This window comes from Oncorhynchus mykiss, chromosome 4 (assembly GCF_057628025.1).
Source record: "Oncorhynchus mykiss isolate SJ-2025 chromosome 4, ASM5762802v1, whole genome shotgun sequence".
In the NCBI taxonomy this organism is placed as follows: domain Eukaryota; kingdom Metazoa; phylum Chordata; class Actinopteri; order Salmoniformes; family Salmonidae; genus Oncorhynchus; species Oncorhynchus mykiss.
This window is the reverse complement of record NC_143025.1, coordinates 46,578,288-46,700,183: the sequence shown is the minus strand read 5'-3', so window position 1 is coordinate 46,700,183 and position 121,896 is coordinate 46,578,288. Positions and strand designations below refer to the sequence as shown.

The window sequence follows — 121,896 nt, the reverse complement described above, 5'->3', positions numbered from 1 at the left end:
GTAATGCACATGATGGCACAAACACGTCTCCTAAAAGTAATTATGTTTTTGTTTGGTTAGCTTTTGGAAATTGTAGAAATAAAAAATGTTCCTTCTTCAGAAGTTCCAGCTAGGCATGCTAACGTCAGTTAGCGAATTCATTTGCAAGCTATCATACAGTAGGCATATTAATAATTCTATAGTTCATATAAGTAGACATGCAATCATAATTGACTGTCGCATATATAAAGCACCCACAAGCTACCGGTGGCAGAAAACACAATCATCGCGGGATGAACGAGTGACAAATTTCCGGGCCAAGGGCGGTCCATTTAAAAACCATTCCTTCCTCTCTAGCCCTGCAAGTGTATACTCGTCAGACATCATGATACGTCATCAGAACTTAATCTGAGGGCTGAGGGTCCTATGTGTGTCTTTTAAGTGTTTGGACTGCAGCCAAAAAACTCCTCCTCCGTAATGCATTCGGTCAGATGTTCGATTTCCCTTACCCACATGTCAACTGAGCCAGGATCACAGTCAAATGGATTGGGAAGTAGGTCCCAAAGTGCTCTTCCAAGCGTTGGAGTTGAGCAGTCATCAGTCGTGTGGGACACTTACAATGTTGTTTTCTGTTAGAAACCTGCACAGCCGAGGGAAGGGGCTATGGTTAGCTTTTGAAAGACTCTCCAATAAGAATTATTTCCTCTGAATCGATCACTCGGTTTTTTGTATTTCCCTTGTATGCTTGCAAATACTGTATGTATTTTATATAGGCAAGGAAACACATGATCTTTTCATTACACAGAAAGTCAACATGTTTTTTGTTGTTTTTTACATCCATTGTGAAAGACAACAGTTCCTCTCTCCATGTGAAAAATCTTTCCAACACTCACCCTCGATAACAAAAAGAACATTGTCATGCTCTGATCCCATATCTCCACCTAGTTTTGCGAACATGCGTGCGTAGTTTACAATCGAAGTTACCTGCTGCAGTATGTCTCCGAGATCTGTGCTTAGCTCTTCTGCCGCCAGTAGCGCTCTGTGTATCATACAATGCGTCTATATGGCAGAGAGAGTAATAGATGGAGCCCCGTCTATGCAAAAGCCCACCATTCGATCCCCTGGAATCTGGTTTTCGTCAATATATTCACGCAGCACACATCTAGTGTTGTTCCATACTCGGGATTTGTGAGACAGAACAATATGTCCTCATGAATAGCATCCCCCGACATGTACAGTAAACAAAAGTCAATACATGGGCATCTTGGTCCTCACAGCTAACGTCCATTTGTTGAGCATAAACTTCACCTTCAGTCAGAGTTTCTTCTTGATTGCTAGTAACAGCATAAATGATTTGTTCAACAGTGTTATCTGACAAAGGTATTGATGTGAGATCCTGTGCCTCTGCCACCCCACACATCGTTTTCACCATATCAATTGTGGCCAGTAATATCAAAGTGATAAGGAAATGTGTTTTAATAAATGATTAGAATGTTACAGTCCTGAAACCATAGGTCTGATACCATGTGATTGTGTGAAATTAATTTGAATCATTAGATTATTATAATACATGTGTGTAAGTGTTAGACTCATTCGATGATTACATTATAATACTGTGTGTGGTTTTAGTCAGAATCAACGTTTTGGGAACAGACTATCTGTCTGAGCCAGATCCGGGGAGACCTTGGCTGGGACACTGAGAACTTCCCAGTCCCAGGTCTCTCCCTATCTTAGGGGAGGGTAGGAAGACACTATTCTCACGTACTCCCCTAGGCTCTATTGGCGGGCGGATTTGATGGTTGGTGTGGAAGTATGTGTGTCACTATAAATTTAAGGTCCTGTACTGTACACGTCAGAACGTTCCCGTGAATAAACATTTAATTTTGGTAGACTGGGCCTCTGTCTGTTTCCTTTTCTATCAGTATCTTACAAATCCTGATATAACAGACTAAGGGTAACTTAATTGAATTGATAAATGAACAGGAGTATAGAATTCTCCTGACACAAAGTCCCTGCAATAATGTGTGGTTTCATAGAGTGGCTGGTCTAGCCAATAACCGTGAGAATGAGGCAACTGTGAAGTGCAGCCTTTTCCCATGATCTAAGGGCGCTCTCTGGTTGAATTTGATCTTCTAGATAAATTCATTTTTTTTTTTCTTCAGGATTTTGAAAATTCTCCTGCAAACCTATTTTCATACCAGGCGACCCCACATCGTTTGGGAACTGCTGGTGTAACTGTATCGAAGTGGCATAAAAAGAGCTTCCACTTTAAGAGAGCGGACATCTTTTATGTCCAAGCCGTTGTTTGCCGGAATTGTAAAAGGTATGGACATGTATCAAGTGTGTGCCGAAGAAATGTTGTTGAAGAATCTGAGGCTGTACGATGTTGTAATTGTGATGGCAGCCACATTCCCAAATCCCCGGAGTGCCCGGTTAGGGTAAAGTAGTATGAAGTGACAAGCGTCAGGACTATACAGCAGGTCTCCTACACGTTGGCACATGAAATAGTTGAAGGAGCAAAGGGAGCTAAAGAAGTGGCGGTCGATGCTCTGCAGTCTGTGGAGATTCAGAGTGTTGTTCAACAGGTGAGGGAAACTGATATGCTGATTGTGAAGGTGGATTTTATGGTCTTTATTGCACATGTGATTAATTGAACTGTACAAACAAACAAAAAGTCCAAGAAACTGGACATAATACTGCCTTACCAAGCAAAAAGGCAGTAACTGCTCATATCGTGGAACTAAGAAAAACTGCTTTTATTTACCTTGGTTTCACACTAACTTATTGCAGTTACTGCTAATATGACCCCCATTTTCTCCAAAACATAATACGAGGCAGGATACTTGTCCATTTGATTAAGCATGTATTTAATGAAGCAAAAATGACAATTTTTGGCCAAATGATTTACTTGGTAGGGCAGAATAGTATCTGCGGCTGAAAGGTTTTTGGGTTTCCAGGACTTTTCCGAAGATGCTCTTCCTTCTCAGGCCCCAAAGCCGGTAGTGGATGGGCGTTGGCAGTTTAATCTGAATAAATGAGTACATTGAGTTTAGTTTGGTTTATTTAGTTTAGTTTTATTTGGTTAATTATTTGGGCTGATATACAGCCAAAACAGTAGGTGGCGGCATGCACTTATAGCATTTATTTGCAAACCGCAGTAATATAAAAGAAGACCCCGTACAGTAGGTGGCAGCAATACACCAATAGGTGTAGTCTGCCATAAAACTTTAAAGAAGAAAAAAAGAGTGGACATTTGCAGCTGTTATGTTTGGTAGAAGCAGATGTGGTGCTTGAACCTCATGGCGGTGAAAATAAGGATGAATGGACTTTGGTGCAGAAGAACGGAAAAAAAGCAAAATTGTTGTGGGAAATAAGGTCTACACCCCATTTGTATGGTAGGAGTCATTTTTGTTGTTGAAAAAAAAAAGGATATGCCTGTCACGAGATGGATTGGTAGATAAGTGGGTGGCTGGACTGGTGTGATCATATGCGCCTGCAGGGAGTTAGCTAATAGCTGGGGATTGGCTGTCATTTCCTTTAAAAGCTCTGCGTTTTGTGTTGTTCGGTGTTGAGAGTTGAGAATGACTTTCCGTTTCTATGTCTTGGGCCTCCCGAGTGGCGCAGTCTAAGGCACTGCATCACAGTTCTTGAGGCGTCTCTGCAGACCCAGGTTCAATCCCAGGCTGTCACACAACCGGCCGTGACCGGGAGTCCCATAGGGCTGCGCACAATGGGCCAGCGTCGTTAGGAGAGGGTTTGGCCGGGGGAACTTTACTTGGCTCATCGCGCTCTAGCGAATCCTTGTGGCGGGCCGGGCACCTGCAGGCTGACTTCGGTCGTCAGTTGAACAATGTTTCCTCTGGCACATTGGTGCAGCTGGCTTCCGGGTTAAGCGGGCGGGTGTTAAGAGGCACGGTTTGGCGGGTCATGTTTCAGAGGATGCATGACTCGACCTTCGCCTCTCCCGAGCCCGTTGTGGAGTTGCAGCGATGAGATAAGATCGTATTTGGATCGCAATTGGATATCACGAAACTGGGGAGAAAAACGGGGTACAAATGTCTGTTTGCTGTGATTGCACTGGACCAGGACTGAGAGAGGCATGGTACAAACGCAAATCTAGGAGCTTTAGCTTCGCCAAGTAAGGGACGTGATTCTTCCTGTGTTACAGTACTTTCTCTCTCTGGACTGTTTTGCCACACCACTGAAAATCACTATTGTCGGCAGGTTTCCCTGCCGTCTGTCTTCTTCTCGTTCAGCACCGGAGGCGGGGCCATCAGTGACATCGCCAAGCAGTCTCAGACCGTCCGCGTTCTAGAACAGGGAGCTGTGCGGATCTGGATATCACTAGACTGACACGTTTACCATTTTATTGTTGTGGGGATATGGTTCTCATCAAATCCAGAACCTATCCCCACCCTGTATATGTTGTCTTGTCTGTCTTTCCAACTCACTATTTTGTCCTTTAGAGAGGTTAGCAGAGTAGAGTAGGGCCAGGGTTAGGTCCCATATTGTGTGCAGCACCAGAGTGAGATTGTAGTGCCTTTCACCATATTGTTTTCAGTGTCTTCCCTTAGAATAACTACCTTGTTGTAGTGCCATATCAGAATAATGCAGTGTATCACTTTTACATGCCTGATACTTACCTGAGGGAGTACGGGGGAGGGTAACGTTCCTGAGGGGAGGCTCTTCTGTGTCGACACAGTCCGGGAAATCGTGGGTGCTGTGGGAGGTGGGGAAACAGGGTACAATCCATGTTAACCTATGAATTGAAAATAAAGAACGTACCTTGAGCATACTTACCTGTCCTGGTCTTCTGTCTTGGGGTTGTGTGCTGGAGAACATTAAATCCTGTGTTGGGTGGCGTTAAAAGGGGTTCACACTAAACTGTGACATGCCCGACTTGTGGAACTCGTTCGAAACATCCAAAATAGAGAAAGCATTGGGTAAAGTAGAATCAGTGACGATCACGAGAAGTAGGCTTGTTCTGGTTTCTGCGGATCAGGGAAAAAAGGGTGTTGGATATCAGTTGAGTTGATGGATATTATGTATCATGCTTTGCGCTACCGCGCAGGGCACCTGTCAATGGAGAAATGTCTGGAGTCTCGGATGATGTTGACATTACTCTATTAATGAAAATTCCAGGAGTGGTTGATGCATGTTTGATGAATCATATGGTTAACAGCAGGAAGGAGAAGAATTGGTCTGTTCTAGTGTTTTTTTGTTATGTGGAGTCTCATCTTACTCTAGTGCAGCTGGGATGTGTGTACTATTCTGTCAAAGATTTTGTAAACAGACTTTAGAATGTTCTTGCTGTAAAATATTTGGAGATGCAAGAAGTGACTGCACACGAGAGAAGCTGAGATGTGGGAAAGATCACTATGAAGGAGATGTTGTATGTTTAGTAGAAGAGAATAGTCAAGAAGCAAAATGTAACTGTGGTGAAGAGCACGCACTCAAATCAAACATTATTTGTCATATGCGCCGAATACATGTGAAATGCTTACTTACGAGCCCTTAACCAACAGTGCAGTTCAAGAAAGAGTTAAGAAACTATTTACCAAATAAACGAATGTAAAAAATTAGAAAAAAGTAACACAAAATAACAATAACGAGGCTATGTACAGGGGGTACCGGTACCGAGTCAATGTGCAGGGGTACAGGTTAGTCGAGGTCATTTGTACATGTAGGTAGGGGTGAAGTGACTATGCATAGATAATAAACAGTGCAATCCTTGGAGTGCCCTATAAGGGGGAAAGAGTGAGGTTGCCACAATCAAGGCAGGAGAAAGTTCTATGCGGAGGCTGTCAAAAGGGTAGAAAGATTGAGTATCTCTGAAGATCCGGTGGTAGTGAAAACCGGGAGGCCTACACTGCAGCCTGAGTATAACCAGCTCCCTGTGCAAATGGGCCCTAGACTTCCTGATGTGCGGTCCCCAGGTGGTGAAGGTAGGCAATATTACCTCCTCAATACAAGGGCCCCACAAGGGTGCGTCCTCAGTCCCCCACTATACACCCTGTATACCCACAACTGCGTGGCCTCACACACACAACTCCATCAGCAAGTTCGCTAACAACACGACAGTAGTAGGCCTGATTACCAACAACGATGATATGGCCTACAGAGAGGAGGAAGGCACTCTGACAGCGTGGTGCCAGGTAAACAGCCTCACTCTCAACATCAGTAAAATAAAGGAGCTGATTGTGGACTTCAGGAGGAACCAGGCTGGGCATGCCCCTTCTTCAAGTTCCTCTGCATACACATCTCTGAGGAGCCGAAATTATCAAACCACACAGACACCGTGGTGAAGAAGGCACGACGGTGACACAACCTCAGGAGGCTGAAGAAATTTGGCCTGTCCCCAAGGGCCCTCAGTATTCTACAGGAGCACCATCGAAAGCATACTGTTGGGCTGCATCACAGCCTGGTAAGGCAACTCCACCGCTGCTGACCGCAAGGTTTTACAGAGGGCAGTATGCTCAGCCAAATGCACCATTGGGTGAACACAGAAGTCGGAGGAGAGCTAGCTAGCCAGACACTTCAGAGAACTTGGGCTACTTGGCCTAGGTAGTGGTGAGAAGCAACTGGCATAAGGGGAGCTGTGCAGCGGACACCTTAGCCTCCTTGTATGACCTGCATAGACAGTGGGACAACTTTTTTCTTTGTCTTAAATGATAGAATGATCATCTAGCTGACATCTGTAAAGTTCTCTATCAATGTTGCTTCTCTTGACGGGACCAGGGAGGGAACGCAATAGCTCTAAATAGGGTAGCCTGAATATGATTCCCTTGCAAACATTTTCAGATTAAAAACAGTGAAAGAATGCACTTTGTCATTGATCCATATTTTATGTGTTTGAAATACTGACAGCTGTTATGTAAAACGATCAATCTCTGAATAAGACTCCCATCCATATTCACATTTGCTCAAGAAATAAATCTTACCACACTTTTCCCAGAGACAAAAATACCATTTGGAGTATCAAGAAATACGTAATTAATTTCATATTTGGCTACATGTGAGATGTTATAGGCCTGTCAGTGTCCAGATTTCAGTTAGTATTCCATTTAATCCATCTCAAGTTTAAAGTTATAATTTTAGCTCTCATTTCAGCTCTCATTTGTTGGCAAAGTAAACATGCTATAATGCGATTGTAATATTGTGAGAGACTAATTATAATCTTTCACAATAAACAAGTCAGTCACAATAATTTTCAAAGTAGGCATAGTAAGAGAGTCTTTCACAGTGTCAAGTTAAGTAGGCATAGTAATAAACTCAGTTTATTTGTTCTGAAGATACAGGATAGTTTACATAGCACAATTAAATAGTATCCATACATACAGTAATGGCAGTGTAATACAATACAATAAATACCTATACAGTGGTGAAATGGAGGCAACAGTGGTGTAGGTGTAGAGATGCGCAAAGAGTCATCTTGTGACAAGAACATGGATAGAACAGATACTTTGTTGTCCATTGCTTAGAAACGGAAATGGTTCTTCTGCTTTTCTCAACAACCTGCTGTGCTGCACCCCTGGGTGGATAGCAATTGTGAGGGTTAAGTGCCTTGCAAAATTATGGACAAAATGGCACAGTGTCGACCTTGGCTTGAACCATTGTAGTCATGGCACCACACTCAGTCATTACTTCTCTTATGCCCTCGAGTGCCAGGGAGGAGGAGCGCGAGCAGGCGTGACACCCAAAGGGTGCACATTTTAGTTTTTGCCTTAGCACAACACATCTGATTATAATCAAAGCTTGATCTATTGATCATTTGAATCAGCTGTGTAGTGTTTGGACAAAATAAGAATATGCCCACCTTTGGGTCACCAGCACCAGGATTGAGAAACAGAGGTTAGAGAGGCAGACCAGCAAAAGTAAGAGATAAGAATAACAAATAATTTGTGCCATCAGAGTCCCTGGGTTCGCGCCCAGGCTCTGTCGTAACCGGCCGCAACCGGACGCATCCGACACATTGGTGCGGGTTGGATGCGCGCTGTGTGCCCGTACGGGAGTTGTAGTGATGAGACAAGATAGTAGCTACTACAACAATTGGATACCATGAAATTGGGGAGAAAAAGGGGTAAAGAAAATAAGGGAAAAAAAGAATAACAAATAATGAAAGAGCAGCAGTAAATAACAATAGCGAGGCTTTATACAGGGGGTACCAGTACAGAGTCAATGTCAATGTGCGGGGGCACCGGTGACGAGGTAATTGATGTAATATGCACATGTAGGTAGAGTCATTAAAGTGACTATGCATAGATAATAACAGAGAGTAGCAGCAGCGTTCCGGGGCGGGCAGGGGGGGGGGGGGGGGCAAATAGTCTGGGTAGCCATTTGATTAGCTGTTTAGGTGTCTTATGGATTGGGGGTGGAAGCTGTTTAGAAGCCTCTTGGACCTAGACTTGGCACTCCAGTACCGCTTGCCGTACGGTAGCAGAGAGAATAGTCTATGACTAGAGTGGCTGGAGTCTTTGACACTTTTTAGGGCCTTCCTCTGACACCGCCTGGTAAAGAGGTCCTGGATGGCAGAAAGCTTGGCCCCAGTGATGTACTACCCTCTGTAGTGCCTTGCGGTCGGAGGCCGAGCAGTTGCCATACCAGGCAGTGATGCAACCTGTCAGGATGCTCTCGATGGTGCAGCTGTAAAACCTTTTGAGGATCTGAGGACCCATATTTCAGTCTCCTGAGGGGGAATAGGTTTTGTTGTGCCCTCTTCACGACTGTCTTGCTGTGCTTGGACCATTTTAGTTTGTTGGTGATGTGGACGCCAAGAAACTTGAAGCTCTCAAGTTCCACTACAGCCTCGTCGATGAGAATGGGGGCGTGCTCGGTCCTCTCTTTCCTGTAGTCCACAATCATCTCCTTTGTCTTGATCACGTTGAGGGAGAGGTTGTTGTCCTGGCACCACACGGTCAGGTCTCTGACCTCTTCCCTATAGGCTGCATCGTTGTTGTCAGTGATCAGGCCTACCGATGTTGTGTCATCAGCAAACTTAATGATGGTGTTGGAGTTGTGCCTGGGGCTGTGCAGTCACGAGTGAACAGGGAGTACAGTAGGGTACGCACCTGAGGGGCCCCCGTGTTGAGGATCAGCGTGGCGAATGTGTTGTTACCTACCCTTACCACCTGGGGGTGGCCCGTCAGGAAGTCCAGGGTCCAGTAAGAGTCCCCCAAGTCTTTATCCAGCATATTATCGATCTAGAGAGGGATGGAGACAGCTCCAACAGCACAAGCTGGGTCCCCATGTAGTCCACTCCAGGAAAAATGTCTGCCATCAAGCATTATTGTCTGAAAAGAAGTACAACACATTATACTCCCCTGGAAAGGCATTTGTTGAAATACAGTGCCTTCAGAAGTATTCAGACCCCTTGACTTTTTACACATTTTGTTACGTTACAGCCTTATTCTAAAATGGATAAAATAAATAAAAAATCCTGAGCAGTCTACACACATAACACATAATGACAACGTGAATTTCTTTGTTGACATTTAGCACATTTGAAAAAACAGAAATACCATATTTACATAAGTATTCAGACCCTTTGCTATGAGCTCAGCTGCAACCTGTGTCCATTGATCATCCTTGAGATGTTTCTACAACTTGATTGGAGTCCACCTGTGGTAAATTCAATTGATTGGACATGATTTGGAAAGGCACACACCTGTCTATATAATGTCCCACAGTTGACAGTACATGTCAGAGCAAAACCCAAGCCATGAGATCGAAGGAATTGTCTGTAGAGCTCCGAGACATGATTGTGTCAAGGCACAGATCTGGGGAAGGTACCAAAACATTATGGTAGTCGCCAGACGGAAGCCACTCCTCAGTAAAAGGCACATGACATCCCTCTTGAAGTTTGCCAAAAGGCACCTGAAGACTCTCAGACCTTGAGAAACAAGATTCTCTGGTCTGATGAAACCAAGATGCAACTATTTGGCCTGAATGCCAAGCATCACATCTGGAGAAAACCTGGCACCATTCCTACGGTGAAGCAAGGTGGTCGCAGCATCATGCTGTGAGGATGTTTTTCAGTGGCAGAACTGGGGAACTAGTCAGGATTGATGGAAAGATGAATGGAGCAAAGTACAGAGAGATCCTTGATGAAAACCTACTCCAGAGCGCTCAGGACCTCAGACTGAGGCCAAGACAACACAGGAGTGGTTTCGGAACAAGTGTCTGAATGTCCTTGAGTGGTCCAGTCAGAACCTGATCGAACATCTCTGGAGAGACCTGAAAATAGCTGTGCAGCAACACTCCCCATCCAACCTGACAGACCTTGAGAGGATCTGCAGAGAAGAATGGGAGAAACTCCCCAAATACAGGTGTGCCAAGCATGTAGCGTCATACCCAACAAAACTCAAGGCTGTTATCGCTGCCAAAGGGGCTTCAACAAAGTACTGAGTAAAGGGTCTGAATACTTATGTAAATGTTATATTTCAGTTTTTTATTTAAATAAATTAGCAAACATTTCTAAAATGTTTGTTTTTGCATTGTCATTATGGGATATTGTGTATAGATTGAAAAAATAATAATAATTTAGAATAAGGCTGTAATGTAACAAAATGTGGAAAAAGTAAAGGAGTCTGAATACTTTCAGAATGCACTGTATTTTAGCACAATGTTAATGGGACACATTTCACTTTGATTATAACCCACAGACCTACAAGATGAATATGAATGGTTATTCTAAGCAGCAGATAATGCATGAGCGCCTATGCAGCTTCCTAGGCTAATGCCAAATCGTAAATTACTTGTCCTGATCAATACATACAGTACCAGTCAAAAGTTTGGGCACACCTGTTTGTTTACTCCATGTGTAACTCTGTGTTGTTGTCTGTGTCACACTTTATCTTGGCCAGGTCGCAGTTGCAAATGAGAACTTGTTCTCAACTAGCCTACCTGGTTAAATAAAGGTGAAATGTAAAAATTTGTACTATTTTCTACATTGTAGAATAATAGTGAAGACAAAAAAGTGTTAAACAAATCCAAATATATTTACTATTTTAGATTCTTCTTCTTCTGCCTTGATGACAGCTTTGCACACTCTTGGCATCCCCTCAACCAGCTTCTTGGGGTAGTCACCTGGAATGCATTTCAATTAACCTTGCCTTGTTAAAAGTTAATTTGTGGAATTCTTGTGTTTGAGACAATCTGTTGTGTTGTGACAAGGTAGGGGTGGTATACAGAAGATAGCCGTATTTGGTAAAAGACCAAGTCCATATTATGGCAAGAACAGCTAAAATAAGCAAACAGAAACAACAGTCCATCATCACTTTAAGACATAAAGGTCAGTCAATCTGGATTTTTAAGAACTTTGAAAGTTTCTTCAAGTGTAGTTGCAAAAACCAAGCCCCGTCCGATCGTAGCTATGCTAACCAAATACAAAATGAATATTGCCTTGTTACAACAGGGTAGGGAATTGAAGAACACCCCATTCTCTATTAATGAACAATTTCCTCCTGAAATAGTAGAGAGACGACGTGTCCTGTACCCCACTTTCAAAAGGCTCCGAGCAGAGAAGCAGAATGTTCGTCTGGTGGTCGATAAATTACATGTAAATAATCAAATTTTCAAGGACTCGAAGATTACAACGTGGCTGTGAGTGTGATAAGTCATAATATACCCGACCTCTACAATTAGGACATATCATATTAAACAAAAAAAGTACCTTGGTATTTCTAATGTACAATCTTGAAATGAAATACATAAAAAATCATAAAGAAAAAAAAAGGTCAGCCTTACCCATCCTCGCCTTCCCCTAAATCCAAACCTGATATTATGCCTAAATAGTCCAAAGTTCCATATTGCCTAAACAGAAAAAGGATAAGTTCATCACAACCATTCTGCATTACCATAAATCCAACCTTATTTTAAGTCCACGGTTCCATAATGCAAGAATAAAACTTTAAAAAAAGTTGTTCATGCAAAAAATTATTTTGGTAAAAAAAACAATGAATCCATATTTGTACTGTGTAATGCGGTGCAAATATGTATCGGGGACTACTTCAACAGGAGGTAGCTATCACTAAAAGTTGAAAATGAATATATGTATTTTTGGGCTAGGATAAAGGATTATATCATTAAAAACGTGCCTAGGTTCTCTATTGGAATAGGCATATGCGGTACTACAATAATGGGTAGGATCATTTTGCATTTAAAAAAATAAATCTCAATATAAAAAATGTAAAGGATGATTATTCTTCCGGTACACACCGGCAAATGGATGGATTAGGTATTGTCAACAAGGTTGTTGTCTCTAGTGTGTGTGGGCTGGTTAACACGGGGATAAAGTGATTAAAGTTAACGGAAGAACTAATACAATAATTGGCTAATGGAAGCACTTCTCTAAGTGAGAGAAAGGTATATTACAGTTGAAGTCAGAAGTTTACATACAGTTGAAGTTGGAAGTTTACATACACTTAGGTTGGAGTCATTAAAACTCGGTTTTCAACCACTCCACAAAATTCTTGTTAACAAAATATAGTTTTGGCATGTCGGTTAGGATATCTACTTTGTGTATGACACAATACATTTTTAACGGACAGATTATTTCACCTATAATTTATTGTATCACAATTCCAGTGGGTCAGAAGTTTACATACAAGAAGTTGACTGTGCCTTTAAACAGCTTGGAAAATTCCAGAAAATTACGTCATGGCTTTAGAAGCTTCTCATAGGCTAATTGTCATATTTTGAGTCAATTGGAGGTGTACCTACGGATGTATTTCAAGGCCTACCTTCAAACTCAGTGCCTCTTTGCTTAACATCATGGGAAAATCAAAAGATATCAGTCAAGACCTCAGAAAAAAATTGTAAACCTCCACAAGTCTGGTTCATCCTTGGGAGCAATTTCCAAACGCCTGAAGGTACCACGTTCATCTGTACAAACAATAGCACGCAAGTATAAACACTATGGGACCATGCAGCCATCATACCACTCAGGAAGGAGACACATTCTGTCTCCTAGAGATGAAGGTACTTTGGTGCGGAAAGTGCATATTAATCCCAGAACAACAGCAAATGACCTTGTGAAGATGCTGGAGGAAACAGGTACAAAAGTATCTATATCCACAGTAAAATTAGTCCTATATCGACATAACCTGAAAGACAGCTCTGCAAGGAAGAAGCCACTGCTCCAAAACCGCCATAAAAAAGCCAGACTACAGTTTGCAACTGCACATGGGGACAAATATCGTACTTTTTGCAGAAATGTCCTCTGATGAAACAAAAATATAACTTTTTGGCCATAATTCCCGTCGTTATGTTTGGAGGAAAAAGGGGGAGACCTGCAAGCCGAAGAACACCATCCAAACTGTGAAGCACGGGGGTGGCAGCATCATGTTGTGGGGGTGCTTTGCTGCAGGATGGACTTCACAAAATAGATGGCATCATGAGGAATGAAAATTATGTGGATATATTGAAGCAACATCTCAAGACATCAGTTAGGAAGTTGAGGCTTGGTCGCAAATGGGTCTTCCAAATGGACAATGACCCCAAGCATACTTCCAAAGTTGTTGCAAAATGGCTTAAGGACAACAAAGTCAAGGTATTGGAGTGGCCATCACAAAGCCCTGACCTCAATCTTATAGAACATTTGTGGGCAGAACTGAAAAAGCGTGTGCGAGCAAGGAGGCCTACAAACCTGACTCAGTTACACCAGCTCTGTCAGGAGGAATGGGCCAAAATTCACCCACCTTATTGTGGGAAGCTTGTGGAAGGCTACCCGAAACATTGGACCCAAGTTAAACAATTTAAAGGCAATGCTACCAAATACTAACTGAGTGTGTGTAAACGTCTGACCCACTGGGAATGTGATGAAAGAAATAAAAGCTGAAATAAATCATTCTCTCATTCTCTCTAGTGGTGATCCTAACTGACCTAAAACAGGGATTTTTATTTTTATTTTTTAGGATTAAATGTCAGGAATTGTAAAAAAAAATATGGATTTTAAATGTATTTGGCTAAGGTGTATGTAAACTTCTGACTTCAACTGAATACAGTTTATAGCATTCTGAATGTTTTATATAATAATTGAAATTGAAAAACTCAGTGTTGAATCAAGTGTAGTTTTTTGTACCAGTTCATTAACCATGTGCCATGAATTTGGTACATCGAAAATCTCCTCCCATTCCTCCCAGCTGTCCTCAGATGAAACTGGTATATTTTTCTATTTATGCCAGTTCCTTTTAGCCAATTTGTATATTTAATATATGGCAGGCAAACAAGTTCCCTACTCAATCAATCACAGTTATTTATAAAGCCTTTTTACATCAGCTGATGTCACAAAGTGCTGTACAGAAACACATCCTAAAACCCCAAACTGCAAGCTATGCAGATGTGGGAGCATGGTGGCTAGGAAAAACTCCCTAGAAAGGCCGGAACCTAGGAAGAAACCAAGAGAAGAACCAGGCTCTGACGGGTGGCCAAGTCCTCTTCTGGCTGTGCCAGGTAGAGATTATAACAGAACATGACCAAGATGTTCAAACGTTCATAAATGACCAGCAGGGTCAGATAATGATAATCACAGTGGTTGTAGAGGGTGCAACAGGTCAGCACCTCAGGAGTAAAGGTCAGTTGGCTTTTCATAGCCGATCATTCAGAGTTAAAGACAGCAAGTGCGGTAGAGAGAGAGTCCACAACAGCAGGTCCGGGACAAGGTAGCACGTCCAGGTGGATTGGGGACAGCAAGGAGTCATCAGGCCAAGTAGTCATGAGGCATGGTCCTAAGAGAGAGACACAGAGTGAGAGAGAGAGAGACGCTAGCCCCCTGACACAAACTATTGCAGCATATATACTGGAGGCTAAGACAGGAGGGGTCGGGAGACACTGTGGCCTCATTAAGAGACGACTGCAGCCGCAGCCATCCACCCTGTGGTCGCTCAGCTAAAGACAGTGGTTCAGACATGACACAAAATGGTGGCTCCATGGAGAAGGACAAAAGGCCAAACGGAACCAACCCAGGTCTGCCAGGCTTCTTCAGAGACAAACTCGAGGTGAGATGGATTCACGTTGTTATTCACAGCACATTATTCAAAATGTACAAAAAAATGACATGACACATACAGTACCAGTCAAAAGTTTAGACACACCCAACTCATTCAAGGGTTTTTCTTATTTGTACTATTTTCTACATTGTAGAATACTAGTGAATACATCAAAACTATGAAATAACACATATGGAATCATGTAGTAACCAAAAAAGTATTAAACAAATCAAAATATATATTAAGATTTGAGATTCTTCAAAGTAGCCACACTTTGCCTTGATGATGGCTTTGTACACTCTTGGCATTCTCTCAACCAGCTTCATGAGGTAGAAAAGTTAATTTGTGGAATTTCTTCTTAATGTGTTTGAGCCAATCAATTGTGTTGTGACAAGATAGAGGTGGTTTACAGAAGATAGCCCTATTTGGTAAAAGTAAGCAAAGAGAAACGACAGTCCATCATCACTTTAAGACATGAAGGTCAGTCGCAAAAACCATCAAGCGCTATGTGAAACTGGCTCTCATGAGGACCGCCACAGGAAAGGAAGACAGAGTTACCTCTGCTGCAGATGATACATTCATTCGAGAGACCAGCCTCAGAAATTGCAGCCCAAATAAATGCTTCACAGAGTTCAAGTAACATACACATCTCAATATCAACTGTTCAGAGGAGACTGCATGAATCAGGCCTTCATGGTCAAATTGCTGCAAAGAAACCACTACTAAAGGACACCAATAATGAGAAGAGACTTGATTGGACCAAGCAATGGACATTAAACCAGTGGAAATCTGTCCTTTGGTCTGATTTTGAGATTTTTGGTTCAAACCGTGAAGCATGGAGGAGGAGGTGTGGGGGTGCTTTGCTGGTGACACTGTCTGTGAATTATTTAGAATTCAAGGCACACTTAACCAGCATGGCTATCACAGCATTCTGCAGCAATACGCTTAGTTTGCACTTAGTGGGACTATCACTGACCCAACACACCTCCAGGCTTTGTAAGGGCTATTTGACCACGAAGGAGAGTGATGGACTGCTGCGTCAGATGACCTGGCCTCCACAATCAACCAACCTCAACCCAATTGAGATGGCTTGGGATGAGTTGGACCGCAGAGTGAAGGAAAAGCAGCCAACAAGTGCTCAGCATATGTGGGAACTCCTTCAAGACTGTTGAAAAAGCATTCCAGCTGAAGTTGGTTGAGAGAATGCCAAGAGTGTGCAAAGCCATCATCAAGGTGGCTACCTCGAAGAATCTATAATCTATTTTGATTTGTTTCTTCAAACACTTTTTTTGGTTACTACATGATTTCATGTGTGTTATTTGATTAGTTTTGATGTCTTCACCATTATTCTACAATGTAGAAAATAGTTATTTTTTTAAATAACCCTTGAGATACTGTTAGAGTTGCGTAAATTCAAATCTGGTATCAGGATAAATATGACATTGAGTCACCGATTGTATACTATGTATTTTTTATTAACTAAGCAATAAATGGCAAATGCAACTTTCGTATATACGGGCTCACTGTAATACCATGCAGGGCAGAACAGGGAACTGACAGAATGTACATAAACAGTTGTTCTTATACTGTATTAGACATAGTTCCAACCCGTCTGTTGGCAGTAGAGGCTGAGCGTGGTTTAGACTTGCTCAGCCTATCGCAGGCGCTCAGGCTGGTCCCCGCCTCTTGGCGCTTCTTGGAGTCCTCCCTCCGTCGATGTATAGATTCTTACTGTTCTGGTATCACCCCCTAGTTATAACAGTTGCTCAGTTCCTGCTATTGTGTTGTTCAGTATTTTTCCATCTCAGTTAAACCTCGTGATGACCACCCCACCCTATACCTGATTAACCACAACTTTGTAAGATACAGCAAGTCACACCATGTACTCAATATTGTCACATACAAACACAAGGACAAAGCATCTGCTGGGCTGTTATCTACAGTTTTGCAACATGCAGGTCACACCATGTTACTCAGTTCTTGTCACACACACAAACAGGCAAGTAGATGTAGCAAGCAGTTGTTTAATCTCATGATGATGCTCAAGTGCACAAGTGCAGATACTTCACACAGCCAACATCAGATCATATTTAATCATATATATATGGTAATGGCTATAATGTAAAACACAGAATCCCACAATACTATGGTGCTGAGGAAGAAGGCTGACGTTTTACGTGTTCCTAACCAATGGTATTGTTTTGTTTGTTTTTTTGCGTTGTTTGTAACTGTTTTTAAACTTTTTTATACGTAATGTTGCTGCTACCGTCTCTTACGACCAAAAATAACTTCTGGACATCAGAACAGCGATTACTCACCACAAACTGGCAGAATCCTTTTTTTCCTTAAACAAGTCCGACGAGCCCGACGTGAATGACATACTGCTTTCCCAGGAACAGGCCCAGATGCCCGTCATTTGCGTGTAGAGAAAGCGGTGAAAAAGGGGCCGGAGGTTGTGCTGCCTTCTGAGAATTCGTAGGCGATCGAATAAACCCCCACTGCCTTGCGTTCTGCTAGCAAACGTGCAATCTTTGGAAAATAAAATCGATGACCTACTCAAAAACATTAAACTACCAATGGGACATTAAAAACGGTATTACATTATGCTTCACGGAGTCTTGGCTGAATGACGACATTATCAACATACTGGCTGGCTGGTTATACGCTGTATCGGCAGGATAGAACAGCGGCGTCTGGTAAGACAAGGGGTGGCGGACTATGTATTTTTGTAAATAACAGCTGGCGCACGATATCTAAATATTTATTATTTAAAGGGGGAAAAATTACTTGCATTCCCAACACTTAAAAGACACACCCTATCCCCTCAGCCCTCAAATTAAGTGGACACTTCTGATGACGCATCATTACGTCTAACGAGTATACACTTGCAGGGCAAGGGGCGCGGGAGTTTTAAGGAAGTTTCCTTTAAAATTATTCATAAATATTATCCTGCCAACCACTATATTAAGAAGTTTAAGGAAAACATCAACTCAAATTGTACCTTTTTGTAATGACCACCCAGAAATGGTGTTGCATCTTTTTTGGCATTGTATTCATGTAAGAAAACTGTCTCAAGACATCAGTAGATTTATAATTGAAAACATTTCTGAAGAGTTTACACTATTGTGGAGAGATGTACTGCTTGGATTCTTTACCTACGATAGAAATAAGCTGAAATAATTTTATGTAATTAATTTCATTATTCTTTTGGCCAAATTTCATATTCACAAATGTACATTTACAAACAAACAATACACCACATTTTCTTACCTTACAAAAATAAATTGAACTGTATTTTAAGACAATTAAATACTCTACTAACAAAAAAGCTGTTTGAATAATACGTTTATGTATGTCCCTTAATTAAGGTCCTTGTGGAATGTGATATTGTACCCCCTAGCCCAATTGTCCTTTGTATATTATGTATATATACTTGTGTTCTACATGTACTTCCTGTATTGATTTGTTGTTATAATAAAAAATAAAAAAATTAATTAATTAATTAAAAAAAAAATATTTAAAAAAGGGGCGCGGGAGGAAGGAATGATATTTAAATAGACCGCCCTTGCCCAGAAATACGTCACTCTTTCACAGTTTTGCCAACTTAGCGACTTTGTCGCTATATTTAGCGAGTATTCAGACCCCTCTAGCAACACATTTTCAAAAAAGCGACGAGCGACAAATCTAGCGACTTTTTCTGGTGTTATTGGAGACTTTTGGAGACTCTGACGTGAAAGCACGTATCATTCTTACTCTTCTCAAAGAGCAGCGGGTGCTGCCGTGGGCCCCACCCCCTCACAGGTGGCCCAGTCCTCGCAGTCATCCCGCCCAGCTGCAGTCAGAGCAGATGTTCACCCCTCCGCGTCCAGACTAAAAATGAATCGCGCATGCGGGAAGCCGCCGCTGGCTGATCCCGCCCTGGTTTACATTAAAAACATTTGTTTTACCTGAATTAGGGCCAGACTAGTTACCATAATTTTCTCCCATTGACACTTTTTGTTTTGGTTTTTTTGGGTCACTTTTGCCGGTCCCAAAAGCAGGAGGGTTGAAATTGTGACATAAAAAAAACAAGAATCGACAGAAAGTTCATTTGTAGTTCTAAACATATTTAGGGTGTTTTTTGCTAACTTTTTGTCCCACGACGTTATTCCTCTCTCCTACAGCGTCCATCACAATTACATGCATATGGCCAAATATGCAAATTAGGTAATGACGTCATTTAGCAACTTCTAGCGACTTTTAGGACAGCCAATAGCTACTTTCCTTACTGAGGAGTTGGCAACACTGCTCTTTCATCCAGCAATGATTGTGTTTTCAACCACCGCTTGTGGGTGCTTTATATGCGCTACAGTCAATTATGATTGCATGTCTAATCATATTAACTATATAATTATTAATATAAGCCTACTGTATGATAGCTAGCAAATTAATTAGCTAACTAACGCTAGCTTGCATAGATAAAACTTCTGAAGAAGGAAAATGTTTTATTTCTACAATTTCCAAAAGCTAACCAAACAAAAACATTACTTTTACGAGACGTGTTTGTGCAGTCGTGTGCATTAGTAGCACAATTTCTACCCTTTTTACATTCATTTTTATATACACTTGTATGTTGAGTTTCAGGCCCCGGAGTGAACATAGTTGTTCACTCGCAAACTCGACTGAACGAGGGCTGACGGGCTTACGCTGCAAACTTCCCTTGCTTGGCTAATCATTTGGACTGCCCGCCAAGATGATGACGGGAATTCCGCAAGGGCATAAGGCAAGGGTAGGTGGACGAGGGTGTCTTTTATGAGTTTGAACCGCTGCCAAAACAGATGAAAATGAACTTCATGTCAAAATGAATGTCTATTAGTCCCACGTGGACTTATCGTTATATTTTTTCAACTAAAATGAAAAGCAATTGGTAATAGTTATAGTTTTTTCAGGGTGTCTCGTTATCGTAATTTTGTTTTTGTCAGGAACAATAGGTTGTTGACGACAATTTTTCATCATAGTTATTGTTGACGAAATTAACACCTCAACACACCTGATTCAAAGTTGAATGTTTAGTTGATTATTTCAAACAGGAGTGTTGGAACAAAAGCTGGAATTAAAGCCTGCAACATCCAGAGGCCCATTTTATACACTCATACTATTCACTCCTCCCATCCCTGTCTGTAGCACACCCTTCTGAGTTCTATGAGGAGGTGGCTGAGACTCTGGACAGGATTGCTCAGTGGTCCCACAGTACGAAGAGACCCAAAAGGTCCAGCCAAGACCCCTGCTACCACCCCGGTCAGTCCTCCCCCTGGTGAGTGGAAACACATACACATACTATGCTGCTGTATGGCTATTCTTTATTTTTACCCATCTATCCATCTCTCCTGTCCTCAGAAAGAAGAAATGGTGCGCCAGCTCGTCCAGGTACTGTCTATGGAATGGGAAGGCATCCACTACAAGGTAAGGCTTCTGGTGTAGAATTAGATCTAGTTCACCTGACACTCCATTTACTAACTAACTACCTACACCGTTACGAACTACCTACACTGTTACGAACTACATACCCTCGTATGGTGTGCTCCCCCCCGGTCTATCATGCCCGTCCTTCACCAAGCTCCTGGACACCTTTGCCAGCCAGGAACAGGCCCTGTCCCTGTCAGAACTCTCTATTTATCTTTAAACCCTTTTTGCAAAATGGAAGTTAGCCCTAACATTTAATGCAGATTTAGCTTAGCGTTTTCATTGTTTTCCATTTCTTCTAAAAAGCTAAATATGTGAAGAATATATACATGTATTTTATAAGAGTAACTTGTTTGGTTGTATAGACTGGTTGGTTGTTTAGCAACAAAACCGATACCTGCGCAACTATGGGGCAAATCAGACGGGATTCACTTAGATTGTTGTAAACTATATTTCGTCTCCAATGTTTATTGAAAACATAAATACATTTGCACAATGAGCACTTTTTGTGGTGTTGGTTAGCTAGCTAGGGAATTCTGACCATGTTAGCATAGAAGTGACATCAGTCAAAATACATCAAAACAAGTTAAAACTAGCTGAAACGAGCCACCTACGATTCCCCACATGGCATCTTGTCATTGTTGCTAGCCTTCTGGCCATCCAGAATCGCAACAACACAAGGATTTCTGCCCCATTGAAGCATGTGCATCGTTTTTGTGACATTGTACGATAACCCCTCTTTTAAAAAATTTAAATGTGAACGTTGGCGCCCCCTATCTGTTTAAAGGTTGTTTTCAAACACAACCACCAGGAGGCAGAAGTCACTGACCACAGCAGGCATCTGGTGCTGATTTTCCCTCAAAATCTAATCCCACGTCTCCCATTTTCCATCAGCAGGAAAGTATCGTCCAGTTTGCTAGAGATTTTGGAGTATGACTGACAACCCTACACCGTCAAGGCAGCTCGGAAAGCCTTACTACACAGGAATACTGTATGAACTGTAATCTATGACAAAGGCCTGGAGTTGTTTCCGGTTGTTTCCGGTCAGGTCAGGTAGAACTCAGGGCCCTTCCTATGACCTCAGTCTCTCCTGTGGTGAGAGACGGAGAAGGCATTAGCTTTTTATAACACTACGACACGTGAATTGTCACAATTGTATTTATGTCTGAGAATCATGTGTACTTGTACAATTATTTTCTTAGCAAAGTTTTTCTATTGACATGTTTTACAAAACACTGTACAGTGTAGTCATTGGTTTGGTTTGGGTTTCATTACTTGGTGTTATGACCGCAGATCATAATTAAATAGCATACTTTCATAGTCCATTTATATATGTGATATATATTTCATTAGAATGACGAACCCTGTTGCAAGTCAATTACCTCTTCAGTTGTCTATTGGACTGAATAAGTATATGAAAGCATAGGCTCGTCTCTAACTATAAGAGAAGTGAATTCATACCGACAACACCTCATACGCACAATATGGAAAACAAGTTGTTTCATACATCATACCGACAACACCTCATACCTCATATGGAAAACAAGTTGTTTGAACTATTACAGCATTCACACTCAGAGTCATACATCATACCGACAACACCTCATACCTCATATGGAAAACAAGTTGTTTGAACTATTACAGCATTCACAATCAGAGTCATACATTTGTGTTTTTTACAAAATGCTGAAGTTCACAAAACAACTACCACTTCACATGCATACAAATTACAATGTATTTACATTTTATTTGCTTTGGTAAGGCTCACTTTAAAACATATAGTTTAGACTTTTGTTTAAAATATGCTGCAGTTGAACAGAATAGTGTAAGTGTTTCTTTGGGGCAAGTCTCACTGCTTGTCCATGGACATCAGGGCAAGCACTTTATATTTTCACAACTAAACAATATTATTAGTATCGCCTAATAGTGAAAGTGACAAGTAGCACGTAGTCCCCAATAGTTACAAATAATGTCCTTATTTTATACATGATAAGTAAAGGGCTGTATTCCAGATGATCAGATCTCTCAAAGCCAATTGAATTACACTTCACCAGGCGTTGTGAGATCTGAGCAACATGACCGCAATGAAGACGACCTGGAATGTGCCCCATGGTTTTTAGTGCTGTGTTCTAAGAACCATCAATCCAGATGAAAATTACCCTTCAAATGGGTGATGTGTTCTCATTCAAATATATTTGATTAAACTTAACAGAATTGAACACACAAAAAGGCTGATTTTGATCTGGATTTAATGTTCTGAAAAACCATCCCCAGTAGTTGGTATAAAACACACCAGCTAACACTTTTCTTTTAGTTCCCACATCGGCGTGGAGAAGTTATTTTTCAACTAACCGAAGGAAAACCTTAAAGAAACGTTAGATGAACTCTGTGGCAGCTAGGGAGTCTCTCATTCAGCTTCTCCTGTCTGTGAAGGACCAGTCCCAGATCAGTCCAGGTACTTCTCAGCACGGAGGATCTGGCAGTACATCAGCAGGGAGAAAATCAGAGCCAGGATCTGAAACGACAAGAGAATGTTTGAGTTATAAAAATGGTGACCTATATTTCACAAAACCGGATAAGTGAATTGTTTGCCAGATAACTTTCCTAAATGTTTAGATTTTTTAAACTCAATGTTTGAAGCTCATACTTCTTAGTTCATCAAGTTTAGATATGTTACAACAGACTAAATATTCTCAATAACCCAGATTCAAGCTTTCTTCGTAAACATGCAAGTTAAGTTATATCTGGGTGTTAAGCACATTTAGTTGACTAACAATGATCCTGCTTGGTGGAAATTGATTGATCAATTAATATGTGGTAGTTACCTGGACAATGCCAATGCAGACTCCAAACACCAGGACAGAGAGGATGTTGTCCAGGAGCCACTGTCTGGCCTTCTGATAACACGGCTGAGAGAGGGAAGAGGAAGAGGAAATCGTGAGAAGAGAGAAGGACAATGGGGATGGAGGAGAGGGAGGGATGGGAGGAGGAGAGGGAAATGTGAGAGGAAAAGGGGAAGAGAAAAGGGCAAAGGCAAAGGAGCAGTAGATGAGGGGGAGGGTGGGGGACAGAGAGAGAGAGATGGGGGTTGGGTAGAGGAGAGAAGAGTGGAGGACAGATGTGAGTGAGAAGGAGAGCAATATGTTGATGAGAATTGAGTGTTGAAGGGAACACAGTCGAGAAAATAAATTGCATTATCACAGTCAGGGTCATTCTTTACAAGTGTGAGCGCACATGCACATCGCACAGCAAGACATGTAGACAGCTGGGAAATGTCTTGTGAGCAGGCTGTTGAACCTGGACTCTCCCTCCTCCCCGTCCCCCCCTACATTTGAGAAGTAGTCTGACCTCGATCCATCCTTCAACACATTGGTCCATCCCCCCGGAGCAGCAGGAAAAGGGGAGCGTTCCGTTGACTACGAGGTACCAATCTGTTTTGTTGGTCACGCCGCAGCACTTGAACTAAGAAACAAATATTGCATTTGTTATTATCTCTGTTGGTCTCTGACTCTTTCAGATTGTTAGTTTGTTTGTTTGAAAATGTGCCCCTAAAAAATGTGTCCCTGAATCAGCAACTGCACAGCCCCTCAGACTCACTGATACTATACCGTATGTACATGGATGTAACTTTCTAGCCAATTCGGGAGATTTAAAGGGATAGTGCCAGATGTCGGCCCCTTTTCTACTTACGCAGAGTCTGATGAACTCATGGATACTATTTTTATGTCTCTGTGTCCAGTATGAAGGAAGTTAGAGGTATTTTCGCGAGCCAATGCTAACTAGTGTTCGCATAATAAGTCTACTGTAACAGCTACAGTAGCTTGCTGACTGGTTAAGTCAGGTCCCTGAACAGGGACAATCTGCAATAGCTACATCCATATTTGGACATATAAATTAATGATATGTAGCCATTGATTGTTGAAGAATATAACTTATAAATGCCTCATAAGCTTAGTTCAACTGTCGTACCCCACCAGAGCATCCCAAAATATAAGCTTGTTTTACTCCAATGTTTGTAAACAAAGTAAAACAATGGATGGTCAGTTCTGAGGGGTATCCTACGAAGCAGGTTTGAGGAGTTAGGAGGTAACTTAGGTCAACTCTGAGTTCAACTAGGTATAACTGGTCATACGAATGTGGCTCACCTTTTGCCAGGTACATTTCTATGGCAACGAATCAGTCAGAACTCACGGCTAACTCCATTTATTTACCCTGCATGAACTGACTGAGCTGCTAGTTGAGGGCGAGATCCCTCCCTCTTGCAAAGATTGCATCATCATCCCCTTCATTTGAGGAAGTTGACTGATTTTAAATATTTTATTAACCACTTTTTTTTGTGTGTAAATTTTTTGGGGTTAAAATGTAAAATTACACATTTAGTAATGACAGAATGCAATGTAAAGACAGAATACAACTTCACGCAATGTAACATTTTTGTATGACTTAATAAATATTGATAGGAGTGGGGGAAAAAAGGAGTTTGTGCATTGATAAGCATATCAATGATAACTAATACAATAACAGCACTTCTAAAAGCCTATTTCACGCTGCTGAATTTGCAAGATAACTTTTCTTTCATTTTGATTTCGGCACAATTGAAAATATGGCACGGACTCGCCCACGGATTGATGTTTCAGCATTGTCTCAATGAAAAGTTGGGTGTTCGACTAGCCATGTGCGACATGCACGTACAGTTACAAGCCTGCTAGAGTTAGCGGCAGGTGAATGAGCAATATCCACCATTGTAGTATGGATGAAGCCCTAGCTGGAATGTAAAGCTAATTGAAGCGGGTTAGCTTTAGATAACTCTGAGTAGATATAGCGTGCTTCGTAGGATACCCCTCTAGCATCCATAGCTCTGTCTTTAAATTTGAGAGTGGTTACGTTTCTCCAGCCCATCCTTCAGCTTTTTCCTGTTATGGGAGAGGGTACAGGGCCGGATTACCGAAACGGGCATGCAGGGCACGTGCCCCGGGCCCCTGACCTCCAGGGGGCCCCCAAACCCCGCAAAAAACGTGACATTTTTAATTATGGGTTTTTGGGGCCCACATCAGGAGGTCGGGGGGCCCCCAGATAGCATATGATAGCAAAATGTGTAGAATTGCAGGAAATGAGCTGTTAAATTGCACAGTTCTCTCTCAGCCTCATGGTAAAATGTGAACAAAAGCATGGGATGGCCCACTGGGCACGCACTGGTTGAATCAACCTTGCTTCCACGTCATTTCAATGAAATTACGTTGAACCAACATGGAATAGTGCCTAGCGGAGAGCTATAAAACAGCAAAAGTATAGAATTGCAGGAAATTTGCTTTAAAACTGCATAATTTTTACTTAGCATCAAGACAAAATGTGTGGAATTGCATTATAAAACTGCAAATGTTTCTCTCTGCACCATGCCAAAATGTGTTGAAATGCAGGAAGTTAGCTGATTTCCAAGGCCGGGATGATCACTAAGGCGGGATGGCCTACACCCACATAGCTGGGCTGCGTGCAGTACATAGAACTTAATAGAACGTTAAATTGAACGTAAACTGCTATACTGAACGACCAGTTAAAAAACAGAGAGGGGTTGGATTCTGATTTAAAAATTCACCTCTGCCTTTTAAATACGTCTGTCATTGCTTCAAGCCACACTCCGGCACACCCACCAAACAGAGCAGACGTACCTCAAAGTCTGTTCAAGAACGTTTTGGGGAAACATGTCATTCAGTACAAGCTGTTCCACAACGTAGCAAGCATTCAAGTGAACTGAACGCACCCCTGGTGTTTTTGCGATGTCGGATGTGTAACTGCATTAGAGCTGTCAAATCGGTGAGTGTCTGCTCGTGTAGTTGTCATGAAGCTAACCCATCCCACTCACATTAGAAGTTCAAAACAAGAAAGTGTAGGCTGTATAGCCTGTCGAAATAATGACACAAATTTTAAATAATGTAACCAACAGCTTCAGTTCGTCGGGGCATGGACTCTACAAGGTGTTGAAAGTGTTTCACAGGGATGGTGGCCCATACTGATTCCAAAACTTCCCACAGTTGTGTTAAGTGGGCTGTTTGACCATTCTTGATACACATGGGAAACTATTGATTGTGAAAACCCAGAAGCATTGCACCGGTTCACCTGGCAACTACTACCATACCCCATTAAAAGGCACGTAAATATTTGTTCTTGCCTCATTCACCCTCTGAATGGCACATATACACAATACGTCTCAATTGTCTCAAGGCTTAAAAATCTTCCTTTAACCTGTTTCCTACCCTTCATCTACACTGATTGAAGTAGATGTTAATCAGTGACATCAATAAGGGATTATAGCTTTCACCTCTCAATTCCCCTGGTCAGTCTATGTCACGGAACGAGCAGGTGTTCTTAATGTTTTCTATACTCAGTGTAAGTCTTTACTATCATCGTCAGTCAGATTAAGTGATTTATCACGAAATACACAAAATATACACAGAACAGACACAAGCAGCATATAAGGTGACAAACTAGAGATAGGTGGGTGTCCCCTAACCCTACTTCCGGCGCCGACAGAGATGGCCGCCTCGCTTCGCGTTCCTAGGAAACTGTGCAGTGTTATTTCTTACATTGGTTCCCCAGGTAATCTTATGTTTCATTACATACAGTCGGGAAGAACTACTGAATATAAGAGCAACGTCAACTCACCATCAGTACGACCAGGAATATGATTTCCCGAAGCGGATCCTGTGTTCTGCCTTTCACCCAGGACAACGGAATGGATCCCAGCCTGCGACCCAAAACAACGACGTCGAAAAAGAGGGAAACGAAGCGGTCTTCTGGTCAGGCTCCGGAGACGGGCACATCGCGCACCTCTCCCTAGCATACTTCTCGCCAATGTCCAGTCTCTTGACAACAAGGTTGATGAAATCCGAGCAAGGGTAGCATTCCAGAGGGACATCAGAGACTGTAACGTTCTTTGCTTCACGGAAACATGGCTCACTCGAGAGACTCTAACGGAATCGGTGCAGCCAGCTGGTTTCTTCACGCATCGCGCCGACAGAAACAAACATCTTTCTGGTAAGAAGAGGGGCGGGGGTGTATTCCTTATGGTTAACGAGACGTGGTGTGGTCACAACAACATAAAGGAACTCAAGTCCTTCTGTTCACCTGATTTAGAATTCCTCACAATCAAATGTCGACCGCATTATCTACCAAGGGAATTCTCTTCGATTATAATCACAGCCGTATATATTCCCCCCCAAGCAGACACATTGATGGCCCTGAACTAACTTTATTAAACTCTATGCAAACTGGAAACCGCATATCCTGAGGCTGCATTCATTGTAGCTGGGGATTTTAACAAGGCTAATCTGAAAACAAGACTCGTATCAGCAAAAAATTGTATCAGCATATCGTTTGCGCAACCAGGGCTGGTAAAACCTTGGATCATTGCTATTCTAACTTCCGCGACGCATATAAGGCCCTCCCCTGCCCTCCTTTCGGAAAAGCTGGCCACGACTCCATTTTGTTGCTCCCTGTCTACAGACAGAAGCTAAAACAAGAAGCTCCCGCGCTCAGATCTGTTCAACGCCGGTCCGACCAATCTGATTCCACGATCCAAGACTGCTTCCATCACGTGGACTGGGATATGTTCCGCACTGCGTCCAACAACAACATTGAAGAATACGCTGATTCGGTGAGCGAGTTCATTAGAAAGTGCATTGAAGATGACGTTCCCATAACAACGATTAAAACATTCCCAAACCAGAAAGCGTGGATTGATGATCGCGTGAAACTGAAAGCACGAACCACTGCTTTTAACCAGGGCAAGGTGACCGGAAACATGACCGAATACAAACAGTGTAGCTATTCCCTCCGCAAGGCAATCAAACAAGCTAAGCGTCAGTATAGAGACAAAGTAGAGTCGCAATTCAACGGCTCAGACACAAGAGGTATGTGGCAGGGTCTACAGTCAATTACGGATTAAAAAAAGAAAACCAGCCCCGTCACGGACCAGGATGTCTTGCTCCCAGGCAGACTAAATAACTTTTTTGCCCGCTTTGAGGACAATACAGTGCCACTGACACGACCCGCAACCAAAACATGCGGACTCTCCTTCACTGCAGCCAACATGAGTAAAACATTTAAACGTGTTAACCCTTGCAAGGCTGCAGGCCCAGACGGCATCCCCAGCCGCGTCCTCAGAGGATGCACAGACCAGCTGGCTGGTGTGTTTACGGACATATTCAATCAATCCTTATCCCAGTCTGCTGTTCCCACATGCTTCAAGAGGGCTAAACGACTACCGCCCCGTAGCACTCACTTCCGTCGTCATGAAGTGCTTTGAGAGACTAGTCAAGGACCATATCACCTCCACCCTACCTGACACCCTAGACCCACTCCAATTTGCTTACCGCCCAAATAGGTCCACAGACGATGCAATCTCAACCGCACTGCACACTGCCCTAACCCATCTGTTCAAGAGGAATAACTATGTGAGAATGCTGTTCATCGACTACAGCTCAGCATTTAACACCATAGTACCCTCCAAACTCGTCATCAAGCTCGAGACCCTGGGTCTCGACCCCGCCCTGTGCAACTGGGTACTGGACTTCCTGACGGGCCGCCTCCAGGTGGTGAGGGTAGGTAACAACATCTCCACCCCGCTGATCCTCAACACTGGGGCCCCACAAGGGTGCGTTCTGAGCCCTCTCCTGTACTCCCTGTTCACCCACGACTGCGTGGCCATGCACGCCTCCAACTCAATCATCAAGTTTGCGGACGACACTACAGTGGTAGGCTTGATTACCAACAACGACGAGACAGCCTAGAGGGAGGAGGTGAGGGCCCTCGGAGTGTGGTGTCAGGAAAATAACCTCACACTAAACGTTAACAAAACTAAGGAGATGATTGTGGACTTCAGGAAACAGCAGAGGGAGCACCCCCCTATCCACATTGATGGGACAAAACAAGAGGGTAGTAGAGGGTAGTAAGTTTTAAGTTCCTCGGCGTACACATCACAGACAAACTGAATTGGTCCACCCACACAGACAGCATCATGAAGAAGGCGCAGCAGCGCCTCTTCAACCTCAGGAGGCTGAAGAAATTTGGCTTGTCACCAAAAGCACTCACAAACTTCTACAGATGCACAATCAAGAGCATCCTGTCGGGCTGTATCACCGCCTGGTACGGCAACTGCTCCGCCCACAACCGTAAGGCTCTCCAGAGGGTAGTGAGGTCTGCACAACGCATCACCGAGGGCAAACTACCTGCCCTCCAGGACACGATGTCCCGATGTCACAGGAAGGCCATAAAGATCATCAAGGACAACAACCACCCGAGCCACTGCCTGTTCACCCCGCTATCATCCAGAAGGCGAGGTCAGTACAGGTGCATCAAAGCAGGGACCGAGAGACTGAAAAACAGCTTCTATCTCAAGGCCATCAGACTGTTAAACAGCCACCACTAACATTGAGTGGCTGCTGCCAACATACTAGCTCAACTCCAGCCACTTTAATAATGGGAATTGATGGAAATTGATGTCAAATATATCACTAGCCACTTTAAAAAATGCTACTCAATATAATGTTTAAATACCCTACATTACTCATCTCATATGTATATGTATATACTGTACTCTATATCATCTACTGCATCTTTATGTAATACATGTATCACTAGCCACTTTAAACTATGCCACTTTGTTTACATACCCTACATTACTCATCTCATGTGTATATACTGTACTCTATACCATCTACTGCATCTTGCCTATGCCGTTCTGTACCATCACTCATTCATATATCTTTATGTACATATTCTTACTATACTTTATCCCTTTACACTTGTGTGTATAAGGTAGTAGTTTTGGAATTGTTAGGTTAGATTACTCGTTGGTTACTACTGCATTGTCGGAACTAGAAGCACAAGCATTTTGCTACACTCACATTAACATCTGCTAACCATGTGTATGTGACAAATACATTTTATTTGATTTGATCCCCCTCTACCATTTTCTGCACATTGTCCCATGACTTCTTCAGTCCTTCATCTGTCAAGTAATTCTTCATCCCCTCCTTTAACTCATCCTGAGCTTTCGTGTCCAGCTGAAAGAAGGGATGGAAAGGGAGAAAGAAAGAGAAGGATGAAGTGGGGGCCTTCATATACTTGCAGCATATGAGACAGATATAGGGGATAATGCAGATGTACAGAAGGCCTCTAGAATGTAGATGACTGTACCACCTCTTTGTCTTCTGCATCAATCTCTGTATCAGTATATAGTTTTTCTTTAAACACTGGTTGTTAATTTAGTGGTAATATAGCGGTAAAACTTTACTAACGACCCCCATTTGGGGTTGTTAAACATTAGTGGGTGAAACTGGATCTTCATGAGTGGCCAGGAGGGTTGTAGATGGATGGTAGACTGGACTCACCTCGTTGTGAAAGATATGGAGGACCAGGGTTAGAGTCACCTCTGTCAACACCAGGAGCAAAAGGATTACAAAGAACTGTGGAGAGGGAGGGAGAGAGAGATGGGGGAGAGAGAGATGGGTTAGGGGATGTGAATAGATATTTAAAATTATTTGGACCTGTGCGTGTGTATATGGTTTTGTGTGTTGTGGTAAGTTGACTTGTAAAGGTATTTAACATGATTGAGGTTGACCCATGTATTGTGATGTCATGGGGACTCACCGTCATCAGCAGGCAGCGCTGCTCCTTCAGGGCGCCAAGGCAACCCAGGAAGCCTGTCACCATGGTGACGCCCCCAGCGACCAGAAGTAGGTTTGCTGCAGAGAGTGAGGGAAAAGACAGCGGGAGGGAGGAGAACTCGGACTGGGTGAATGATAGCCACACTCCCACTCCAAACAGGCCACACCCTCCCAGCTACAGAGAGAGGAGACATAAAAGGTGACTTAGGGTGAATCCCAATACGTAGTGGTAGTTCGACCCATGTTTTCAGTACTCAAAAGTAACCCATTTGTCAGATAAACTTAGATTTTCGAGTCAGAAGTAGTTGCCTCCATAGTTAGAAGATAGGACATAGGAAAGGAAGTTTTTGCATTGGGACTCACCCTGCCTGTTGTGACTGGTCCCAGATCTGTATGTGTTTACATGTATAAAAGCACTTGCATATGGGATCATGCCCTGTGTTATAAGTTGTGCATTTTAAAAGCTAAAACAGAATGAGATCATCAATGCTGCCTGCTTGAACTACATACGTAGAGATTTGGCAGGAGTCTCCTGTTGATTGTGATATGTTCCTAGCAACTAACATACGGTACCAGTCAAACGTTTGGACACACCTACTCATTCAATGGTTTATATTTATTTTTTACTATTTTCTACATTGTAGAATAATAGTGAAGATAACAAAACTATGAAATAACACATATGAAATCATGTAGTAACCAAAAAAGTGTTAAACAAATCAAAATATATTTTATATTTGAGATTCTTTAAAGTAGCCACCCTTTGCCTTGATAACAGCTTTGCACACTCTTGGCAGTCTCTCAACCAGCTTCACTTGGAATGCTTTTCCAACAGTCTTAAAGGAGTTCCCACATATGCTGAGCACTTGTTGGCTGCTTTTCCTTCACTCTGTGGTCCTCATCCCAAGCCATCACAATTGGGTTGAGGTTGGGTGATTGTGGAAGCCAGGTCATCTGATGCAGCATGCCATCACTCTCCTCCTTGTCAAATAGCCCTTACACAGCCTGGAGGTGTGTTGGGTCATTGTCCTTTTGAAAAACAAACGAGAGTCCCACTAAGCACAAACCAGATGGGATGGCATATCGCTGCAGAATGCTGTGGTAGCCATGCTGGTCAAGTGTGCCTTGAATTCTAAATAAATCACTGACAGTGTCACCAGCAAAGCACCCCCACACCATCAGACCTCCTCCTCTATGCTTCACGGTGGGAACCACACATGCGGAGATTCTGTTCACCTATTCTGCGTCTCACAAAGAAACGGCGGTTGGAACCAAAAATCTCACATTTTACTCATCAGACCAAAGGACAGATTTCCACCGGTCTAATGTCTATTGCTCGTGTTTCTTGGCCCTTAGTAGTGGTTTCTTTGCAGCAATTTGACCATGATAAAATGGCGCCAACAGATAGGGCAGTTGTGCTTTTAGTTCCCAGGGCATTGAATTTTGCAGTCATTTTTTTATGTGTTATTTCTTCGATTATTAGCCCTGATTTTTTTTGTTTGTTATTACATACAACCGGAAATAACTTTTGGCGGTAACTCACCAGCATTTCGAGCAGGAATACGACTTTCCCGAATTTGATCCTTTGTTCGTATCCTCCAGGGAAATTGAACTGAATCCAGAGGCTGATCCAAAACACAGCCGGCGGAGAAGAGGTATTCGGAGTGGACTCCTAGTCGCGCACACCACCCACCGCTTCCGAGTATATTACTCGCTAATGTTCAGCCTCTGGATAATAAAGTTGACAAGCTCAAGGCTAGGATCTCCTTCTAGAGAGACATCAGTAATTTAAACATACTCTGTTTCATGGAAACATGGCTCTCTCTGGATATACTGTCTGAGTCCGTACAGCCAGGTGGGTTCTCAGTTCATCGCACGGACAGGAATATAGATCTCTCCAGGAAGAAGAAGATTAACTACTCATGGTGTGATTGTGATAACATACAGAAACCCAAGTCCTATTGTTCACCCAACCCAAGAATACCTAACAATCAAATGCTGTCCATATTACACCCCAAGAGAAGTCTCTTCGGTTATAGCCACAGCCATGTACAGTGGGGCAAAAAAGTATTTAGTCAGCCACCAAATGTGTAAGTTCTCCCACTTAAAAAGATGAGCGAGGCCTGTCATTTTCATCATAGGTACACTTCAACTATGACAGACAAAATGAGAAAAAAAATCCAGAAAATCACATTGTAGGATTTTTTATTAATTTATTTGCAAATTATGGTGGAAAATAAGTATTTGGTCAATAACAAAAGTTTATCTCAATACTTTGTTATATACGGCAATGACAGAGGTCAAATGTTTTCTGTAAGTCTTCACAAGGTTTTCACACACTGTTGCTGGTATTTTGGCCCATTCCTCCATGCAGATCTCCTCTAGAGCAGTGATGTTTTGGGGCTGTTGCTGGGCAACACAGACTTTCAACTCCCTCCAAAGATTTTCTATGGGGTTGAGATCTGGAGACTTGCTAGGCCACTCCAGGACCTTGAAATGCTTCTTACGAAGCCACTCCTTCGTTGCCCGGGCGGTGTGTTTGGGATCATTGTTATGCTGAAAGACCCAGCCACGTTTCATCTTCAATGCCCTTGCTGATGATAGGCTTTGTTACTTTGGTCCCAGCTCTCTGCAGGTCATTCACTAGGTCCCCCCGTGTGGTTCTGTGATTTTTGCTCACCGTTCTTGTGATCATTTTGACCCCACGGGGTGAGATCTTGCGTGGAGCCCCAGATCGAGGGAGATTATCAGTGGTCTTATATGTCTTCCATTTCCTAATAATTGCTCCCACAGTTGATTTCTTCAAACCAAGCTGCTTACCTATTGCAGATTCAGTCTTCCCAGCCTGGTGCAGGTCTACAATTTTGTTTCTGGTGTCCTTTGACAGCTCTTTGGTCTTGGCCATAGTGGAGTTTGGAGGGTAACTGTTTGAGGTTGTGGACAGGTGTCTTTTATACTGAAAAGTTCAAACAGGTGCCAATAATACAGGTAACGAGTGGAGGACAGAGGAGCCTCTTAAAGAAGAAGTTACAGGTCTGTGAGAGCCAGAAATCTTGTTTGTTTGTAGGTGACCAAATACTTATTTTCCACCATCATTTGCAAATAAATTCATTAAAAATCCTACAAGGGAACAGCAGAGGAAGCACCCACCTATGCACATTGACGGGACCGCAGTGGAGAAGGTGGAAAGCTTCAAGTTCCTAGGGGTACACATCACTGACAAACTGAAATGGTCCACCCACACAGACAGTGTGGTGAAGAAGAACCAACAGCGCCTCTTCAACCTCAGGAGGCTGAAGAAATTTGTCTTGGCACTTCTTGTCGGGCAACTGCACCACCCGCAACTGCAGGGATCTCCAGGGTGGTACGGTCTGCCCAACGCATCACTGGGGGCAAACTACCTGCCCTCCAGGACACCAACAGCACCCGATGTCACAGGAAGGCTTAAAAGATCATCAAGGACACCAACCACCCGAGCCACTGCCTTTTCACCCTGCTACCATCCAGAAGGCGAGGTCAGTACAGATGCATCAAAGCTGGGACTGAGAGACTGAAAAACAGCTTCTATCTCAAGACCATCAGATTGTTAAATAGAAATCACTAGCACCTTAGAGGCTACTGCCATATATACTGTACATAGACTTGAAGTCACTGGCCACTTTAATAATGGAACACTCATCACTTTAATCATGTTTACATATTTTTGCATTACCCATCTCATATGTACACTACCGGTCAAACGTTTGCTGCACACGTACTCATTGAATGGTTTTTCTTTATTTTTACTATTTTCTACATGGTAGAATAATAGTGAATATGTCAAAACTATGAAATAACACATATGGAATCATGTTTTTGTTTTATATTATTTTTTATTTTAGATTCTTCAAAGTAGCCACCGTTTGCCTTGATGACAGCTTTGCATTCTCTCAACCAGCTTCATTAAGTAGTCACCTGCAATTCATTTCAATTAACAGGTGTGCCTTCTTCAAAGTTAATTTGTGGAATTAATTTTCTTCTTAATGCGTTTAAGCCAATCAGTTGTGTTGTGACAAGGTAGGGGGGTATACAGAAGATTTGGTAAAAGACCAAGTCCATATTATGGTAAGAACAGCTCAAATAAGCAAAGAGAATCGACAGCCCATCATTACTTTAAGACATGAAGGCCAGTCAATACGGAAAATAAGAATTTTGAAAGTTTCTTCAAGTGCAGTCGCAAAAACCATCAAACGCTATGATGAACCTGGCTCTCATGAGGACCGCCACAGGAATGGAAGACCCAGAGTTACCTCTGCTGCAGGGGATATGTTCATTAGAGCTACCAGCCTCAGAAATTGCAGCCCAAATAAATGCTTGACAGAGTTCAAGTAACAGACACATTAGTGGAGATTTGTCCTTTGGTCTGAAGTCCAAATTGGCGATTTTTGGATCCAGCCGCTGTGTCTTTGTGAGACGCGTTGTGGGTGAACGGATGATCTCTGCATGTGTATTTCCCACCGTAAAGCATGGAGAAGGAGGTGTTATGGTGTGGGGGTGCTTTTCTGGTGATACTGTCTGTGATTTATTTAGAATTCAAGGCACACTTAACCAGCATGGCTACCACAGCATTCTGCAGTGATACGCCATCCCATCTGGTTTGGGCTTCGTGGGACTGTCATTTGTTTTTCAACATGACAATGACCAACACACCTCCAGGCTGTGTAAGGGCTATTTTACCCTTACCAGAGTGCTGCATCAGATGACCTGCATCAGATTATTTGTTTAACACTTTTTTGGTTACTTCATTATTCCATTTGTATTATTTCATAGTTTTGATGTCTTCACTACAATGTAGAAAATAGTAAAAAATCAAATTTAAAAACCTTGAATGAGTAGGTGTTATAACATTTTTGACCGGTAGTGTATATGCTGTATTCTATTCTATTGTATTTTAGTCTATGCCGCTCCGACATCGCTCATCCAAATATTTTTATATTCTTAATTCTATTCCTTTAGATTTGTATGTATTGTGTGTAATTGTTGTGAAATTGATAGATATTACTTGTTAGATAATACTGCACTGTTGGAGCTAGAAACACAAGCGTTTCACTTCACCCGTAATAACATCTGCTAAACATGTATGTGACCAATAAAATTGTATTTTATTTGTTGAAGGCCTGATTCACACAGTTTCCTCTGAACAGTTGTTGTTGAGATTTGTCTGTTACTTGAACTGTTAACTTTTAACAAGGCACACCTGTTAATTGAAATGCATTCCAGGTGACTACTTCATGAAGCTGGTTGAGAGAATGCCAAGAGTGTGCAAAGCTGTCAACAAGGCAAAGGGTGGCTATTTTGAAGAATCTCTAATATAAAATATATTTGTTAAAACTTTTTGGGTTACTACATCATTCCATATGTATTCTTTCATAGTCTTTACAATTGTTCTACAATGTAGAAAATAAAACCCTATAATGAGTAAGATGTGTCCAAACTTTTGACTAGTACTGTATGTCCAGAGTTATTGGAGTGTAGTTTTATGTCCTGGGGGCACCAACCAGAGGCTTTATCATGTGTTTTCCCACTTTGTGACCATTTTTAAAAAACTGTTTTACTCCATGGCCCTTTATGACTTTGCACTTTATTATATCTCATTCAGATTTTGTGTTCACATCCTTGTGTTGTTAGCCAATAGTGTACATCATGTGAACTTGTTCCCCATCCTAAGGTCATATTCACGTTTATCTGGGATCACAAATGTATTCATTTGGGAGACAAATAAATAGACCAAACTTGAACATAATAAAAACAGGATCACAACAAAACTAGTACAAAACTAGAACAAAGCCAGAGTAGAACAGACCAGAACTGAGCCAGAACAGGACAAGAAGAGAGCTAGAGGAACACCATAATACAACCACACAAACAGGACTAGACAAAGACCAGAAACAGATCAGAACTGGAATTGGAGCTGAAAAGCCCAATCTGTGATTTCAACAGCCTGTCCCTCCCACTTTGTTTGGTAAGTTATATTCTTCAAGATTCAAACAATGGGTATACTGTGCTGTATGTTATTAATTTAAAATCGTACAGATTGTGCCTTCAAAAAGCTGAGGCATGCCAAAGAACAGAGACGTAAAGGTACTGACCCAGAAGATGAGGTTGAAGACGAACATGAGGTATTTCACGCAGCACAGGCACCTCCGAGAGGCTGACATCCTGTCAGATAGAGAACAAATTATTTTATATACTCAAATCAAATCAAATCAAATTTTATTTGTCACATACACATGGTTAGCAGATGTTAATGCGAGTGTAGCGAAATGCTTGTGCTTCTAGTTCCGACAATGCAGTAATAACAAGTAATCTAACTAACAATTCCAAAACTACTGTCTTGTACACAGTGTAAGGGGATAAAGAATATGTACATAAGGATATATGAATGAGTGATGGTGCAGAGCAGCATAGGCAAGATACAGTAGATGGTATCGGGTACAGTATGTACAAATGAGATGAGTATGTAAACAAAGTGGCATAGTATAGTATAAAGTGGCTAGTGATACATGTATTACATAAGGATACCGTCGATGATATAGAGTACAGTATATACGTATGCATATGAGATGAATAATGTAGGGTAAGTAACATTTATATAAGGTAGCATTGTTTAAAGTGGCTAGTGATATATTTACATCATTTCCCATCAATTCCCATTATTAAAGTGGCTGGAGTTGAGTCAGTGTCAGTGTGTTGGCAGCAGCCACTCAGTGTTAGTGGTGGCTGTTTAACAGTCTGATGGCCTTGAGATAGAAGCTGTTTTTCAGTCTCTCGGTCCCAGCTTTGATGCACCTGTACTGACCTCGCCTTCTGGATGATAGCGGGGTGAACAGGCAGTGGCTCGGGTGGTTGATGTCCTTGATGATCTTTATGGCCTTCCTGTGACATCGGGTGGTGTAGGTGTCCTGGAGGGCAGGTAGTTTGCCCCCGGTGATGCGTTGTGCAGACCTCACTACCCTCTGGAGAGCCTTACGGTTGAGGGCGGTGCAGTTGCCATACCAGGCGGTGATACAGCCCGCCAGGATGCTCTCGATTGTGCATCTGTAGAAGTTTGTGAGTGCTTTTGGTAACAAGCCGAATTTCTTCAGCCTCCTGAGGTTGAAGAGGCGCTGCTGCGCCTTCTTCACGATGCTGTCTGTGTGAGTGGACCAATTCAGTTTGTCTGTGATGTGTATGCCGAGGAACTTAAAACTTGCTACCCTCTCCACTACTGTTCCATCGATGTGGATAGGGGGGTGTTCCCTCTGCTGTTTCCTGAAGTCCACAATCATCTCCTTAGTTTTGTTGACGTTGAGTGTGAGGTTATTTTCCTGACACCACACTCCGAGGGCCCTCACCTCCTCCCTGTAGGCCGTCTCATCGTTGTTGGTAATCAAGCCTACCACTGTTGTGTCGTCCGCAAACTTGATGATTGAGTTGGAGGCGTGCGTGGCCACGCAGTCGTGGGTGAACAGGGAGTACAGGAGAGGGCTCAGAACGCACCCTTGTGGGGCCCCAGTGTTGAGGATCAGCGGGGAGGAGATGTTGTTGCCTACCCTCACCACCTGGGGGCGGCCCGTCAGGAAGTCCAGTACCCAGTTGCACAGGGCGGGGTCGAGACCCAGGGTCTCGAGCTTGATGACGAGCTTGGAGGGTACTATGGTGTTGAATGCCGAGCTGTAGTCGATGAACAGCATTCTCACATAGGTATTCGTCTTGTCCAGATGGGTTAGGGCAGTGTGCAGTGTGGTTGAGATTGCATCGTCTGTGGACCTATTTGGGCGATAAGCAAATTGGAGTGGGTCTAGGGTGTCAGGTAGGGTGGAGGTGATATGGTCCTTGACTAGTCTTTCAAATTACTTCATGTTGACGGATGTGAGTGCTACGGGGCGGTAGTCGTTTAGCTCAGTTACCTTAGCTTTCTTTAGCTTTCTTGGGAACAGGAACAATGGTGGCACTCTTGAAGCATGTGGGAACTAATATCAAGTTCAAGCTAATTAGTTCATAACAAGTTCAAGACTTGAGAAGTTTAATCAACTTTAACTCTACTCAAGTATACCTTGGACGTGCAGCACATTTGAGGTGTGGTTGTGGTGGCAGATGGTTTTGTGTATTGTGGTTAGTTTATTAGTTTACTTGTAAAGGTATTTATATGGTGTGGCTGCGGTTAGTTGTGTGTGTGTGTGTGTGTGTGGGGGGGGGGGGGGGGGGGTTGTAGTGTTGTAGTGTTCTTAGCCAGCCAGTACAGTGTGTATGGTGGACTTGTTCCCTAGGCTGGGTTCCTGATTGGGTCTGATAAGTCACACAGTCACTGTGGTGGAATCTAGTGACTTGTTCCACACACAGGAAGTCATCTTGTTGGAGCGGACAGGAAGGAACCTCCCTTCTCCTGCTGGACTGCTAATTGTGTGTGTGTGCATGTGTGCGTGCTAATTTAACTCATGTGGGGCGTTTCGTGGAAGGTTACCATGACCAGCCAGAGACATGATAAATAGGACTCATAACACGACTGGAAGTAGAGCTTATTCTAAAGGCATGCTGATGCCAGAGGGCAGAATAGTGTGGTGGAATAGACTTGAAAATACTTAGAACAGAATGAGACAGAGGAGTACGTCTTTTATTAATAGTTGTAAAGTAAGAGTCAGCCAGTCTTTGAAAATGGGGAACAATTCTTGATCAAGCAAAAAGACATTCATGTCAATAGTGTGAACAATGCAAAAGCATTTTAAGCATTTTTATTTGTTCAACGCTTAGAATGGACATAACTGGAGGCAGACGTACAGAAGAAGAAAAAAACGACTTTGGCTTAAGTTCTGATGTAAATTATATTACATATAAATTAGTCTCAGTCTTACACATCCAATTTATCATAGAGCAATTATATGCCATTACTAGGATTCATGCATACACAGACAAGGCATACCTGCAATGGCCGAGACCTTTAACGTGTGTGTGTGTGTCCCCACAAGAATAGTAAACAAACAAACATTTGACCAACTGGGGACATTTTGTTAGTCCCCATGAGGTCAAATGCTATTTCTAGGGAGTTTAAGGTTAAGGTTAGAATTTGTGTTAGGGCTAGATTAACGTTAAGGGTTAGGGTTAAGGTTAGCTTTTTGGGTTAGTGTAAGGGTAAGAATATGAGTTAAGGTTAGGGGTTAGGCAAAATAGGATTTTGAATGGGACTGAATTGTGTGTCCCCACAAGGTTAGCTGTACAAGACTGTGTGTGTGTGTTTTAATTAAGTCTACTGTACCTGTCTGACGGTTGACTCCACAGGCTTGATAGGAAGACAAATGCGTAGAAGAATTCCAGACTAGGGGACTCCTCTTTTGTTCTCTGGACACTTCTCCTTTGTTGAGTTGATTAAATTTCAACTCAATAACATACGTTTTGATTCAGACCACTTTGTTCTGTTTTAGACGGTCCTCCAGATTAGAAAGCTACATTAGTTTTCCCTCTCTGTCGTTCTCCCCTCTTGGTATGGATTGTTCTTAGGATAGAATTACAGTTTCTTGCGCTCTCTCTTTCTTTTCCTCTGTTCCTTTCTCTCTGTCCACTGTAGAATTCTTGTCAACTTTTAGATAAACTCTGTCCTCCCGTAAATCTTTAACTCAGTTGATACATTTAACAAGTCTATCTATCTCAACATCTAGAGTTTGTTTATCCTTTCTCCCTCTTTTCAATTCACAATACAGTTCTCTCTCTTTCTCTCTCCCTCACTCTCTCCACTTCTCAATAACTTCCAGACGTGACTGTGTTGTTGCCGCTCTCTTTTCTCTCTTGCTCCCCCTCCTCTCCTCAGTATTTTTGCCGTCCCTCCTCCAGCGCCCCTTCTTCCTCCTCACCTCCGTCCCCTTACTCAACACATCTCTCTCCCTCCCTCATACTCTCTATCTCTCTCCTTCTCTCTCTCTAAACAAACACTATTCTCTGTCAGATTATCCTATTCAGCAGAGCAGAGCAGAGAGACATTAAGGCATTTCTTTGACAGAGTTGCAGATTTGTTTCTCTTCTATTTCCTCTGATTCTGTTGTACGCACCCCCCTCCCCCAACCCCCACACACACACACTTACTCCCCTTCCTGAAAAAATAGTTGAAGAAGGTTGAGGGGTGTAGTGGCCAGGATAAAATGTTATATTTACCAAGGATCAATCTTACTAAGAGCGGTTGTTGTGTCTTTAAGTTTAATTTGTGATCACATCAGAGGGGATCTATGACTGAGTTGTTTGCCTGAACAACTGTTTTTGATCTCTGCTGTTTTCTCTGCTAGACGTTTGCAACAGATGCAACTTCAGAAAAAACAGACCAGTAAAACGGAAGACCTGTGTGTCATCACAACACCCGCTCTTTACTGCAGGTCACATAATTGAACTGTGCTCTGGTCATAAATATAGGGAAAGGGCACAACCTAGTGGTCATAATCGGCAACACATATTTTATTTTATTTAACCTGGCAAGTCAGTTAAGAACAAATTCTTATTTACAATGACAGCGTACACCAGCCAAACTCGGACGATGCTGGGCCAATTGTGCACCACCCTATGGGACTCCCAATCACAGCCGGTTGTGATACAGCCTGGATTCAAATCAGGGTGTCTGTAGTGACTCAAGCACTGAGCTGCAGTGCCTTAGACCGCTGCGCCACTCGGGAGCTCCATATCAAGTAAACAAAGGCAATGGGACAAATGGGACAAATCCTAACTTCCACTGAAGTTGAATACTCACTTAGTCATGCATTTATGTCAATGGGAGACTAAGTGAAAATGTGTCTCAGTGGAAGTTCAGATTTGCACCTATGAATTGAGTGCTATTGATTTAAGTAGTTCCAAAAATCAAGTGCATTTGAAGACCGCAAATTGTTAAGCAAAGAGTATTAATATTCTGTCACGTTCAACAACTTCATTCTAGAACACGCACATCTAAAACTTTATTAAACACATTTTATTAAACACAGCATACAAAATACCAAGGGTAAAACTTGTGACCATACACACAACCACTTCTATCTTCCCTGAGTTATGTTGACAGAGCACACAATCACAGATACATACAATGTCAAAGGCCTTTTCAGTAGTACAAAGTAACTTTTACATTATCACATAGAAAAACTATTTTTAAACTGCAGTGGTTAGACAGAATGCCGCTCCTCCATTCTTCTTACCTCTTTCACTCTAATTTGATTTATTTCCATTCCCTTCTCCCCTCTCCATTTCTTTTTCATTTTCCCCCTCCCCTCTTTCCCCTCCTGTCTTTTCTGGGTTCGATTTTGAAAGTGAAGGAGGAGCCATCCTCTCTTGTCCCTCCTCCACTCCCTCATCAATGTACAGCAGAGGCTCCTTCTCCTCCCATTTCTCTGCCTCCTTGCTCCCAGCCACTCCTACTCCCCCATCAGGCCCACCCCTCTCTCCCTCAGTCTCGTTGGCTATGAATGTGCTCAGCACCACATCCGTTCCAGCCCCCTCTCTCTTGTTGTCCTCTGGGCTCCCTCCCTCCTCCCCACCCTCATCCTCCTCCCTGTCCCCACCCCCTAGCTTCACTGGCCCTGCCCAGGCGTCTTCCTCCGCCCCTTTCTTCCGCTTGGAACTCTTCCCGTTCCGGAAGCTGGACACAAAGTGCTCGGTGCGGCTCTGCTTCTTTCGTCTGATGACCAGACATACACAGTAGACCACGCCCGCGAATATAACCCCGATCAGGAGAGCGACGATGATGACCCATAACAAGCTGGGCTGACCTGTCTCCACTCTGACCCCAGCCACCGTAGAGTCTGGATCTGTGGAGGTGTGGGTGGTAGTGGGGGTCGTGGCATGGCCGGGGGCGGCATTGACCGATGGGGAGGTGGGTGCAGTGGTAAGTCCCTCTGTGTGGCAGACAGTAATCTCTGAGGCAGGTGTAGGTTCAGGTGTGTAAGTGGAGTCCTCCGTCAGACGAGGGGTGGTGTGGAGGGGCCAGACTGGGATAACAGAAGTCAGGTGGTCCTGGGAAGTGGTTGGGAGATAAGAGGCGGTTGTAAGGACGTCTTGGGAGAGGGTGGGTTTAGGGCCAGGTGCAGTGGTCGTGTCTATAGGCCCTTCAGTGGTCACAGGGGAAGGTGTCATCGTCTCAGCCTCTGAAGTAGTAGTTGGTGCATCAGATGTGGACTCCTGAACGCTGGTGATCTCAGGGTTTGTTATTACCATAGTGATGGCATCAGTGGTAGGTACTGAAACAGAAGTTACTTTCGGAATAGCAGTTACCGGGGTGATAATTTCAGGGGCCGGCTGTGCCCTAGTGATGACCACAGGAACAGACGTTGTCTCTATGGTGGCCTCCGGTGTAGAGGCTGCCATCGTGACTTCCTCATTAATAGGTGCTGCCATGGTGACATTCTCAGGTACAGTGACAGTGACATTATCTTGAGCAGGGAGACTGGGCAGAGAGAGGGAGAGGAGCAGAGCCCCAAGCATCAGCCGTATCCGCTCCATACTGGGCAAGAAGTGAGAGGGGTCACAGAGGTCAACCGTCCCTAAAGGGTTTTGCTGATCTCTCAGATTACGTTTGTCTTCCTCTTTCTGAGGTGCATCAGCGACAGTGTTGTGGCTTGAAAGATATTGGAGGTTTGTTTTACAAGTCTAGAGCAGAAAAATGTACACTCTAGAAAAGAAAAGCGGTATCCGTCATCAGGTACCGGGGTTCTTGGTCTGACTACGATTGTGTGTCAGGCTTTGATCTTCACTGCTCTCGGAATTCCCCTTTCTTTCAGGCCTTGCCTTTGTTAATAATCTAAGGTTTGACTGAGTGTTAGGCATATGAAGTGCTCTTACATAGTCAAACTTCTGTTCTCTTGCTGTCTCTCCTGGTTGCTGAGCTTGTTGTTCACCAGGGTGTCCTTGGGTGCAAATAGACCGGAAAGACACAGCCCTTCTCTTCCTCTCTCGCACTTCAGCTTTCCTCCTCCCCTGCACTTCACTCTACTTTTCTGTATATCAGCTGTCTATTTCAAGGGTAGCGTGAGAGGTGGCAGCGACGGTGAACTAAAAAAAGCATGAGACCTATAGAGAAAAGGACAGATTGAAGGGTAAAGGAAGATATGGAAGAAGGAATGTAGAGGTTATTTTATGCGTACATTGCCACATGTACTGTGTAATATGTTTACCTCCTCACAGCATCCACTGTCTGAACCGCTGTAGGTGTGAAATGCTTGCTTAGTACACACCTAAAAAATTAAGGAAGTTACCAACACTACTTTTTGTTGTTTCTTCTTGTCCACGATGTCACCATCCATTTGACTGTTACTTATAATAGAAATGGGGGGGGGGGGGGGATCTAAATGAGTGTCTAAAAGCAAGTTGGCCTGTCTTAAAAAGACAGTGATAAAAGATGAAGACTTAAAGACCAATTGATAAAAATTACGTATTTAAAAAAAATGGCCCCTAAAAATGTATTTAAAAAGAATTAATGAAGAGATACATTAGGAGGACCATCTTACTACAAGAGCGTGTCAGTAAATTTAACACAAGCCTAAGAAAGTTAACCTGATTGTATTTTTGAAACATCTCTCTCCCTCCTTTTTCTTGCCTCTTCACACAGTTAATCGGATCAGTGTCTGTTTAGATCAGACATATATCAATGTGTGCCATTTGATAAAAAAAAATTAAAATCGTACTTACCCACATGTTGCATGGAGAAAACGAGTGGATTGAAATTGTGAATCCACCTTAAAGGCACATGCTTTAACTCCTGTACTGTGTGAATGACATCTCGTGCACTAGTACATGTCCAAAACACCTTTCTCTCGCTCGCTCGCTCCCTCCTGTTCACTCCCTTCTTTCTCTCCCCCTCCCTTTCTCTTCCCCTCAGAGTATCAAATTCTTCGTAAAACAGTTTTGTTAACTGCAAAAGAGGTGGGGTTGGAGAGATGCCAAATAACTTAAGAGTAACTTCATTTTGTTTATTGCGTCATGTGCTTATTTTCTCGAGGAAAAATGAGAAGTTGGTCCTACAAAGAGAAGGTGTTGAAATGTTTGAGCCACAGAGTGTGTTTGCACGCCTACACACAGGCCTACTTGGATGTGTGTGTGTGTGTGTGTGTGTGTGTGTGTGTGTGTGTGTGTGTGTGTGTGTGTGTGTGTGTGTGTGTGTGTGTGTGTGTGTGTGTGTGTGTGTGTGTGTGTGTGTGTGTGTGTGTGTGTGTGTGTGTGTGTGTGTGTGTGTGTGTGTGGAGAGCAGGCAGTCAAAGGGCGTAGGTTGTCAAAACATGAGAATTCAAAGTAGAGAGAGTATGATGATAAATTCCATTTGATTATGTAATTAAAAAATAAATCTCATGTCTTGGGACGTTATATGTCAAACTTCAACTGGTTAGGTGTTAAATTCTACAAGGGTGTATTTTCTACTGTATTACACATTACAGTTATACATTATTGATCAAATGGCCGGATCCACTATCAATTGTGAGGTAGACCTATAGTCGATTCCTGATAAGTTACCATGTTCACAGGCACACCAATATTCCAGCACTATTTGGGATATTCTAGTATTCCGTTTTTTAGTTGACACGTATTAGCATCATATCCCGTTTACAATAACCCAAATAAGCTTGTGTCCCGGTTATGAGAAACCCAGTTAAAATGCCTGGGATATGCTGATTGTAGACGGCATACTGTGTTTTATTGTTTACTCCATGTTCTCTGGCTGTGTTGTTGTCTGTTCACACTGCTATGCTTTATCTTGGCCGGGTCGCAGTTGTAAATGAGAACTTGTTCTCAACTAGCCTACCTGGTTAAATAAAGGTCAAATAAAAAATAAATAAAATGATTTGACTAGCTCCTAATAACAGTGCATGTACAGTATTAGGAGTCAACCGTATTTGTGTCCGTGTGTTTGTAGAAATGGCACCTAATCTCCTCGTTGCTGTCTGACACACGATGATGATGTGTCTCTAACAGGGTCTGAATTGTCTTGAAATGGAAACTCTCTTATCAAGTGTTATTTCCAGTTAGACTTGTTGTTCTAAACTCTCTCTCTATTCCTCTCTCTCCTTCGCTCTCTCTCTCTGTCCTCTTCTTTCTCTCTGTTCAGACCCAGGCTTAATCTATCTCTCAGTAGACTCATGTAGATCATATACTTATACTTTTGTTACAGCCAATAAACATACAGATTACCAATTCATTTAGGAAATGTTTAAACACGGTCAGGATTACAAGTGTTCAAATCTGCCATGGAATTGGTAAAATAACGATGAACATTTCTCTCCAAAGTAATTCCAGGGAAATTGTAGGACTGTAGTACAAAAAAAACAGAATCATACGCAGGTCTCCAACAACGTTTGGTCTGTAGTTTCTTCTGGTATCGCTCTTCCATTTGCATACCAGAAATCAGTGATGTCCTCCAGTGTCACTTTGGGTTGAGTCCACAGGTTGTCACACTCTACCCCTTTCTGCCTCCCCTGCTCCCTCCTCCCCCTCTCCTTCCCCCTCTCTCTCCCTCTCTCCCTCCGTTTATGGCCGGGTCCCATGGTGGAGCCGTTGGCGTACCAGAATTCGACCCTCTCCTCCACCGATGACATCTGGTCAACCCACAGGTTCTCCAGATCCACCCCTGACACCTCCTCTCCTCCTCTCCTCACTCTCTTTTCCCTCTCTCTCTGGACTGACAAACGCACCCACAGGAAGACAGTGAGACCAAGGAAGACAGAAGCAGTCAATCCCAGAGCACACAGAACAATGAAACAAACCAGTCTAGTAGAGCCAGGAAGCAACGATGGGGACCTTTCGTCTGCCTCTCCGCACTCAGGACGATGATGCACAGTGTTTTCAGTTGTGTTGTTCAGCCTGTTGTCATAGCCTGAGATTGTGTGGTTGTGTCCGAATGAATGCGTTTTCTTCTTCAAAAGTACTGTGGTGTTACCATTATTAGAGGTTGTGGGATTACTGTATGAAAGTGTGTCTGTGTAGTTGTCTGTGTCATTATCTGTAAACGTGTTTGCATTGATATCTGGAGTTGTCCTATTGTCAGCATGGGGGATTGAAACTGTGGCTGTGGTGTGGTCCTGGTTGGCCATAGACTGGCTTGTGTCGTCAGGTTGTGTTTTGTAGCCGGTAGCCCTGTAAGTCACAGTCATGTGCTCATACAAACCAGGATGTGTGACTGTGTACGTAGGTGAAAACGTTGTTGTTGTTGTTGTTGTTGTGAAGCTGTTGGCCTTACTTTGTTTACCCCTGTTCAAACCTGTCACTCTACTAGTTGGGGTGATTGTGAAGAAGTCTCTCTGTGTTGTGTAGTAATCTCCTGTTGCAATCTCTAGTCCTTGTGTAGCAGTGTGCTGGTCTGCTGCTTGTGACCTGTCTAAGTGTGGCTTTGCTAGCCTGGAGTCATTAATGGTGTCAGCAGCCCATGTCTCTATGGAATTTGGTGTGCTCCGTTCTCTGGCTGTTTCAGTGGTGCTGCTGTCATGATACTCAGTCCCTTCCTCCCCGGGGAGAGAGGTGGTGCTGGGGTGGTCAGTTGTGGGTGAGACTTTGTGTCTGCCGAAGGGAAGAGTCTCATGGTGATTGTGGCTCTCTGTTTCCCTCCTCAAGTCTCCTGCAGTTATGTGCCTGTTGTTCTTCTGTACGGCTGTGGTGGCGTAAGTGGCAGTTCCTGTTCTGAGAATGCCTCTTCCTTGAGTCGTTCTGCCTGATTTGTTGACAGCTGCTAAGCTAGCGCTTTTCTTCCCTTGTGTGTTGAACATGCCACTAGTCCTACCAGGGTGGTTTTCAGTTGTGGAGAGTGGAAGTATCAGGGGGTCTGATGTTGTAGTGCTGATACTAAGGTCTAGAGCTGTTGTTGTTGTTTCTGTGGCGCTTGGTGAAGCCGCAGTGGTAGAATGGAAGACAAGAGTGGCGAGGAGGTGAGGAAGGCACATGGTGAGGGAAATCAGAGTCAATCTCATCATGTCTGCGTGCGAGAAAGAGAGGGGCAGAGAAAGATAGGAATAGTGGGATGGAGAGTAGAGTAATAGAGAGAGGAAGAGAATGAGAAATAAAGAGGGAGAGAAAACGAGAGCGAGACAGAGGCATCCAGTTAATCAGATGACTCTGTTTTGCTTGTAATACTGTGGCACACATTTGAACACTGCCATTGCTTCCCATTGTCACTCAGTCTCATACTCAGTAAGTTGTCAGTTCTCAATGAAAAAGTTGTACATCTAGTGGTTTCACGCAATTGGAGACCAACTCTGCTCAACATGGATAATAATATATATGCAAATAAACAGAAAAGTACACATACCTAATTGTCCAGCTTTCTCATCTCACTGCCTCTTCCCCTTTACTCTTGATTTCCTCTTCTGCAGAAACACTCGTCATAGCACCCTGCCCTATGGCCCCATGGGATACCTCGAACCAGAAGCCACCCATTCGAAGTTGACATGAGGAAACGGTCCGTTTGATTACCATGCCAACAGAGCCATAAGGTGCAAGTTGGAGGATGGAGGCAGGATGTGGTATGATGATGTGGTATGACATGGCCCTGCCTCCATCCTCCATTGCTCAGTCACCTCAGATGGCAGTTTGGAATAAAAACACGATCTACACCCCGCTTCCTGTTGACTCAATTAATTTCACATGTTACAGATTCAAAGTGTTCAGCGGACGTTTGGTGAGAAAAATGACAGACAGCATTCAAGTCTGTGATGATTGTTTTTGCCATTGAGGTCAACAGGGATGTCAAACACTTTACTCATAATGTAATTATTCATAATGCCTGCTTGACTAAACAATTATCCGGTGCAGATTAGGGGAATTTTGTTATTTCTGTAAAATAATTTTCCATAGATGATGAATTTATGAACATACGTGTACAGGATGTGTAAATTACATTGTTTGAACAAACAGTAAAATGTTTTTAAAAAAGTTCCCTCTAAAGCTCTGTCGATCACATCCTTTTACTTTTTCTCTACTCCCTTTCATATCTTTCTTCTTTTCTATCATTTCAACTCTCCTACTCTCCGTCTATTTTTTTGTACCTCCTGTATCCGCTGTGTCCGTATTTAATTTGGGGATTAGCTGAGATTACCAACCTGAGATTGACCTAATCTGTACGAGTCACTGACACTGAGGGTGTGCGAGGGATGGATTATCACACAAATGCACTGGCTCTGTGCACCAGGTGAAGAAAGGACAACCGTAATAACCCATCAAGTCACACAGACAGTGAAGAAAGGACAACCGTAATAACCCATCAAGTCACACAGACAGTGAAGAAAGAGAGCCACACAGACCAGTGTAATCTGGAATAAAGAGGGATTGACAAAGAGTTGTCAGTGAGAGCACGCCAAATCAATCAAATGTATTTATAAAACCTTTCTTACATCACCTGATGTCACAAACTGCTGTACAGAAACCCAGCCTAAAACCCCAAACAGCAAGCAATGCAGGTGTAGAAGCACGTGGAGCAAATGGAGAACGGGGGAGAAGAAACCACGCCAGAGAGTAGAGAAGAAGAAGAGGAGTGGAGAAAGACACGAAGTGGAGGACAGAACAATGGGGCATGAAGGAGTGGAACGGGTTCATCTCAGGAGGAGAGAAGGCGGTAGAGCATGAGGAGGTGGTTGAATTTAGGCCTGGGGACATTTGACCCCTCAGAATGTCCTGAGACTGTCCAGATAAACCCAGGGTGAGTCTCTCTGGGTAGCAGCTGCCCTTAGGCACAGAACTAAGATCAGTCTACGTTCCCCAACTCCTAATATTAACCAGAGAAAAGTGGAAGAAAAGTCAAGACTGACTTTAGATCATGGTTACCTTAGTCTAGAAGCAACTTAATCCTATCCCTGTTTGGGGTTTGTGTGTGTGTTTGGGTGACACTTACTACAGGCCCCGCAGTGAAATAGTCACTTATGTTAACGCTCTTACAGAAAAAAACACATGAATTTCAGGTGATCACGAGTTAAACATGTTTAACGTGATCTTATGAGAAGTTAATGAGATAACGTGACAATATGTAAAAGAAACGTGGTAACATGAAACTACACGTGAAAACATGATCTCGTGAAATAAATGAGACAACATGGGGATACAACAATTCAACATGTGATACCATGAAACTGCGCGTGACATTTGAAAGTTTTTCACGTGAAAATACAATTCCAAATGTAAGAGTTCGATTTTCACAGGTCAAAGTTCTCTTTCAGTTGGTCAATCGATATAACAGCTGAAGAGTTCCATCAGTCACTCCTGGGCTACAATCACCTATCCAGACCCGTTTTACTGCCAACGCGGAGCCCCACCGGGCCTTCACAACTGGACTACCGACGTTATCTGCCCGAGGGAGTTATCCGGCTGGCTCCTCCGTCACGACGTTACCTGAACTGCTGTCTTAGCTGTCTTATCGGCTGCTATCTGAATAGACCTATCGGACAATTTTTTTATTTTATTTTTATTTCTTTTTTATTTTCTTGGGCCTCCATAACTATATCTATTGTTTGTTTTTTTGCGAATTGGATTGATCCCCTCTACCACACGGAACCCCACTAATCCTACCGACGGAAACGCACAAGGTAGCTAATAACAGACCTCCATCCTATGCTAGCTTGCTACCGATGGCCCGGCTAGCTGTCTGAATCGCCGTGACCCCAACCAACCTCACTACTCACTGGACCCTTTTGATCACTCCACTAAGCATGCCTCTCCTTAATGTCAATATGCCTTGTCCATTGCTGTTATGGTTAGAGTTTATTGGCTTATTTCACTGTAGAGCCTCTAGTCCTGCTCACTATACCTTATCCAACCTATCAGTTCCACCACCCACACATGCGATGACATCTCCTGGTTTCAATTATGTTTCTAGAGACAATATCTCTCTCATCATCACTCAACCTAGGTTTACCTCCACTGTATTCACATCCTACCATACCTTTGTCTGTACATTATACCTTGAAGCTATTTTATTGTCCCCAGAAACCTCATTTTACTCTCTGTTCCAGACGTTCTAGACGACCAATTCTTATTGCTTTTAGCCGTACCCTTATCCTACTCCTCCTCTGTTCTTCTGGCGATGTAGAGGTGAATCCAGGCCCTGCAGTGCCTAGCTCCACTCCTATTCCCCAGGCGCTCTCTTTTGATGACTTCTGTAACCATAATAGCCTTGGTTTCATGCATGTTAACATTATAAGCCTCCTCCCTAAGTTTGTTTTATTCACTGCTTTAGCACACTCTGCCAACTCGGATGTTCTAGCTGTGTCTGAATCCTGGCTTAAGAAGACCACCAAAAATTCTGAAATTTTCATCCCAAACTACAACATTTTCAGACAAAATAGAACTGCCAAAGGGGGCGGTGTTGCAATCTACTGCAAAGATAGCCTGCAGAGTTCTGTCCTACTATCCAGGTCTGTACCCAAACAATTTGAACTTCTACTTTTAAAAATCCACCTCTCAAAAAACAAGTCTCTCACCGTTGCCGCCTGCTATAGACCACCCTCTGCCCCCAGCTGTGCTATGGACACCATATGTGAACGGATTGCCCCCCATCTATCTTCAGAGCTCGTGCTGCTAGGCGACCTAAACTGGAACATGCTTAACACCCCAGCCATCCTACAATCTAAGCTTGATGCCCTCAATCTCACACAAATTATCAATGAACCTACCAGGTACCTCCCCAATGCCTTAAACACGGGCACACTCATAGATATCATCCTAACCAACTTGCCCTCTGAATACACCTCTGCTGTCTTCAACCAAGATCTCAGCGATCACTGCCTCATTGCCTGCATCCGTAATGGGTCAGCGGTCAAACGACCTCCACTCATCACTGTCAAACGCTCCCTGAAACACTTCAGCGAGCAGGCCTTTCTAATCGACCTGGCCGGGGTATCCTGGAAGGATATTGATCTCATCCCGTCAGTAGAGGATGCCTGATTATTTTTTTTAAATGCCTTCCTATCCATCCTAAATAAGCATGCCCCATTCAAGAAATGTAGAACCAGGAACAGATATAGCCCTTGGTTAACCAACACAAAAACATCCTATGGCGTTCTGCATTAGCATCGAACAGCCCCCGTGATATGCAGCTGTTCAGGGAAGCTAGAAACTATTATACACAGGCAGTTAGAAAAGCCAAGGCTAGCTTTTTCCAGCAGAAATTTGCTTCCTGCAACACTAACTCTAAAAAGTTCTGGGACACTGTAAAGTCCATGGAGAATAAGAACACCTCCTCCCAGCAGCCCACTGCACTGAAGATAGGAAACAGTGTCACCACTGATGAATCAACTATAATTGAGAATTTCAATAAGCATTTTTCTACGGCTGGCCATGCTTTCCACCTGGCTACCCCTACCTCGGTCAACAGCACTGCATCCCCCACAGCAACTCGCCCAAGCCTTCCCCATTTCTCCTTCTCCCAAATCCAGTCAGCTGATGTTCTGAAAGAGCTGCAAAATCTGGACCCCTACAAATCAGCCGGGCTAGACAATCTGGACCCTTTCTAAAATTATCTGCCGAAATTGTTGCCACCCCTATTTCTAGCCTGTTCAACCTCTCTTTCGTGTCGTCTGAGATTCCCAAAGATTGGAAAGCAGCTGCGGTCATCCCCCTCTTCAAAGGGGGGGACACTCTTGACCTAAACTGCTACAGACCTATATCTATCCTACCCTGCCTTTCTAAGGTCTTCGAAAGCCAAGACAACAAACAGATTAAAGATAATTTCGAATCTCACCACACCTTCTCTGCTATGCAATCTGGTTTCAGAGCTGGTCATGGGTGCACCGCAGCCACGCTCAAGGTCCTAAACGATATCTTAACCGCCATCGATAAGAAACATTACTGTGCAGCCGTATTCATTGATCTGGCCAAGGCTTTCGACTCTGTCAATCACCACATCCTCATCGGCAGACTCGACAGCCTTGGTTTCTCAAATGATTGCCTCGCCTGGTTCACCAACTACTTCTCTGATAGAGTTCAGTATGTCAAATCGGAGGGTCTGCTGTCCGGACCTCTGGCAGTCTCTATGGGGGTGCCACAGGGTTCAATTCTTGGACCGACTCTCTTCTCTGTATACATCAATGATGTCGCTCTTGCCGGTGGTGAGTCTCTGATCCACCTCTACGCAGACAACACCATTCTGTATACTCCTGGCCCTTCTTTGGACACTGTGTTAACAACCCTCCAGGCAAGCTTCAATGCCATACAACTCTCCTTCCGTGGCCTCCAATTGCTCTTAAATACAAGTAAAACTGAATGCATGCTCTTCAACCGATCGCTGCTTGCACCTGCCCGCCTGTCCAACATCACTACTCTGGACGGCTCTGACTTAGAATACGTGGACAACTACAAATACCTAGGTGTCTGGTTAGACTGTAAACTCTCCTTCCAGACCCACATCAAACATCTCCAATCCAAAGTGAAATCTAGAATTGGCTTCCTATTTCGCAACAAAGCATCCTTCACTCATGCTGCCAAACATGCCCTTGTAAAACTGACCATCCTACCAATCCTCGACTTCGGCGATGTCATTTACAAAATAGCCTCCAATACCCTACTCAACAAATTGGATGCAGTCTATCACAGTGCAATCCGTTTTGTCACCAAGGCCCCATATACTACCCACCATTGCGACCTGTACGCTCTCGTTGGCTGGCCCTCGCTTCATACTCATCGGCAAACCCACTGACGCCATGTCATCTACAAGACCCTGCTAGGTAAAGTCCCCCCTTATCTCAGCTCGCTGGTCACCATAGCATCACCCACCTGTAGCACGCGCTCCAGCAGGTATATCTCTCTGGTCACCCCCAAAACCAATTATTTCTTTGGCCGCCTCTCCTTCCAGTTCTCTGCTGCCAATGACTGGAACGAACTACAAAAATCTCTGAAACTGGAAACACTTATCTCCCTCACTAGCTTTAAGCACCAACTGTCAAGAGCAGCTCACAGATTACTGCACCTGTACATAGCCCACCTATAATTTAGCCCAAACAACTACCTCTTTCCCTACTGTATTTATTTTATTTATTTATTTTGCTCCTTTGCACTCCATTATTTGTATTTCTACTTTGCACATTCTTCCACTGCAAATCTATCATTCCAGTGTTTTACTTGCTATATTGTATTTACTTTGTCACCATGGCCTTTTTTGCCTTTACCTCCCTTATCTCACCTCATTTGCTCACATCGTATATAGACTTGTTTATACTGTATTATTGACTGTATGTTTGTTTTACTCCATGTGTAACTCTGTGTCGTTGTATGTGTCGAACTGCTTTGCTTTATCTTGGCCAGGTCGCAATTGTAAATGAGAACTTGTTCTCAACTTGCCTACCTGGTTAAATAAAGGTGAAATAAAAATAAATAAATACAAATTTGAGTGGGGGAGGCTGTGAAACTCTCCTGCCAATGTTGGGCTCAAGGGCTTTGAAACCTCACTTCCCACCTGTGCTAATTGATCTGATCTGTCCTAGCAAGCTTGGTAACCTTAACTTAGCATTCAGTCCTTATGAAGTGAAATATATAATTGTAATTATTTTTTATTCTTGGCTTTAAAAGTAACTTCAGTCTAAACATTACTCACTCAGTTCCAGGATGGATGGCGTTTTCAGGTTTCTTGTGCTTCATTCGCTGGTCGTTGGTTTGCTAGAGCATTTGCTGTATATACAGTGCCTTGCGAAAGTATTCGGCCCCCTTGAACTTTGCGACCTTTTGCCACATTTCAGGCTTCAAACATAAAGATATAAAACTGTATTTTTTTGTGAAGAATCAACAACAAGTGGGACACAATCATGAAGTGGAACGACATTTATTGGATATTTCAAACTTTTTTAACAAATCAAAAACTGGGCGTGCAAAATTATTCAGCCCCCTTAAATCAATACTTTGTAGCGCCACCTTTTGCTGCGATTACAGCTGTAAGTCGCTTGGGGTATGTCTCTATCAGTTTTGCACATCGAGAGACTGACATTTTTTTCCCATTCCTCCTTGCAAAACAGCTCGAGCTCAGTGAGGTTGGATGGAGAGCATTTGTGAACAGCAGTTTTCAGTTCTTTCCACAGATTCTCGATTGGATTCAGGTCTGGACTTTGACTTGGCCATTCTAACACCTGGATATTTTTTTAACCATTCCATTGTAGATTTTGCTTTATGTTTTGGATCATTGTCTTGTTGGAAGACAAATCTCCGTCCCAGTCTCAGGTCTTTTGCAGACTCCATCAGGTTTTCTTCCAGAATGGTCCTGTATTTGGCTCCATCCATCTTCCCATCAATTTTAACCATCTTCCCTGTCCCTGCTGAAGAAAAGCAGGCCCAAACCATGATGCTGCCACCACCATGTTTGACAGTGGGGATGGTGTGTTCAGCTGTGTTGCTTTTACGCCAAACATAACGTTTTGCATTGTTGCCAAAAAGGTCAATTTTGGTTTCATCTGACCAGAGCACCTTCTTCCACATGTTTGGTGTGTCTCCCAGGTGGCTTGTGGCAAACTTTAAACGACACTTTTTATGGATATCTTTAAGAAATGGCTTTCTTCTTGCCACTCTTCCATAAAGGCCAGATTTGTGCAATATACGACTGATTGTTGTCCTATGGACAGAGTCTCCCACCTCAGCTGTAGATCTCTGCAGTTCATCCAGAGTGAGCATGGGCCTCTTGGCTGCATCTCTGATCAGTATTCTCCTTGTATGTGCTGAAAGTTTATAGAGGGACGGCCAGGTCTTGGTAGATTTGCAGTGGTCTGATACTCCTTCCATTTCAATATTATCGCTTGCACAGTGCTCCTTGGGATATTTAAAGCTTGGGAAATATTTTTGTATCCAAATCCGGCTTTAAACTTCTTCACAACAGTATCTCGGACCTGCCTGGTGTGTTCCTTGTTCTTCATGATGTTCTCTGCGCTTTTAACGGACCTCTGAGACTATCACAGTGCAGGTGCATTTATACGGAGACTTGATTACACACAGGTGGATTGTATTTATCATCATTAGTCATTTAGGTCAACATTGGATCATTCAGAGATCCTCACTGAACTTCTGGAGAGAGTTTGCTGCACTGAAAGTAAAGGGGCCGAATAATTTTGCACGCCCAATTTTTCAGTTTTTGATTTGTTAAAAAAGTTTGAAATATCCAATAAATGTCGTTCCACTTCATGATTTCGTCCCACTTGTTGATTCTTCACAAAAAAATACAGTTTTATCTTTATGTTTGAAGCCTGAAATGTGGCAAAAGGTCGCAAAGTTCAAGGGGGCCGAATACTTTCGCAAGGCACTGTACCTTGGAATTAAGAATATTTAGTAATAGGAATCCTTCCAGGTAATTTTGTCCAAAATTAGGTTGTAGGTTTGGATTTTTAATTTGGTTTGAAGGTTATGTAGTGGAGGGTAGAATCCTGTATATGTCCTTGCAGAAAAATCTAAATCTTTTTTTTGAAAAAACATGCTGAAAAATGCAGGAGCCCATCTGCTCATGATCTCACTCTCTCTCCAAAAGTATTGATTGCTCTGTGAATGTCCACATTTTATATATATATATATATATATATATATATAAAACAGTCACGCTGGACAAGTGTGCCTGCTAAATTACTAAGATGTTATCTAAAATCACCACACTTAATCATTTCATGCCTCTTGTAATATTGCAATTAGGACTTTGGTTGGGAACAACACTCAACAGTATATCATGTCTGGATATATAATTGAAGGTTAGTTCAAAAACATTGTATTTTTTTCCACTCCATGCTTCAACTGGCTAAATAAACAGAACTTGAAATGTCCAAACTATAGCCACTCCAGCAGATAAAGGAGATTGATACAAAAAGATTTTATTTTCACAATATCAAAAGTCAACAGTGAACCCTACAGAGATTTGTGGATCAATAGGCATCAACAAGGTACAGAAAGAAAAAAAATGTGTGTAGTGATCCCATTTAACCAGTTACTTTATTTTTGTTTGAGTGTAGGTGCTGTTTAGGCTGAGTAGCAATCGAGAACAATGTTTTTGAAAACTGAGTTATAGAAAACAAGCAAACAGGACACTGAAATAGCAAACTGAAGAAAAATAATTTTTGCAGTTCATCCTTTACACAACAGTTATACAAAAATCAAAGAAAAATGTGTAAGAAATTATGCATATGGAAAATTCAACCCAGAAATGGGTTAATTTCCTATATCTTCAGATTAAAATATTCTTTCATCTCCTTTCAAGTATCCTTCCATCTGTAGGACAATGTTCACATTTTCAAATGTAAAAATACTACAAGATTAGGGGGAAGGGCAAATACCAAACAACTCAATGGCGGCGAGAGGGGATAAGAGAAGTTAATAGGAGAGGAGGAAGAAAAAGAACTATGGCCATTGTAAAGAGTTGAAATGGGCACAGATTCATTCAGACCCAAAGCAGTCACAACTAGATACTTCATGATCTTCCAACCAAGGCCTGGACAGTATCAGCAGTATGGTAATAGCGCCACCTCATCCTCTGATAGGGTAGGTGGATAGAGGGCTAGGTGGAGTTTCTGCCATATTGCTCACACTGACACAGCTCTTTCATCTCTACAGTGGGGAATCAAGAAGTGTCTAGGGCAGGGGTAGGCAACCCTGGTCTTGGTGTGCAGAAGGCACTTCCTGTTTTTGATTAAACCAACCTGGAAGAATATTTTTTTTGAATTTAGGCAATCACTGAACTGATAAATAAGCTTAGTAGCTCAATGTGGTGCCTTGAGACAATTGTACAGTACCTGCAGCACTCCAGGAACAGGGTTGTATACCCCTGGTCTAGGGGTCAGTTTGAAACAGAACCAAAGAGGTTCAAGACACAAGAAACCATCCTAACATAAAGGGCGCGTTCCTCTGCCCAGGCATTGCTGACGCATGCCAGATCTTACAACCCCTGGATAGACATTTTAAGTATCAGCTAACCACATCAAGTTATAGCAATATAGCAGTCGACGACAGTCAATGATGTGGCACGCAACCATTGGTTGATGCATGCAACGTCTGAGCAGGGGAACACAGCCAAAGGCTCCATATTCCCTCCAGGGTGAGAGGTCACAGGAAGTAGTCTGCCACTGGCTTTTTGGAGGGAATGCCCCTGGTTTCCTGCGGGGCAGCTTCAAATATGATGAACTCCCTCTGCAGGTGCTCATCCAGCTCCAAGATGGCTGCCACATTACCACATCTGTGTTACAGGGGAGGGAGAGAGGGAGCAGAAGAGTTAGATGGTTGCTATGTCGACCTAAACATTGCTATAAGCTAACAATGCATACACAGCAGAGTTTGGCCATAAACTCAGCAGTCCAAATGCAGAATATATAGAAAAAAAATAAACGACAAGCAAGCAAGAAAAAGATGGAGACAGGACACAGACCTGTAGCAGTAGTTGGGTGCGGACCACACAGTTAGCACTGTCTCATTGAAGTGCCACTTGTAGCCCTCCATGACCAGCTGGTGGGCCCTGCAGATCATGTGGATGTCATTGGCCGCATTGAACTGGGCCACCACGTCACTGCCAAACAGGTAGCCCGCCCCCCTCGGGCTCACCCCCCACCCTGTGGTGTCTGTGAGAGAGAAAGTTAAATTGTCTCATTCCTTTTTGTTGGGGCATAAATGCTAAAATGTGTGAGACAGACTTGGTGTAATCTTCACCATCCTGCTTATAGCTACACGTTTTTGGGGTGGAAGGGTTATTTACCAGTATCTTACCTTCTGGGTCAGACCACAGCAGGTCACACATGGGGCCATCGTGAGGCACTTCCTGCTTCCTGTCGATAGTTCTGATCTGGTCCAGAGTTTGAATAGAGGGAGAAAGGCCACCATGCACACAGAATATCTACACAATGAGAGAAAGAGAGAGAGAAAAAATCTACATTGGACAAAAATATTAACACGTTTCATGAGCTAAAATATAAGAGCCCTGATATTTTTCATACGCACAAAAAGCTTATTTCTCTCAAATGTAGTACACACATTGTTTACATCCTTTTAGTGAGCATTTCTCCTTTGCCAAGATAATGCATCCACCTGACAGGTGTGGCATATCAAGAAGCTGATTAAACATCATGACCATTACACAGATGCACCTTGTGCTGGGGACAATAAAAGGCCACTATAATGTGCAGTTTTGTTACACACCACAATCCCACAGAAGTCTCAAGTTATGTGAGCGTGCAATTGACATGCTGACTGCAGGAACATCCACCAGAGCTGTTGCCAGAGGAATGAATGTTCATTTCTCTACCATAAGCCGCCTCCAACATCTAGAGAATTTGGCAGTAGGTCCAACCGGCCTCACAACCGCAGACCACGTGTAAGGCGTTGTGTGGTGCGCAGTTTGCTGATGTCAACGTTTTGAGTGCCCCATGGTGGCGGTAAGGTTATGGTATGGGCAGGCATAAGCTATGGATAACAAACACAATAGCATTTTTTATCGATGGCAATTTGAACGCACAGATATGCCGTGATGAGACCCTGAGGCCCATTGTCGTGCCATTCATCCGCAGCCATCACCTCATGTTTCAGCATGATAATCCACAGCTCCATGTCGCAAGGATCTGTACACAATTCCTGGAAGCTGAAAATATCCTAGTTCTTCCATGACCTGCATACACAGACATGTCACCCATTAAGCATGTTTGGGATGCTCTGGATTGACGTGTACAACAGCGTGTTCTAGTTCCTGCCAATATCCAGCAACTCTGCAAAGCCATTTAAGAGTGGGACAACATTTCACAGGCCACAATCAACAGCCTGATCAACTCTATGCGAATTAGATGTTTCTCGTTGAATGAGGCAAATGGCGGTTACAGCAGACACTGACTGGTTCTGATCCACAGCCCCAAATATTTTTAAAGGTATCAGTGACCAACAGATCTGTATTCCCAGTCATGTGAAATCCATAGATTAAGGCCTAATGAATTTATTTCAATTGACTGATTTTCTTATATGAACTGGAACTCAGTAAAACCTTTCAAATCGTTGCATGTTGTGTTTATATTTTTGTTCAGTATAGTTAAGGCCTTACACAATCCAACTCAAGAAACAGGTTTCTTTAAAAACATTCTTCTCAATAAAGCAACAAAACATGTTTGAACCGATGGGTGCGATTGCGATCCAGAGTTACTTGCATTAATTACCAGAGGAACACCTGAGAAAGATATAAAGAGGGGAGATTGTCACGAGTCATGCTGTTTCAGTGAGACCTAGCTATTTCGCGAGACTAGCCATCTAACCATAACAATCTAGCCTGGTCCCAGATCTATTTGTGCTGTATTATCAACTCCTATGTTCATTGTCACGTCCCTCCTTGGTATGACCATAGGAGTTGGTAAGACGGCACAAATAACAATCAGAGAGAAGCAGAGAAATGTGACTGAAGGGGCCGGGGAGCGCACCTTGCCGTCGATGATGGCAGAGAGGGACAGGTAATCAAAGATCTCGGTGCAGTATCTCCACACGGTGACCGAGCCGTACTTGCGGAGGCACTCGTCATAGAAGCCGTAGACCTGTGTGATCTGCCGTGACTCGTGGTTCCCTCGGATCAGAGTGATCCTGTCTGGATACCGCACCTGTGGGGGGGGGGGGGGGGGGGGGGAAAGGGGTAAGTTACTTGTTAGAATGGGTCCTTCAATGGGACCCTACTGGCCAAAAAGCAAATGAGGGGTAGTAGGTCTGACTTTGTCCCATAGAGAGGTTAGTAGTGGGGCTAGACACAAAGCGCACACTTCGCACAGTACAATGAGAAAGTATAAAAAATGTCCAATCATTGCATTTCATGAATTTACATAAGTTTAAATTTAACTAACTCCAACCCTGCATAGCATTAGAAACACTACAACAGAGGGAGTGAAAGAGGGTCTGAAGAATGAAAACATCTAGAGAATCTACAGAATAATTGAATAGCTCCGATTTGGCTTCTCTCGAGTACCTTGAGTGCTAGGAGCAGCAGGAACGTCTCCACGCTGTAGAAGCCTCGGTCCACAAAGTCACCCATGAAGAGATAGTTTGTCTCCGGAACATCGCCCCCTACCTTGCACACACGCAATTGAAGTGTTAAATAATGACACGTCAAATATGGCACAGCAGAATATGATATGCATGTAAAATGACATGGAGTTTATGGCATAATGAAGCAAAATGGTGCATATGTTGAGTTTGGAACTGTGCGGACAAAGAGGCACTGAGAAATCATACAGATGAAATGCAGGAAATACAGACAGGAGACTGAACTTACTCTAAACAACTCCTTTAGGTCATAAAACTGTCCATGAATATCCCCACACACCTGTGATAGAAAATAAGAATTGTAGGGAATTAAAGGGCAACAATTCAGGAAGTAAGCTGAGCAAACATGTATTCAACCCACTAATACTAAACATGTGCTTCTAAAATAGAAAATCAATATTTTTTGTATTTTGACCTTGAACAACGTTTATTAGGAGGTATGGGTAGCGGCATCTTGAATTGCCATTGTAACAACTGACGCCAATGTGTCTTTGGTAGGAGTGAGCAAATTGTGAGTTTTGGCATTGAGACAAAGTAAATGCGGCCACTGGGAGGTGCCGTGCCTCTACTGGACCTAAAAGGTTTCTCAACTTTGACAGCTCTGTCATTGAGATCAGGACAACAATATTAAGGTATGAAACTGTATACAATTCGCTTTAATGTTGATAATTATATGTACATTTTAGAGTATTTTTTCCAATTGATGAGTCAGTGAAATGAAATGTTGACAAGCCGAGTAGACAATCAGCCAAAATGAGGCAACGTATCTAACTAGCCTGCCTACTTGATTTAGCTCGTCTCGTCTTTTTTATGTAAATGGTTTCATTGATAACTACAAGCTAAAATACTCCTATCGACAATTTGAAGAGCATGTCATTTTAGGTATGAGCGAGACCTAGCTAACACAAACTGGAAAATGATTAAGTTAGATATGAAGAAGTGTTGCATGGTATACCAGTACCACAGTAATGTCACGCTACCAAAACATCATGATACTTATGATACCAACAATAGTACCGTTTCATATGATACTATGACATTTTTCAGCCCTACTGATCTGAAGTACCCGCTGGCACCTGTTATAATTTTAAAAATAAATTCTGTAAAAAAAATGTAAGCAACAGCAACTAGTCTCTTGTTAGCACCGGTCCAATAATGTCCCCTTCACTTTCATGCGCATTTCACATTTCCGCCAGCCGCATCCCATTCCTGCTATCAATCACCAGCTTCTCTCCATCCGCTCTTCCTGCGCATCTATTCCTCAGTTTTTTAAATATAATTTAGCCGTGATGGCGAGGGGGGATGCAGACACTGATCAGACTTCTGTTACATTTGTACATTTGATACATTGGAGCAGCGTGCAGAACGAGCAAAATTGATAGGTCTACATTCTATATAATTTCATCCCTGGTATATCCAAGAGCACAGGCCAGTCTGATAGGCTTTGCAAGTTCGCTGTCACACAGCAGTGCCAGAAGAAAAACAGCTCTGCGACAGTCATGCTTGCAGATTTACAGCAAAGAAAATGACTTGCCTCCAGCTCAAAGGGTTAAAAAAACATGACTCACATTACTGGAGCAACCTTATATTCTTCCTGCACAATTTCGCACGCATTTGATATAATTTCACAAAACATGTCGCTGGCTGGGCTGTTTTAAACTAATCCCGGGCCATTGTTCAGTCAAGTTACCTAGGTAGCTAACAACCTGGTAACTTGACAGGTCTAGGCATATTTGATTGGCATAGGAAGAAAGGAAAAGGGTCTACTACTCATGAGATCATGCTCATGATCATACTCATGCTTCAAAAGGTAGGATTCATATAGGCTTAATGTAAGACTAAACTAACAAAAATCTCTCTTTCTGGTGCTCCTTACATTCTGTTTGGTGCCTAACGTTTTTAAAGTTGGGAGCAGTGAGTGTGTGTTTATGGGGGAGACAGAGTGTGTGAGGGAGACAGTATGTGTGAGTCTTAACTGAAGAGTAAAAGTTTAATTAAGTGTTTTCCCCTTCCTGCCACAATGACATGCAGACCATTATGCATGAATATTCCATCATCCCATTCCTCCAGCCAAATCACAGGCAGGCCTTCGCAAATATGAGCAAATTAGTCATTCTATGCAGTATTCGATTATACAGTGAACAGTGTGAAGTTATATTAAATATGTTGTATTGCGTAGAAGTGTGAATATCAGTGACAGATTTTTTTGTATAGCGCATAGCGTTTAGAAAACGGGAAAAGGTGGGAGGAATGGGGTGAACAGGATGCTAATTCACTGACACCCCCCCCCCCGGCAGGGATGTGTTTTTTTGCTTGACGTATCATTTCAAAGGGCTGTTTCTCAGCTTCCAAAATATGTATCATGTTTTCATAAATGGTTTGACACCAGCAAAGTATGGCTCATTAATATATGCAGGGGTCATGATTAGGAGTGTGGCGGTCGCGAAATTTCGTCAGCCGGTGATTGCCAAGCAAATAACCGTCGGTCTCAAGGTAATTGACTGTTAATTAACAAACACAATTAGCATCTCCTGGTTCCCACACATAGCCTACAAGTCATTTTAAAAAGTCTAATAAATCCATGCAATATAGCCTACACCTTCACAATAAATCCATGATTTATTTTATACAGGTCTAAAGAAGCATGATATGAAGAAAATTGTCAATTTCAGAAGAATAGCATATTCTAAGTTGTCCTTATGTTAGGTCCTGATGTGGCTATGTCAAATGGATGTGGGCAACAATAGTTAATTTGCTTATAATTACGTGGCATTAATTTATATTATTTTATAGTATGAAGAATACAATTGAACAAAGCTGAATAAAATACAGTGCCTTGCGAAAGTATTCGGCACCCTTGAACTTTGCGACCTTTTGCCACATTTCAGGCTTCAAACAAAGATATAAAACTGTATTTTTTTGTGAAGAATCAACAACAAGTGGGACACAATCATGAAGTGGGACGACATTTATTGGATATTTCAAACTTTTTTTAAAAATCAAAAAATGAAAAATTGGGCGTGCAAAATTATTCAGCCCCTTTACTTTCAGTGCAGCAAACTCTCTCCAGAAGTTCAGTGAGGATCTCTGAATGATCCAATGTTGACCTAAATGACTAATGATGACAAATACAATCCACCTGTGTGTAATCAAGTCTCCGTATAAATGCACCTGCACTGTGATAGTCTCAGAGGTCCGTTAAAAGCGCAGAGAGCATCATGAAGAACAAGGAACACACCAGGCAGGTCCGAGATACTGTTGTGAAGAAGTTTAAAGCCGGATTTGGATACAAAAATATTTCCCAAGCTTTAAAACATCCCAAGGAGCACTGTGCAAGCGATAATATTGAAATGGAAGGAGTATCAGACCACTGCAAATCTACCAAGACCTGGCCGTCCCTCTAAACTTTCAGCTCATACAAGGAGAAGACTGATCAGAGATGCAGCCAAGAGGCCCATGATCACTCTGGATGAACTGCAGAGATCTACAGCTGAGGTGGGAGACTCTGTCCATAGGACAACAATCAGTCGTATATTGCACAAATCTGACCTTTATGGAAGTGGCAAGAAGAAAGCCATTTCTTAAAGATATCCATAAAAAGTGTTGTTTAAAGTTTGCCACAAGCCACCTGGGAGACACACCAAACATGTGGAAGAAGGTGCTCTGGTCAGATGAAACCAAAATTGAACTTTTTGGCAACAATGCAAAACGTTATGTTTGGTGTAAAAGCAACACACCATCCCCACTGTCAAACATGGTGGTGGCAGCATCATGGTTTGGGCCTGCTTTTCTTCAGCAGGGACAGGGAAGATGGTTAAAATTGATGGGAAGATGGATGGAGCCAAATACAGGACCATTCTGGAAGAAAACCTGATGGAGTCTGCAAAAGACCTGAGACTGAGACGGAGATTTGTCTTCCAACAAGACAATGATCCAAAACATAAAGCAAAATCTACAATGGAATGGTTCAAAAATAAACATATCCAGGTGTTAGAATGGCCAAGTCAAAGTCCAGACCTGAATCCAATCGAGAATCTGTGGAAAGAACTGATCTGTTCACAAATTCTCTCCATCCAACCTCACTGAGCTCGAGCTGTTTTGCAAGGAGGAATGGGAAAAAATGTCAGTCTCTCGATGTGCAAAACTGATAGAGACATACCCCAAGCGACTTACAGCTGTAATCGCAGCAAAAGGTGGCGCTACAAAGTATTAACTTAAGGGGGCTGAGTAATTTTGCACGCCCAATTTTTCAGTTTTTGATTTGTTAAAAAAGTTTGAAATATCCAATAAATGTCGTTCCACTTCATGATTGTGTCCCGCTTGTTGTTGATTCTTCACAAAAAAAACAGTTTTATATCTTTATGTTTGAAGCCTGAAATGTGGCAAAAGGTCGCAAAGTTCAAGGGGGCCGAATATTTTCGCAAGGCACTGTAAATATTTTCTCCAAACGATTTGAGGGAGTGTGCACATGCGGCTATTCTGTGTTGAGCGGCTAACAAAGAAATAGTTACTCCTATATCCTTAATTTAGAGTTATTAATGTAACTTTAGTTGTTCTACAAACTTTGGGCTATATGTTTTGATGTTTAATACATTGTAAGGCTGCATGATGAGACACTAATGATGATTTGGAAAAAAAGTCGCTTGAAAAGGCATGAGGTCTACTTTGTTTTTTGAGCAGGCTGTACACACTCCAATAGTCTCTCACTCACAATTTGACAAGCACTAGAAAATAAATCCATGGGTTTTGCGGCCCGGAGTGCTGCATTTTGCCATTCTCCCTGAGGGTGCAGCGCAATCCGTCTCTCATTCACATGGCTCTCCTTCACGTGATCGGGTCTTTCTCACCTGCTACAAGTAAAGACGGACAAATCGGTGACGCAACTATGTGCGTCCTTATCCCATTCCGACATGCATATTGAAGATATTGGATGAACTGCGCACATTTACTCTGTCAGCCAACAAGATGAGTAGGCCTAACAAACAGCAAAGGCCTGTCAATCTACTATCCCCCATAGTACAAAAGTCAACCTATTCCCAAATTAATACAACCAACTAGCATAAAAAATGTATGTAATGTGACGCAACAGATCATAACGTTTAGCTTACACTATTTCTTCACATTATAAGCTAAGAAATTAGCACATAAGCGCAATTGTTCCATTAGCGGAAAACACCATTATGAAAAGTGACCGCAAAGGCAATTATGCATGTAATGGTGAAATCTTGAAACTCACTCGCAGCTTATATATGCCAGTTAGGCTCTACACCCCTTGTAAAGCAGTTGCAAAAAAAAGTATTTGTTTCTTATGCTGGGCATCATTCACAAGTGATGGGCTAATATTATCACCCATCAAACTATTCTTGATTTAATATTGTCTTTACATATACTAAATAATATGTGTGACAATTTCTTTGATTTAAAATGGACCATTATCATGCACCTGTCTCGAAACAGGGGCACTGGGAAAAAATACATGTCATCTATGCACTTAAATGGAGGACGTTTTTCCCGGTGGTTTATTTCATGCCAGGTAGGCTGTACTCCTGTTGTAAATATAAGCAATGTGCTTAACCCTCCTGTTATGTTGCAGGTCAATTTGACCCATTTCCACTTTTGAGTTGTCTAAAATACTAGTTAACCTCCCGTTTTCTCCATGGAATTAAAGGACTTTTCCTCATTTATGGTCATGAACCTAACTTCAAAATTTGGACACACTGATGTGTTGTGGAATGTCTGTGTAGATTTTGTATACAAACATGATGTTGTGGGTCCTTTTGACACAGAGGCTTTCATGTGTATAGATATTGGCACAGGTCGAAAATAAACAAGTGTCTTTGTATTTTGTTTTGACTGGTTCTGGTTGCACTTTTATAACTATGTTTGGGTGAAAAGGAGTTTCCCAATGTTATCCTTCTCAGTGTGAGAGCAGCAGATCTCTGACACAGACACTCAAAACTTATCTCCAAAAAATTTTCAGTCAATGAAGCCTTATCACAAATTCTGGACTGTGACAGTGAAATACAATAAGAGGTTTCAGAGACAGAGGACATTTCAGAGATAGAGGACAATGCTGTTGATGATCCAGATTGTGAATTTTTCTTTGGTGAAGAGGAGGAGTCTGCTATACCATCCCCTCCATCAGATGAGAGAGAGAGCACGCAACAACCATCATCCAGAGAAGAGAGGACATGGGAGGTCTAAAAAATGGTAATATAGAATGGTCACTGTCCCCACAACGAAGTCAAGGTAGGACTGTCAGCTTCCAATGTAATCAAAATTGTTTCAGGGCCCCCCTCACAAAGACAGTAAAACCAGCAGTGTAGAATGCAATAAATACATCTGCAGGAAGCACACGTACATTGTGTTCAACATTTAGAGAGAAAGACTGAAGGGATCATTTTGACCAATAGGGTCAAATCACACCTAATTGTTACTGGAAAATACAACAAAAAATGTACACTTGGGGAAACAGAAAATGCTTGCTGTGAGAAAGAAAATATGTCAAACAAATAGTTCTTAAATATAAAGTTTTTAAATCAACTGTTCTTGTATTTCTTCTTTCTGAAAGGTCTGACAAGACCAAATAAAGTTTGGGCTGTTTTAACTTGATTCTTTGACTGTCTTGAGCGTGTTTAAACTGTCCGGGTCTGACCCATACCACAATGAACGCAATTTATTTTCAACAAAGCACAAGGGTTAAAATTAGGAAAATTGAATAATAAATATAGTTGGCCTAGCCTATAGAAAGCTGATGGATCCTCTTTTTATTAGTGGTCATCAACATGATTTCTCCTGCAATTGCATAGCCTATATAAATGTTGCGCAACATGAGCTCATTGGCTCTCATTAAGTGTTAGATTAGATTCTCAAATACATTTGCATTGTCAGAGCGATTAGAGGGACAAGAGTGCTGAGTACCAGGCAGTTAGCAAGTTTAGTGGGCTACTAAATGACCCGCAGCATCAGAGCTTGAAGCCTAATTACCGTGACTAAGCGGTCATGTGGAATTTGACTGCCGGTGTGCCGGTAATGCGTTCCCCGCAAAGCCCTAGCCATGATCTCAGTAAATTCTGGAGTTTCAAAAGTCTCCTACTGATGATGCAACAATGCCAATATGGCGATTTACAATTAAGGCTGATTTACAGTCGGTCTATCTACATGTCTGTAGACAATCGTCTTAGGGACATCATGAACATTCTATTGTCATCCGACATCGAACTTTGTACTTATTGTACTTACAGAAAAGTAAACCCGCAACAATTATTTACAAGGTAATGGCGAGCTTACATAAAATAGCTTACTGCCACAGTGTGACGAAATAAAAGTAGGTCATTCTATCTGAGAATTTTAGAACTGCATCCTCTTGTCACAGGAGGATTTGGTCTGGTTGCTGTGACAGTACAGTAACCACGATAACGGACGTTGTGACAGTCGCAGAGAAGTAAACTTTTTAATGTCTGCACGACAAGGAAACTGACAGTCGCAGTGACGGACTAACAGACATTCCACCGAAGTATAAATTAAATGTTTTGACCAGCGACACTTGTCGCATAATTGCCTACAAACATGTTGTTAGACCAAGTATAAAATGGCCTTTACAGTTAGCTGGTGTTCTAAAGCCTAGCGTTTCCATTCCCCAAATGTATTCAATCATCCAACATTACACATGTAACAAGAGGGATCAGGTTGTGAAATGCAAATAATGGCAGTCTAGGCAGATCTACGAAGTAATCAAGATGTCTTCTATTCTGAAAATACTCACTGTAACTGGAGAGTCCACCCTCTGTACGTTACTCTCCTCTACCAGAATCTCCCTGTAACACAAACACAAGCAGACGACAGGCTTAGTGATGAAGATTGATTTTATCAGAAATGTTAAAGTAATATGGCCTGTGTGTGTGTTTAATTACCTGGCCTTGGCACACAGTGCTTTGACTTCATTTTCCTTGATGAGTTCACAGCGCCTAAGTTGTTCGATCTGTCTGTCCAGATCACTGATGTCCCCCATTGTCACACACATATGGAGCGAGAGGCTCACACACAATCCTCACTCTGGGGTCTGGAGTTGTCTCCTACAGAGCCTCGCAAACACAGGGTGTGTATACTTCACACAGTCACCCTGGTCCGAGAACACACAAACACACTCTCTAGCTGTTCAGGCAGTTCTAGTCACAAAAAGAGAGCGGCAGATTGGTGCAATAGAGAGGGATCTATGAAAGATTAATATATGACATGTTTTAGAGCATGGCTACATTAACACATTGTTATATGTCCGTTCTGTTCAGTCTGAGGGCTTCAAAGAGTGGAAAGCCCAATAAACTAACTAGCTTATAGCTCGCTAACGTTACGAGCGAAGTTAGCGAGTTAGTTAGCATGAAGTGAGTTCAACATTAACATAACGTTAGTTAATTGGTAACGTTAGCTCAGTCGGTTAGTTGGCTGGTCTTTTCATGGAGGTTGGTAATTATGGGTATATTTGCGTTAATATTTAATACCCAGATAGTTATTTTCTAGTTAGCATAAGCTAACTAGTTAGCTAACAATCTCGGCCCGTTCATCAAGTAGTACGAAATGCTAACGTTGCTTGTCTAGCTAATTTAGCATGCTAGCTATCTGTTACCTATGTTTTTTAGGCGAAAATGGCGTAATCCAAGCTAACACAAATACCTTTGAATATTGGAGAAGAAGAACTCGAAATACAGACATACAGCTGTTTTATTCCACGGTTATTTTCTTTTTTCACCGGTTCACATAACCACCGCCGGAAGAACTCTGTCTGCAACTTCCGCTGTCGGGGACGCGCAAATTGTAGTCATGAATCGGGAGGGGAATTTTCAGTTTTTAAGTAAATATCGTAGTTTGACATGGCTAATGCTGTCTTCTTATGCTCAAACGTTATAACAAAATCAATGGGGGCCTGACTGTCTACATATCTTTTCTACAACAGCGCTATTGCGCAAAATAATATGCAGCATCATCTGGATATGTATATAACAAAAGTTCAACATTCAACTTCTGCTTTCATTTCTGTCAAGCCATCTACACATACCATTTCTGTCAAGCCGTCTACGCATACCATTTCTGTTAAGCCGTCTACGCATACAATATGACGCATAAGTTCGATAAAGTCAAGGTACCCACCACACCAAACACACTGCAACTGCCTCTGCAACGCAATGCTGAAAGGCAAACGAAGCGTTTCGTTGGAAACGTATGTAATTGTGTACCAAAATGCAATGATGCTGTCGAAGCGTTTACATTGAAAGCGTTTTTCCCACCCTGAAAATGTCAAATAATAACAATATTAATTTACTATGCACAAAAATGTTATCCCCATTGATGTACACAAACCCTAAATTGCTAATGCTATGTATTGGCCAATGAGAGGCTTTGAATTCATTTGCACTCCCCAGAAGGAGCAGTCCTCTATAAGATTAATGTAATTCTACAGTATTTCAATTTAATGTTTCAAGGACAATATTATATGTATTTAAGTATTTGTTGTTGTTGTAGCGGGGACACTAAAATTAGCACTTTAAAAAAATAAATATTTTTTCTCCCCAATTTCGTAGTATCCAATTGTTAGTAGTTACTGTCTTGTCTCATCGCTACAACTCCCGTACGGGCTCGGGATAGATGAAGGTCGAGAGTCATGTGTCCTCCGAAACACAACCCAACCAAGCCGCACTGCTTCTTAACACAGCGCGCATCCAACCCGGAAGCCAGCCGCACCAATGTGTCGAGGAAACACTGTGCACCTAGGAACCTGGTCAGCGTTCACTGCGCCCGGCCCGCTACAGGAGTCGCTAGTGCGCGATGAGACAAGGATACCCCTACCGGCCCAACCCTCCCTAACCCGGACAACGCTAGGCCAATTGTGCGTCACCCCATGGATCTCCTGGTCGCGGCCGGCTGTGACAGAGCCTGGGCTCGAACCCAGAGTCTTAGACCACTGCGCCACCCGTGAGGCAAAAAAATAAATTATATATATATATATATATATATATATATATATATATATATATATATACTTTAAGGAAAATGTTTGCAATTATTTTTTTCATTTTTATGTTTAGCTCACATAATATACTGAATAAAAATATAAACGCAACATGCAACAATTTAATGGAATTGTTGCATGTTGCGTTTAAGGAAATCAGTCAATAAATAAATTAGGCCCTAATCTATGGACTTCACGACTGAGAATAGACATCTGTTAGTCACAGATACAGTTGAAGTCGGAAGTTTACATACACTTAGGTTGGAGTCATTAAAACTTGTTTTTCAACCACTCCACACATTTCTTGTTAACAAACAATAGTTTTGGAAAATCGGTTAGGAGATCTACTTTGTGGATGACACAAGTAATTTTTCCAACAATTGTTTACAGGCAGATTATTTCACTTATAATTCACTCTATCACAATTCCAGTGGGTCAGAAGTTTACATACACTAAGTTGACTGTGCCTTTAAACATCTTGGAAAATTCCAGAAAATTATGTCATGGCTTTAGAAGCTTCTGATAGGATAATTGACATAATTTGAGTCAATTGGATGTATTTCAAGGCCAACCTTCAAAGTCAGTGTCTCTTTGCTTGACATCATGGGAAAATCAAAATAAATCAGCCAAGACCTCAGAAAAAAGATTGTAGACCGCCACAAGTCTGGTTTATCCTTGGGAGCAATTTCCAAATGCCTGAAGGTACCACGTTCATCTGTACAAACAATAGTACTGTCAAGATCTGACCATGGTTCTTTTGTGTTTTCTTTGTTTTAGTGTTGGTCAGGACATAAGCTGAGTGGGCATTCTATGTTGTGTGTCTAGTTTTCCCGTTTCTATGTTTGGCCTAATATGTTTCTCAATCAGAGGCAGGTGTTAGTCACTGTCTCTGATTGGGAACCATATTTAGGTAGCCTGTTTTGTGGGTGGTTGTCTTCTGTCTTCGTGTGTCTGCACCAGACAGAACTGTTTATTTTTTTTTATTTTTTATTTTTTATTTATTTATTATACATTTGTAGTTTTGTATTTTATAGTGTTCACGTTTATCGTCTTTATTAAACATGATGAACACTAACCACGCTGCGCTTTGGTCCTCTCCTTCGTCCACAGAAGAAAGCCATTACAAGTATGCGTGTATAAACACCATGGGACCACGCAGCCGTCATACCGCTCAGGAAGGAGATGCGTTCTGTCTCCTAGAGATGAACGTACTTTGGTGCGAAAAGTGCAAATCAATCCCAGAACAACAGCAAAGGACCTTGTGAAGATGCTGGAGGAAACAGGTACAAAAGTATCTATATCCACAGTAAAACGAGTCCTATATTGACACAACCTGAAAGGCCGCTCAGCAAGGAAGAAGCCACTGCTCCAAAACCACCATCAAAAAGCCAGACTACAGTTTGCAACTGCACATGGGGACACAGATTGTACTTTTTGGAGAAATGTCCCCTGGTCTGATGAAACAAAAAGAGAACTGCTTGGCCATAATGATCATCGTTCTGTTTGGAGGGAAAAGGGGGAGGCTTGCAAGCCAAAGAACACCATCCCAACCGTGAAGAATGGGGGTGGCAGCATCATGTGTGGGGGTGCTTTGCTGCATGAGGGATTGGTGCACTTCACAAAATAGATGGCTTCATGATGGAGGACAATTATGTGGATATATTGAAGCAACATCTCAAGACATCAGTCAGGAAGTTAAAGCTTGGTCACAAATGGGTCTTCCAAATGGACAATGACCCCAAGCATACTTCCAAAGAGGTGGAAAAATGGCTTAAGGACAACAAAGTCAAGGTATTGGAGTGGCCATCACAAAGCCCTGACCTCAATCCTATAGAACATTTGTGGGCAGAACTGAAAAAGCATGTGCGAGCAAGGAGGCCTTACAAACCTGACTCAGTTACACCAGCTGTGTCAGGAGGAATGGGCCAAAATTCACCCAACCTTATTATGGGAAGCTTGTGGAAGGCTACCTGAAATGTTTGACCCAAGTTAAACAATTTAAAGGCAATGCTACCAAATACTAATTCAGAATGTAAACTTCAGACCCACTGGGAAAGTGATTAAAGAAATCATTCTCTCTACTATTATTCTGACATTTCACATTCTTAAAATAAAGTGGTGATCCTAACTGACCTAAGACAGGGGATTTTTACTAGGATTAAATGTCAGGAATTGTGAAAAAATGAGTTGAAATGTATTTGGCTAAGGTGTATGTAAGCTTCCGACTTCAACTGTACCTTAAAGTTGCCCTCCAGTGGCCCCCACCACTCCTCAAGCCACATCTGGAACACCAAGACAGACAGACAGGCTGGCAGACACACAAACACACACACACAGTCCGAGAGCATAGCAAAATAGACAAATGTAAAACAAATGTTGTCATTCATAGGTTGCACCTCTGTCACTGTGTCACGTCATGCCATTGTTTTCAACATTCTCAGTGTCTAGTGAAGTTTGTCAAAAATAGCGAGCTAGCAATGCTAACGTTAGCTGGCTAAAATTCGGTGGTTTCCACGCAATCTCAAGTCAATCTGGTGATAACATAATTATGACAAAAGTTTTCCTACTAATTATTTGCCTCCTTTTGCATTCTATTTCCAAGCCACTGTAATGCACTTTTAATGAAATCATTGACATGTCACGCCTGCTCCCGCTCCTCCTCTCTGGCGTTCGAGGGCACCTGGCTGCCCATCATTGCTGCCCATCATTACAGCTCATCAGGCTCACTTCCCACGTCATGCCTCAGCTGTTTCATCAGGCTCCCACGCCTCAGCGGGATCGTCAGGCTTTCACGCCTCAGCCGGATCGTCGGGCTCCCATGCCTCAGCAGGCTCATCGGGCTCCCATGCCTCAGCCAGCTCGTCAGGCTTTCACGCCTCAGCCGGATCGTCGGGCTCCCATGCCTCAGCAGGCTCATCGGGCTCCCATGCCTCAGCCAGCTCGTCAGGCTTCTACGCCTCAGCCGGCATGTCCAGCACCCATGCCTCAGCTGGCCCATCAGGCTCGCCCAGGTGGGAGTGGGGGGTACTGTCACTCCTGTTCCCGCTCCTCCTCTCTGGTGCACGAGGGCACCAGGCTGCCCATCATTACGCATACCTGTGATCCCTGTGTCAGCATTATTGTCGTTTTGTTTTCCCCTGTCCAGACACTGTCTGTATACTGTTCCTGTCCGTGTTTCATTAAATGTTCTCTCCCTGTACTTGCTTCCCGTCGCCAGCGTCTATCCTCACACATTGAGTAAAATTCTTGATCAGTCAGACATGCTTCTCAGATAGGGGCTTGCTTGCTACCTTAGTGATCCCCTCGAGAGTAGCTCATTTCAGTGCATCATTCATATAGCTTGCTAGTTGGCTGTGTTAGAAATGATATAATCATAATCATGTTCGCTAATTATTTCTATGCACATTCCAAATGTGAAATTCCAAGACAAAAAGGACACTTACCTAATCTTGTTCCCAGAGACTTTAGCACAAATGTGCACTCCATGGGGCTCTAAAATATGAAGTAAACACCTGACTGTTTTGGGTCACCAAATATCCCACTTGGATGCATTTAAGATGCATTAGTTTATATCCATAAAGCTGCCATGTCGCCCCAGTTGATCAAGAAGGTATAACGCTATGTCAAGGAGGTCCAATTTTTCCCCTGTCTGTAAGGCCTTAGAGAACTCATAATTCTCTGCAATGTACGTAAACTAATGACAACACCATCTATTTTGCTCAAGGATACAAACCGAGGAGAAAAGAAAAGTTGATCAACTCAAGCAAACTGGCCATAATGTCAACCTGTGCATTAGAGGAAGCCAAGCTTGCCAAGTAACCAGATTATTTTGTAAAAATAACGTCTTTCTCTTTATAACGTCATCTTTCTCATAATAACTAGATCTTTCTTGTTATAGCGTTATCTTTCTCGTAATAACGAGATCATGGATTATTGCTTTATAATGACTTTTTGAATTATTTCGTAATAACGTGACCTTCTCATAATAATTAAATAATAATATATTTATCTGAGTGGCAGCAGTACTTCACCTTAGTACTGAGTGTAGCCTACAGGTGATCAAATAAACACTTTAATTGTCTGCACATGTTTGTGAATCGTTGCATTATTCAATAGTGTTATATGTTTTAGAATAATAGTTTGTGCTTACTAGTTAGTGGCTACTGTGATATTTATGGTCAATTTGAGCTGCGGACCAAGAATGTTGAGTTGCCAGCCAAAAGGAAAGGTAAGGTAAGGATGTAATGTGAATTGAAAAGTATACATTTATTTCGTCACTCACACTCTACTTCATATCTTGTAGTGGGAATAAGGCTAATGACAGAGGTTCGGTTAAATTGCAGGCACAATATATTTTTTTGCTTTGAGATATGAGGTTTTTCATTTGATTTATTTTACTATTTTAATCACAATGAACTTTTTCTCAATGCAATGATTTAAACTAGCTCCACCTAAAAAAAAACACTATGCAGCGTGACATGGGGGAGGGTGGGCTGTCTCTACCTAACTTTAAGTTTTACTTTTATGCTTTTGTGCTACACCCCCTCTCAACATGGTTTGATCCAAATGCTTTAGTCTCCCGGAGACCTATAGAAGATAGTTTGGCATTACCACAAAGACTTCAGGATCTAGTCTATTCAGCATTATCATTAAAACGTGATAAGTTAAGTTGGACCACTAATTACATACTCACACCATGGCGCTTAGTAGAAAAGGAATCGATCACAATACAGAAGTGGCATGCTCAGTCACCAATTTTCCACAATCATTCCGTTCTTTCTGGAGGTATCCCCTTTTCATTCACTCAATGGGAGGATAAGGGGGATCATATTTTGGACGATTCTTTTAGAGATTAAGTTTTGCAAGCTTTTAATGATCTTAGGGCTAAATTTCAATGACCTGATAAGTCTTTTTTATTTTATCTACATTGAAGATCAGCATGCAGGCATATGGTGTCCCTTAGGGCTCATCCATCCCACAATATAAATGACAGAATATTAGATAGACAAGGTAACTCAAAGGGTTTGGTTACTAATTCGGGGAAGAATATTCATCTTAATGATGAATTCTATCTTGGTGAGAGTTTGAAGCTGTGACCATTTTGAGAGGTCTGCTTCTATTAATTTATTCCTTGGAAATTCTTTGGTCCTAAGCTTAATGACATTATAGCAGATTTTGTCCAGTTAATGTTGTATCCAGTTGGGTGCTAAAATTATCAAATATAGAGAGTATATTTGGTCATTGTAACGCTCTGGGCGTAGTGGGTGCGAAGTCAGGCGCAGGAAGCAGAGAGTACAGGGTAGTGCTTTTAATTGCACACACGGTGAACATAAGCCACCCCACAAAACACAAGGCGCACACAAAACAAATTCCCCAAACACGGGAACTCAAACAGTCCAGAGAAAAGCCCACGAACGAAAACACGTCAACCTCAAACGTACACAGTAGCAACACAAAACAATCCCGCACAAAGAGCAGGCGGGCCTACTGGCTAACATAGCCCGACTAATCAGCATACACACAAAACAGGTGAAACCAATAAACAGAAAGGGGAAAAGGGATCAGTGGCAGCTAGTAGGCCGGTGACGACGACCGCCGAGCGCCACCTGAACAGGAAGGGGAGCCACCTTCGGTAGGAGTCGTGACAGTCATGAAGAAACAACATTATCAGTGAACAAAAATATGTAATCTGCATATAAGGATATGTGATGGGATGTATCATTAAAACTTCAAGGATAAATATTAGGGTGCTTTCTGAGTTTCGGTGTTAGCGGTTCGATCGAAAGAACGAAGAGCAAAGGCGAGATGGGGCATCCTTGGCTATAGCCTCTGGATACGGGGAATTGCGTAGAGCAATTATCCCACTTGTGGTCACCATGGCAGAAGGATTTGGATATAAAACTTTAATCATGCCGATAAACTCCTCTCCTAAATTAAGGTGCTCTAATACTGAACATATAAAATCCCACTCTAACCTATCAAATGCCTACTCCATGGAGTTTTAATGCCATTAGTAGCATGATCAACATGTAATAAATGACACACATTATCTGAGGCTAGTCGAATTTTAACCCTTGTGTGGTGTTCGGGTCTGTGGGACCCAATTTCAATGTTTACTGAAAAAAAAAAAAAATTCAACCTGAGACTCATTGGCCTTGGCTCATTTTCTGTGAAGGAAGACATTTTCATTGACTGCACACTGTGCACCCCCTGTAACGTTGTGCGCTGAGAGTCGGGAAGCAAGTGAGTCAGGGAGTGAGTGTTTTAATAAATAAACGTAACATAATATAAAACACAAACAACGCACAGACATGACACAGAAACAATGACGCCTGGGGAAGGAACCAAATGGAGTGACATATATAGGGCAAGTAATCAAGGAGGTGATAGAGTCCAGGTGAGTGTCATAATGCGCTGATACGCGTAACGATGGTGACAGGTGTACGCCATAATGAGCAGCCTGGTGACCTAGAGGCCGGAGAGAGAGCACACATGACAGTACCCCCTCCCCGACGCACGGCTCCAGCGGCAGGACGCCGACCAAGATTACAATCCTGGGGATAAGGAGCGGACCGGTCACCTCTGCTAAGGCATGGGAACCTGTCAATCCAGCTGAGGCGCGGGAGCATGGCAACCTTGAGGGCTGGAGAGAGAGCATACGTGACAGTACCGCCTCCCCAGAGCATTTATGCTCCAGCCACAGGACGCCAACCACAGGGACGATCCCGGGGATCAGGAGCGGACCGGTCGCCTCCGCTGAGGCGCTTAAACCTGAACTTGCACAATTGGTGGCTGACTAATTACCTTTTTGCCCCACTGTATATTACATATGTGGTGTTCGGGTCCAGGGTAATACAAGTGTTGAAAAGTGTGTGTGTAGGTGAAAACAAGTAAAAATTAAACAAAAGGGTTTGCTGTGTGCCTTCACTCTGTCTTCCTCCTCCCTGGGCCTGCTGCTTCAACATAGCACCAAGAACCTGTCTGTCTCCCTGCCTGTCTGCCTGTCTCCCGCTTTTCTCACACTCTTTACCCTTTGTTATGTGTGAAACTACACAATGTCTTGCAGGAACCTCCACAATGTTATTACAATACATTATTTATTTTTTAAACGCAGTATTTTCCGAAACTCTACCGCAGCCAGGTGCAAATCTGGGGAGGGAAACAACAAATAAATAGCTTTGCATGTGTGGCTCCTTACCACAATCAATCAGTATGGCAAAAATAATCTCTGCTCAGAGGGCCTTAGAAATCATTTTTGCAGAGAGAGAAGCTAGTGTGGAAGGAGCATCTTGCACTTTGGAAGATGAAGAATTTTCTGAATATGAGGATAATTTCTCTGTCGATTCGGAGTCTGACAGTGAGTTGGAAGAAGAGGATAAGATTAATCCTCAGCATGCCCCAGGACCAGCCCATCAGTAGCAAGCCCCAGGACCAGCTCATCAGCAGCCAGCCCCAGGACCAGCTCATCAGCAGCCAGCCCCAGGACCAGCTCATCAGCTGCCAGCCCCAGGGCCAGCTCATCAGCTGCCAGCCCCAGGACCAGCTCATCAGCAGCCAGGACCAGCCCGTCAGCAGCCAGCCCCAGGACCAGCTCGTCAGCTGCCAGACCCAGGACCAGCTCGTCAGCTGCCAGCCCCAGGACCAGCTCATCAGCTGCCAGCCCCAGGACCAGCCCATCAGCAGCCAGCCCCAGAACCAGCTCATCAGCAGCCAGGATCAGCCCGTCAGCTGCCAGCCCCAGGACCAGCTCATCAGCTGCTAGCCCCAGGACCAGCTCATCAGCAGCCTGCTGGAGGAGAAATATGGATGTACATTTTTTTATTTATTGAATGGTCTTCTTGCCAAAGTAATGAGCCACCACGCATGGCTGCCAATGTGATAAGGATGCAACCAGGGCCAACGTGGATGGCGGTTACTCATGTGCAGGACACAAAGTCTTCTTTTGAACTGTTCATCCCAGACACCATCCAGAAAATCATACTGGACTGCACTAATTTGGAGGGAAGGCGTGTTTTTGGAAGGAGATGGACCAAACCCATTTACATACATACTTTGGGGTTCTTATCCTTGCTGGTGTTTTCAGATCCAATGGGGAATCCCTGTGGGATGCAGAAACGGGCAGAGAACTTTTCTGTGCAACGTCTCTGGAAAACTTCCACATTATTTCCAGGATTATCCGTTTCGATAACCAAGACACCGGACCAGCTCTGTGGCAGACAGACAAACCAGCTGTAATCAGGTCAATGTGGGACAAGTGGGTGGACCGCCTTCCCTTGTTTTACAACCCTGGGCCCAACGTTACTGTTGATGAGCAGCTTATGCCATATAGGGACCGCTGCCCTTTCAGGCAGTACATATTGTCTAAACCCACAAAATATGGAATCAAGATCTGAGCTGCCTGTAATGCTACTTCAACATACGCGTGGAACTTGCAAGTGTATACGGGGAAGCCAGATGGAGGCACCCCTGAAAAGAACTAAGGGATCCAGGATGTCCTGGATGTGGCCACAACGTCACATACTATAACCTTTTTACTTTGCACAAGCTGGGACAGGAGCTCCTCAAGAGGAAGGTGATGATGGTAGGAACAGTACAAAAAAAACAAGCCAGAGTTCTGTTAAGGGATTTTTATCAATGATGACTAAATTATGTATACATACATCAGGACTATGACTAAACAGAATACTATTATGTTATGGTATGGATGTATGATTCTTATTATAATCCTAGTACTGAATATAATGTGTGTAATTATAATCAAGAATTTGAACAAAGACTGTCTGTTCCTTGGTAGAAACGAATGAACTTATCTGTAACGGTTTTCTTCATCTGAAGGAGAGGCGGACCAAAGTGCAGCGTGGTGGTTATTCATGTTTTTAATAAAGACAACTATACATGAAATAACTAACAAAACAAGAAATGTGCAAACTCAATACAGGCCTATCTGGTGCAGAGACAGGAACAATCACCCACAAACACACAGTGAAACCCAGGCTACCTATGTATGATTCTCAATCAGAGACAACTAATGACACCTGCCTCTGATTGAGAACCATACTAGGCCGAAACATAGAAATAACCCAAAACATAGAAAAACAAACATAGACTGCCCACCCAACTCACGCCCTGACCATACTAAATAAATACAAAACAAAGGAAATACAGGTCAGAACGTGACATTATCGTCAGACTGGCTAGAATGCTTATCTACACAGGGAGAAGAAAGACCTTGGGCTGGTAGTAAATTATCTAAACCGGTGATGGACGATGTGGGAAGGCTTGTGAACTATACTGCCATTGTATCGGAGTGGAGGAGGGACAGTTTAAAACCTATGACGTCATTTTTAGTTTATAACCTGTTGTAAATTGTACCATGTTCAGTACTCTCGAGAATAAACGCTATTGATTGATTTTGAGACTGGTCTCTGTCCATTTTATGCAACTAAGTATCTTACAAATGGGAATGGGCAGAGTGATTACTTGAATTGGTTAATAAACATATAGGAATTAAGTTCCACTAACAAGTTCCCACCTCAGCTGTTGAATACACGGAACAGGCCTATCAATTCCTCTAAGTTTGTGTTTACGGCCGACAGGTCCCTAGTATCCTATGTGCCAAAGAAAGGCAAAAAGGTGGAATAGGGATGGGAGAATATGTGGCCAGGAACATCAGGCATTGGTAAGACCTCAAATCCAGAGGAGGAAACATATCCCAAGGACCCCAGCTTCTGCAGTCATTGTGAGGAGGATTTAGGAGGAGGATGCTGGTTCCCCATCCGCCCGACCCACAGAACCAACAACTCCAATACCGGAAGTAAGTGTGAGTGATGTTGTTACATGTGTGTGTGTTGCATGTGTGTGTGTCTGACTCTCCTACCTTGGCCTGCTGTAACTATCTATGTGAGTGAGTGAGTGAGTGAGTGAGTGAGATGTTAGTAAAATTCCTGAACTAAGTGTTTTCATCATTCTAGATTGCAGCCGGTAGCAACAGGAGGAAGCACTGCGATGTTTGTCCACCCATGTCTTGATTATAAGTGAGTTTTGTTTACAATTACAAGCAATGTGATCAAGCAGAGGTAAATGGCAAATATTAACCATGTATGCTGTCTATATTGCTTGTAATTGATATAAGTCAACATCTAAGTATCATGTATTTTCACATAAATTGTTATGGCTGTATTGTTTTAACAACCCAATAATGTTGTGGGTCCATCTGACCCACAAACATTTGGTGAATAACAAAACCATGAACACCACATATAAGGGTTAATAAACCCTGTCTGGTCGTGATGCACTAGTGTAGTCATATTAGATTCTAAACAGGCTAAGAGAACTTTAGCATACAATTTAACCTCAGAGCACAACAATGACAAAGGTCTACAGTTACCAGTTAGAGTGTGATCTTTATTGGGCTTCGGACGTACCACAATCATTGCAGAGTTTACATTATTATGAAACGATTCCTTTTCAACAGAAGTCCAAATCATATTATGTAAAAATTGGCCTAATTTATCCCAAAAGGGAAGGTAGAAATCTGGGGGAATCCCATCCAAACCAGAGGATATACCTTTTTTCATCTTTGTTAGTGCCTCTTTAAGTTTGTCCATTGAAATGCGTTTCCCAAGGGATTGTGATTCTTCATTGGAAAGGTAAGGACAAATTCAACTGAGGCATATTTATCCAAAGTAATATCAGATTTACATGGAGTAGAGTTAAAAGAACCAAACCGCATTGATTAGCAAAGAATTAGTTAACAATCATTTATGTGCTTTAATAGCTGTAATATTAGAGCATATCTCCCTGTTTCTGAGTCTCATTGCGAAAAGATAACTAGGTTTAGCTCCATTAAAATAATAGTTCTGTCTGATTCGATGAATTAAGAATTCTGCCCTATGTCTGAACAAAGAATGAAGTTCTAACTTGACTACATCTATCCATTTCTTTTTGTCATCAGAGTAAGAGTTTGGTTGTTCTCGTTCCTGATTATCCAAATATGTTTCTAGTTTGTTAATTGTTCTCATTCTGGTTTTATTAAGGTGAGATGTAAATGACACTGAGAAGTTCCTGATGAATTCCGTTATAGAGTTCCATTGTCAGGTATGCGTAAATGGCTGTAAGAGAGTCAGGTGCAGGAGAGCAGATATGGTGTAGCCAACGGAGCCTTTTATTTAGGCGAACCAAAAGCACACCAAAGTGAACACGAAATAACAATACGGGTTAACATAACCCAGCGCAACAGACTACCGTGCGCATAACATGAAACAGAATAAACAATACCACACAAAGACATGGGGGGAAACAGAGGGTTAAATACACAACACATGTTGAGGGAAATGAGAACCAGGTGTGTGGGAAAACAAGACAAGACAAATGAAAAATGGATCTGCGATGGCTAGAAGACCAGCGATGTCAACCGCCGAGCACCGCCCGAACAAGGAGAGGCATCGACTTCGGCCGATGGGAGAACCTTCCAGAAAGACATGCAGGTGACGCAACAGTGAAACAGGCTATATTACCAACAATGATGAGACAGCCTACAGGGAGGTAGTGAGGGCCCTGGTGGAGTGGTGCCAGGAAAATAACCTGTCCTTCAGCAAAACGAAGGAGCTGATCGTGGACTTCAGGAAACAGCAGAAAGAGCACTCCCCTACCCACATCGATGGGACAGCAGTGGAGAAGGTGGAAACCTTCAAGTTCCTCGGTGTACACATTTTTTTTTTACCTTTATTTAACTAGGCAAGTCAGTTAAGAACAAATTCTTATTTTCAATGACGGCCTAGGAACAGTGGGTTAACTACCTGTTCAGGGGCAGAACTTGCAACTTTCCAGTTACTAGTCCAACGCTCTAACCACTAGGCTACCCTGCCGCATCACTGACAATCTGAAATGGTCCACCCACACAGACATTGTGGCAAAGAAGGCACAATTTCCCCTCTTCAACCTCAGGAGGCTGAAGAAATTTGGCTTGTCACCTAAAACCATCACAAACTTTTACAGATGCACAATTAAGAGCATCCCGTCGGGCTGTATCACCACCTGATACGACAATTGCGCCACCCGCAACGGCAGGGCTATCTAGAGGGTGGTACGGTCTGCCCAACGCATCACCGAGGGCACACTGCCTTCCCTGCAGGACACCTACAGCACCCGATGTCACAGGAAGGCCAAAAAGATCATCAACGACATCAACCACCAGAACCACGGCCTGTTCACTCCGCTATCATCCAGAAGACAAACTTTCCGCTAGATTGTCAACTTGATTCAAAATGATGATTGCTAGCATACTAGCTAAGATTTTGAAAGTATGATGTTCACATGATCAGTCCAATCAAAGCTACGGTAGATATAACGTGATTTGACGTCATTTTATCTGTGGCCAATGACCTTGAGCCTTCTTGGACGGGCACTTTTAATGTACATCTATGTCGGCACCCAGGGGGCTTGAATTTTAGATCTCTACCCGTAGATCTTGCAGTGATGTAGCGTCCCCATAAGTGACAGAACACTGAGCCAATCACAGCGCAACTAGAGAACATTACCAACCCTTATGCTCTGTATTTTCCACTGGCTACCTCACCACCACAGAAACCACTAAGCTAGGCTGAAACACCTGCATTTTGGAGCTATGCTGCTTTATTAACTCAATGTTGTTGTTTTTTTACATAGTTTGCAAACTGATACAGTGGGGCAAAAAGTATTTAGTCAGCCACCAATTGTGCAAGTTCTCCCACTTAAGAAGATGAGAGAGGCCTGTAATTTTCATCATAAGTACACTTCAACTATGACAGACAAAATGAGAAAAAAAATCCAGAAAATCACATTGTAGGATTTTTATGAATTTATTTGCAAATTATGGTGGAAAATAAGTATTTGGTCACCTACAAACAAGCAAGATTTCTGGCTCTCACAGACCTGTAACAACTTCTTTAAGAGGCTCCTCTGTCCTCCACTCGTTACCTGTATTAATGGCACCTATTTGAACTTGTTATCAGTATAAAAGACACCTGTCCACAACCTCAAACAGTCACACTCCAAACTCCACTATGGCCAAGACCAAAGAGCTGTCAAAGGACACCAGAAACAAAATTGTAGACCTACACCAGGCTGGGAAGACTGAATCTGCAATAGGTAAGCAGCTTGGTTTGAAGAAATCAACTGTGGGAGCAATTATTAGGAAATGGAAGACATACAAGACCACTGATAATCTCCCTCGATCTGGGGCTCCACGCAAGATCTCACCCCATGGGGTCAAAATGATCACGAGCAAAAATCCCAGAACCACACGGGGGGACCTAGTGAATGACCTACAGAGAGCTGGGACCAAAGTAACAAAGCCTACCATCAGTAACACACTACGCCGCCAGGGACTCAAATCCTGCAGTGCCAGACGTGTCCCCCTGCTTAAGCCAGTACATGTCCAGGCCTGTCTGAAGTTTGCTAGAGAGCATTTGGATGCATTGGAAGATTGGGAGAATGTCATATGGTCAGATGAAACCAAAATAGAACTTTTTGGTAAAAACTCAACTCGTCGTGTTTGGAGGACAAAGAATGCTGAGTTGCATCCAAAGAACACCATACCTACTGTGAAGCATGTGGGTGGAAACATCATGCTTTGGGGCTGTTTTTCTGCAAAGGGACCAGGATGACTGATCCGTGTAAAGGAAAGAATGAATGGGGCCATGTATCGTGAGATTTTGAGTGAAAACCTCCTTCCATCAGCAAGGGCATTGAAGATGAAACGTGGCTGGGTCTTTCAACATGACAATGATCCCAAACACACCGCCTGGGCAACGAAGGAGTGGCTTCGTAAGAAGCATTTCAAGGTCCTGGAGTGGCCTAGCCAGTCCCCAGATCTCAACCCCATAGAAAATCTTTGGAGGGAGTTGAAAGTCTGTGTTGCCCAGCAACAGCCCCAAAACATCACTGCTCTAGAGGAGATCTGCATGGAGGAATGGGCCAAAATACCAGCAACACCTCTGTCATTGCCAACAAACGGTATATAACAAAGTATTGAGATAAACTTTTGTTATTGACCAAATACTTATTTTCCACCATAATTTGCAAATAAATTCATAAAAAATCATACAATGTGATTTTCTGGATTTTTTTTCTCATTTTGTCTGTCATAGTTGAAGTGTACCTATGATGCAAATTACAATTGGTGGCTGACTAAATACTTTTTTGCCCAGCTGTATGTGACATGTATCAATGTCAAAATAACATGCAAAACAGGCAACAACAACAGCTAAATACAGTTGAAGTTGGAAGTTTACATACATCTTACATCTTAGCCAATTACATTTAAACTCAGTTTTTCATAATTTCTGACAATTAATCCTCGTAAAAATTACCTGTCTTAGGTCAGTTAGGATCGCCACTTTATTTTAAGAATGTGAAATGTCAGAATAATAGTAGAGGTAATTATTTATTTCAGCTTTTATTTCTTTCATCACATTCCCAGTGAGTCAGAAGTTTACATGCACTCAATTAGCATTTGGTAGCATTGCCTTTAAATTGTTTAACTTGGGTCAAACATTTTGGGTAGCCATCCACAAGCTTCCCACAAGTTGGGTGCATTTTGGCCCATTCCTCCTGACAGAGCTGGTGTAACTGAGTCAGGTTTTGTAGGCCTCCTTGCTCACACACGATTTTTCAGTTCTGCCCACAAATGTTCTATAGGATTGAGGTCAGGGCTTTGTGATGGCCACTCCAATACCTTGATTTTGTTGTCCTTAAGCCTTTTTGCCACAACTTTGGAAGTATGCTTGGGGTCATTGTCCATTTGGAAGACCCATTTGTGACCAAGCTTTAACTTCCTGATGTCTTGAGATGTTGCTTCAATATATCCACATAATTTCCCTTCCTCATGATGCCCACAACATGATGCTGCCATCACCTTGCTTCACGGTTGGGACAGTGCTCTTTGGCTTGCAAGCGTTCCCCTTTTTCCTCCAAACATAAGGATGGTCATTATGGCCAAGCAGTTCAATTTCTGTTTCATCAGACCAGAGGACATTTCTCCAAAAAGTACGATCTTTGTCCCCATGTGCAGTTGAACATTGAACGTTCTATGAACGTTTGAACATCTTGGCCATGTACTGTTATAATCTCCACCCGGCACAGCCAGAAGAGGACTGGCCACCCCTCAGAGCCTGGTTCCTCTCTAGGTTTCTTTCTAGGTTCCTGCCGTTCTACAGAGTTTTTCCTAGCCATCTTGCTTCTACATCTGCATTGCTTGCTGTTTGGGGTTTTAGGCTGAGTTTCTGTATAGCACTTAGTGACATCGGCTGATGTAAAAAGGGCTTTATAAATACATTTGATTGATGTTCTATTAACATTATATTTCCATGGAAATACATGGGTAGCCATGAGAAAGACCCCCCCAATAGTGATCGAAGATCGCTATAGAGCGCAATTGGGCGATGTAGGCTTGTACACAATCTCCCAACCTTAACACACACACATTCTCTCTGTGTTGTTACAGTAGGCTAATGTATGTCAATGGTTTTAGGAACAGCAGTAACATTCGGCAGGATTTAGGCTACCAACTGCCTGGCCAGTTGTAGCTCAATCTTGGGTGCAATGATCACGTTCCCGCACTGACTGACTATGTGGAGGCTCATTGATTTAACGTTACGTTAGCCTACACGATACACCAGTAAAGTAATAAAATATGTAGCTGTCTGCTATATTAGCCACGACTTACCGTTCTTTGTGCAGCTTCAAATGTCGAACAAAGTTGAAAATTGTTACGCCTCCGTCTGTAATTTTCTTCCCGCATGTTTTGCAAGTTGCAATCCGTTTTTTGTTGATACAGCGTCGTCTTTATATCCGAAAATAATAATTTGGGGTATCATCTTTCCAAGGGCTCCATCTGAATTCACCTGTCGACGTTCCTCTGCACTGCCACGCACAACTTTTTCTCAGCTGGTACAATTTGATTGGCTGCTGTCCGGTTCAAAATGTAATCCGTTAAATGAAGAGTTGATGCGCTGCACACTTTTTTAATAGCATAATTTTTTATATTTGGGCTAGGGGAGGGTATCAAGTCAGGCCGAGTCATAAGGCTCAAGTCCAAGTCAAGTCACGAGTCATTGGTGTTAAAGTCAAAGTCGAGTCCAAGTCATGTGACTAGAGTCCACACCTCTGGTTCTTGGGCATAACAGGAGGTTGCTGATGGGAGGACGGCTCATAATAATGGCTGGAACAGAGCAAATGGAATGGAATCAAACAAATGTAAACCATGTGTTCAATGTATTTGATACCATTCCCCTTATTCCGCTCCAGCCATTACCACAAGCTTGTCCTCCCCAATTAAGGTGCCACCAACCGCCTGTGTTAGGCATTGTCTTGGGCCATTTGCTATGCAGCCAGACGTGACAGACACCCGCAGTTAATGCGTTTGCTACCCAATTGCTTTGTTTTTGGACCTTAAAAAACAAATAGCTGTTAGAGAACAAAGAGGCTTGTGCTATGTAACGCTCAGTTTCGTTATAATTTTTGCACAATGCTGAACTGAGAGCGTGTCTTAAGGCTCTTATACCATGGGCTGGAGGGCAATTTCAAACTTAGTTTACTGGAGCCTTTACACTCAGTCTCATTCTGTTTATGCACTTGACGAGTGATTCATTTCCTGGCATGTTGTTTATGGCGGCAGCTGTCATGTGACCAGATCTGCTAATCATCTTCATGCTGCTTTTTACTGGTCAACCCAAGGACAATTCTCACTAATACACGACGATCACTGTTTTGAAATAACCAACCTGGACATCTGACGAATCACATGTCCATTAACAGTTTAAAAAACACAACTATTAAAACAGTACCTTTTGGCCCAAGCCCAGTCCTCACAACTACCTCTCACAGCAGTACCCATCCCTATTTTTATAATTTTACTCTTCACTCTCTCTTCACGTCTTACCTTTCTGTTTGTTTTTCATCTAATATCTTGTTAATCGATTTTCTATATTCATTTTTTAATTTGATCTTGAGTTTATAATGTAACGTTTGATCTTTTTTATGTATGATGTTTTCTTTTTTATGTGCTAAATAAATAAACTAACTAAACTTTGTGAGTTTTAAGGCATTGCAATGTTTGTGCTTAGGAAGGCTTCCCTGGAGTCTACACTTGCATGGCCCACTACATGGACTTCATCCAACAGACAATTCACTCCAACACCCAGTCTCCTGCTGATCTCTAGGTCGCCCTGAAACTCTGTCTGTTTATCACAGCCTTCAAATAGGTTTCTGGATTTTCAACCGTCAATAATATATCATACGGATAGAAGGTTAACATACTCATACAATTCTTCAATAGAATTCCAGGTTAATGGTTTTTATGATAAATAAAACAAGAGGAGACAATGTACAGCCTTGCCTGGTTTGTCTGTATAGTGGATAAATACATTAACTATGGTTGTAAACTACCCTTAAGGAATAACCACATGCTTTTTTATGTGAAAAATCACGATTTCACATGTGAACTCGTGAAAAAATTGTCATTATGCTACCCACACACACAGTGCTTTTAACATAGTGTTTCCAAATGACATAGCTGACACATATACATGACTACATTGTGTATGTTTATTGATACAGTAATTATTATTCAACTTGTCCTCATCAGGGATTTGAACTCAGAACGTCATAGTTCATGGCATTCTGATATTTTTGCTACGCCATTATGTCTATGTCAATAACTGATTTCCATTGTTTTCCAACACTTTGGACTTCGAAGGTGAATCTCAGCATTGTTATAAATACAACAAAAAAAAGTGATTATATTTATCCTAGTTATTCAGGAGTAACATTGAAACAGAATAATATGCCCCACCAACATTAGACAACTATACAGAAAACCCTCAAATTACTGAAATAAGTAAATGGAATCAATGGTGAGAGAAGATTAACTGATGAGTAAAATAGCAGTGTAGATGGCACTCTTTTGATAAGTGCAGAGATGTATTACAGGTAATGAATGTGCAATGGAATGCACAGCAGAAAGCTCAGTGCACCTTAAATCCAGAGGTTGTGAGTTCTAATCCCGGGTTGGGTCATGTCAGCTTACCACTTACCTTAAAACCACCATACCATTTAATTACTTTACTTATAATGGTTTGGGACAATTTGGGACCATCACGTGACGTCCTGACGACTGGTAAAACAAATGTCTTCTAACATGGTCCTCACCGTTATGGAAAAAAACACAGATTTTACTTGATCATGTGTTTCACGTGATCTTATGTTGAAGTTAATGTGATAAACTGTAATAACATGAAACTACACGTGATCAAATGTAAGCGCATGTGAAAACATGATCTCATGTGAAGTGTTCCAAAAACATGTTTTCACATGTAAAATGTCATGTGTGATTTGTTCCAAAAACACATTGTCACATGTCAAATGTGAAGTGTTCCAAAAACACGTTTTACATGTGAAATATCATGTGAAGTTTTCCAAAAACACGTTTTCACAAGATTTCACATGTAAAATGTCAATGTGATGTGTTCCAAAACATTTACTTTTAGGTCAATGTGATTTTTCAGCCATTCCTGAACAGAAACTAAATGCATAGGGGCAATACAAGAATAAGTGATCTAATGATTCTGTCTCATCGCAGCAAAATCTGCAGAGCAGAGGGGGTTGGTTGTATGCCCCATCTACATAACATTCTGTTGGTTGCAAGAATTTTGTATAATCATTTAAATTAAAAAACAAGTTTTGAATTAAGCGTTGTTTTGTGTATCAGTTCATAAACCATGTGTCACGTTCTGACCTTTATTTCTGTTTTGTATTTATGTAGTATGGTCAGGGCGTGAGTTGGGTGGGCAGTCTATGTTTGTTTTTCTATGTTTTGGGGCAGTTCTATGTTTTCGGCCTAGTATGGTTCTCAATCAGAGGCAGGTGTCATTAGTTGTCTCTGATTGAGAATCATACTTAGGTAGCCTGGGTTGCACTGTTTGTTTGTGGGTGATTGTCTATGTTAGTGGCTTGTGTCAGCACAGGTCTCATTTTGTAGCTTCACGGTCGTATTTGGTTTATTGTTTTCGTTACTCTTTTGCATAGTGTTCAGTCTTTCTTTATTAAAGATTCACCATGGACACTTACCACGCCGCGTATTGGTCCTCAGATCCATCTCGCCTCTCCTCTTCAGACGAAGAGGAGGACGGCCGTGACAGAATCACCCACCAACCAAGGACCAAGCGGCGTGGTAGAAAACAGCGACGACAGCAGCAGCAGCAGCGGCAGCAACAACAACAGCGGCCGGCTTCACAGGACTACACAACTTGGGAGGAGATAGACAGATGGGCCATCGACCCAGGGAGAGTGCCGGAGCCCGCCTGGGATTCGATGGAGCAGTGCAAGGAAGGTTACAGGAGAATGAGGTTGGCGAAGGCAGCACGGCAGTGCGACAGGTACGAGAGACAGCCCCAAACATTTTTTTGGGGGGGGCACACGAGGGGTGGAGCTAAGCCAGGTAGCAGACCTGCGCTCACTCCTCGTGCTTATTATAAGCAGCAAGATACTGGGCAGGCACCGTGTTATGCGGTTAAGCGCACGGTGTCGCCAGTACGTGTCCATAGCCCGGTGCGCTATAGGACAGCCCCCCGAGAGTGTCATGCGAGTGCGGGCATCGAGCCAGGGCGTATGGTGCCTGCTCAGCGGGTCTGGTCGCCGGTACGCAGTTTTGGCCCAGGGTATCCTGCGCCGGCTCTGCGTGCTGTGTCTCCGGGGCGCTGGGAGGGTGCAGTGCGTCCTCTGCCCGCGCTCCGCTCGTGCCGGGCGAATGTGGGAATGGAGCCTAAGGGAGAGGTGCGTGTAGTAAGCACTAGATCTCCCGTGCTTACCCACAGCCCGGTTCAACCTGTGCCTGCACTCTGGAGGGTCCGGGCTAGAGTGGTTATCCAGCCTGGGGAAGTGGTGCCAAGGTTGCGCACCAGAGCTCCAGTGCTCCCCCACAGCCCGGTCCTTCAGGTGCCTCCTCTTAACCCCAAGCCTCCTGAAGGTCTTCCCAGTCTGGTGGTTCCTGTGGCAGCCCCACGCACCAGGCTGTCTCTCTGTCTCCTCCCTGCAGGGGGTCCTGCCTGTCCGGCGCCGCTGCCGGAGTCTCCCGCCTGTCCGGCGCCGCTGCCGGAGTCTCCCGCCTGTCCGGCGCCGCTGCCGGAGTCTCCCGCCTGTCCGGCGCCGCTGCCGGAGTCTCCCGCCTGTCCGGCGCCTCTGCCGGAGTCTCCCGCCTGTCCGGCGCCTCTGCCGGAGTCTCCCGCCTGTCCGGCGCCTCTGCCGGAGTCTCCCGCCTGTCCGGCGCCTCTGCCGGAGTCTCCCGCATGTCCGGCGCCTCTGCCGGAGTCTCCCGCCTGTCCGGCGCCTCTGCCGGAGTCTCCCGCCTGTCCGGCGCCTCTGCCGGAGCCTCCCGCCTGTCCGGCGCCTCTGCCGGAGCCTCCCGCCTGTCCGGCGCCTCTGCCGGAGCCTCCCGCCTGTCCGGCGCCTCTGCCGGAGCCTCCCGCCTGTCCGGCGCCTCTGCCGGAGCCTCCCGCCTGTCCGGCGCCTCTGCCGGAGCCTCCCGCCTGTCCGGCGCCTCTGCCGGAGCCTCCCGCCTGTCCGGCGCCGCTGCCGGAGCCTCCCGCCTGCCCGGCGCCGCTGCCGGAGCCCCTTTGCCCAGAGCCCCTCTGTCCCGAGCAGCTGCCCCTCTGTCCCGAGCAGCTGCCCCTCTGTCCCGAGCAGCTGCCCCTCTGTCCCGAGCAGCTGCCCCTCTGTCCCGAGCAGCTGCCCCTCTGTCCCGAGCAGCTGCCTCTCTGTCCCGAGCAGCTGCCTCTCTGTCCCGAGCAGCTGCCTCTCTGTCCCGAGCAGCTGCCTCTCTGTCCCGAGCAGCTGCCTCTCTGTCCCGAGCAGCTGTCCCTCTGTCCCGAGCTGCCCCTCTGTCCAGTGGGGTCATTGAGAGGGGTGGTCATGCTGAGTAAGCCACGGAGGCGGACAATAAGGCGGACTAAGACAATGATGAGGTGGGATCCGCGTCCCGCGCCAGAGCCGCCACCGCGGACAGATGCCCACCCAGACCCTCCCCTATAGGTCAAGGTTTTGCGGCCGGAGTCCGCACCTTTGGGGGGGGGTACTGTCACGTTCTGACCTTTATTTCTGTTTTGTATTTATGTAGTATGGTCAGGGCGTGAGTTGGGTGGGCAGTCTATGTTTGTTTTTCTATGTTTTGGGGCAGTTCTATGTTTTCGGCCTAGTATGGTTCTCAATCAGAGGCAGGTGTCATTAGTTGTCTCTGATTGAGAATCATACTTAGGTAGCCTGGGTTGCACTGTTTGTTTGTGGGTGATTGTCTATGTTAGTGGCTTGTGTCAGCACAGGTCTCATTTTGTAGCTTCACGGTCGTATTTGGTTTATTGTTTTCGTTACTCTTTTGCATAGTGTTCAGTCTTTCTTTATTAAAGATTCACCATGGACACTTACCACGCCGCGTATTGGTCCTCAGATCCATCTCGCCTCTCCTCTTCAGACGAAGAGGAGGACGGCCGTGACACCATGTTTTTTTTGCAACCTGTATGGCGCCGCTGTCAACATTTATATTATATTTGTCGATTTATAACAAAAATATTTTTTGTAAATGTTGGGCAGACAAATAAGTTCCCGATCTTCTTCCACTTGCCTCCTTCCATTTTCGCAGTAATGCTGCAATAAGTTGGTTGTAATTATTGATAGCACAAACATTTCCCATATATTTTTGTTAACTGCACGTGTGACATAACTCCACCATTCCTAATATCATTAACAAAGATAATTCCCTAAAATTAAAATAAATCCATAAAATAATGTTTTTTTAAAAATCTATTAGTATATTTGACTTTAATAATAATATTTGTGGTAGTATTTGTTCTGTCTTTTCTGGGGGACGAAACTGGAATTGCAACCTTTATGTTTTATAAAGGGCGATATTTTGAAAATGGTTCCATTTTCAATTAACCAAAAGTGAGAGGTTGTAATCTGGATAAAGGGAAAAAGGCAAGGGGTGAGCCATTCTTACTAATCTACTGGATAACCAGTTGATGTTATGCCCAGGTGCTGCTAGCTTTTCTTCATCCCCCTATTCTTGTTCTCCTCCCACTCTCTCTCCTTACTTTATCTTTTAACCCAATGTTTACCCCCTCTGTCCCCCTCTCTCGCTCTCTCGGTCACTCTCTCATGTTCTCCAGGACCGTTGCTTGCCGATAAGGTCCTGCAGCAGCTGAGAGTGCTCCTCATTAAGTAGTGTACTTGCCTGGAAGCGTATCCTGTTCTCACCTCCAACATGTATGCAGGGTTCTGGGAGGGTGGAAAGGATACCTGTCAGGTACTGCATCACTTTAAGGAAAACACACAGTCTTACTTGTGATTTATCTTGTCCACTTTTCAGGGGGACTCTGGTGGGCCTTTTGTATGTCTCTCTGCTGGTCAGTTTGTCCAGGTGGGAATCAGGAGTTTTGGGAAAAGCTGCGGTAGAGAAGTCTTCCCTGCAGTCTACACCCGGGTGGCCCACTACATGGTTTTCATCCAGTAGATTGTTAACTCCGACACCAAGCTTCTGCTGAGGCCTAGGTCAACCTGAATGTTTATAATAGGACAGTGGTCCATTCCTCTTTTATATTCTTCTTTATCTCAGCTGAACCAAAATCTCTGACCTTTGTTTAAAGGAATAGTTCACCCAAATTCACAAATACAAGTTGACATTACAAATTGACAATTGTTTCCTTACCCTGTACGCAGTGTATGGACAAGGTATGGCAGCAAGCCATGCTTTGTTTTTGTTTACCTTGTGTGGCTCAAAGAAGTTACTGAGTCATGATATCGGGACTATTGACTTGGATTTACAGTGCCAGGTTAACAAAACCAACACATGATCGCTGTCATACCATGTTCATAGACTGATTACACAGTAAGGAAACCAATATGTAATTTTGGAATTTAGGTGAACTATCCCTTTAAATCATGCATCAATGTCCTTTTAAAGGCAGCATATTGGTACTGATTGTGAGTGTGACTTCTTGACTGTGACTATTCATACTGCAATAATTATTGAGTCAACTCTGAAAGAATCAACCTGTGTGTGAGTCTGTTGTTTTAACTGTTGTCAGTGTGAGGCTGATATTTTGTGACTGTTCAAATGTGGCATTCATTGCCGGTCAGTTGGCATCTACAATATTACTGTATTCCTTAGACGAATGTGCATCGTTCTTTTTCATGTTTTTATGGCTTCAGCATGTCATGCTGTGAATCCACAAGCATTTTCTGACCCTGCTGTCACATATAATGGTAGTTACACCCCCACCTAGCAGTCTCTTTAGAGCAGGCAGTCTGCCCGAACCCAAAACAGGATATCACAAAAGTGCATTTAGTGAATATGATTCTTTATTTCTATTTCCAGTGTATAGAATATCAAACATTAATAATATACTCTAAAAAGTCTTCCTCTAGTGTTTTTTTCAGTCGAGAGAAGAAGGCACATGTACTTAGGAATCATCAAGATGACAACACTGAATCAGGAGGGGCAGTCTGGGGAGGAGGAGCATGTAAGCAGTGGAGGGGGGGACAAAGAGCTGGAACTCTCAAGCTCAGCAGTGAATGGGGAATGACTATGGGCAGAGGATCACAGATTCTTCTCGCGGGGGAGATGTTTGAGTGCTAAAATAAAAAAAAGTGACAAAACACACAACTTTCCTGAACTACACAATGACATAACAGTGACATCACAATCCCAAAGCAACAAAAAAAAAAAGTGGAAGAGGGGAAGAGTTTTGGGAAGAAAAGAGTAACAGGAATAGGCCCGAGAAGGGGGCGGGGTCGGGACAGAACTGTATCAGCTGAGTGGATAGTGTGGGTGTGGTTTGATATTGAAAGGGGTGGGTCCATACTTAATAGGCGTGGTTGGCCACATAGAGGGATTCTCCGCCGGCGGCACCCTTGTCTCCAGAGGAAACATACTTGCCCTGACAGGCCTTGCTGTTGTTCTGTAGAGAGAGAAAGAAGAAAGTAAGATGGAGAAAGAGATGGTGTGAGAGAGAAAGCGAAAGGGATAAAAGGCAACGATTAGTACAGACCCTCTGTCTCCCCACACATGGAGACTTAGCTCCACTTGCTCTTGCTATCTCATTGTTATAGGAACATCCGATACACACCACATGGCATTACTTTATTAGGATTATATGGTGTATGTAGTACTGTCTAGGACCTGTCACCTTATCCTAAAGACTGTAGTCCAGGGCTGTCCAGACTGTAGTCCAGAGTTTGCAAAAACAAATGACCACCAGATTTATAGGCTACAAACCATCATGATATCATTCTGTCAGGTAGGCCTACTTTGGAGTCAACATTTAATTGGGAAGGTTTTTGGGAAAGCCTTAAAAAATAACTATTTTGGCATTCTAAGTGGCTACACAACACACGGGCGCACACAAGCAGGCGTTACAAAAAAGGGGTTACTTCTTCAGAAAGTCGCAGGAAATACGAATCAGTGATGCATTCTTTTTATGAATTATGAAAAACGAGTTTAAATTGAACTACTCTACCGCTGTTGTTCTCCTGTAAGCTGCTTCATGGGACAACCAGTTGTTTGAGCTGCATGCTCTTGCTACCCGACAGATGACATTCTGCTCAATTTGAACACTGAGTGTAGGGAAATGGAGCATTTAGTTTGGGCTCAAATCAGAGGAGAAAATAACAATTTATTTTGAAAAGCAGTCATTTTTTCAATCATGTCATTAACTGTTTTATCCCTCACTTGTAGTACAACATTAAGTCCATTCAAGTGATTGAAAGTAGATCATGATGACTATGAAACAAGCGATGTTCGTGCGGTGGCACTGCCATCTCTTTGGCTATATGTTGGGGGATATTAATTGACAGCACTTACTGGGTGGGACTACAGGAAAACAGATTATCCTACTGGAAAATATCGACAGAGGGCTCATTTTGGCACTAAACGTCATATATTCTTTTGGATGTTTTAAATTAATGTTCAGAATTTATCAAAGGGGTGGCCTGAGGTGGTCTAGCGGTTAGGGCCACATATTTACTGTGTTGGCCCACGCCTTTGTGGCACAAACCTCTTTACAATCTTTCCTGTCTTTCTCTCACTGTCTCTAACCTCAATAAAGAAAAATACACAAGGAGTGGGAATGCCCCACTCCTTAAAAAAACATTCAAATAATTGATCAAAGGCTCATTATAAAAGTATAAACCGGCTGCTAGCTGAATAGCCTTGCTGTAGTTTGTTATCACATAGGGTCGCAATAATTATAAGAAGCTTGTGACGTAATGCCCATGTATTTCAGTTTGCATTCACTGCTACTGTTGAACTGTTGAACTATGCACAAGGTATCATCATCAGGCTTAACTATATAAATGCCTTCACCTGACTCTGAGAATGTTGACAGCTGTGCTGCATTAGGGTCACTTGATAGATTGGGAGTTATCATGGTTAAAAGTGAATCTAGGAACACTTTGATAGCTTGGTGCAATGGAACAAATGTAGTAATTCCGAAAGTACAAACCCCGGGCACTCACGGCAGGCAGGCTCAATGAAACGCTCAATCAAAGTATTTGAAAGAAAACAAATACTACTATTTGAACCCAGGTCTCAATGCCACCCATCGTATCTCCCTCCCTCCCTCATGTTCTTCTCTCTGTGTGGGTCATACCAGGGCTCTCTTGATGAACTCCTCCTGGCAGGCCTTGCCGTTCTCTGGCTTGCCTCCCCAGGCCTTGAGGGCGGAGGCCTGCAGGGCGCGGCCGTAGGAGAAGGTGATGGCCCAGGGCCGGTGAAGGGGACACTGGTTCATGGCATTCAGGTTGATGGAGGCCTCCTCCTCAGACTGGCCGCCAGACAGGAAGGTGATGCCTGGGGAAGGATGGAGGCAGGGAGACAGGGAGAGGAAGGGTAAGATAAGAGAGGGGGAGTGGATGTGTGTAGGGGAGGAGGGTTGTGTGTGTGTGTGCATGTGTGTGGAAAGTGGATTGAGTGAGTGCGTGTGTAAAGGACGTCATGCTGCTTGCTTAGTGAGTACCACTTCCTCCCGATTCGGCACATACCTGGCTCGAAACCAGGACCTCTGCTACACAAACACACGTGAGCGTCCTCCCTCAAGCATCTCTACGGGTTGCACCCCTCAAAAGCTAGCTGAGGAGTAAGTGTGCTACACGTGTGTGCATGCATGTGTGTGTCCATATTTCTATACATTTCTCCTTCTCACCAGGCACAGCCGGGGGCACGGTGCGGCGCAGGGCGGTGACAGTTGCCATGGCTATCTCCTGGTTGCTGTACTTTTGGGAGCAGGAGTGTCCTGGGGTGACCATGTTGGGCTTCAGCAGGGTGCCCTCCAGGTATACATGGTGGTCAGACAAAGCCTTATACACTGCAGCCAGAACCTGGGGGGGAGGAGGGGGAGAGAGAAGGAGAACGTGAAAGAGGGAAAGACAGGGGACAGAGAGCGAGAGAGAGAGACAAGGAGACAGAGAGAGAAAGAGACAAAGAGACAAAGAAAGGAAATAGAAGAAATATTGATGAGACAGACAGAAATAGTTAGAGATGTTGAAATTGATTGATTGATTGAATGACTGATTGATCTAATGAGTGTTCCTATCCTACCTAGACTAAGTACGCTCTATTCCAACACCCACACTAGCACACTAAAGTTTCATATACACAGACAGCCCAATTCTGACATTTTTTTCACTAATTGGTCTTTTGACCAATCAGATCAGATCTGAACAAGATCTAATGTGAAAAGATCTGATGTGATTGGTCAAAAGACCCATTTGTGGTATAAAGATTCAAATTGGGCTGCCTTTGTAAACACAGCCTACTTAGAAGGAAGCAGACATGCATTTTAAGTGGCATGCTAGAATAGCCATTGGAAGGTAGCCATTGTTTTTCTGTTAGTCGGTGCGATCCCTCACCTTCTCAGTAACATACTGGCAGCGCTTCAGGTCATGGTCTCCGTCTGGCAGGATCTCGGGCTCCACGATGGGCACGATGCCATGCTAGGGAAGGGCACAGAAGCATGGCAACCAGCGTCATGACTACAGAACAGACAATAAAACTTTATTGGTCGGGGTGTCTGTGCCCAGCATATCAATGGCACCGGATTTGGCTACTAGGCACTCAAGCTAATATGGCTAAAATAACTACAACTCCTTGATAAGTCATTATAGTGGCGATATTGTTTTTTGAAGCAGAGATGTGAAACATTTATAATAAAAATAATACAATTGTGGAGATTGAGTGGGGAATGGCCAAGTGTGTGCAAACTAATTTTATGTGTGCCGATATGTTCCCACATGTTCAATGTATGTTTCTTGCTCTTTATGTATGTGTGTGTGTGTGTGTGTCTCACCATCTGGCAGATACTGGCGTAGCGGGCCAGCACGTTGGCATTCTCCTTGATGGCTAGCTCTGAGGGGGTGGTGTCAGTGATCTTCAGCACACAACGCCACTTAGCAAAGTCAGCTCCGTCCTTTTTGTACTGGGCACACCGTTCGTACAGCCCATCCAGACCTGAGGGAGAGAGACAGAGAGACATACAGAGAGAGCAAGAGACAGACAGGCAGAGAGAGAAAGAGGAGGGAAAGAGAGGGGATGGATATGTGTAATATTATGAAATAAACATGACTCGACACTTTGTTCCAGTTTCACTCTTCAAACCATCCCTGAATAAAATCTGCATACGTAGCAAAGTTGAGCTCAATACTAGAGGTCAAAGGTTACTTAGCCCCGGCCCACTGTTGTCTCTCACCCTGAGTGGTGGTCTCTCCGTTGGTCCCGGCCAGGGGGACGACACCTTTGTCCACCTTGATGCCCACCACCATGTCTCTCTCCTTGATGAGCTGAGGGAACAGCTTGCCGTCGTCTGTCTTCTGGTACAGGGTCTCATGGAAGAAGATGACTCCGCCGATGCATGGCTCTACGCGGTCGGCCGTGAAGAGGAGCTGGCGGTAAAGACGGCGGTTCTCCTCAGTGTTCTCAGCGTTGATGCTTTGGAAGCGCTTGGCCACGCTGCCTACAGGTGGGTTGGAATGGGGTTAAATAATAATATATATAAATGTAAAATATTTATATATTCAGACCCCTTCCCCTTTTCCACATTTTGTTACGTTACAGCCTTCTTCTAATATATATATTTTTTTAAATCATCATCAAACTACACACAATATTCCACAATGACAAAGCAAATCAGGTTTTTAGAAATACCTTATTTACATAAATAGACCCGTTGCTATGAGACTCGAAATTGAGCTCAGGTGCATCCAGTTTCCATTGATCATCCTTGAGATGTTTCTACAACTTGATTGGAGTCCACCGGTGGTAAATTCAATTGATTGGACATTATTTGGAAAGGCATGCAATCTTGCTTTCATTAAACCAGAGAATCTTGTATCTCATAGTTTGAGAATCCTTTATGTGCATTTTGGCAAAATCTAAGCGGGCTGTTATGTGCCTTATATTGAGGAGTGGCTTCTGTCTGGCCACTCTATCATAAAGGCCTGATTGGTGAAGTGCTGCAGAGATGGTTGTCCTTCTGGAAGGTTCTCCCATCTCCACAGAGGAACTCTGGAGCTCTGTCAGAGTGACCATCGGGTTTTTGGTCATCTCCCTGACCAAGGCCCTTCTCCCCCGATTGCTCAGTTTGGCCGGGCGGCCAGCTCTAGGAAGAGTCTTGGTGGTTCCAAACTTCTTGATGATGGAGGCCACTGTGTTCTTGGGGACCTTCAATGCTGCAGACATTTTTTGGTACCCTTCCCCAGATCTGTGCCGCGACCCAGTCCTGTCTCGGAGCTCTACGGGCAATTCCTGTTCGGCCCGCCTTTTCCTGTTGTCCACGATCAGCTCTTTTGTCTTCCTCACATTGAGGGAGAGGTTGTTGTCCTGGCACCACACTGCCAGGTCTCTGACCTCACTATAGGCTGTCTCATCATTGTTGGTGACCTGTTGTGTCGTCAGCAAACTTGATGGTGTTGGAGTCGTGTTCTGCCACGCAGTCGTGGGTGAACAGGGAATACTGTAGGGGACTAAGCACACACCCATGAGGGCCCCCAGTGTTGAGGATCAGCGTAGCAGACGTGTTGTTGTCTACCCTTAGTACCTGTGGTCAGGAAGTCCAGGGTCCAGTTGCAGAGGGAGGTGTTTAGTCCCAGGGTGCTGAGATTATGTATCTGTGGATCTGTTGGGGCGGTATGCGAATTGGAGTGGGTCTAAGGTATCCGGGAGGATGCTGTTGATGTATGCCATGACCAGACTTTCAAAACACTTCATGGCTACCGATGTGTGTGCTATGGGGCGGTAATCATTTCTTCAGGTTACCTTCGCTTCCTTGGGCACAGGGACTATGGTGGTCTGCTTGAAACACGTAGGTATTACAGATTTGGTCAGGGAGAGGTTGAACATTTCAGTGAAGACACTTGCCAGTTGGTCTGTGCATTCTTAGAGTCCACGTCCTGGTAATCCGTCTGGCCCCGCGGGTTTATGAATGTTGACCTGTTTAAAGGTCTTGTTCACATCAGCTACCGAGAGCGGTATCACAGTCGTCCATAACAGCTGATGCTCTCATGCATGCGTCAGTGTTGCTTGCCTCTTAGCGAGCATAAAACAACATTTAGCTCATCTGGTAGGCTCGTGTCAATGGACAGCTCGCGGCTGGGTTTCTCTTTTTAGTCCATAATAGTTTTCAAGCCCTTCCACATCCGACGAGCGTCAGAGCCGGTGTAGTAGGATTCAATCTTAATCCTGTAGATGCTTTGCTTGTTTGATGGTTCGTCGGAGGGCATAGCGGTATTTCTTATAAGCATCCGGATTAGTGTCCCGCTCCTTGAAAGCGGCAGCACTTATTGATGAAGCCGATGACCGAGGTGGTATACTCCTGAATGCCATTTGATAAATCCCGGAACATATTCCAGTCTGTGCTAGCAAAACAGTCATGTAGCATAGCATCCGCGTCATCTGACCACTTCCATATTGAGCGAGTCACTGGTACTTCCTGCTTTAGTTTTTGATTATAAGCAGGAATCAGGAGGATATAATTATGGTCAGATTTTCCAAATGGAGGGCGGGGGAGAGCTTTGCATGCATCTCTGTGTGTGGAGTAAAGGTGGTCTATAGTTTTATTTCCTCTGGGTTGTACATGTGACATGCTGGTAGAAATGAGGTAAAATGGATTTAAGTTTGCCTGCATTAAAGTCCCCGGCCACTAGGAGTGCCGCTTCTGGACGAGCATTTTCTTGTTTGCTTATGGCCTTATACAGCTGGTTGATTGCGGTCTTAGTGCCCGTATCGGTTTGTGGTGGTAAATAGACGGCTGTGAATAATGTAGATGAGAACCCTCTTGGTAGATAGTGTGGTCTACAGCTTATCATAAGGTACTCTACCTCAGGCAAGCAATACTTTGGGACTTCTTTAATATTAGACATCGCGCACCAGCTGTTATTGACAAATAGACACACACACCCCGCCCCTCGTCTTACCAGACGTAGCTTCTCTGTCCTGCCGGTCCATGGAAAATCCCGCCAGCTCTATATTATCCGTGTCGTCGCCACGACTCGGTGAAACATAAGATATTACAGTTTTAATGTGTTGTTGGTAGTATAATCTTGATCGTAGGTCATCCATTTTATTTTCCAATGATTGCACGTTGGCCAATAGAACGAATGGCAGTGTGAGTTTACTCACTCGCCTACGAATTCTCAGACGGCAGCCCGACCTGCGCTCCCTTTTCGTCCATCTTTTCTTCACGCAAATTTGGGCCCATTCCCGAGACAGCAGTATATCCTTCGCGTTGGGCTCTTCCAGTTCGAGTTGAGTAATCGCTGTTCTGAAGTTATTTTCGGTCCTAAGAGACGGTAGCAGCAACATTATGTACAAACAACGGGGAAAAACTAACAAAATAGCACAGTTGGTTAGGAGCATGTAAAACATCAGACATTCCCTCCGGCGCCATTCTACACGCCATATCTTTGATATGCCATGTATGAGTGTGTTTAGAGGGTGATCTGATCCGTGTGTGTGAACTCCTCGGCATTCCTCTACCTGTGGACTCATCGGCAGCAAGGATTCCTTTGCCGGGAGCGACGATCTTCTGAGCAATATCACTGAGCTCCTTCTTCTGCTCCGTAGAGAGGAATGGGAATGAGTGAGGCATTGTGTTACTGAGAGAGAGAGAGAGAGAGAGTGTGCAAAAGCGAGAGGGGAGTTGGGATTGAGGGGGAAGTGAAGGAGAGAGGGGGATGAATGAGGGAGACATGGAGGGAGAGAAATCATTGTTATAAATCATTCTGTTGAAAAGATTATAGATGCAGTGTTTGTAGCATGGACGGTTTGTTGCCACTGACTCAATCAACTGTCATAGCAGCATCATAAGGTATAGGCCTGGGCCTATGCTACTAAATTACCTATGTGTATTATGTTAAAAAAATAGATTAACATTGGTAATCATAACCATACTGACATTCTTGACAGCCCTCGCTAGCTTAGTGTCTATTCCAAGCGGTTATCATGTAGCATGGCAGCCACTAGTGCACTTTATAGATCTCCACTATCTTCTGAGCTTGACGTGCATAGTCGGTAATCACATGCGGAGCCAGAGGGGTGTCCGGGGTGGCACTGGACACCCCTGACATCTAATTGGCCACCCTGGGTGCCACCCCAAAATGTAACCAAAATGTAATTCGCTACTGGCAGTTTGATGCTGATTAACATATCATTTCACCTCTTGTTGAAAGAAGCATTTATTTGGACTTTTTCAAATCGAGGACGAGGAAGAGTGGATATTAACGTTGGTTGCGAGGTACAGAAGAATAAGAAGAAGAAGAACATACAGAAGAAGAAAGAATATATCCACAGCTCCACAAGCTTTTTTCGCAATTGGTGAAAGCATCATATTTGAAATAAGTTTTAAGGTTTAGCATCAGGTTTAGGTTTCCTGAACAACTTTTACGAAAGTTGAGTCGCTGTGTAAGTTAATGTTAGACCTTTGGCTCCATTAACAGACAGTTAATCAGATAAGAGAGATCGGTTCCCAATTTAGCCAAACATTATGTTTACATCTGTGCTAGTAATACACGCATATACAGTACAGTGTCGTAAATTACAGTATATGAATGTTTAGCTAATGTGGGATAACTAGTAGGCTACATCTGTCAGTGTTCAGCAAGTTAACATTCAGCAATTTGAAATCCATTAACTCAGATTTTCGTACTTGAACTCAAAATGAACAATTGTTATTATAAATATGTTAACGTTACTTAAAAGATCACCACCATTTGCAGATAGCCTGATTGCTATCGTAAAGGTGTACGAAATGATAGCTAGCTAAGTTACTTACTGCAGAGTAGGGCTAGCCATGATCTAACTGGTAACTTAGGCTGGTAGTTGATTTTAAGGTACAGTTATGATAATGGGGATTTGCAATTGAGATTGAGATTGGACTAAAATGTGGGTAATTGGATGCTTAGATTTAGACTGTCTTATTTTTGCATAGGGTCAATTAAACATGAAAAGAAAGGGAGAGATATCAGACTTATTTTCAAAGAAGCACAAACAGGCAGATCAGGTGCAAACAGACCCCAGCCCTTGCATCACCACCGGACCTCAGAGCAGCTCCCTACCTGAGGGTAGTCAGAGTCTGTGTGGTCAGACTTCACAAGGACCCAGTCTACCACCACCAAGTCAGAGCATCTACCAGTCACATGCCCAGTTCAGAACTTAAGTTAAGCTTCAGCTTGTAATAGATGATTTTGTCAGATTAAGCCTCACTTTAAAATGTTGGTTGTTGATTGATGTGTGTTCTTATTTTGATGGCTGTGGCATTTTTTTTTTTATTATACACTAATGGTTCTTGTGTTATTTTAATGTATTAGATGCATCAAGTAGAGGTCGACCTCTACTTGATACAGGTCTTCCATGAGCTATTTAGACTTTGTAAGATGTGTGTTGTTACACCAGTCAGTAGTGCTTCTTGCGAGAGAAGCTTCTCAGCTTTAAAACTGATTAAAACCCACCTTAGGACAACGATGGTTGATGACGGGTTAAGTCACCTCGGAATTCTCAGTGTTGAGTCAAGAATGGCACGCTCCCTCAAAATGGATTTGTTTGCTAGTTCTCACCAGAACTGCAGAATTATGCTGTTTTAAATATACCTAGGATAATTTGGTACTTAGGCGGTCCCTCTGGTCATGATTAAAACCTGCACCCAAATTATTTTTATTTTTCAAGTCCATTTCTGCTTGATACCTGGTACGTCAAATTGCAGTGTTTTTTTGTCAATTAAATGTTTTGTAAATAAACTGCAATGTATGTAACACACAAATGCTATCTTATCTCTTTGGTGCTTGAGCTTTATTTTCTGAAAATATTTTGGATGTTCAGACCCAGATTGTATATTCATGAAAACAGAGTGACCCAAGTCTCTCCAGTATGTGAGTATAGTGTGTGTGCGCGTGTGTGTGTGAGAGAGAGAAATAAATTGAGCTGCAGTTCCGAGGTAGAGACACCGACTATTCATAGTAAGTTAAAGAATTCTAGTGAAGTAACCTTTTTGGACCACACTATCTGCCACATTGAAGAACTCTGGGTGAAGTGAATTATCACTTCTACCTCTAATCAGCAATCATAGCAATCACAGCAATCATTCATGCTCTTTATATGCCAGGTTAGGGTTACACACACATTTTCTGTCATGGTCTATGGACCCCCTGAAGTAGCCTTGGCCACCCCCTGTATAAAGCCACTTCCGGTGAAACACTCCCCCTGCAACCGGTTCGTACATGGCTGAAAAGGCTTCAATTTCGTCCTTAACTAAATTTAATGGCGAGAAGGCGAAAAAAAGGTGAAATTGGCCTACTACGAACTTGTCGCCGAGGGAATTACCTACCCTAGACGATAGAGTAGATATAACCCACTAGCATCTGTCCAGGCTAGTTATCACGATGAGACTCCAATATAACCTTGGTCTGCCTATGTGCGCCATCGGAGGAGAGCGTATGATTTCTCAAACAAAAGCCTCTCAAATATGCTGGCGAGCATTTCAACCGTGAAAACCGACATGACACTCGTTTGAAATCTCATTATACATCCAAATCTTCCCTTATAGCCAGTGCGTTGCACTCTATAGATTTTTCACATGCCGTGCGTACGTGAGGGATTCGCTTTTGGCATCCGTTGACGTAGGCGTGTACACGATATTCTGATCGTCTTTTGGGGAGCGCTTGTGTGATATTTCTGGATTTATTTGCGCGCTATGAACAGTTTACATAATATGCGCGTTATTACATCCCATGTGAATTCGTGGCAAGCGTTACTTCCGCGTCTGTCCTTGCCATTGCATCCGTATGACCTTGTAATACATTGGGAGTTGCCGATAGGAAGTCACACGTTATTGTAATACTTAAACAACTACAGATATAAAATACGACATCATTCATACATCATATTTATACATACATACGTAAGTACGTATTTATTACATATTCAGCTTGAGGCTTATAAATACAATAATACAGTAATGTCTGCTGAAAATGACATCATCTATCATAACTAAGGATTAGTTCATGGAAAAAAAACTTACCAGTTTATCTGCGCGATAGATAATAGAGCAAAAGCTGTACGGGTCTGAGGAGGAAGCGATGCGTTCTGTTGCAATATCAGGCAATGAAGGAGGATGTCTAGTATTGTTAAACGTCAAGTGACAGGGGAAGGCCAGTGACGAAAAAGAGAGCCTTGCCTCAGACCACGTACAGAGACTGTCCAATCAAAATGCACTATGAAAGATTGACATATCGTTCTATCCATAGTCCGGAGGAAAAAAAGCGTTTTCTGGGACAGTGGTTGGCTCACATCATTTTGAGTACCGGAAAAGAAAGAAGGCGTGTTTTGGAAATAACGGGGTGGAAGGGTTTGTGATAATGTACGTGACGGATCTCACGTGCATAATGCATGCTCTATACGTGCCCCTTATATACAGCAGAAAGGCATTGCAGTGGTGCCGCAGTGAGTCACGACTGCACCATAGATGCGGAATTATCCTCAATCTAGACCTGCTATGAATGAATAAACCTATTCAATTGAAACCTCAGAGACTTTATCAACATCAACTGTTGCTGCAGATTTGGCGTGAGACTGTTCATGACGATGATAGTTGACATGGCATAAGAATAAACCTTGGTCATAATAATCAATTAAATTGAATTACTATACACCACTATATACAATAAATACAATATGATGGTGACAAGATGTACAGAATATTACTGGTAGCAAAGCTATTCAAAATGCATCCTATTATAGATTTCCTGTAGCCTGTTCTAAACTCTCTGAATGCTCAATGTTGCATCATCATCATCACCATTCATTACTCCATTGTCTCCCTCTTTCGAATTTCGTTTCTAACTCTGCTCTCCTTTGCTCCCTTCACCCATGTCACCCATCCCTCCCTCCATGTTACTGGTGTGGAATATGATGTGCTGGTTTGGTTTGGCCATGTTGATGTCAGCCTAACATGCTGACCAGACCAGACGGTGCGCAAGCGTCGCAAAATAAATGTAGAAATCCATGTTATTCAATTATTGCACCCACACTGATCGTGCCCGCCAACGAGCATCTGCGTTGCCAAGGGCTAAAATAGAAGTCATTCCTATTTCTTACACAGATCACGCTGCAAGTCCTGCCTCTCCCATCTCCTCATTGGTTTATAGAAGCAGGTACCCACGTGCCATCTCCTCATTGGTTATACCCACATGGGTGATTAAAATATTAATTGTTTTGCCGGTCGTCGTGGTAATACTATAAAAGTGTAGATGCCAATCACCATATGAGTTCAAAGATGAAAAGGCCTGGAAGGAGGAAAGATGACTAGAAACGATTCAGTTGGCCGTTTTATGTGTGGATTAGTTGTCGGAGTTGAGGACCTTATGCATTTCAGGTAAAATAACAACTCAATGTTTATATCCCAGGACAAATTAGCTAGCAACAGCAAGCTAGCTAAATAGGACAAATTAGCTAGCAAGTGCAAGCTAACTAGCTAAATTGCCATGCACGTTTAATGCTTTTTGACCTGTCCCCAAATTAACGTAATTGGTTCAGAGTTTGTTTTGATATTTTAACCTGTGTGTCGTGATCGCGTTTGGTGTAGGGGGACAAAATAAATATGCACGTGTAACCGATGTGAAATGGCTAGCTAGTTAGCGGTGGTGCGCGCTAATAGCGTTTCAATCGGTGACATCACTCGCTCTGAGGGCTTCCGTGGCTTTTGTGGTGCGATGGGTAACAATGCTTCATGGGTGTCAGTTGTCAATGTGTGCAGAGAGTCCCTGGTTCGAGCCCAGGTAGGGGCGAGGAGAGGGACGGAAGCTATACAGTTACATTGATGCTGTTGACCCGGATCACTGGTTGCTGCGGAAAAGGAGGAGGTCAAAAGGGGGGTGAGTGTAACCGATGTGAAATGGTTAGCGGTGGTGCGCATTTCAATCGGTGACGTCACTCGCTCTGAGGCTTTGAAGTCGTTGTTCCCCTTTTGTGTAACGATGCTTCGTGGGTGTCAGTTGTTGATGTGTGCAGAGGGTCCCTGGGTCAGGGCGAGGGGACGGAAGTTATACTGTTACACACGATAGCGCACGATGGCGCACGCGCGCAGCCGGTTTGGGTTCCGTATTAGCCTCCATTGGTGCAACGACTTGGAACACAGCGAAGGGATCACATTCAGCACCATCATTACACATTGGAACAATGTTTCCTTAAATGTTCAGAAACTGCATTGGTAATATTGAATTCAGTCTGTGTGTGATGTGACCTTTGGCACAGTCAGACCACCATGTTACATAATACACCCTGGCTCTCTGTGCAACCCAGGGGACCACAGATGGACTGATTCTGGTTCCACAAGGGGACACATTCTTTTCAGGGCATTTCAATTAAGTTATTTTTGTAGCAGGTTAGGAGAGCATTTCCGCCTTCCCTAACTCTTTACCGTACCTTATCCTCAGTCTCCTAATCTTCTATGTTAATTCTTCTAACCCTGTTGTGTAAATTCTCCTAACCTGATACTAAAAAGTCACTTCGGAATCGAAGTGCTATGAAAAGAGTATTTCCTGTTTCCACAGAGGACGAAAGGTGGAGTGTGTCAAACACCAGAGGCCAGAATATAGCAGACTTAATGGGAGCATGGGAATCCTTGAATCCTACTAGTACATTCTACTGTTCCAATCGAAGGTCATGTGGTTTGTCAAATATCTGCTAGGTCTATAGGATAACACCATAAGCCTGATTAAACAACAGTACATTTAATTCCAAGCGGCATATGAAAGTTTTCCTGTCCCACATCAGGATGACTTTGTAACAGCAGGAACTTAATCTCATATCTATTAAATGGAGTTGCCTCATATTACTTGAAGTTGACCTAAATGCTGCATAGTAACCCGTTTGGGAGAAATATCTTAATTACATGTAAACAGCTAAAAGTTAATTAATGCTACCAAAGTACTTATAACATATTTAGTTAATAGTAACTACCGGTACATGTTTTTTTGCACAATTAAATGCAAAGAGTTGCTAAATATTGAAAAACAACATCCGGATAAGCAACATGGCAAATCAAATCAAATCGTATTAGTCAGATGCGCCGAACCTTACAGTGAAATGCTTACTTACAAGCCCTTAACCGACAATGTAGTTTAACAAATATGAATAAGAATAAGAAATAAAAGTAACAAGTAGTTAAAGAGCAGCAGTAAAACAAATGACGAGACTATATACAGGGGGTACCGGATACAGAGTCAATGTGCGGGGCACCAGTTAGTCGAGGTAATATGTACATATGTGTATGTGGAGTTATTAAAGTGACTCTGCATAGATAACAGAGAGTAGCAGCGGCGTAAAAGAGGGGTGGGGGCAATGCAAATAGTCTGGGTAGCCATTTGATTAGATGGCTTGGGGGTAGAAGCTGTTAAGAAGCCTCTTGCACCTAGACTTGGCGCTCCGGTCCCACTTACTGTGTGGTAGCAGAGAGAACAGTCTATGACTAGGGTGGCTGGAATCTTTGACAAATTTTAGGGCCTTCCTCTGACAACGCCTGGTATAAAGGTCCTGGATTGCAGGAAGCTTGGCCCCGGTGATGTACTGGGCCGTACGCACTACCCTCTGTAGTGCCTTGCGGTCAGAGGTCGAGCAGTTGCCATACCAGGCAGTGATGCAACCATGCTCTCGAGGGTGCAGCTGTAGAACCTTTTGAGGATCTGAGGATCCATGCCAAATCTTTTCAGTCTCCTGAGGGGGAATAGGTTTTGTCGTGCCCTCTTCACAACTGTCTTGGTGTGCTTGGACCATGTTAGTTTGTCGGTGATGTGGACACCAAGGAACTTGAAGCTCTCAACCTGCTCCACTACAGCCCCATCGATGAGAATGGGGGTGTGCTCTGTCCTCTTTTTCCTGTAGTTCACAATCATCTCATTTGTCTTGATCACGTGGAAGGAGAGGTTATTGTCCTGGCACCACACGGCTAGGTCTCGGACCTCCTCCTTATAGGCTGTCTCGTCGTTGTCGGTGATCAGGCCTATGACTGTTATGTCATAGGCAAACTTAGTGATGGTGTTGGAGTCATGCCTGGCCGTACAGTCATGAGTGAACAGGGAGTACAGGAGGGGAATAAGCACGCACCACTGAGGGACCCTCATGTTGAGGATAAGCGTGGAGGATATGTTGTTACCTACCCTTACCACCTGGGGGCGGCCTGTCAGGAAGTCCAGGATCCAGTTGCAGAGGGAGGTGTTCAGTCCCAGGGTCCTTAGCTTATTGATGAGCTTTGAGAGCAATATGGTGTTGAACGCTGAGCTGTAGCCAATGAATAGCATTCTCACATAGCTGTTCCTTTTGTCCAGGTGGGAAAGGGCAGTGTGGAGTGCAACAGAGATGGGTTTAGGGTTTCTGGTATAATGGTGTTGATGTGAGCCATGACCAGCCTTTCAAAGCACTTTATGGCTACAGACGTGAGTGCTACGGGTCGGTAGTTGTTTAGGCAGGTTACCTTAGTGTTCTTGGGCACAGGCACTATGGTGGTCTGCTTAAAACATGTTTGTATTACAGACTCGGACAGGGAGAGGTTGAAAATGTCAGTGAAGACACTTGACAGTTGGTCAGCGCATGCTCACAGTACACGTCCTGGTAATACGTCTGTTGACCTGTTTAAAGGTCTTACTCACATCGGCTGCGGAGAGCGTGATCACACAGTCGTCCGGAACAGCTGGTGCTCTCATGCATGTTTCAGTATTTTTTGCCTCGAAGCGAGCATTGAACTTTAGCTCATCTGGTAGGCTCGTGTCACTGGGCCGCTCTCGGTTGTGCTTCCCATTGTAGTCTGTAATAGTTTGCAAGCCCTGCCACATCCAACGAGCATCAGAGCGAGTGTAGTATGATTAGATCTTAGTCCTGTACTGACGCTTGCCTGTTTGATGGTTTGTCGGAGGGCATAGCAGGATTTCTTATAAGCTTCCGGGTTAGAGTCCCGCTCCTTGAAAGCGGCAGCTCTTGCCTTTAGCTCAGTGCGAATATTGCCTGTAATCCATGGCTTCTGGTTTGGGGTATGTACATCAAATCAAATCAAATTTTATTTGTCACATACACATGGTTAGCAGATGTTAATGCGAGTGTAGCGAAATGCTTGTGCTTCTAGTTCCGACAATGCAGTAATAACCAACAAGTAATCTAACTAACAATTCCAAAACTACTGTCTTGTACACAGTGTAAGGGGATAAAGAATATGTACATAAGGATATATGAATGAGTGATGGTACAGAGCAGCATAGGCAAGATACAGTAGATGGTATCGAGTACAGTATGTACAAATGAGATGAGTATGTAAACAAAGTGGCATAGTTTAAAGTGGCTAGTGATACATGTATTACATAAGGATACAGTCGATGATATAGAGTACAGTATATACGTATGCATATGAGATGAATAATGTAGGGTAAGTAACATTATATAAGGTAGCATTGTTTAAAGTGGCTAGTGATATATTTACATCATTTCCCATCAATTCCCATTATTAAAGTGGCTGGAGTTGAGTCAGTGTCAGTGTGTTGGCAGCAGCCACTCAATGTTAGTGGTGGCTGTTTAACAGTCTGATGGCCTTGAGATAGAAGCTGTTTTTCAGTCTCTCGGTCCCAGCTTTGATGCACCTGTACTGACCTCGCCTTCTGGATGATAGCGGGGTGAACAGGCAGTGGCTCGGGTGGTTGATGTCCTTGATGATCTTTATGGCCTTCCTGTGACATCGGGTGGTGTAGGTGTCCTGGAGGGCAGGTAGTTTGCCCCCGGTGATGCGTTGTGCAGACCTCACCACCCACTGTGGGGACGACGTCATCGATGCACTTATTGATGAAGCCAATGGCTGATGTGGTGTACTCCTCAATGCCAATGATATTTTGGAGATTATTGCAATTATTTTGTTTAAAAAAAAAAAAACGAAAGTAAGTGATTGTAATCTGAATCAAGAACAAATAATATTTGTAAAGGCCAAGACATTTATTTCTGTTTTTAGAGGGAGAGAAACGCTGGGCCAATTGTGTGCCGCCCTATGGGACTCCCAATCACGGTCGGATGTGATACATAATAATAATAATAATAATAATACATTGTCCCCTTCCACATGTTAAAAGTTACAATTGATAAATGTTTTTATCAATTAGGATATTTGAGTTTAACCACAATATTTGTTGTATTATTTATTCTGTCTTTTCTGCTGGATTAAACCAAAATTGCTTACAATAGGCCATAAGTGTCATGTACTGTCATGTTGTGTCTTGTTTCTGTCCTTTCCCTTCACCCTGTCTCCCTCTGCTGGTCGTTGTTAGGTTACCTTTTCTCCCCCTCTTTTCCCCAGCTGTGCCTTGTCTCCTCCTAACTACCTCGTCACCCCTTTTCCCACCTGTTCCCTTTTTCCCTCTGATTAGGTCTCTATATCTCTCTCTGTTCCTGCTCCTGTCCTTGTCGGATTCTTGTTTGTGTTGTTCATGCCTGAACCAGACTATCGTCATGTTTGCTGCAACCTTGTCCTGTCCTGTCGGAACCTGCCGGTCCATCTGAGCCTACGTTTTGTTTTGTTATTAAAGAAGCTCTGTTTACGTTAATTCGCTTTTGGGTCCTCATTCACGCACCGTAACAGAAGAATCCGACCAAGAATGGACCCAGCGACTTCGGATCCTCTCCACTCAGCCGTCGAGATCCAGGGAGCGATGCTAGGCAGACACAAGCAGGAATTGTCTGCTGCTCGGCATGCCGTTGAGACCCTGGCCACCCAAGTCTCCAACCTCACAGAACAGGTTCACCATCTCCGCCTCGATCCACCGGCCACTTCCAGGGCTTTCGAATCTCCGGAGCCCAGAATCAATAACCCGCCGTGTTACTCTGGGGAGCCCACTGAATGCCGCTCGTTCCTCACCCAGTGTGATATTGTGTTTTCTCTCCAGCCCAACACTTACTCCAGGAGCACTGCTCGTGTCGCCTACGTCATATCTCTCCTTACTGGACGGGCTCGTGAGTGGGGCACGGCAATCTGGGAGGCAAGGGCTGAGTGTACTAACCAGTATCAGGACTTTAAGGAGGAGATGATACGGGTTTTTGATCGATCTGTTTTTGGGGAGGAGGCTTCCAGGGCCCTGTCTTCCCTATGTCAGGGTAATCGATCCATAACAGACTACTCTATTGAGTTTCGCACTCTTGCTGCCTCCAGTGGCTGGAACGAGCCGGCTTTGCTCGCTCGTTTTCTGGAGGGTCTCCGCGCAGAGGTAAAGGATGAGATTCTCTCCCGGGAGGTTCCTTCCAGCGTGGATTCCTTGATTGAACTCGCTATTCGCATTGAGCGACGGGTTGATCTTCGTCACCGAGCTCGTGGAGAGGAGCTCGCGTTCTCCGTTGCCCCCCTCTCCGCATCACTACCATCTTCCTCTGCCGGCTCGGGTGCTGAGCCTATGCAGCTGGGAGGTATCCGCATCTCGACTAAGGAGAGGGAACGGAGAATCACCAACCGCCTCTGTCTCTATTGCGGTTCTGCTGGTCATTTTGTCACTTCATGTCCAGTAAAAGCCAGAGCTCATCAGTAAGCGGAGGGCTACTGGTGAGCGCTACTACTCCTGTCTCTCCTTCAAGATCCTGCACTACCTTGTCGGTCCATCTACGCTGGACCGGTTCGTCAGCTTCCTGCAGTGCCTTAATAGACTCTGGGGCGGAGGGCTGTTTTATGGACGAGACCTGGGCTCGGGAACATGACATTCCTCTCAGACAGTTAAGGGAGTCCACGGCCTTGTTCGCCCTGGATGGTAGTCCTCTCCCCAGGATTCAGCGTGAGACGTTACCTTTAACCCTCACTGTTTCTGGTAATCATAGCGAAACCATTTCTTTTTTAATTTTTCGTTCACCTTTTACACCTGTTGTTTTGGGCCATCCCTGGCTAGTTTGTCATAATCCTTCCATTAATTGGTCTAGTAATTCTATCCTCTCCTGGAACGTCTCTTGTCATGTGAAATGTTTAATGTCTGCTATCCCTCCTGTTTCCTCTGTCTCTTCTTCACAGGAGGAGCCTGGTGATTTGACAGGGGTGCCGGAGGAATATCACGATCTGCGCACGGTGTTCAGTCGGTCCAGGGCCACCTCTCTTCCTCCACACCGGTCGTATGATTGTAGTATTGATCTCCTTCCGGGAACCACTCCCCCCCGGGGTAGACTATACTCTCTGTCGGCTCCCGAACGTAAGGCTCTCGAAGATTATTTGTCTGTAGCTCTTGCCGCCGGTACCATAGTCCCCTCCTCCTCTCCCGCCGGAGCGGGGGTTTTTTTTGTTAAGAAGAAGGACGGGTCCCTGCGCCCCTGCATAGATTATCGAGGGCTGAATGACATAACAGTGAAGAATCGTTATCCGCTTCCTCTTATGTCTTCAGCCTTCGAGATCCTGCAGGGAGCCAGGTTTTTCACTAAGTTGGACCTTCGTAACGCTTACCATCTCGTGCGCATCAGGGAGGGGGACGAGTGGAAGACGGCGTTTAACACTCCGTTAGGGCACTTTGAATACCGGGTTCTTCCTTTCGGCCTCGCTAACGCTCCAGCTGTCTTTCAGGCATTAGTCAATGATGTCCTGAGAGACATGCTGAACATCTTTGTTTTCGTTTACCTTGACGATATCCAGATTTTTTCACCGTCACTCCAGATTCATGTTCAGCACGTTCGACGTGTCCTCCAGCGCCTTTTAGAGAATTGTCTTTTTGTGAAGGCTGAGAAGTGCTCTTTTCATGCCTCCTCCGTCACATTTCTCGGTTCTGTTATTTCCGCTGAAGGCATTAAGATGGATCCTGCTAAGGTCCAAGCTGTCATTGATTGGCCCGTCCCTAAGTCACGCGTTGAGTTGCAGCGCTTTCTCGGCTTCGCGAACTTCTATCGTCGTTTCATCCGTAATTTCGGTCAGGTGGCAGCCCCTCTCACAGCCCTTACTTCTGTCAAGACGTGCTTTAAGTGGTCCGTTTCCGCCCAGGGAGCTTTTGATCTCCTCAAGAATCGTTTTACATCCGCACCTATCCTTGTTACACCTGACGTCTCTAGACAGTTCATTGTCGAGGTTGACGCGTCAGAGGTGGGCGTGGGAGCCATTCTTTCTCAGCGCTCCTTCTCTGACGACAAGGTCCATCCTTGCGCGTATTTTTCTCATCGCCTGTCGCCGTCGGAACGTAACTATGATGTGGGAAACCGCGAACTGCTCGCCATCCGCTTAGCCCTAGGCGAATGGCGACAGTGGTTGGAGGGGGCGACCGTTCCTTTTGTCGTTTGGACTGACCATAGGAACCTTGAGTACATCCGTTCTGCCAAACGACTTAATGCGCGTCAGGCGCGCTGGGCGCTGTTTTTCGCTCGTTTCGAGTTCGTGATTTCTTATCGTCCGGGCTCTAAGAACACCAAGCCTGATGCTTTATCTCGTCTCTTCAGTTCTTCAGTAGCCTCCACTGACCCCGAGGGGATTCTCCCTGAGGGGCGTGTTGTCGGGTTGACTGTCTGGGGAATTGAGAGGCAGGTAAAGCAAGCACTCACTCAAACTCCGTCGCCGCGCGCTTGTCCCAGGAACCTTCTTTTCGTTCCCGTTCCTACTCGTCTGGCCGTTCTTCAGTGGGCTCACTCTGCCAAGTTAGCCGGCCACCCTGGCGTTCGGGGTACGCTTGCTTCCATTCGCCAGCGCTTTTGGTGGCCCACCCGGGAGCATGACACGCGTCGCTTCGTGGCTGCTTGTTCGGTCTGCGCGCAGACTAAGTCCGGTAACTCTCCTCCTGCCGGCCGTCTCAGGCCGCTTCCCATTCCCTCTCGACCGTGGTCTCACATCGCCTTAGATTTTGTCACCGGACTGCCTTCGTTAGCGGGGAAGACTGTTATTCTTACGGTTGTCGACAGGTTCTCTAAGGCGGCTCATTTTATTCCCCTTGCTAAGCTTCCTTCTGCTAAAGAGACGGCACAAATCATCATCGAGAATGTTTTCAGAATTCATGGCCTTCCGTCAGACGTCGTTTCGGACAGAGGTCCGCAATTCACGTCTCAATTTTGGAGGGAGTTTTGCCGTTTGATTGGGGCTTCCGTCAGTCTCTCTTCCGGCTTTCACCCCCAGTCTAACGGTCAAGCAGAACGGGCCAATCAGACTATTGGTCGCATCTTACGCAGTCTTTCTTTTCGCAACCCTGCGTCTTGGTCAGAACAGCTCCCCTGGGCAGAATACGCCCACAACTCGCTTCCTTCGTCTGCGACCGGGCTATCTCCTTTTCAGAGTAGCCTCGGGTACCAGCCTCCGCTGTTCTCATCTCAGTTCGCCGAGTCCAGCTCGTTTCTGGAAGAGGGTCAGGTCTGCACTTTGCCGTTATAGGGCGCAGACTGTGAGGGCTGCTAATAAGCGTAGAACTAAGAGTCCTAGATATTGTCGCGGTCAGAGAGTTTGGCTCTCCACTCAGAACCTTCCCCTTAAGACCACTTCTCGCAAGTTGACCCCGCGGTTCATTGGTCCGTTCCGTATTTCTCAGGTCATTAATCCTGTCGCAGTTCGACTTCTTCTTCCGCGATACCTTCGTCGCGTCCACCCGGTCTTCCATGTCTCCTGTATCAAGCCCGTTCTTCGCGCCCCCGCTCGTCCCCTCCGCTCAGGCTTTTGTCCAACGTTGCGAGCGCACCTGGAAGAGGGTCAGGTCTGCACTTTGCCGTTATAGGGCGCAGACTGTGAGGGCTGCTAATAAGCGTAGAACTAAGAGTCCTAGATATTGTCGCGGTCAGAGAGTTTGGCTCTCCACTCAGAACCTTCCCCTTAAGACCACTTCTCGCAAGTTGACCCCGCGGTTCATTGGTCCGTTCCGTATTTCTCAGGTCATTAATCCTGTCGCAGTTCGACTTCTTCTTCCGCGATACCTTCGTCGCGTCCACCCGGTCTTCCATGTCTCCTGTATCAAGCCCGTTCTTCGCGCCCCCGCTCGTCTCCCCCCCCCCCCCCCCCATCCTTGTCGAGGGCGCACCCATCTACAGGGTCCGTAGGATTTTGGACATGCGTCCTCGGGGCCGTGGTCATCAGTACCTAGTAGATTGGGAGGGGTACGGTCCTGAGGAGAGGAGTTGGGTTCCCTCTCGGGACGTGCTGGACCGTGCGCTGATCGATGATTTCCTCCGTTGCCGCCAGGTTTCCTCCTCGAGTGCGCCAGGAGGCGCTCGGTGAGTGGGGGGGTACTGTCATGTACTGTCATGTTGTGTCTTGTTTCTGTCCTTTCCCTTCACCCTGTCTCCCTCTGCTGGTCGTTGTTAGGTTACCTTTTCTCCCCCTCTTTTCCCCAGCTGTGCCTTGTCTCCTCCTAACTACCTCGTCACCCCTTTTCCCACCTGTTCCCTTTTTCCCTCTGATTAGGTCTCTATATCTCTCTCTGTTCCTGCTCCTGTCCTTGTCGGATTCTTGTTTGTGTTGTTCATGCCTGAACCAGACTATCGTCATGTTTGCTGCAACCTTGTCCTGTCCTGTCGGAACCTGCCGGTCCATCTGAGCCTACGTTTTGTTTTGTTATTAAAGAAGCTCTGTTTACGTTAATTCGCTTTTGGGTCCTCATTCACGCACCGTAACAATAAGTATACAGCAGATCGCCGATTGTCCTGACTTTGATTATGCTGTAACAACATACTGTAGCACCATGACCAGGATCTTTATTTATTTAAATGAGCAGATTAAGGGCTTTCAGGAGGAACAGAAAATCTACTGGAGACAATTCAAAAATACTGGTAGACTTGCGGATTTTGGTCATGGACAGTGCTATTCGCAAACACTATCATCAGATGCCTGTGCTACGCTGAACGCAAAATCCCAGGAAAATGAAGAGGTACAGTAGGCGACAATACTGTAAAGTAGGCCTAATAATGCTAAAAATAATGCCTAAATAAATCACTGTTGCCTCCTTTTTCAGGTATTATGGCTCGATATTTCTTTGAGGAAGAAATCATCAAGAGCTATGCTGGACCCTATGTCAGAGAGGTGTTTCTGTTTTCTTATTTTCTTTATTTCTGTTTTTAGAGAGAGAGAAATCAAAAGCCTACCATCACCTCATGGGTCTCACAGGTATTGAACCAGCATCTGTAGCAACACAGTTTGCACTTCAATGCAGTGTTTTAGACCACTGCGCCACTCAGGCACTGTACAACGTGATTAGAGCTAAATAATCCTAACATTTCCACACCCTAATTGTAGTCTAAATTTCTCTTAGAATAAAAACCTTAGTATAACAACAGTTTTAATAAGTAATACTGACAAGTAGTAACAAATAAGTGTGAGTTAGAGACAGAGTAGTGCCTTGGGACACAAAAGCATAACCAGTCCCCCTTGCGCTGGTCTGGAGTAATGAAGTAGTGATGCAGGCTACCGTACTAAACCACAAATTACCTCTAAATCCCGCAGCATAATAGCAAAACTTTTAGTTGAGCAACCACTGTATGTGAAACAATGCTACAACCATTACATTATGAACCACTAACATGTAAGCTGACATTGACTAAAACCAACTAGACTAGAGATAACTAGCACTTAGCCAAGCTAAATTTGGTTAACATAAATCTAGCGAACAGTTAAACGCTATTTTCGTAGCAATATTAACACTAACACATTTTATCGTGACATCACAAATGTACATATATTACCTAAGGTAAACTGAGCCTTTGTTCATAGAAAATAAAACAAGTTGGATCTAAAACGTTGTTGAAAAAAAGTACAGAAAGTTTGGAGGCCATCTTAATCCCTTCTCTTACCCCAGGAAGAGTAGCTGCTGCTTTAGCAGCAGCTAATGGGGATCCATAATAAATACAAATACAAATCCCTTCTCTTACATGTAAACTATTAGCAACCTAGCCGAACTCCATTACTTACATTGGGGAAAATACCAACCAATTTTTCACTCAGTTAAAACTCCCTTCAACTGCCTTCAAACGTCACCAAACTCATCGACTATGTAATTAACCTTGTTATCTCAATATGTTGAGTCAAATTCCACTTTTGCACATTACATACCTGAATTAATAGGGTAAAATAATGAGACAGAAAAACGTTAGTTTTCAGTAGTAGTCATTCTCCCAGATTGAAGAAGAAATCTCCAAGACCTTACGATCTCACTAACGCACTCCATTGATGTCACAGCTTTCCTAGCTGTTATGTCTGCTCCTGCAACACCCTCTACTGCTCATCCTGTGTCTCCTTGCCGCCACTCCCCCAGTGCTCACTCCCTCTCCTTCTCCCTCTCTCTCTGTGATTGTGTGGGCGGAGACAGGTGTGCTGGAGTCAGAGCAGATCCCCACCAGCTGCAACCTGTTCCATAATCAAGACCTCTACAAATACTCAGTCCTGCCACTTCCACACTGCCAGATTGTAATCTCTGCTCATTCTGCCCGCTCTGACTCTGGTCCCATGGCTCCTCATCCTACTACTCTGCCCTGGATTCCCCACTTTACTGCTCCCTTGGATTCTCCTCTGGACCAGCTTACCCTGTCCCAACCCCTCTCGCTACAGCCTCCGCACCTGGTTTCCTGCAACTCCAGCTTCCCCCTGTGTTTCAATGAATACCTTGGTTACTTCATCTCAGTCTCTTCGTCTGAGTCTGCTTTTGGGTTTCCCTGTTCCACTTTGTGTAACACTAACGGCAGTAATCATATACATACATTAAATGTAAATACCTGGGAGGCCTAGAAAATGATACAAGGGATGGCTCCATAGAATAACAAACAAAATAAAAAATATGACCATACATATGTGTGTGTCACATACAGTACACATGGCATAGGCTTGGGTACCACCTTGACATCTCTGATCTGCTTGCCTCAAATTAATGCTAGAACATTGGTAGCCAGGATTAGTTATTTGTATCTAGTCTCTTAATAATTGCACAACGGTGTAAATTAGACACATGTTATCTTTTGTTTGCATTTGAGAATGTCTTTTTTTGTCTGTCCTGTCAATGTTGAGTGATCACACATGCCTCAGCACACATAGGTTACTTTGTCTGCTTGCAAATGTGTGCTAAAAGTGGGGATGTTTTATAGTATTTCTGATTATCTTAACTCCACACCAACAATTAATTTAAAACACTCAGAGAAAAAGGTGCTATCTACAGTCGTGGCCAAACGTTTTGAGAATGACACAAATATTAATTTTCACAAAGTCTGCTGCCACAGTGTCTTTAGATATTTTTGTCAGATGTTACTATAGAATACTGAAGTATAATTATAAGCATAAGTGTCAAAGGCTTTTATTGACAATTACATGAAATTGATGCAAAGAGTCAATATTTGCAGTGTTGACCCTTCTTTTTCATGACCTCTGCAATCCACCCTAGCATGCTGTCAATTAACTTCTGGGCAACATCCTGACTGATGGCAGCCCATTCTTGCATAATGAATGCTTGAAGTTTGTCAGAATTTGTGGGTTTTTGTTTGTCCACCCGCATCTTGAGGATTGACCACAAGTTCTCAATGGGATTAAGGTCTGGGGAGTTTCCTGGCGCTTTCTGGACTTTCTTGGGCGTCCTGAAGCCTTCTTCACAATTGAACCACTCTCCTTAAAGTTCTTGATGATCCAATAAATGGTTGATTTAGGTGCAATCTTACTGGCAGCAATATCCTTGCCTGTGAAGCCCTTTATGTGCAAAGCAATGATAACGGCACGTGTTTCCTTGAGGTAACCATGGTTAACAGAGGAAGAACAATGATTCCAATCGCCACCCTCCTTTTGAAGTTTCCAGTCTGTTATTCGAACCTAATCAGCATGACAGAGTGATCTCCAGCCTTGTCCTCGTCAACACTCACACCTGTGTTAACGAGAGAATCACTGACATGATGTCAGCTGGTCCTTTTGTGGCAGGGCTGAAATGCAGTGGAAATGTTTTAGTTGGGATTCAGTTCATTTGCATGGCAAAGAGGGACTTTGCAATTAATTGCAATTAATCTGATCACTCTTCATAACATTCTGGAGTATATGCAAATTGCCATCGTACAAACTGAGGCAGCAGACTTTGTGAAAATGTATATTTGTGTCATTCTCAAAACATTTGTCCATGACTGTACAAACTAAAAGGATTATTCTGCTGTCGCCATAGGAGTTCTCCTTATGGTTCCAGGTTGAACTCATTCTGTGTCTAGGAAGAACCCTTTTGGGCTCCATTCCACAGAGGGTTCTACATGGAACCAAAAAGTGTTCTCATTTGGTGACAGCCAAAGAACCCTGTTTAGAACCCCTTTCTCAAAGAGTGTACTCAACAAGTTTAGCTTGTTAAGTTTACATTTCATTCTGTACTCAAAGATCTGCCTGGTATTCAAGATAACACACAACATAGCACCACCACCGTTTGAAGGTTTTCGTCAACCTCTGCTCAGACTTAAATCGCAGTGTTCCAAGAACCTCCACCAGGGGTGACTGTAGTATCCTAAAACAGACAAAAAGGAGACAAGAGGCACCTAACACTCATTTTAGATCCCAATGAGTCTTTATTTTCATACTGTATGCTCTCACTATCTCCTTTGCCATCTTCTCATGTCTTTACTTAGAACTCCATCCACACACATACACAAACTACACTATATCATCTTGCTTACATTTCTCACATTTTAGGCATCCAGCTGAGGCCTTGGATGGATCATGTTGCACTGAGATGGACACAGTAGTATATGTACAGTCATTTTTAGTGTTGTGGCAAAGTAATTGAACAGGAGAAGAGGATGTGGTTACTTGTGGAGGGAGAACAGTGAGGGTGGTGGGTTGAGCAGCTGCAGTGAATCTGATTGGTTGCTCTGGCTCATCACATCTTGACTAAAAGTAGGAGATTTAGAAATTAGTTCGACATTGCCATAGTTCAACAGCTGAAAATCCGTCATTAACACACTCCCAGAGATTGCAATACATTCAGTTTTCACTGAATTATGTAGCCTACCCATCCCCATTTACAATTGTATTCATCAACGATAAAAACAATTATACTAGAGCACATTCAATTACATTATTATTGTAGACTATAGACTACTCTTGTATCTACCTTGTACAATACTGTAATCATTGAATGAAGTAGCTTACCCATCCACATTTATAATTTAATTGATCAATTAGATATATAATACTAGCACATACAGGTACACTGTTGTAGAATAGGCTACTTCTGTATCCGCACTATATTAGGGTACCGTTGTAGGGTACCATTTTGTCAGGCATGATTTTAGGTCTTCGATCGAAGTTGCATGTTGTACCTCATTTCCCTTCTTTAGTGAAAAGTAGTTGTGTCCCCCATTCAATTCAGTTTGAGTGTGAATGTGTAGGCCTAGTGACAGTGAAAA

General features: G+C 43.5%; 7 protein-coding genes across 14 annotated transcripts; 2 read left to right on the top strand and 5 right to left on the bottom strand.

Moving 5' to 3' along the window:
- Positions 1 to 19,554: 19,554 nt before the first annotated feature.
- Positions 19,555 to 48,645, top strand: LOC149984036 (uncharacterized). Its single transcript, XM_090232178.1, has 4 exons — positions 19,555 to 19,734; positions 20,130 to 20,259; positions 20,343 to 20,408; positions 48,403 to 48,645. The coding sequence occupies exons 1-4, from the start codon at positions 19,699 to 19,701 to the stop codon at positions 48,474 to 48,476; spliced, it is 306 nt and encodes a 101-aa protein (XP_090088304.1). The 5' UTR covers positions 19,555 to 19,698; the 3' UTR covers positions 48,477 to 48,645.
- On the bottom strand, positions 21,553 to 41,372 carry LOC110521908 (tetraspanin-4). Of its 3 annotated transcripts, none has more exons than XM_021599858.3 (8): positions 40,344 to 41,372; positions 37,201 to 37,270; positions 31,056 to 31,247; positions 30,797 to 30,871; positions 30,374 to 30,469; positions 23,757 to 23,870; positions 23,234 to 23,317; positions 21,553 to 22,923 (listed from the first exon to the last, which is right to left on the bottom strand). In XM_021599858.3, exons 2-8 carry the CDS (start codon positions 37,267 to 37,269, stop codon positions 22,855 to 22,857), a joined length of 699 nt encoding a protein of 232 aa, XP_021455533.2. In that variant the 5' UTR covers position 37,270; positions 40,344 to 41,372; the 3' UTR covers positions 21,553 to 22,854. The 3 variants fall into 3 exon arrangements, with proteins under 3 accessions (XP_021455533.2, XP_021455532.2, XP_021455534.1); XM_021599857.3 differs by having other exon boundaries at positions 23,738 to 23,870; positions 40,344 to 41,113; XM_021599859.3 differs by lacking the exon at positions 23,757 to 23,870 and having other exon boundaries at positions 40,344 to 41,150.
- Positions 42,018 to 45,197, bottom strand: LOC110521907 (uncharacterized). 4 transcript variants are annotated; one of them, XM_036969164.2, is made up of 3 exons: positions 44,738 to 45,123; positions 44,284 to 44,362; positions 42,018 to 44,119 (listed from the first exon to the last, which is right to left on the bottom strand). In XM_036969164.2, exon 3 carries the CDS (start codon positions 43,550 to 43,552, stop codon positions 42,263 to 42,265), a length of 1,290 nt encoding a protein of 429 aa, XP_036825059.1. In that variant the 5' UTR covers positions 43,553 to 44,119; positions 44,284 to 44,362; positions 44,738 to 45,123; the 3' UTR covers positions 42,018 to 42,262. The 4 variants fall into 4 exon arrangements, with proteins under 4 accessions (XP_036825059.1, XP_090088302.1, XP_021455531.1 ...); XM_090232176.1 differs by having other exon boundaries at positions 44,224 to 44,362; positions 44,738 to 45,036; XM_021599856.3 differs by lacking the exon at positions 44,284 to 44,362 and having other exon boundaries at positions 44,738 to 45,197.
- LOC110521906 (uncharacterized) lies at positions 46,235 to 48,471 on the bottom strand. Its single transcript, XM_021599855.3, has 2 exons — positions 48,339 to 48,471; positions 46,235 to 48,005 (listed from the first exon to the last, which is right to left on the bottom strand). Exon 2 carries the CDS (start codon positions 48,001 to 48,003, stop codon positions 46,372 to 46,374), a length of 1,632 nt encoding a protein of 543 aa, XP_021455530.3. The 5' UTR covers positions 48,004 to 48,005; positions 48,339 to 48,471; the 3' UTR covers positions 46,235 to 46,371.
- Positions 48,646 to 56,831: 8,186 nt separating the features above from the next.
- Positions 56,832 to 69,989, bottom strand: LOC110521905 (serine/threonine-protein phosphatase 4 catalytic subunit B). Of its 3 annotated transcripts, none has more exons than XM_036968817.2 (9): positions 69,695 to 69,989; positions 68,938 to 69,146; positions 68,790 to 68,841; positions 61,254 to 61,304; positions 60,948 to 61,049; positions 60,415 to 60,588; positions 58,727 to 58,853; positions 58,392 to 58,581; positions 56,832 to 58,202 (listed from the first exon to the last, which is right to left on the bottom strand). In XM_036968817.2, exons 2-9 carry the CDS (start codon positions 69,045 to 69,047, stop codon positions 58,073 to 58,075), a joined length of 936 nt encoding a protein of 311 aa, XP_036824712.1. In that variant the 5' UTR covers positions 69,048 to 69,146; positions 69,695 to 69,989; the 3' UTR covers positions 56,832 to 58,072. The 3 variants fall into 3 exon arrangements, with proteins under 3 accessions (XP_036824712.1, XP_036824714.1, XP_036824713.1); XM_036968819.2 differs by having other exon boundaries at positions 68,938 to 69,192; positions 69,695 to 69,826; XM_036968818.2 differs by having other exon boundaries at positions 68,938 to 69,237; positions 69,695 to 69,814.
- Positions 69,990 to 76,093: 6,104 nt separating this feature from the next.
- Positions 76,094 to 81,376, top strand: LOC149984035 (uncharacterized). Its single transcript, XM_090232174.1, has one exon. It carries the CDS (start codon positions 78,331 to 78,333, stop codon positions 78,787 to 78,789), a length of 459 nt encoding a protein of 152 aa, XP_090088300.1. The 5' UTR covers positions 76,094 to 78,330; the 3' UTR covers positions 78,790 to 81,376.
- Positions 81,377 to 94,397: 13,021 nt separating this feature from the next.
- On the bottom strand, positions 94,398 to 105,715 carry LOC110521904 (fructose-bisphosphate aldolase A). Its single transcript, XM_021599850.3, has 8 exons — positions 105,617 to 105,715; positions 102,082 to 102,200; positions 98,798 to 99,061; positions 98,399 to 98,559; positions 97,962 to 98,045; positions 97,256 to 97,430; positions 96,704 to 96,903; positions 94,398 to 95,014 (listed from the first exon to the last, which is right to left on the bottom strand). The coding sequence occupies exons 2-8, from the start codon at positions 102,191 to 102,193 to the stop codon at positions 94,919 to 94,921; spliced, it is 1,092 nt and encodes a 363-aa protein (XP_021455525.1). The 5' UTR covers positions 102,194 to 102,200; positions 105,617 to 105,715; the 3' UTR covers positions 94,398 to 94,918.
- Between the last annotated feature and the right edge of the window lie 16,181 nt (positions 105,716 to 121,896).

Coding starts and splice junctions, on each gene's coding strand:
- LOC110521906 (XM_021599855.3), bottom strand. CDS start 48,003: ATGATGAGATTGACTCTGATTTCCCTCACCATGTGCCTTCCTCACCTC.
- LOC149984035 (XM_090232174.1), top strand. CDS start 78,331: ATGAAGAATTTTCTGAATATGAGGATAATTTCTCTGTCGATTCGGAGT.
- LOC110521904 (XM_021599850.3), bottom strand. CDS start 102,193: ATGCCTCACTCATTCCCATTCCTCTCTACGGAGCAGAAGAAGGAGCTC. Junction 98,560..98,797: donor CGGAGAGACCACCACTCAGG/GTGAGAGACAAC, acceptor TCTCTCCCTCAG/GTCTGGATGGGCTGTACGAA. Junction 95,015..96,703: donor AGTTCATCAAGAGAGCCCTG/GTATGACCCACA, acceptor CTCTCTCTACAG/AACAACAGCAAGGCCTGTCA.
- LOC110521908 (XM_021599857.3), bottom strand. CDS start 37,269: ATGTCAGCCTCTCGGAGGTGCCTGTGCTGCGTGAAATACCTCATGTTC. Junction 30,872..31,055: donor AGCGCTGCCTGCTGATGACG/GTGAGTCCCCAT, acceptor CCCTCTCCACAG/TTCTTTGTAATCCTTTTGCT. Junction 23,318..23,737: donor GGTCAGACTACTTCTCAAAT/GTAGGGGGGGAC, acceptor TCCCTCTCTCAG/CCGTGTTATCAGAAGGCCAG.
- LOC110521905 (XM_036968817.2), bottom strand. CDS start 69,047: ATGTGTGTGACAATGGGGGACATCAGTGATCTGGACAGACAGATCGAA. Junction 60,589..60,947: donor TGCTGCTCCTAGCACTCAAG/GTACTCGAGAGA, acceptor CCCCCCCCACAG/GTGCGGTATCCAGACAGGAT. Junction 58,854..60,414: donor CTGCCATCATCGACGGCAAG/GTGCGCTCCCCG, acceptor CTCATTGTGTAG/ATATTCTGTGTGCATGGTGG.
- LOC110521907 (XM_021599856.3), bottom strand. CDS start 43,552: ATGGAGCGGATACGGCTGATGCTTGGGGCTCTGCTCCTCTCCCTCTCT.
- LOC149984036 (XM_090232178.1), top strand. CDS start 19,699: ATGATGACGGGAATTCCGCAAGGGCATAAGGCAAGG. Junction 20,260..20,342: donor CCCGGTCAGTCCTCCCCCTG/GTGAGTGGAAAC, acceptor TCCTGTCCTCAG/AAAGAAGAAATGGTGCGCCA. Junction 20,409..48,402: donor GGGAAGGCATCCACTACAAG/GTAAGGCTTCTG, acceptor CCTCTTCTGCAG/AAACACTCGTCATAGCACCC.